Source organism: Saccopteryx leptura, chromosome 6 (genome assembly GCF_036850995.1).
Source record: "Saccopteryx leptura isolate mSacLep1 chromosome 6, mSacLep1_pri_phased_curated, whole genome shotgun sequence".
Taxonomy (NCBI): Eukaryota; Metazoa; Chordata; class Mammalia; order Chiroptera; family Emballonuridae; genus Saccopteryx; species Saccopteryx leptura.
This window is the reverse complement of record NC_089508.1, coordinates 32,333,072-32,475,671: the sequence shown is the minus strand read 5'-3', so window position 1 is coordinate 32,475,671 and position 142,600 is coordinate 32,333,072. Positions and strand designations below refer to the sequence as shown.

Below are 142,600 nucleotides of genomic sequence, written 5' to 3'. Positions count from 1 at the left end.
TCACCAGCTTGAGCCCAAGGTCTCTGCCCTGAGCATGCGGTGGTTATGTCTGCTGTAGCCCCCACACCCCCACCCCTGTCAAGGCACATATAAGAAAGCAATCACAGAACAATTAAGGAGAAAGCAATCTGAACAACGGAGGAGCCCCAACGAAGAATTGATGTTTTTCATTTCCCTTCCTGTCCTCTCTGACTCTGTCACCACAAAAAGGAAAAAACAAACCACAAAGAAAAACCCTGAAATTGGGGCTTCCACAAAAGGTCATACATAATAATTGGCAAAGCTGGGATTTGAACAGAGGTGTGAAGCCCAACTTGTACCATTTTCAGGCGCTCCACACTAACCAATCAGATCTTAGTAATAGAGGTTGCTCCCAGCTAGCTCCCAGCTAAGCGGTAGCTTTTTCCCTCCTGTCTTCTAGGAGAAACTGCCCCATGGGACAGAAGGCAGGGAAAAGGCCCTTCCTGCTCTCGGGGTTAAAAGGTTCAGTGATAAACCTTTGCTTCTCTTGTTATACTTTACAAAGGACTTCCTGTGCCACCTCATTTGCTTCACGTCAGCCCTGAGAGTCAGGGTGGGAGTCATGTACAACAACCCCAGTCAGTGGTCCATGCAGCCCTACACCTATATTAGCCCCACCTGGGGTCAAGCCCAATTGCTAAGGCTCCTGTAAAAATCCATTGACAGGAAATATTTGCAAAACCTAGATACCTGGCCCTGGCCGGTTGGCTCAGCGGTAGAGTGTCGGCCTGGTGTGCAGGGGACCCGGGTTCGATTCACAGCCAGGGCACATAGGAGAAGCGCCCATTTGCTTCTCCACCCCATCCCCTCCTTCCTCTCTGTCTCTCTTCCCCTCCCGCAGCCAAGGCTCCATTGGAGCAAAGATGGCCCGGGCGCTGGGGATGGCTCCTTGGCCTCTGCCCCAGGCGCTAGAGTGGCTCTGGTGCGGCAGAGCGATGCCCCGGAGGGGCAGAGCATCACCCCCTGGTGGGCAGAGCATCGCCCATGATGGGCGTGCCGGGTGGATCCCGGTCGGGCGCATGCGGGAGTCTGTCTGACTGTCTCCCCGTTTCCAGCTTCAAGAAAGAAAAACAAAAACAGATACGTGACGAGGGGCTGGTATCCAGAATTTAAAAAGAATTATTACTCAGTAACAAATAACTCCATTTAGAAACAAGCCAAAGAGTTGAACAGACAGTTCTTAGACGTATGAAAGGCCAATTAAGCCTGTACAAGATAATCGGCGTCAGTAGTCATAAGGAAGTGTAAAACTAACCCACACAAGCTACCCTTCTGCATCCACCAAATTGGCTGAAATTAAAAAGCCTGACAACCCAGTGGTAAGGAGGGTGTTAACTGTAACATGTATATATTGTCGGTAAGTGAATAAACGAGGCGATATAGTAAAAGGTCAGGAAAATTCCTTGGCAAGTGGAATGGGGAAACAGACAAATGTCTGATTCAAACTCCCCAATCAGCCCCTGACTCACCTGCATCCTCCCTTAATCATTAAGCCCTGAGGACAATGATGTTCTGATCAGCATCAAATAATCTCAGGAATAAAGCCTCGGGTCTGTTGACCACTGAGACAGAGTGAGTGCGCAAACTAGAAATAACATCAAGGCCTCAGTTGTGTTTCAGCTCCAGGCCCAGAAAGACGAAAAAAAAGCAAAATCTGATGAGGTGATGCCATGCCTGGCCTCAGGACCAAATGCGGTGACCAATGGCCTCATACCTTAGCACTGACTCCATATGCTCACTTATGTGAGTGCCAAAGAAAGAGGAACAGATAGGGGCAGGCAGGCAGGAAGGGAGAGAGATGAAAAGCATCAATTCTTTGTTGTGGTTCTTTAGTCATAGTTTCTTGATTGCTTATATGTGCCTTGTTGGGTGTAAAGCCAGTTGTCACGGCCACCATCAAAGCGGCCTGTCACCTGCAGGTTCGCATTGGATTCGGACAGTAGGTAACGAAACTGGAGCTAAAAAGTGGGCCATCATCTTTAATCCTAGCTTGCACCTGTAGGGCAAGTAAAAACACTGGGCTCCATGACCCACTCATTCAGTGTTCACAAAGGTACTGACTTATCCGAGTTCCCTAGAATCATAAGTTTCTAGCTCTCTGCACAAACTGGCTTCTCCATCACTCCACCATCTTAGCTACTTCTGGCCGCCTCCTCAGCCTTTTCCTGCTATGTTCTCTAATGCTAATCTCCGGAACCGAGAGAGCAATCTTCTGTTCTGCTCCCATTTTATAGTATAGAAATCAAAACCTTTAATCCAATATGCAAATAAGGAAGTCTGATACAAAGTCACTTATCTGAGGCATGATAGGATTCCTCATGAGAGTGCATTACCCTACATCAGAAAGGGGGGCAAAGCTTAGACTTAAAACCAAGCCTCAGGCTATAGGAATCCTGCCTGCTTACGGCCTGTCCCCGTACACACAATGCAAACTATAAGCAAGCAAACATGTCATTTTTTTTTCATATATGTCATTTTTAAAAACATTCTACCAAGAATGGGGGAGGTCACTCTGCCCCAGAGTGAGTGACCCCTTGCTCAAGCCAGCGACCCTGGGTTTCAAGCCAGATACCTTGGGCTTAATCCATCAAGTATGTATCATGTCTATGATCCCAGCTACAAGCCAGTGAGTTCCCACTCAAGCCGGATAAGCCCACACTCAAGCCTGCAACCTCAATGCTCTGAACCTGGACCTTCCACTTTCCAGTTGATGCTCTACCTAGTGCACCACTGCCCGGTCAGGCAGTACAGTCATTTTGATGAATCCTGAGACCTCACATAAAATCCCTGCCTTTAGAAAACAGATAAAACCCTTAACACAAAGATCTCAGTGAACTAGAGCTCACTGGTGCCCCCTCTCTTTAAGTATATCTTTGCTTCCTTTTTGATAAGCTCTAAGGGTCCCTATGAGACGCAACCAGGGGAGCAGCGTGCAGCAGCAACTTGTGCCAGGCTAACCCCCTGAACCTGCCTTCTTTTGCCTGGGTAACTTGTTTCCTGAGTCTACACAGCCCACCTGGCTTGCTTGCTTCTTCCACTGTGCCTTTCTAGAAGGCTAAGGCCGTTCTTTGAGCAGCCTGCTTGAGTTTTCTAGTGTACTTTGATTTTGCATGCTAAATAAGCTTCCTCTTGCACTAGAGCATTTTTGCTCTGAATTCTTTGCTGAATTCAAGAAAAGTGTGGGGGTTTTTTTTGTTTTTTGTTTTTTTATTTTTTTTCTCTTTTTTCTGAAGCTGGAAACGGGAAGAGACAGACAGACTCCCGCATGTGCCCGACTGGGATCCACCACCCGGCACGCCCACCAGGGGCGATGCTCTGCCCCTCCAGGGCATCGCTCTGCTGCGACCAGAGCCACTCCAGCGCCTGGGGCAGAGGCCAAGGAGCCATCCGCAGCATCTGGGCCATCTTTGCTCCAATGGAGCCCTGGCTGCGGGAGGGGAAGAGAGAAACAGAGGAAGATGGGGGGGGTGGAGGAGGAAATGGGTGCCTCTCCTGTGTACCTTGGCCGGGAATTGAACCCGGGTCCCCCGCACACCAGGCTGATGCTCTACCGCTGAGCCAACCGGCCAGGGCCTAAAAGTGGTTTTTTATAAAAGAAACCACTATGACTTTGCAGTTCCACCTTTTAGGTATTTACCCAAGATAAATTAAGACGTGTTCATAAAAAGACTTGCACAGGTATGCTCCTAGCAGCCTTATTCATCAAAACAAAAAATTAGAAACAGCCTAGCAAACACTACCTGGCACACCTAAACCATGAACTACTACTCAGCTATGAACAGAAACCAATTACTGATACACATGACATGTGAAGGGGAGCAGAGTTTTCCACCCCAACATATGCCTTTTGGAATATATTATCAAACTGGTTATTTCTAAGAAACACAAGACTCAAGAAAAATCTTTGACCTTCCTTCCCCCTCACTGCCTAGAAGAATTTAGATAGAGGACCTGCTCCAGGAAGGGAGATAGCATCACAGATAACTAGAGTGTAACATGAGCGAGTAGGACAGACAGGCAGGAACCCAGCGAGGCCGTGTGATCTCAGCCGTCTCTGTGTCCCATTGTTAAAGATGGCCCAGCAAACATTGACTTACTAAACATTTGCTTTCTATTGCCATGGGAGTTGCCTTCCTGATTTTTGAAGTCCCCACCCACAGTCACCCCACCCCACCCACCTTTGTCCTTAACTCGAGGTGGCACAGAAGCCTGGACGGCCTCTTCTGTTCTTGGGTCTCATATTCTTACAGGACCCCTGTGTGCACAACTGTAGAAAGTTATTTTCTCCGGTGAATCTGCCACATAGTTTGATTACTAGACCAGTCAGAAATGAGGCAGGATAGTGAGAAGTCAGAAAAATTCTTTGCCAAATGGAACGGGGAAACTGAGACAGATGGCTGATTCAAACTGGCCCCATCCAGCTCCCTGACTCATCTGCTTCCTGACTTGCATAGCTACTCCCTTAAGCGTTAAGCCCTCAGGACAATGATGTTCTGATCAGCATCAAATAATCTTAGGAATTAAGCCTTTGGTCTGTTGACCACAGTGACAGAGTTTAGTCAAAGTAGAGATGTCATCTAGGCCTTGGTTATGTTACAGCTGCAGGCCCAGAAAAGAAGAAAAACTAGATGGAGTGATAGTGGATGGCATCAGAACTAGATTCAGTGACCAATGAGCCCCTGCCCTGGCACCAACCTATCAGTAGAGACCCTGACCCTATGTTACATTGATGAATGGGCATATTAAAGGACACACCTGGAAACGTATATTCTATTGAGATCTCCCCTTAAATTCCTGCCTTTAAAAAATTGATAAAACCCCTAAAGACAAAGGACCCACTGCTCTCTCTTTCTCACTCGCAAGCATGCCTATACCTGCTCTCATCAGAAACATGGCTTTGCTTTCTTTCTACTAAGTTCTAAGGGCCCCGTGAGACTTGCAACCAGAGGAGCAGCAGGCTGGGGTAGCTCACCCCTCCTAACTCTGGCCTTCATTCCTAGGGCCCTCATTTTGCCTTTTTTTTTTTACACAGAGAGACGGATAGACAGGAATGGAGAGATGAGAAGCATCAATCATTAGTTTTTCGCTGCACATTGCAACACCTTAATTGTTCATTGATTGCTCTCACATTTGTGCCTTGACCGCGGGCCTTCAGCAGACCGAGTAACCCCTTGCTCGAGCCAACAACTTTGGGCTCAAACTGGTGAGCTTTTGCTCAAACCAGATGAGCCCGCGCTCAAGCTGGTGACCTCGGGGTCTCGAACGTGGGTATTCCTCATCCCAGTCCGACACTATCCACTGCGCCACTGCCCAGTCAGGCTGTAACTTGTTTCTTGAGTCCATGCAGCCCAGCTGCCTCACTTCTTCTGCCTGTTTGACTTTTAAAAAATTTTTTATGAATTGATTTTAGAGAGGGAGAGAAAGAGAGAAACACTGATTTGTTTTCTCCTGACAAGCAGTGGCTCAGTGGATAGAGCATCGGACTGGGGCACGGATTTGTTTTCTACTTATTTATACATTTATTAGTTGATTCTTTTTTTTTTAACTTATTTTAGAAAGAGAGAAGGGTGGGAGGAAGAGGCAGCATCAACTCTCATATGTGCCTTGACCAGGCAAGCCGAGGTTTCGAACTGGCGACCTCAGCGTTCCAGTTCGTGCTCTACCCACTGCACCACCACAGGCCAGGCTGTGGCTTTCTTTTTAAAAGGCAAAGGCAGTTCTCTGAGCAGCCCCCTCAATTTTTCTCTTACAGTGTACTTTCACCTTGCATGCTAAACAAACTTCCTCTTGCACTAGAGTTCCTGGCTCTAAATTCTTTCTTTACCAAACTCGAGAACCAAGAGCCATCATCACCACTAACAGAACTTAGAAAGATAGAAGGAAAATTATTTCTTCTCCCCCACACATGGATATATCAAAAGCATTGTGCTGAGTGAAAGAAGTGTTACACAAAATTCTGAAACCCAAACAAATCACTTGGATGACTTGGTTAGATGCTCATTCTGAGTCAGCAGGCCTGGGCCAGGGCCCAAGAGTCTGTATTTCTGACAAGCTCCATGTGATGCTGCTGGTCCTTGGACTATATTTTGAATAGCAAGGACTTTGAACGTTATCTTCCAATAAAGGTAATTCACATATCTGGACTGTTGGTTAAATAAGTTTGTAAATATGATATATATATTTGCTCATGGTTTGCAATGGGTGTAGGGGACAGGCTGTAAGCAGGCAGGGTCGTTATAGCCTGAGGCTTTTTTTTTTTTTCAGAGACAGAGTGAGAGAGAAGGATAGACAGGGACAGACAGACAGGAATGGAGAGATGAGAAGCATCAATCAGTTTTTTGTTGCGCGTTGCAACACCTTAGTTCAGCGGTTCTCAACCTGTGGGTCGCGACCCTGGCAGGGGTCGAACGACCAAAACACAGGGGTCGCCTAAAGCCTAAAGTCATCGACCCCTGTGTTTTGGTCGTTCGACCCCCACCGGGGTTGCGACCCACAGGTTGAGAACCACTGCCTTAGTTTTTCATTGATTGCTTTCTCATATGTGCCTTGACTGTGGGCCTTCAGCAGACCAGTAACCCCTTGCTCGAGCCAGTGACTTTGGGCTCAAGTTGGTGAGCTTTTACTCAAACCAGATGAGCCCGTGCTCAAGCTGGCGACCGCGGGTTTCGAACCTGGGTCTTCCGCATCCCAGTCCGACACTGAATCCACTGCGCCACCACCTGGTCAGGCGTGGCTTTGTTTTAAGACTAAGCTTTTCCCCACACCCTTGACTGTTGCATGATAAGGGTGGTGCACTCTCATGAGGAATCCCATTATTCCTCAGATAAGTGGCTTTGTATCAGAGACTTCCTTATTTGTATATTGGCTTAAAGGCTTTAATTTCTACACTAGAAAATGGGGCAGAGGAGCCCATGCAGGAGGAGAGCAGAGAAAGGCCACATGGAGGAGAGGAAAGACAGCCAAGATGGCAGAGTGCTGAAGGAGAAGCCAGTTTGTGCAGAGAGAAGGAGATGGGGAACAGAGGTAAATAAGGTTGGTGAGTTAGAAACCTTTGATTCTAGGAAACCTGGATGAGTCAGTGGTTTTGGGAGCCCTGAATGGAAAGGGAAGTGTTTTCCCATTGTGTGTATTTCTTGCCCACCGGGTGCAAGCTAGGATTAAAGGTAATGGCCCACCCGTTCTTGACTCCATTGTTACATTACTGTCTGTCTGAATCAAATGCAAACCTGCACGGGCCAGGCGGCTGTAATGGTGGCAGTGGCTACTGGCTTTACATCGACCCACAAAATATAGGCTGACCCAGGTGCGGTGTTTACATGCACACACACATCACACATCTAAATCTAAGTCACCTGACTTGTGGTGGCACAATGGGAAGTGTCTACCTGGAACACTGAGGTCACCTGTTTGAAACCCCGGGCTTGCCTGGTCAATGCACATACAGGAGTTGATGCTTCCTGTTCCCCCCCCCCATTTTCTCTCTCTCCTCTCTCTCTAAAAACAAACAAACAAAAAAAACCTACGTCAGTCCACACTTACAGGAAATGCCTCGGTGCCCAGGAAATCTACCACACACCAATCACAGTCCTCCAGCTCATTCTTAGCTACCTTGCCTGACCCTAGAAAATAGGACCTGCTCACCTCTCTCAGCAGATGACAACTATAATTACGATAATGAGAGCTAGGTGCCAGGGGCTATATTACAGCCTTATGAGCATCATCTTGTGTTTAATTCTTCTAACAGCCCTACGAGGACAACACTAATATTGTTTCCATTTTACAGACCAGGAAACTGAGGTATAGAGAGGTTACGTATTTTCCCAAGGTCACATTGGCTTGGCCATCTGGATGCTTCCTTTGGCACCATAACTGAGTTCCCGTGACAGCTGTGGTGTGCCCATGTGCACACACTTACGTCCTAGTGTGTTTTATCTTTCCACTAGATCACACTGCCCTTGAGGATAGGGATAGGATAATTCCCCATTACCAAAGCAGGGCCTCTTCTTCAAAACAGGACGCAGCACAGTCACAAGCACAGGACATTGCCCTGTGGCAGCCTCAGTGTGGCAACCTGTCATAGGACCATAATGTTCTGCTCACCCTCCCACCAGGCTCTGGGAGGGCGCTCAGAGCTGGGAGCTCCCACTGTCCCCCACTGACCCCTAGCAGCCGGCTCTCTCCGCCTGCTGGGTGGACCTCTCCAGATCATCCCCTCTGGTTCAGTTCATCTCTGCTCGCAGCTCTCTCCGCCTGCTGGGTGGACCTCTCCAGATCATCCCCTCTGGTTCAGTTCATCTCTGCTCGCCGCTCTCTCCGGCTAGTCCTCTCTCCCGTCCCGAGGTGGCCAGAGGCTGCAGCGGCCACCCTTGCTCAGGAGGAGACCCCGCCGAAGGCCACTCTTCTCTCGCCCCAAACACTCTCCTCTTCACACAGGCTGTGTCACAGCTGCAGCCATGATGGCATTTAGTCACCGTAGGTGGGTGGCGGAGGTGGTCGCCTGGCCTCATCCCCAGAGGTCTGAGCAGAGGTCATGTGACAGACCCTCCCCTCCGCCTATTCTTGCCCTCCCCAGTGTTGCTATCACTCTCTGGCCCAACCCAGAGGCCCACAGGCTGGGGCCTGGATGGCCTCAAACCCGAGGCATTCCCACTCTGGGCCTCACCCCTGCGGTGCAGTTTCCCAGCCCTCCCACAGCCTCCTCCTGCAGGCCTTCCTTCTGCGGTATCTCCCCACCCACGCAGGACCACTTAGGGAGGATACTTTACTTTCCCAGACAACCTCGGCGATGCAATTTCTCCTCCTAAGAGGTTAGGCTAATTGCTCTTCCCAGAAGAAAATCCTCCAAGGTTTTCCTTGTGGTGGGATAGGAGGTTTGAAAATTGCATGTTCAGGGCAACATGGGTTACTATATTAAGTCCTGGTCCATAGTCAGGTGGCCACTGGGGAGCACGGACGCCATCTGCTGGACTAAAGCAGGAGTCCTGCACTTCGTTCCAGAGATGCCAGCTCCATCTACTCCTCCAGGTGCAGTCCTAGGCCACTACTCTGGGCAAGAACACGGACCAAAGCTCAGCCCTCCCAATCAGCTGCAGTCTTTTCCATGTTAAGAGTCCCATAACAACAGTGATGTCTAATTTATTGGCCCCCACATACATAAATTTTGTGATTTCCAGGGATAAAGAGACTTAAAACATACCAAACCAAACACATCAAGTTGTATACATTATATACCCACAGCTTTTTGTAAATATGTTGTAGATATTGTATCTGTAGCTTTTTAAACCCAATAAAGCAGATTTTAAAAAAAGAAAAAGGACGAGACACGCACTTTATAAACATTAGGCAAAGAAAAAATTATCTATTTGCTTTTATTTTATTTATTTTATTTTATTTTATTTTTTCCTGAAGCTGGAAACGAGGAGAGACAGGCAGACAGACTCCCGCATGCGCCCGACCGGGATCCACCCGGCACGCCCACCAGGGGCTACGCTCTGCCCACCAGGGAGCGATGCTCTGCCTCTCTGGGGTGTCGCTCTGCCGCGACCAGAGCCACTCTAGCGCCTGGGGCAGAGGCCAAGGAGCCATCCCCAGCGCCCAGGCCATCTTTGCTCCAATGGAGCCTTGGCTGCGGGAGGGGAAGAGAGAGACAGAGAGGAAGGAGGGGAGGGGGTGGAGAAGCAAATGGGCGCCTCTCCTATGTGCCCTGGCCGGGAATCGAACCCGGGTCCCCCGCACGCCAGGCCGACGTTCTACCGCTGAGCCAACCAGCCAGGGCCAAAAATTATCTATTTGTATATGCACACATGAACATACTCAGACATCTAATTGACAGTGATCTCTACCACTTCTTACATCAAATTAGATTACACAGTTTTTATCTATTAGGTTGTTTTTAAACTCATCTTTAAACAAATGGGCTCTCTCAAATCTCTAACTCATGAGAACATAAATTAAGAGTAATTTTCAGCCTAACCAGGCGGTGGCGCAGTGGATAGAGCGCCGGACTGGGATGCAGAGGACCCAGGTTCAAGACCCTGAGGTCACCAGCTTGAGCGCGGGCTCATCTGGTTTGAGCAAAGCTCACCAGCTTGGACCCAAGGTCACTGGCTTGAGCAAGGGGTTACTCAGTCTGCTGAAGGCCCACGGTCAAGGCACATATGAGAAAGCAATCAATGAACAATTAAGGTGTCGCAACGAAAAACTAATGATTAATGCTTCTCATCTCTCTCCATTCCTGTCTGTCTGTCCCTATCTATCCCTCTCTCTGACTCTCTCTCTGTCTCTGTTAAAAAAAAAAAAAGTAATTTTCAGCCTCTCAAGTTATAAAAGCACAAACCCATCAATGCAGCAATGCCATTACTGGTAATGAACCCTACTGAGACATCCATGTTCATGACGGCAAAGATGTATTGCCTCCTGAGCATCACTAATAATACAAAACACTGGGGACTGCCAGTCAGATGCTGGTTAGATAAGTGACGGTCCATCTGTGTGAGGGAAACTGTAGAGGGGATCCATACCTGCTGAAACAGATCCATCTCCAAGTCGTACTGTTCAGCGAGGAAGCCAACATCTGGACTGTGGTGATGGTTACACCTTGCAAATTTGCTCTTAAAAAATCACTGAATTGTACTATTAAAATAAGTGAATTTTGTAGTGTGTAAATCATATCTCAATAAAGCTATTTTAAAAAACAACAACAACAACCATAAAGCGCCTGACCTGTGGTGGCACAATGGGATAACGCGTCAACCTGGAAATGCTGAGGTCGCCGGTTCGAAACCCTGGGCTTGCCTGGTCAAGGCACATATGGGAGTTGATGCTTCCTGCTCCTCCCCCTTCTCTCTCTCTCTCTCTCTCTCTCTCTCTCTCTCTCTCCCCCCCTGCCTCTCTTTGTCTCTCCTTTCTAAAAATGGAATAAAGTCTTTAAAAAACAAAAACAAAAAACAATCATAAAGCATAATATGTAACTTGTTCTCTTCTATAAAATTAAGTAAAAAGTACATATTTAACCATGTATGTTTGCATATGCATAAAATATTCTGGAAGAATATATAAAAAACTTAATAGTAGTTGCTTCTTGGGGTGGGAAAATTTATATTATAGATACTTTGTCTTATATATATTTTTTACTATGAATATGCATACTCTTCCAATAAATTGTTTATTAGTTGCATTCACCATCCCATAGTTTCCACAATAACATTTGACCCAAGAATTTAAATAGAATAAGAAATTATTTTTAGCCCTCACTCAATAGCCCAGTTGATTAGAGTGCTGCCCTGATATGCAAAGGTTGCAGGTTCAATCCCTGGTCAGGACACATACAGGAATAGGTTGATGTTTCTGTCTCTCTCTCTCCCTCTCTCTATTTTTCTCTCTCTCTAAAATCAATAAATAAAAACGTAAAGAAAGACATGATTTCAATATTTTAACAACTTGAAGAGAAGTATTGTTTTTCACCAAAGACTTAGGTTTTATGCACCAGGTACTTAATATTCCTCATGAATAGAATTTGAAGAAAACTCTTTCCTTCCATGGTAATAAAACCCAGATTAAGCATGTGACTACACACACATACACACATATTTTTCTGAACATTCTGAATTTTCAGACTAATACCTGATTATTGTGGAAATTTTTAAATAGAGAAAACAACAGAAAAAGAAAACATCACTTATAATCCAGCAACTGCTAACTCACTGGTTATTCTTTTTTTTTTTTTTGTATTTCTCTGAAGCTGGAAACGGGGAGAGACAGTCAGACAGACTCCCGCATGCGCCTGACTGGGATCCACCTGGCACGCCCACCAGGGGCAACACTCTGCCCACCAGGGAGCGATGCTCTGCCCCTCCGGGGCGTCGCTCTGTCGCGACCAGAGCCACTCTAGCGCCTGGGGCAGAGGCCAAGGAGCCATCCCCAGCGCCCGGGCCATCTTTGCTCCAATGGAGCCTTGGCTGCGGGAGGGGAAGAGAGAGACAGAGAGGAAGGAGGGGGGGTGGAGAAGCAAATGGGCGCTTCTCCTATGTGCCCTGGCTGGGAATTGAACCCGGGTCCCCCGCACGCCAGGCCGACGCTCTACCACTTAGACAACTGGCCAGGGCCTCACTGGTTATTCTTGTGTGTACATATTTCCTGTTTTACAATGTTATGAACAAACTACAGTTTTGTGTTCCATTTTTTTCTGCCAATTTTTTAATTAATTTTTTAAATTTATTTATTCATTTATTCATTTTAGAGAGGAGAGAGAGAGACAGAGGGAGAGAGAGAGGAAAGAGAGAGAGAGAAGGGGGGGAGGAGCTGGAAGCATCAACTCCCATATGTGCCTTGACCAGGCAAGCCCAGGGTTTCAAACCAGCGACCTCAGCATTTCCAGGTCGACGCTTTTACCCACTGCGCCACCACAGGTCAGGCCTCTGCCAATTTTTAATCATGAAATACTTTCCATGTCCTTGAGACGGTCTCCGTGTTAACTTTCTCCTGGCGCTGTATCCTCTGAACACTTCCTGATTTGTTTAGTCAGTCTGTCTTGTTGGGCGCTTGGACTGCTGCCAGAGTTCTGCTCTGTAAACAGCGGCAGTGACTCCCCCCCCCCCCCCCCAACCTATCTTCCCGCTCATCCTCCACCTTCCCCGGGATTGCATGGATCCAATCCTTGAGGTGGAACAACTGAAATATCCAAGGACACGCCCACCTCAGCACTCTGGCAACGGGTCACCAGTGCCCCCTCCACAAAGGTCACACCGGATAGAGGAGTGGGTGTGAGTGTCTGGGCCCTGCTGTGAGCTAAGTCACTGCTCCGGAGGGTGGCAGCGGCAGCAGCGTGATTGTGATTGGACGTCACGTTTGTGATTGTGATTTGGACGACAGATTGTGATTGTCTGCTAAGTACAGAGTACTTGGGGGGAGGGGGGACTTTATACAGATGACCTCACTGGATTCTCACAAGATGTTCTGACTGTCTCCTTTGACCCATAAGGAAATTGAGGCCAAGAGGCTGACACTTGTCCAGGCTCTGTCTCCCAGTTTGGCCAAAGCCAGAACTGAAAGTCAGGTCTGTCTGATTCCAAAACCCACACTCTTCATTTAGACACATTAATTAATTAATTAACTAATGAATAACAAAGCTACAGTACATTCTCCAAAGAAAACCACCTCTGTCAGTGTCTGCGTGCCCAGGGCCACAGTTAGGGTTCCAGAGTAAACTGAGTAGGTCTGTGAGTGGGTCAATGGGTTTTGAAATGCAGATGTATAACTTTCATCTGAGAGAAAGAAAGAACTATCAACTATTTAGTCAAGATATCTTAACAACAAAAAATTTTAAAAACAAATTTTTGATGTGAAACTGTCAGCCTTACCCCAAGACTAGCAAGAAGAAAATATCGTCGTGAGTCAGGTATTAAAAGGAAACATTCAACAGAACAGAGCTGGTGGGAAAGCCACATCATGACCTGTGTCTGGGTGGGCAACGGGCACAGAGACCCCCTCACACCTTGATCAGCCCCTGGGGCACTAATGGTCAGGGCTGCCACTCAACCATGGCCAGGGGGCCCTGTGGCCTATTTCACTGTGTCCTAAATAGAGCTGATGGGAGTGACCTGCCTCCCCTGGAGAATTATCCAGGACCTGAGGTCAGAAATGACAAACTGGTTTGGGCTTTGTCCCCCTCACTTTATCAAGAAGGAAGGAAACTAGGTCACTATAGTGGGAAGTGTAGGGGCTTTGGGGCCCAGCAAACCTGGGTTTGAATCCTGCTTCTGCAGCTTACTAGCTCCAGGATAGGTAGGTGATTCTCATCAGCTCTATTTGGATTCTTATTATTTAACTCCGAGTTCAGAATCTTCTAGAAAGCCCTGGTTCATGGCTCGCAGCTCACACGGTTCTGGAGTGGCTCAGGAGACGTGGTCCCTAGGCCTGTCTCCAGCCCCAGCCTCCCCAGCTCTAACCATGAGTTTCCTGTGTCCCCAGGCCCACTGGGCCTGTGCTGACCAACTGCCCCCTGCTCCTCTGCCCACCTCAGACCCCAGGGAAAGAAGCCATAGGAGCTCCCAAAGCTGGCAGTTTGGGGAAAGACACTAATTGAACGTTCTCTGGTCAGCAAAAGAGCCGATGACCAACCTGACTGGTAGTGGCACAGTGGATACAGCGTCAACCTGGGACACTGAGGTCTCAGGTTCAAAACCCTGAGGTTGCCAACTTGAGTGCAGGGTCACCTGCTTGAGTGTGAGATCATCGACATGATCCCATGGTCGCTGGCTTGAAGCCCATGGTCACTCACTGGCTTGCAGCCCAAGGTTGCTGGTTTAAAGCCCAAGGTCACTGACTTGAGCAAGGGATCACGGGCTCAGCTGGAGTCAACCCCCTGCCCCCATCAAGGCATGTATGAGAAGCAATCAATGAACAACTAAAGTGACTGAGTTGATGCTTCTCATCATCTCTCTCCCTTCTTGTCTCTGTCTCTCTCTCAAAAATAAAAATAAAAACAGCTGGTAACTTTTTATCAGCAGAGAGGTCCCCTGGCAAGGCCTGCCTAGATCCCCCTGCAGTGGCTAGCAGGCCACACCAGGCAGGTTGCTGTCCCCCAAGGAGGCTAAGGGACCCCTCTCCTTTCTCCTCCTCCATGCTGCAGCTGCCCACCTCCCCAAGAACCCAACATTCCACTCACATGCCTGCCCCTGCTCCTCGCTTAGGCTGTTCTCACTGAGCCCTGCTGTTCAGCTTTCTCCTGCCTTTCTTCCAGGCCTGATGGACTCAACGTTTATGCTTCGAGTCTCAAGTCCCAGCTGGAAGGCCCCCTGCAGGCAGCCTTCAGCTCTCCCAGGCCCGCGGGTCCCCTTCCCCTCGGCCCAGACGCCCTTCCCGGCCAGCACTTCTCCCTGTACCACCACCATGGCTTTGCTACACTCATGGCTCCGCAAATATTTGTGCATACAGCGGTGGACGCTCTAAGAGCCAGGGCGGCAGGACTCCACAGTGGGGACACAGAGCTGGAGGAGACAGTGGAGTGTGACCAGGTTCCGGCAGCTGCCCCGTGCGAGGGCTCACGCTACTCCTGAGACCCAGCAGTGGCACCTGCCTGCTCCGTGGCACCTGCCTGCTCCGTGGCACCTGCCTGCTCTGTGGCACCTGCCTGCTCCGTGGCACCTGCCTGCTCTGTGGCACCGGCCTGCTCCGTGGCACCTGCCTGCTCTGTGGCACCTGCTCTGTGGCCTGGGCTGTTCCCTGGGCAGATGGAAGTCGGCCCTGCCGGGAGCATTTACACCATGGAAATAAATCAGCAAACACTGCAAACCAGGGCTTCCCCCCCCCAGATGTCAAGTTGTTAAACAGGTACCAGCATGTCACCACAGGGGGAACACAACCGGGCCACGGCCCCGGGAGGGCCACTGGCTTGGTCTGGGTTCCCCCTAACCTTAGATGAGTTCCCTCTGAGACAAGGGTTTAAGACAAGTGTTTCATTCAGAAGGTGACTGCAAGGAGTGACAGAGTGAGGCAGGAAAGGAAGGAGCTTACTTAAGGGGTAATAGAGCCATTCTGCCACTGCAGGCAACTGGAGCTGAAACCCAGGGGCGGCAGACAGCGAGGAGCAGACCTCAGGCATCCACGGAGCCACCAGGAAGCAAGCGCGTGTACCGGCCAAACCCTGTCGGTCTTTGGCTGGGCATTGACTCCAGGCTTTTCTAGCGAGTTCTGTGCTAGGACCCAGACTTTTCCTGTCTCCAGGAAAGAAACCCTCCACCAGAGAGTGGGAGGAGTTCACCCGGCCAGCCTGCCTCACATAGAGGTGAGTGCCAAGGAGACCTGGCTGGGGCACGGCGGGTCCGGTAGGGAAGCCCACCCAGACCACCCGGGCCAGCCTCCCTTTGGCCGTCAATCCCGAGAGCAGGCTCTGCTACTCTGCCCACTGGGTCCTCGAGACCCTTTCAGGAAATCCATGAGATCAAAACGAGTTTTATAACAATACTAAGATGTTAGCATTTTTACCCTCTGGTTCTCTCGTGAGTGTACAATAGAATTTTCCAGACTGCGAGATGTGTAATATTGCAACAGATTGAATGCAGAAGCAAATATGAGAGTCCAGCTGTTGTCTTAAGCCAACATCAAAGAGATTTGTAAAAAGCTATATAAAATACTGATCCACTCACTAATATTTTTTGTTTTGTTTTGTTTTGGAAGATACAGTTATCTTTTCCCTTTTTTTAAGATTTTTATTTATTTATTCATTTTTAGAGAGAGAGAGAGAAGGGGGGAGAAACAGGAAGTATCAACTCCCATATGTGCCTTGACCAGGCTAGCCCAGGGTTTTGAACCTGGACCTCAGCATTCCAGGTCAATGCTTTATCCACTGCGCCACCACAGGTCAGGCCATAGTTATTTTTCTTAAAAAGTATTTTATTGTAACTATGACAATGTTTACATTCCTTGTTTTTTGGGTTTTTTTAAATTGTTTTTTTATTTTTATTTTTTTTAGTGAGAGAGACAGGGACATAAAGAGAGAGGGACAGATAGGGACAGACAAGCAGGAGAGAAATGAGGATCATCAATTGTTTGTCATGGCACCTCAATTGTTCATTGATTGCTTTCTCGTATATGCCGTGACCGGAGGGCTACAGCAGAGCAAGTGACCAATTGCTCAAGCCAGTGACCCTGGGCTTAAGCCAGCAGCCTTTGGGCTCAAGCCAGCGACCATGGGGTCATGTCTATGATCTCACGCTCAAGCGTGCGACCTTGAGCTCAAACTGGTGAGCCCGCCCTCAAGCCAGATGAGCCCTCACTCAAGTTGACCACCTTGGGGATTCGAACCTGGGTTCTCTGCATCCCAGTCCAATGTTCTATCCACTGCACCACTGCCTGGTCAGGCCATTCCTTGTCATTTTTAATGAATAAATAATATTGTGGGGGAGGGAAAAGAATTTTTCCTCTTACCCTCTTAAATTATTCTGGCTGGTTGGCCCAGTGGATAGAGTGTAGCCCAGCATGCACACGTCCCGGTTCAATCCCCAGTCACAGCACACATAAGAAGCAACTATCTACTTCTCTTCTCCTCCCTCTCCCCCTTCTCTCTCTCTCTCTCTCTCCCTCTCTCTCTCTCTCTCTCTCTTTCTCTCTCACAGCCAGTGGCTAGATTGGTTCAAGTGTCAGCCCTGGGTACTGAGGATAGCTCAGTTTGTCTAACCATTGGCCCCAGATGGGGGTTACCAGGTGGATCCTGGTCAGGGCGCATGTGAGAGTCTATTTATCTCCCCTCCTCTTGCTTAAAACATAATATATAATAATCAAATCGACATGAGACAGAGTAATAGGAGAAAAGGACCAAATTTATTCCATATGTACATATGGGGGTTCTGTAAGATCCTGAGACCTGAGGGCAGATCAGGCAGCTTGAGTTAAGGAGAAAAGCAGAGGTTCTGGTCTGAAACATCAAAGGAGAGGAAGGCAGTTCTCATGGAGCTAGAAAAGCAAATGTTTGGTAAATAAATGTTTGCTGGGGCCATCCTTAACAAGGGGACACAGGAAGGATTTGGGTCACCAGGGCCTTGCTAGGTTCCTGCCTGTCTGTCACACTAGTTCATGTTACACTCTAGTTACCTGTGATGCTATCTCCCTTCCTGGCACAGTGAGGGAGAAGGTCAAAGGTCTTCTTTCCCCCAAGCCTTCTGTTGCTTGAAACTAATCAGCTTAAAATAATCAATATCCCAATAGGCATATTTTGGGGTGGCAAACTCTGATCTCCCTCACTGTTTTGAATTTTTATTAATTTTCATTTGTACCATGGTAAACATTGATAGCTGAACCTAGAAAAGCAAAAGCCTTTAGGGGTTTGCAATACTTTCTTTTCTTTTTTTTTTTTTTTTGTATTTTTCTGAAGCTGGAAACGGGGAGAGACAGTCAGACAGACTCCCGCATGCGCCCGACCGGGATCCACCCGGCACGCCCACCAGGGGGCGATGCTCTGCCCCTCCGGGGCGATGCTCTGTTGCGACCAGAGCCACTCTAGCGCCTGGGGCAGAGGCCAAGGAGCCATCCCCAGCGCCCGGGCCATCTTTGCTCCAGTGGAGCCTTGGCTGCGGGAGGGGAAGAGAGAGACAGAGAGGAAGGAGGGGGGAGTGGAGAAGCAAATGGGCGCTTCTCCTGTGTGCACTGGCCGGGAATTGAACCCGGGTCCCCTGCACGCCAGGCCGACGCTCTACCGCTGAGCCAACCGGCCAGGGCCACAATACTTTCTAAGAGAGAAAAGCATCCGAAGACCAAAATGTTTGAGAATTGGGTGGTAGGGTTTAATGGGTAGAATGTCATTAGGGAAGATGAAAAGGCTCTGGAGGTGGATGATGCTGAAGGCTGACCACAATGCAGACTACTGAATGGTTACAATGGTAAACTGTGTCACCTGTCCTTAACCACCATTGAAAAGAGAGTGTGAGAATCACTACAGGTGACTGCAGGCTCAGCCCAGGGAGCAGAGTGTAGATGTGTTCTGGGAGCCATGCAGAGAGGTTCTTTGGAAAGAATTAGACCTAAAATTTTAAAAACAAAGAACATGCCAGACGAGTCCTTCACATACCATTATCTCCTCTTTCATAAACCCCATTTTATAGATGAAAAAACTGAGGCCAGGTGGAATGATTAACCCCTGAGATTTGAACCCCAGGTGCAGGGGCTGGCGTCTGACCCCACTGTGCCCTCTGACCCCAGGGTGGCAGTCAACTCAGCCAAGGAGCTCAGAGCTAACAGAGCAAAGCTTTGTCATGACAATATACAACTTAAGCCAAAAAGGCCATTAAAGAGAGATTTTCCATTCCTACTTAAAATCTGTTTTACAAGACAGTTTGTAAGCCATTGGCTCCCTCCTGGTCATCCTTGAGCCTCAACAAAGTCTCAAACCAAGTCTTAGCAGGGGACCCTGACTGCTTGTGAAACGAGGTGGAACCAACAAGTCAACTGAGATATGCAAATCACCTCGTGGTGGGGAGCGTTCTCACTGCAGCTGTTGGGGGCGGGGCAGGGTTAGGCAGATAGGCTACTGCAGGGGTCTCCAAACTTGTTACACAGGGGGCCAGTTCACTGTCCCTCAGACCGTTGGAGGGCCGGACTATAAAAAAAACTATGAACAAATCCCTATGCACACTGCATATATCTTATTTTAAAGTAACAAAACAAAACGGGAACAAATACAATATTTAAAATGAAGAACAAGTAAATTTAAATCAACAAACTGACCAGTATTTCAATGGGAACTATGGGCCTGCTTTTGGCTAATGAGATGGTCAATGTCCGGTTCCATATTTGTCACAGCTAGCTGTAACAAGTGATATGACGTGCTTCCGGAGCCGTGACGTGTGCATCTCGCGTCACCGGAAGTAGTACTGTACGTGAGCGACGCACTGCGAGGCCACCACATACAGGACTCCAGGAGCACAGGATGCACTGACCACTAATGAAAGAGGTGCCCCTTCCGAAAGTGCGGCGGGGCCGGATAAATGGCCTCAGGGGGCCGCATGCGGCCAGCCGGCTGTAGTTTGGGGACGCCTGGGCTACTGGGACCGTACACTGCTGATCCTCCTTTACAGTCACCTGAGGAGCGAACACTCGACGTGGCGCAGCCCCGCTGTCCGGCCCATGGTCCATGGTCCATCTCCAGTGGAGAAATATGACCCGGGGTCCGAGCTAAGGCCCTGAGAGGCACAGGGCTCTGTGGCCAGGGTCTCATGTTGGACTTAGTCCTTATCGTTATGCTTACAGATACCTGCGTAAGAATTGAAGGGAAAGTTCATCATACAAGTTAAATCTGGGGCCCATTATGAGACCACAGAGCCTATGGCCATTGAATTAACACATTAATTAACCCTATAGTGATTTGTGTATACACACAAAGGCAGATGTGTGTCTTTCTTCTACCTAAAACCTCACAGCCCTCACATCTGGCTGACCCAAGTGACTGCACCGCCGGCGGTCAGGGAAGAGACCGGTCCAGTTGTCCTGCAGCCCCAGCGCCCCCTGCAGTCCGAGCCCGGGATCTCAGTCCCCAGACGCAAGGACAGAGGCAACCGTTCCCACGGGCCACTCAGTGGGCAAGAGATGGCCAGAGGCCAGCCTCTCCGGTTTCCGTCCAGGACTATCCCTGTGGGGCTGCCCGGAGGGGTGCCACCTGGCGCTCCTTACACAGGGCAGTCCCCAACCCCAGGCACACAGAAACTACCGGGTCCTCCCAGCCCCACCTTAGGTCTGGCGGAGCACATTGCAAATGAATAGTAACAACAGCAGCAGACAGGAGGGCTGTCCCACAGAGATCATTTTAAGCTCACCCTCCCAGGAACCCCGCTGAGGTATTCTTATTCTTGCCTGAGGGAAGAAGTCAGAAAATGGACACTTAAAGCTGAAATCTGAACCCAGGCCTGACTGCAACAGCCTCGCCCTTACCTCGAAACCAAGCTGAGGCAGCTCCCAGGTGAGCAACTGTAGAAGTGACCCCTGTCTCCATGGCCCACAGTCCTTCCCATTTCTTCTTTTTCTGTGGGGAAAAAACACTTTTTATAATGATTTTTTTTAAGAGAGAGGAGGGGAGATAGAGAGATATATTCCCGCCTGCACCCCAGCAGGATCTACCCAGCAACTCTCATCTGGGGCCCAATGCTTGATGCTCGAATCAATGCCTGAGGCCAATGCTTGACCAACCAGCCATTGGCTATGGGAGGGGAGGAGGGAGAGAAGGGGAAGAGGGAGGGGAAGAGAATCAGATGATCACTTCTCTTGTGTGCCTTTACCAGGGATCAAACCTGAGACATCCATACACCAGGCTGATGCTTTATCTACTGAGCAAACCAGCCAGAGCCTGTAATGATTATTTTCAAGAGATGCTTTTTCTAATGGAGAAGTTAGAAAAGTATAAATATAAAGTTAAAGTCAGCATGATACTACCACTCAGTGTTTGAACATTTTGGGTGTATTTTTTTTTCTAACACAAAAGTATCAGTAAATATATTACATGTAAAATTTACTTTTTTTTTAAAATTTAGAAATTAAATTTAATGGGGCGACATTGATCTATAGCAGCGCATATGTTTCAGGTAAACATTTCTAAAGCATTTGAACTGTTGATTGTGTTATGTGCCCCTCACCCAAAGTCAAATCATTTTCTGTCACCATATATTTGTCACTCTTTACTCCCCTCCCCCCTCCTCTTCCACATACCACTCCCCCTGATAACCACTGTACTTTTATCTTGTTCATGAGTCTTTTTTTTTTAGGTCTTTATTCATTTTTTAGAGAGGAGAGAGAGAGAGAGAAAGGGGGAGGAGCAGGAAGCATCAACTCCCATATGTGCCTTGACCAGGCAAGCCCAGGGTTTTGAACCAGCGACCTCAGCATTCCAGGTCGACGCTTTATCCACTGTGCCACCACAGGCCAGACGAGTCTTATTTTTATATCCTATTTATGTGTGAAATCATACAGTTCTTAGCTTTTTCTGATTTACTTATTTCACATAGTATAATGTTTTCAAGGTCCATCCATGTTGTTGTAAATGCCACTATGTCATCATTTCTTATGGCTGAGATAGTATTCCATAGTATATATGTATATCACATCTTCTTTATCCAGTCCTCCACTGAGGGACACTTGGTTTTTTCCATGTCTTGGACATTGTGAATAGTACTGCAATGAACATGGGGCTGCATGTGTCTTTGTGAACCAACATTTTCAAGTTTTGGGGTAGATACCCAGTAAAGTAGGGGTCAGGAAACTATGGCTCGCAAGCCAGATGTGGCTCTTTTGATGGCTGCATCTGGCTCACAGACAAATCTTTAATAAAAATAATAATAACATTAAAAATATAAAACATTCTCATGTATTATAATCCATTCATTTCCTACTGCTCATGTTCATGGTTGCGGGTGGCTGGAGCCAATCACAGCTGTCCTCCGGGACAACACCAAATTTTTATTGGATAATGCATAACGTACATGGGCCGTTGTATGGCTCTCATGGAATTACATTTTAAAATATGTGGCTCTCTTAGCCAAAAAGTTTCCTGACCCCTACAGTAAAGGGATTGCTGGATCTCATGGTAGCTCTATTCTTATTTTTTGAGAAAACACCATACTTTCTTCCATAATGGCTGTACCAATTTACATTCCCACCAGCAGTGAATGAGGGTTCCTTTTTCTTCACAGCTTCTCCAACACTTGTTATTACCTGTCTTCTTTAGTTTGATAATAGCCAATCTAACAGATGTGAGCTGATACCTCATTGCAGTTTTGATTTGCATTTCACTAACGTGTAGCAAAGATAAGCATCTTTTCATATATCTATTTGTCTCTATGTCTTCATCAGAGAAGTGTCTGTTCAGGTCTTCTCCACATTTTTAAATTTTATTGTTTGCTTGTTTGTTGTTGAGCTTTGTGAGTTCTTTATATATTTTGGATATTAACCCCTTATCTGAGCTGTTGTTTGCAAACATCATCTCCCATTTAGTTGGCTATTTGTTTTGTTGTCAGTTTCTTTTGCTGTGCAGAAGCTTTTTAGTTTGATATAATTCCATTCATTTATTTTTGCCTTTATTTCCCTTGCCTTTGGGGTCAAATTCATAAAATGTTTTTTACAGCCAAGGTCCATAAGTTTAATACCTATGTTTTCTTCTATGTAGTTTATTGTTTCAGATTTTTTTTTTTTTACAGAGACAGAGAGGGAGAGGGATAGACAGACAGGAATGAAGAGATGAGATGAGAAGCATCAATCATTAGTTTTTTATTGCTCATTGAGACACCTTAGTTGTTCATTGATTGCTTTCTCATATGTGCCTTGACCACGGGCCTTCAGCAGACCGAGCAACCCCTTGCTTGAGCCTTGGGTGACCTTGGGTCCAAGCTGGTGAGCTTTTGCTTAAACCAGATGAGCCTGCGCTCAAGCTGGCGACCTTGGGGTCTCAAACCTGGGTCCTCGGCATCCCAGTCCGACGCTCTATCCACTGCGCCACCACCTGGTCAGACTGTTTCAGATCTTATATTTAGGTCTCTGATCCATTTTGAATTAATTTTTGTGCATGGGGACAAGATATAGTCAAGTTTCATTCTTTTGGCTTTTCAATTTCCCCAGCATCATTTATTGAAGAAGCTTTCTTTTCTCTACTGTGTGCTTTTGACTCATTTATCAAAAATTATTTGTCCAGGCCCTGGCTGGTTGACTCAGTGGTAGAGCGTTGGCCCAGTGTGCATAAATCCCAGGTTCAATTCCCAGTCAGGGCACACAGGAGAAGCAACCATCTGTTTCTGCACCCTTCCCTTTTCTTTCTCTCTCTGCCTCTCCCACAGCCATTGCTCGAATGATTTGAGCAAGTTAGCCAGGGGTGCTCAGGATGGCTCCATGGCCTCACTACAGGTACTAAAATAGCTCAGTTGTTGAGCAACAAAGCAGTGGCCTCAGATGGGCAGAGCTTTGCCTGGTAGGGGCTTACCAGGTGGGTCCTAATCGGGGCACATGCAGGGGTCTGTTTCACTATTCCCTACCTCTCACTTAATAATTTTTTTAAAAAAGATTATTTGTCCATATATATGTGGTTTTATTTCTGAGCCCTTGATTCTATTCCATTGATCTATATATCTGTTTTTCTACCAATACCATGCTGTTTTGATTATCGTGGCTCTATAGTAGAATTTGAAGTCAGGTAGTGTGATACTTCCAGCTTCATTCTTTTTTCTCAGGGTTGCTTTGGCTATTTGAGGTCTTTTATGGTTCCATACAAATCTGATGATTTTTTGTTCTATTTCTTTAAAAAATGACATTGGGATTTTAATGGGGATTGCATTAAATTTGTAGATTGCTTTGAGTAATATGACCATTTTAACTATGTTGATTCTTCCAATCCATGAACATAGAGTATTTTTCCATTAGGGTGTTTTTTCTATATACAGTTATTCATTGATATATATACACACAATATTGGGATAGAATGTATTTACTACTGAGGGCCAGGTGCTTTGCTTCCCCCTCCCTTCAAATCCTCCAAATAGACCTCAAATAGAACTTATTTTTAACTTGTTGAAAGATAAACTGGCCCTGGCCATTTGGCTCAATGGTAGAGCATTGGCCTAGAGTATGGAAGTCCCAGGTTTGGTTCCTGGTCAGGGCACATAGGAGAAGCGCCCATCTGCTTCTCCACCCTACTCCCCTTCTCTCTCTCTCTCCCTCTCTCTCTCTCCCTCCAGCAGCCATGACTTGAATGGTTCAAGCAGTTTGGCCCTGAGTACTGAGGATGGTTACATGGCCTCGCCTCAGATGCTGAAATAGCTCCGTTCAGAGCAATGGAGCAGTGGCCCCAGACGGGCAGAGCATTGCCCCCTAGTGGGCTTGCTGGTGGTTGGGGTGCATGTGGGAGTCTGTCTCTCTGCCTCCCTGCCTCCCGGCCTCTCACTTAATAAAATAAACAAATAAATAAAAAGATAAACTGAGGCATATTAAAAATTTTAAGTGCTTATTTGAGCAAATATCTATCCAAATCGGGTGTCATCAAGTCTAACAGATAGCAATTAACTCCAAGGAGCTGCACAAAATGAAATACTTGTATAGGCAGAAGGGAGCAGGGACAAGGGAGGTGTATGTACTAGGCAAAAAGCAGGTTGGTTATTGCAAGGTTACTTTTCTTTAGGGGATAGTAAGGGTCTATCAGACAGATTACCTAATCAGTCCTGATCAGATGCTTCCCGATTGACTGGTTTAAAGAATCCATTTCATTAAAATTACACTGTTTGGACCTGGCTGGATAGCTCAGTTGGTTAAGAGCATCCTCACAAAGCAGAGAAGTTGCCAGTTCGATCCCCAGTCAGGGCTCACACAGGAACAGATTGATGTTCCTGTCTCTGTCTCTGTTTGTCTCTCCCTTCCTCTCTCACTAAAAATCAATTAAAGATTAAAATTTTTATAAAAAAACAGAAAAAAGTAAAAAAAAACCCCACAAAACACTGTGCTCCCAGCTCCTTCCTTCCATAGCAGGGGGTGTCTGTGCCACGTCCCCCCTCCCTGCCACACACACCTCACCCAAACATGCAGCCACTCCAGGCTGGGGGGGCTGATCCCCTAGGTTGGAGTGGGGAGACCAGTCGCACATTCCCCTCTAGGCCTCAGGGCCCAGGGAGCCAACCCCTCCCGCACGTAACTGGGAGAGCTCAGTCCTAGTTCCACACAGCAGGTGGGAGGGCTCATGCTGTCTGTTTTCTGACCAAGTCACAGAAGGTCTGAGCAGAAGCCCCCAAGTCCCTCAAGACCTTGAGCCTGGGAAACCATCAGAACTGTGGCCACTGCCCCAGGCGGCTTTCCCATCCCCCTAGGGTGCCCTTACTCAGCTGTTAGGCCGGCCAGGACTCCAACTGGCGCAGCTGCAGCAGGTGTACGAAAGCTGGCTTTGCCCTCTCGGCCCGCCTGGAGTTCCCATGCTGCTCTGGTTCCCGCCGGCCCGGAGAACACTGGCTTCCCGGCACAGCCCCTCTTCCCTGTGGAGGGTGTGTCCTGATTTATTAGCACTCGGTGGGCTCCCCTGAAAAGCAGCCCCACAGTGACCAGGACTCGCCTCCCAAACTGCCTGCTACAGCGCTTCATGCCCCCCACAGGGCCTTGCCCAGGGAGCAGCTGCTCCGGATACCAGGAGTGATGCTCCCCTAGTGACACCTGCGGCAGCTGCTCCACGGGCCCAGCAAGTCCTTACTCAAGCCTCTGCACGGCTGATGGGGCCCTTACTATCCTGCATCACTCTGGGCCCCTTGCCAGACGATGAGGAGCCCCAACCTTAAGGGCCAGCACAAAGTACAGGCTCAGCAAATGTCGGCATTGCTCTTCTCCTGCTACATGAGCCTGGTTGCTTCTGCTGTCCCTCTGTGGCACAGATCCAGGCCTCTTTATCCCGGGAGTAACCCAGCTGGACCAGTTGGGAGCAGGGCAAATGGAAGCCGTGATTTTTCTCCCTCCACTCTGAGAAATGCTGCAGGGACACATTCGGCCGCTGGATGGCAGCATCCGCTAGCTTATTTGAAGACCAGCTTTCTCAAAAGCAGCGTTTTCTGGTAGTTGTGCGGGGAAGGTTCGCCAGATGCCAGGTGTGATAAGGGCTGATGAAGTGTCCTGTCATCCTCCAGGCCACTGCAGGAACGGGTCCTTCAGAGCGTTTGGTGGCAGTGCTACTATTCAGTTACCTCTTAGGAGAACAAAGGTTCTCTTAAGTTTGGTGTAGTCTGAGGGTCAGGGGGTATCTTGTGACCTTGGGGACCTTCTCCATGTGAGGTCATCGCCCCATTCAGGGTCAGGGATTAGCCTACAACCTCCAGCGCCTCTGCCCAGTACCACTAAGCAGCCCACTCACCTTCTGCCGAGCCATCACTCTGGTCCTTTGGGTGTTTCAGAGCTTTGCAGTATCCATCCCCCCTCTCTGTGGACTAGCGCGTTTGGGGTTAGGGGCTCTGGTCCAGCGGCTGAGGCAGCTCCCTGGGACCAACGTGGCAAGCGCAGACCTTTGAGGCTGCCAGTCTCCGGAGCCTGCAACATGGGCTCTGATGCAGGCGGGCAGCCAGGCTCGCCAGAGGCCCGGACAGCGGGGCACCCCGTCTCCTACCGCTGTTCTATCAAAAGACCCCAAATGCAGCTGCGTGAACAACACAAATCTATTGTTCTAGTTCTGGAGGTCAAGGATCTCAAGTGGGTCACCAGGACGGCTGGGGGAGAATCCATCTCCTCTTCTTTCCAGCTTCTAGAGGCCGCCACGTTCTTGTCTTGTGGCCTCGCATCATTCCTCTCTCCGAGGTCCTGGGAACCCGGGCTAGTGCCTGCCCTCTCTGGGCTCTGACCCGGTGTCCCAAGGATGGCTCTGAGCTGGCCCAGTGGTGGAGAACACAGCACATTTCCTGAAGACAGGCCTGGTGCTCGCAACGGTCATTGGGATTTTGCTAAGAGGCTGACAAGGCAAAATAGGAGCTATTTTTGTAGTTGGCCTTCACAAGGCTGTTGACAAAGTCCCTATACACATATGGACAGAGGCAGCTAGAAATACAAAAGACCCGCATGCTCCACACAGGCAGGAAAGAGATGCAATGAATTCACCCCACTGATGCAGGAACAGCTAACTGCCACCCACTTGAGGTAGAGCAGGGGTCGGGAACCTATGGCTCGTGAGCCAGATGTGGCTCTTTTGATGGCTGCATCTGGCTCACAGACAAATCTTTAATTAAAAAAATAACATTAAAAATATAAAACATTCTCATGTATTACAATCCATTCATTTCCTACCGCTCATGTTCATGGTTGCGGGTGGCTGGAGCCAATCACAGCTGTCCTCCGGGACAACACCAAATTTTTATTTTTTATTTTAAATTTTTATTTATTTTTTATTTATTTTTTAATTAATTAATTTATTTTTAAATTTTATTTATTCATTTTTAGAGAGGAGAGAGAGAGGGAGAGAGAGAAACAGAGAGAGAGAAGGGGGAAGAGCTGGAAGCATCAACTCCCATATGTGCCTTGACCAGGCAAGCCCAGGGTTTCGAACTGGCGACCTCAGCATTTCCAGGTCGACGCTTTATCCACTGCGCCACCACAGGTCAGGCCAAATTTTTATTGAATAATGCGTAATGTACACGGGTCATTATATGGCTCTCACGGAATTACATTTTAAAATATGTGGCGTTCATGGCTCTCTCAGCCAAAAAGTTTCCCGACCCCTGAGGTAGAGAATTCCATCTGCCCAGTCATTTAAAGCAAGTGAGAATACCTTACAATGAAAACTGAGCAAGGGTGAAATCCAAAAGATGCCTGGAGGGTGAGGGATGCAATGGGTTGCAAAGCAAATGCCAGATGAAAGGCATGGGCCCGGGTACCCTGCCTCTGGTGACATAGCAGACAGTGTCTATTAGAATCAGTGCTGTGTCTTCACCAGTGCCGTGGATGGCATCACCCTGCGAGTGAGTAGCTCATCTTGTGTCCTGGTTTGGAATCTCCAAGTGATAGAACAGCATTACGATGATCCCGAACCTCTGACCCCCAAACCAGCCACCAGTAGTAAATGGATTTAAAATCATCTCTTTAAAAATAAGTGAACAGCCTGACCTGTGGTGGCGCAGTGGATAAAGCGTCAACCTGAAATGCTGAGATCGCCAGTTTGAAACCCTGGGCTGCCCAGTCAAGGCACGTATGGGAGTTGATGCTTCCTGCTCTTCCCCTTTCTCTCTCTCTCCTATCTCGCTAAAAATGAATAATAATAATAAAAATCTTTAAAAAAAAGTGTGAGCAAATGAAATAATCCAAACTTTCTTTTTTTACATTCTTAGATAGCTGAATTTTTTTTTTTTAGATTTTTATTCATTTTAGATAGGAGAGAAAGAAGGGGGAGGAGCAGGAAGCATCAATTCCCATATGTGCCTTGACCAGGCAAGCCCGGGGTTTCAAGCCAGAGACTTCAGCGTTCCAGGTCGATGCTTTATCCACTGCGCCACCACAAGTCAGGCCCAAACTCTTAGTATGAAAACTTTGCTGTGCTCAGCAGTGTTGCGTAAATCATGACAACCTGTGGATTAATTTAGGGTGGTTGGACGTGTAAGGGAACCTGGTGTGTATCAGCTTTGTGGTTTTCATCTGAAATTTGTAATTGAAGCTAGACATGTGATTCTAATTTTGGAGGTGTCAGAGAATTGTTAGTAAACTTTAAAAAGCTTTGAACTGCTCCAGAGAACTCAGTTTCCTACATTGGTAATATTTTAATTGCCTCATGCCGAGCAAGAGTTGCTGCTTGAATCTGAATCTCGCGTGGGCTGGGGAGTCTGATGTCCTGGAAAGAATGATTAAAACTTAGAAATATGTCTAAAATATTTTAAGGAATTTTATGTTTGCATATGGGGTTAGTTGGGGAGATGTAATGTGTTAAATGTTTGAATGATTAGGACAAGCAAAAAGTGTTATTTTTACAGGGAAAAATAATTATTGGTACCATTATAACAAGATGTGCATGATGACGACCTTAAAAAGCTTGAGAAATAGATTAAGCTTTTAACCTCTTTCACAGATTGAAATTTTATTTAAATTAACTATAGTCATAAAACACCCTTGAACAGGAAGAAACTCAATTAAGGGCATTTCTCTGATAATTATAAAATAACCTGGTAAACCCCTTTCATTCACATGACTACTACACACTGTTTTTTGTGGTGTGTTTTTTTTTACAGAGACAGAGAGAAGGATAGACAGGGACAGAGAGAGATGAGAAGCATCAATTATCAGTTTTTTGTTGCGACACCTTAGTTGTTCATTGATTGCTTTCTCATATGTCAAGCCTTCAGCAGACCGAGTAACCCCTTGCTTGGGCCAGCGACCTTGGGTCGAAGCTGGTGAGCCTTGCTCAAACCAGATGAGCCCGCGCTCAAGCTGGCAACCCTGGGGTCTCTAACCTGGGTCTTCCGCATCCCAGTCCGACGCTCTATCCACTGCGTCACTGCCTGGTCAGACTACACTTTTTTTTTTTTATATTAAAAGAAAAATTTAGTTGATTTTTTAGAGAGTAAGGGAGAGACAGAAACATGGATCTGTTCCTGTATGTGCCCTGACTGGGGGTTGTACTTACAACCTTTGTGTATCAGGATGATGCTCTAACCAACCAAGGATTCATCCAGGGTTACACACATTCTTTTTAAGTGAGCACTGAAGGAGGCTGACTGATCGTAACTCTGGAAACTGAGGCCTGTGAAAGTGCTTGCCTGGGCTTAGGAAACTTTCTGGTTGGAACAACTTCCCCCTCTCAACTCCTTTAACACCGTGCCCATCGTTAGACTTGCAAGTAAATAGCTAAAACAAGATTGTGTTATCAACCTCTTCCTAAAGACTTTAGCCTGAGACCAGGCTCTGGCCTGTTCTGTGGTGTTCCCCAGGGTGCTACAGCCATAGCAGACCCACAATCAGCATTTACTGGACTTTTTACCTCCCACAGGTAAAACCTATAGGAGTACTTCCCAAAGCAAATGCCAACACTTCTCCCCATGTCCTTTCTCCTGAGCGGCTCCCTTGCCAGGACACTCCTTCCCAGGGCACTGGGAAGTCCAGAAACTTACTGAACTAATTCAGTAAAACAAGAGGGCCTCCCACCAAAGGCTGTCATCACTGACCCCAGTTCTTTAAGTTCTGATTTAGTCTTCATCCTAAGTGAGGGGACAGATCATGTTAAGGATTCTCTTTTTAAGAGAGTCAACAGAACCCCCTTGAAACTTACAGACTGACCGCAGTTAATATTTACAGGTACTAATATTTTAGGAGGTCTATGTGTTACAACATCGACTTTCCAATAGCACTGTTAGCCCCACTTAATAATACCCAAGAGAACAGTGGTGCAGTTTACCCATGTTAGAAAGGGCAGTCGTGGGTTTGGACCCTGGCAGTCACTCCACAGACTCAACTCCCTTTACCCACTACACTAACCTCTTAGACACAGCATAACTGATACATGGATCTATGGCTTCAGTTGCTAACCTACAATTCTGCAACCCCTGCACTGTCATTACTGATATCAGCTATAGCCTTGGGGAGGAGAGACAGACAGGGAGGAGAAACAGGAGAAGCTTGAGCCAGTGCACCCAGATCCTCTGGGATCCTCTGAAAAATGCAAATTCTGGCCTGACCAGGTGGTGGCACAATGGATAGAGCATTGACCTGGGACACTGAGGACCCAGGTTCAAAACCCCAGTCACCAGCTTGAGCCCAAAGGTTGCTGGCTCGAGTAAGGGGTCACTGGCTCAGCTGGATCCCCCGTCAAGGCACGCATGAGAAAGCAATCAATGAACAACTAAGGTGCCACAACGAGTTAATGCTTCTCATCTCTCTCACTGCCTCTCTTGCGCGCATGCACACACACAAAAATGCAAATTCTGATTCAGGAGGTCCGAGGCAGGGCCCAAGAGTCTGCCTTCCCAACATGCTCCCAGGTAACGCTGGACAGCGGCTGTCTGGGGGACATCTTGAGTAGCAAGGCGGGCATACAGATGTCATAGAGCTGTTCGATGTTGTGGAAAACAAATGAAGAAACTGCAGTTCAAGAAGATCAAAAGCGCCAGGGTGGAAACCATGGCAGGCGGTGACGGGTACCCTACACCACCCTGGAAGACACACACACACACACACACACACACACACACACACACACACACTTTTGCAACACAGCAGGCAAGGAGCAAGCCGAGAGCTGTCAATGGAGCTATTGCTTTAATAGGGTCCATGCCAAGCAATATCAAAGCTGTCCACACTCCAGGGTTGTCCTGACCATTTTTAATAGGCAATACTAAAATTAAAAAAAAAGAAAGAAAAAAAAAGTATGTGCTGATGAAGAGACCAGTCACACCTCCAGACTTAAAAACGAGACAAGCCACATAAATTCTCTTCCTTAAAAAAGAGCCATTTCAAAAGATTTCTTTAATATCATAAAATATTTTCATGGACAAGTGAGCCAGCAAACATACATGCACCTATGTGCCTTTGACAAGTCACCCCCGGCCCCCACCCCTCTTCCCACATCAGGTGGACATGAGATTGGAGAAATGAATACAGCAGATGGAACAGAAAGGGAAAAAAAGAAGAAATCAATAAAAAGGATGAACTATAACATTGTGCTTGGTTATTTTCCTATGTTACAACAAAACAAAACATTTTGGTGCAAATAGTTAATTTTTCCTCTTTTCCATTTAAGTCTGGTGGAGAAAAAAATACTTCTTCTATAATAAAATATGCGGTATTTTGGTTTTTTTTTGTATTTTCTTTTTTACTTTTTTTAATGTAATTTTTCCTCTTTTTTGCAGAAAATAATTTTGTAAACTGTCACTTGGCGGGCAGGGAGGCTGGACGCCCGGGTGGGTCCCAGCTCACCAGGGTGGGGGGCGGGGCAGCGGAGGAGGGGGCGGGGCTTGCAGGGCAGGGGGTGAGGGCGCTGGGCCAGCGGGGCAGGTTAGAGGTCACTCTCGCCATAGAGCGCCGTGGAGAAGGACATGTAGTCCAGAGCACCGGGCACGGCGTCGGGGCCGTGGTAGGGGGCCATCCGCGCCACGCAGTACTCGGCCTGGTCTGGCGGCAACTCCCGGCGCAGCTCGTCCACCGTGATGTAGTTCTGCAAAGACAGTGCGGTCAGCACGGCTGCGAAGGCAGGCAGCTGCGACCCTCACGGGACCCCCTGCGGTCCCCGGACCAGCCCCGCCTCAGACAGCCACACGGTGGGGCCCTGTGAGACCCTGTAAGAAGGGGCAGTAGAGGTGCGCACCACCCCAGCCTGGCGCAGACACCATAGCAAACACACCTTGTCACCGGCCAGGATCTTGAAGGAAGCCATGACTTGGTCTGCTGTATCCGTGTCGGCCGTCTCCCGGGACATAAAGTCGATGAAGGCCTGGAATGTCACTACCCCCAGGCGGTTGGGGTCCACGATGCTCATGATTCGGGCAAACTCTGCCTCTCCCTGGAGGAAACAGCCACCCCCAAGCTCGTCAGCCTCTGTGCCAGAGGCTGCTGGGTCTCTGTAGGCAGTGGAAGCCCCTGAGGGCTCAGAGTAGCCTGTGACTCTCCGAGGAGGGCAGCGGCCCCTGATTTAACCTGGGTTGTCTGGAGGGTATAAAAGGGACATAACCCCCAACAGTGAAGACCACCCCCACCTAAGGGCTTCTCAACCTCCCCAACAGTTGCCTGGAGCAAATTCTGATAATGCTGATAATACTGATAACAATAACAGTATCTAACAGCTACACAGCATATATTATATACCAGACACTATTCTAAGTGCTGTGTATATTTTAATTCATTTAACCCTCCCCACAACCAATAAGGTAGGTGTTTATTATTTCCAGCAGTTTCCAGAGGACACACCTAAAGCCGGGTGGTTTAGTGACCTGCCCAAAGGTACGCAGCCAGGAGGCAGTGGAGCTGGGGCTTGAACGTGGGTGGTGTGGCTCCACACCTGGGCTCTCCCCACTGTACCATATGTTCTATGTGGCAGACAAGTGCACAGCACTCATGTAAGCTCCTTCATTTAACTCTTACAACAGTCCTACAGGGTCCGCCTTGCCTTGTCTGGGCCCCCGGTAAGAAGGGGAGGACGAGCTGGGATTTACGCCTGGGTTCACTGCTCCTTAGAGTCGGTGCTGTCCCGTCTACACTGGGCAGCCCAGCTAGGGTCCCTGCTGTGCTTGGATGGCCTGAGGGGGGTGGAGGGTGGGAGGAGGCTCGGGCAAAGGCAGGAGGCAGCAGGCTTGGCTAGAGCCATCACCAGGGAAACAGAACTCTCCATGCCTCCTACGAGACTAAGCAAGCCGATCCAGGCCTGGAATATCCAAACCACCAGTCCTTCTTGCTAGCCTCAGAGTCGGCCCAGCCGTCCGTGGTGGGAGTGAGAAAGCCTATTTCCACAGCAAGTACCAAACTGGCACAGACAGGTGGGATGGCCCTGCAGCTGGGCCCTGCCACCAGGGCTCCATCTTTCCTAAGAATCAGAAACCTGAGCCCCCTCTGTGGAGGACAGCCCCTGGCCTGCGGGCATCCAGACTGCCACAGCGAGGACTGGGCCTCTGCGGCCAGCTGGCTGCCCCCAGCCAGGACAGAGGGCGGGGTTTACATTACCATGTTGTAACCCATGGAGATAAGGCAGGCTCGGAAATCATCCGTGTCCATCATGCCTGTCTTCTTCTGTGGGGGCAGTGGCACCGAGACACGAGGAGGAAGCAGAGCCGGCCCAGGGCCAGGAAGACAGGGCACAGGTGGCCGGAGGGGAGGATGAGGCGTATGGTTTTGGGATCAGGAAGGAGAGAGGAGCACAGGAGAAGTAGATATAAATACACGTCCAGGGAAAATGTCCAAGGAGGAGGAAGACGGAGCAGGGAGATGCAAAAATCCGTCCAGAGGATAGAGAGCGGCGAGCAGACCGGAAGGTGGGCACCGAGCAGGTTCCCACGAAAGACAGCCGCGGGCAGGGTCAGAGGTCAGAGTAGTGGGAGGAGGAGCCCGACACGGGCCAGGCAGGGACAGCAGGAGAGGACGAGAGCCCCACGGCCCACAGGACAGGGGACAGGGAGATCCAGACAGACAGAGAAGAGAAAAAGGAGAAATACACGTTATTTCTTGCCCCCGGAGGCCGTCCCTGAGCGTGCTCCATGCAGGAGGCAAGTACCTGGGGGTCGTTGCCAATATCATAACCCAAGCTGATGAGGCAGGCTTTGAACTCCTCGGGACCCAGCGTGCCGGAGTGATCCTGGGGCCGCCGTGCGTCAGGCAGCGAGCCATGCGGTGCCAGGGAGGTGGAGGCCGTGAGGGGAGGGGTGGGCCATGCCCCGGGGACGGTGGCGTGTGAGGGGAGACACAGGGACAAAGGCATGCGGATGGAGACGGGGGAGGGTGGATGGGGGGTCAGGGAGGAGGGGAAATAAAAGTGCACATGGTTAGACACATGGACGAGGTCCCGAGGGTGACCCCTCCCCGACACACGCAGCCCTGCTCTGGGAAGCAGGCCAGAAGGGAGCACAATGAGCCATGGGGGTGAGAAGCCCCCAGAAGTGCCCAGCCCACCTCCAGCCCGATGCCCCACCCCAGTTTCCAGGAGGGCTCCACCCGGCCAGGGGCTGAGAGGGCAGTGAAGCAGGCAGGTGGTGGGCAGCACCTAAGCCCATGCTCCCTCCCACCCCACGTGGTCACCCTGAAGCCCCAGGGCACTGGGAGTGGCACCCACAGAAAGACCCAGGCTGTCCCAGAGCTGGGTGGGAACCCAGGAGTGACAATTCTGACATCCCTGCCAAGTGTCCCAAAGGCTGTCCCAGGAGGTGGGTGGGGATAGAGGGGAGCCTGGGCTCCTGTCTCCTGAAACAGGGGCAAGGACAGTCCCCACAGCCAGGTGCAAAAGGCCTTCACTTGAGGCTAGGGCAGCCTTGCTCCCAAGGGCTGAAGCTGCACGGTAGGAGAGCAAAGGTCGGGGCCAAGGGTCCTTTACACCCACAGGAAGAGCTCTCTCTCCAGGGGCGCAGAGAGGCTCACGGGACAGCCAGACTGGCTTTCTAAGGCCGGCATCATGCGATACAGAGTCAGGGCAGGCTAATGGCAGCTCCTCCCCCTCCTTCCTCTTCCTCCTCCTCCTCACCTGCCCGGGAACCGGGTGTGGCATGGCTGCCCACGCCCTGGGCAGTGCCCTCCAGGGCCCTGGGGCTGGGGCTAGGGGCTGCTCTAAGCAAGTGCAGGGGCTGGGTCTCTCACCCGGTCAAAGTGGTTAAAGGAGGCCCGGAACTCGTTCATCTGCTCCTGGCTGATGCCCTTGGCATCCCGGGTCAGGATCTGGTTTTCCACCTCGTTGATGGTCCTGGCGATGGTGGTGAGGAGCTGCTCCCAGCCCACGCGTATGTGCTGGATCCAGTGGACAAGGGGTCTGTCAGCTGGTCCAGGCCTGGGCCCAGGCTGCCCCTGCCCACTCCTTCCCAGCCATCAAAAGGGTCCAGGCAGTCAAACCCAAACTTCTGAGCAGATTCAGTGTCAGCAGAGGCAGGGGAACCAGAACAAGATACCAAGATAGAGGCCCCAGAGGGAGAGGGAAGCGTGGGCAGGGTGGAGGCCTCTGCCCTGGACGGCAGAGACCAGAACCTCCAGTGTGGGTTGGGATACGAAGGAGGGGACACTTGGTAGTGGGAAAGACGAAAGGATAAACAACTAAGTCTTTGAATAACCAACTCCAGACCCACCCCCACACGCCTTCATGGTCAAAACAAGTGGTTGTTAGAACGCAGGTGCCTAAGACAGCGTTTGGAGACCACCCGCATCAAAATCGCTGGGGTACGTGTTAAAAATCTGGCTTCCTGAACCCTACCGCTGACTTAGTGAATTCTGAAGGCAAGGCCTGGAAGTCTGTCTGTCAACAAGTTCCCTGGAAAATCCAGAAGGCACGGAGGACGGAAGGCCCAGAGCTCCCAGGGTGTGGAGAAGTGAGTGCCTTCTCACGCCAAGGTGAGAATTGATGCTACTACGGCCAGTGTCCTTGGAGGAGAATAGCCTCCTCCTGCCCCGGCCCAGGCAGGGGGAACAGAAGGGGATCCGTGGCCTCCTCCCCGGAGAAGCGAGGCTCAGACACACACCTCCATGGTGTAGTTGGTGTGCTTGTTGTCAAAGATGAGCGCCTCCTGGATGAGCTGGTGGTCGCCCTCCAGCTGGTCGATCTTGGGCTTGTAGTTGACGATGCTCTTCTCATACTGTCGCAGGTGGCTGAGCTGGTCCTCCAGGGTCCCGTGCATCTCAATGGAGATCCTCCCAATCTCCTGCTCACCCAGGAAGGAGGCCCTGGTCAGACCACCCCACTCCACGCCCCTGAGGTGGAGACTGGGGCCCCATGCCATTGGTCAAACCCTCAGATGGTATTCAGTTCCCACCCCAGCACCTGGGAACCCAGCAGAGGTAATTAGTAAGTAAAACCAATTCCGCATGGGCGCTTCTTGGCATGGAGCTGGCACCACAGAGCTGTGTGACAAGCACTGCTGTCAGTGGATGAGACACCCCCTTATCTCTCGGTTAGCAGTCAAGCCCCAGGAACGGGATTCAAGGTCAGTTGCTTGCTCTTCAAACTCCCGTCCTAAGCCTTATTCCTGACCATCGCTCATCCCGGGACCCTTGCTGGGCCCACCGAATCCAGTCCTCATGGCCTTAGTGCACCTGACTCACCACCCGAGGGGCCATGCTCCTAGCATTCTGCTCCTAGGATGCCTGTCTCGGACCACTGGCTGTTCCCAGCCCCTCCCCCATTCTCCAAAAAACAGGCCTAATCCCTGTTTGTGTTGGTCCTTCAACCATGTAAACAAATCCTGTTTGTAAAACCACTTTCTCTGTACCCAAATCAATCCAGAAATATTTCCTGAGCACCTACTATGCACAATGTGCTAATAAGCAGGTGGGGGTGGGGTGCAGGGGAGACGTAAACGTGAACTCAACCCGGGCTCGGAGCTCAGAGGGACGAGAACTAGAAGTGTGCCTTCCCTGACGGCCAGCAGCCCGCTAGCTGGCCCCCATGCAGCAAAAAGTTCCTCGCTTGCCCGAGGTTCGGCTCCCTCTCTGGGAAGAGCCTCCGACCAAGTTCACCGCTCAGGAGCAGTGATAATGAAGAAAGAGACTCGGTCAGCCAGAGAAGCCACCAGGGTAAGCCACGTCTGCCACCCAGGCCCTGATCCTGCTGTGGGACTTTCTCAAATGACTTCCTAGTGGTGTCCCGAGCCCGACACTGGGATCAGCCCACAGGGTTCCCTGCAGGGGCTCCACATCCTCTGCAGGGCAGCACAGCAGTCACCGGCTCAGGACCCACAGTCCACCACAGGTCACCCGGGAGGAGACAAGGCAAGCCTGCACGGCTGGGCCGGGGAGGGCTGAGCGCCTCATTCCTGCCTCCCAGACGGGACCCACCTCCATCTTGGTCTGGATCCAGGGTCCGATGACATTGGCCTGGGCCCCAAACTGCTTGCGTAGCCTCTCATTGTGCTGCTGGCGGGCATGTTCCTCCGCCAGGGCCTGGTCCCTCCGAGGCACCAGCTGACGCACCTGGGGTGAGAACAATCACGGGACGTTGGGATGGGCCACCTACTTGGCCCACATTTCAGATGAGAAGAACCACACCTGAGGAAGGGGTCAGTCAGCTAACAGGAATAAACACGTTGACCTGCTCTAAAAATCCAGTCATTCATTAACTTGACAGAATTCTGACTGTGACAATTAAAAAAAAAATTGAAATCAATAAAGAAATCAATAACCAAAACAGGGACAAAAATCCCTGACTTTATGAAACTTACAATGAGTTAACCAATGCCCCGTCCAGCCCTGGACTCACGTGGTCCCATTTGCCATTGATCTCCTGAGGCGTGATGGTTGTGTAGGGGTTGGTGCCCACCATGTTGACGTGGTAGGTCTGGACAATCTTGGACACCTCGTTGTGGATGCCCAGGATGGCCAGGCGCTCCTTGTCGGCATCAGGGAGGGTGGCCTTGAACTGCTCGTGGGCTGTGGTCAGTCCCTGGACAGAAGCAGGTGGGCAGGAAAAGAACAGTGACTGGAGGGTCTGGTGCCTCCCGTGGACAAGATGAGGAAGAGACCTGCAGACCCCAGAGAACAGGTGGGTGAAAGGGCCCCCAGAGGCCCAGAGGTTTCTCGTGGCTCAGAACCAAGATGGCAGGGCTGGCGAAGTCAGCAGCAACCCCAAGGGTGCTCATCACCCCATAGGCCAGGGGTGCCAGGCCAGCTCCCAGGTGGCTCCCCCAACAGACTTCCTTAGCGCTTTGCAAAACCCTTGCAACTTACCACTCTATAGCTCAGGGGTCGGGAACCTTTTTGACTGAGAAAGCCATGAACGCCACATATTTTAAAATTTGGTGTTGTCCCGGAGGACAGCTGTGGTTGGCTCCAGCCACCACAACCATGAACATGAGCGGTAGGAAATGAATGGATTGTAATACATGAGAATGTTTTATATTTTTAACATTATTATTATTATTTTTTTTACTAAAGATTTGTCTGTGAGCCAGATGCAGCCATCAAAAGAGCCACACCTGGCTCGCAAGCCATAGGTTCCCAACCCCTGCTGTAGCTGTATAAAACAATGAGGAAGCTATTTATTGCTATGAAACAAGCTCAAAGGAAACTGTTAACTTAAGAATAAAGGCTCAAAGGCCTTGGCCGGTTGGCTCAGTGGTAGAGCGTTGGCCTGGTGTGCAGAAGTCCCGGGTTCGACTCCCGGCCAGGGCACACAGGAGAGGCGCCCATCTGCTTCTCCACCCCTCCCCCTCTCCTTCCTCTCTGTCTCTCTCTTCCCCTCCCGCAGCTGAGGCTCCATTGGAGCAAAGATAGCCCGGGCGCTAGGGATGGCTCCTTGGCCTCTGCCCCAGGCGCTAGAGTGGCTCTGGTCGCAACGGAGCGACGCCCCGGAGGGGCAGAGCATTGCCCCCTGGTGGGCGTGCCGGGTGGATCCCGGTCGGGCGCATGCAGGAGTTTGTCTGACTGTCTCTCCCCGTTTCCAGCTTCGGAAAAATACAAAAAATAAATAAATAAATAAAGGCTCAAAGTACAGTATATTATAAAAGCTACTTTTTGTGTAGAAAGGGTGTGAAGGAGACAGCGTTAATAAATAAGTACATTTGCTTGCATATGCAGGGACTGTCTCACCATACTGCTTTCCCCTGGGGAGTGGCTCTGGGGGCAGGGACACAGGGGAGGAGCAAGAGCTAACTGCACATCCTTTCTATCATTTAGATTTTACACAGATGCATGTTACCTAATCAAAATAAATAAAATGCAAAGGTTTCAAATGTAGGAAATCCCTGGGATGCTGTCCTCAGTCCCCTCTACGGGGCCAGTGCTGCAGGCGCGGGGCTGACAGAGCGTGGAGTGGCGGCCGGGCGGGGGGCGGGGCTAACGCGGACTGACAGAGCGTGGAGTGGTGGCCGGGCGGGGGGCGGGGCGAGCCCCAGGGGTGGTGGGGCTGCAGCGCACCTGGATCTCCTCGATGGTGTGCACGATGAAGGTGTCCTGCAGGTCCTCCATGGCCCCCTCCATCCAGTTGTTGAAGGGTGCAGCCCGCTTGGCATACTCCAAGTAGAGCTGGTCTATGGTTTCTAGCAGTTTTTCTGTCCGCTGAGAGTTACCAAATGGGGTAGGGGTGGGGACATGTTTAGCAGAGTCATATTCAGAATCCCCCCCCTAACCCCCACCAAGAGCCTCTAAGATCCTCCAAGATCCTCCTGGCCAGCCCCAAGTGGTCCAGTCTGGCAGCACCAGACTAGCTCAGGCAGAAAGAACAGGCTATCTCTGGGGCCCTGGTTCTTATGTGCAGTGTACAGGCTACCCCACCTTAAAGTCACCAGGCCTGGCCCCAGAATCTGGTTTGTAGACTAGGAAAGTTCTCAGACAGCTGAGGTTCTGTTAAGTGCACTAAACGAGGGGGTGAGATATGGCTAGGACAAGAAAGAAAGCACCAACACAGAGCAAAGCCCAGACAGAGTGCCAGTGTGAGCCTTCCACACTCAGGCCATGGCTGGGGGAGGTCTGGGGGACCCAGTGGAGCCTATTAGCCCAAAGCAAAGGGAGTCACAAAGCAGGAAGGGGGACACAAAGCTGCTGGAGGCAGGCTTCCATCTCCCCAGGGAGCCCTCACCTCCAGGGCTTCCCTCCGCTTCTGGGTTAGGGCCCCTAGATTGTCCCACTGGTCACAGATCTTTTGGCACCGTGCGTTGACACTGGGTGAGTCGTAATAGTCCAGCTCACTGGGAGGGAAGAGACAGGAAGTCAGGTGACCCAGGCTACCTCTGTGGCCTGCTCTCCTCTTCCCGAGGCCGGGGCGTTACTGGTGTTCGAAGGCCAGGTGTACTTGCTTCATTAAGACCTTCTAAGTGTCCCTCCCAAACTTCTAGGTCCTTGGCTTTTAGGAGACCACCAGGAGAAGACCAAAGGCCAGTCCTCCTCTGTAAGGTCCCCCACCCCAACCACAGCTGGCGGCAATGCCAGTCTCGACCTGATGCACAAGATCAAGGAGCCACCAAGGCAGTAAGAACTCAGAACCAAGACTTGGACATCCTCTGGTCCTGCACTAGTAACAGGTAAGGACCGAAGGCTTGTGACAGGAAGGGTGATGGGTGATGGGTGATGGGTGAAGGGGGGACCTTCTTAGTCTCAGTCTCTATATTAACACTTCCTGCCCAGGCACCAGGCTGTACCCACCCCCTCACCTATCAGGGCCACACCACCCCCCTCCCACAGCTGCCACAGCCCCTGGCCAGGCCACACTCACTTGAGCTCCTGTGCAATGGCAGCGATCTGCTCCACGCGGTCCTGGTGAGCGGCCAGGTCACTCTCAAAGGCTTCATGCTTCTTGAGGAGGGCCTTGATCTCCGAGAGGGTGGCCGTCTCATAATCCTTCTGCCGCAGCATGGCCTCTTTACCTGAGTTCAGAGAGGCGCACGAGGCTGAGCTGAAGCTTGGGCGCAGGGCGAGGGGCATCTTCTTAACCTGACCACCTACCCCTCAGAACCTCAGGAGCCCCAGTTCCAGGGGGACACCCCAAGGAGATGCCCACTGTTCCACAATCAATCATCTGCAGTGCAAGACACCAAAACACCCACTAGGGGGCCAGGCCAGGAAAGCCACTGTTCTCCACGGGGCATATATGGCGGAGGGGCATCAGAAGTGGTTACGTACAAAGGCCACGTATGGGGCATAACGTTAACCTGATAGACCGCAGGAGACAACGATCTATGCCCAGTGGTATAACCAGGAACAAACAAGCCAAGCAGTCAGGGGTACCCAACTGTAGCTTGTCCAGTTATTGCTGCCAGCCCCCAGCAGCCCTCCCTCAATCACTCCCAGTGTGGTCCGTGTATCCCGGGCACTCTGCATTCGTCAATGGCCAGAGCCTTCTCCAACCATCAAATGCACGGCCTTCTGTCTTCAGGGGCAGGCAGGGCTTGCGTGCATCCCCCACCATATTTTTGTTTACTATGGCAAAGGTAGGGACGCCACTGCCTCCACAACAACTAGTAAAATTTATCCCCAAAATAACTGTACAAAACAATTTTGTTTCAGAATTAAAGAAAGAAAGAAAAAAAACACGCCTTTACATGAGTTTTAAATCCTATTTTAAAACAGAAGAAACAAATCCATCACTGGCCACAGGGCCCCAGTCCGCCCCTCCCACAGGGAGCAGCGGTTAGACGTCTGGGCCCAGTGCCACGCACAGACTTGCTGGTGCTTAAACCGGCTTCCTTCTTTGCATCATAAGTGTCCAGCTGGGTGTCCAACACCTCTGCAGAGATCTGCTGCTTCCAACCCCAGCAGGTGCCCCTGCCTCTGCCCTGGCTGCCTCTGCGGGCACCTCTCCAGGGGCCACCACCGCCCCCTAAAACCTCCAGAAGCATGGCTTCTAGGCATCCTGCCTCTGCTTACACTCCGTGCCAGTCTGCGCCGTGTGTCAGTCTGTGCCGTGACAGGCTGAGTGTTCATGGGGCAGTCACCCAAAGCGACGCTGCTGTACCATTTCATAGCTTTTCAGGGCGCCTGCTTTCCATTGAAAGTGCACACTGGCTGTTCCCAGACCGCGGCCAGCGATCATAGTGCCTGGCTGTCTTCTTCAGAGTTCCAAATTCAGTAAAGAATTCCTGAATGTCAGCGTTGGGACACTCTAAAAACCAGACCGGACACCAGCTGTTTCGACCCATTTCCACGCTGGCACCATCCCCAAAGCCGCTGTCAAAAAAGTCATGTTGCTACTTGTCAAGAAGTTATTGTGCCTGATGTAGGGTGCTGGCCGGACCCTGCCACCGTGGCCTGCTGCGCCGTGGGTGAGGGCTGCTGTGGTTGAGGGTTGCCCGGTCCCAGATAGGCCCACCACCCTGGCTCGCTTGTGCTGCGGCCTCCCTGGGAGCTGGCCAGCCATGACCCTACCCCCACCATGGCCTCTCACTGGCTCTGGTCATCCAGAGACATGTCCACTTTGTTGGCCATGGTGGACACAGAATTGGCCTTGGCCGCTTGTATGTCTTTGATTTCTGTTTCCCAGAGGAAAATGGGATGAGATATGAACTCCCAGGACTCTTGTTAGATAAGGTCCCCAGCGGCTTTGTGAAGTGTCCATCACAGAACAAGGACCGACAAGGCCTTGCGCCCACCCCACATCTGCGCCCATCACGGACGCACACCCCTCAGTGAAGGAGGGCGGGCTGTGAGGCTGTGCCTCCGACAGCACTGCTTTCCTTCCTCTATTCTTTTAAGCAGAAAACAATACAAAAGAAATCACAGGTGAGCCTGCTCCTCTACTCCTTGCAGTCTTTCCTTACCTGGATGGCGTGTTACAAATGCGGGGTAGAGAGAAGTTGTTTCCTGCTGTTGAAATATTCAGCAGGACGCCATCAGTCCTGACCTCGGCCCACAGTTTTCACAGGGGCCACTCCCACAGCTGCATGATAGTCTGTCCAGTGGCTGAACCACCTGCAGTGGGTGATCAGGCCCCTCGGCCTGCACTATTGTAGAAGGTCTCACCGCAAACATCTCCACACATGAGATTTCTCCGTGTTTTAGGACTAATTCTTTAGACAGTCTTAAGAAATGGAATTCCTGGGTGAGTGGGCCATAATGACATTGTTTGGTATGACCCCATGTGGCCAGATTGCTTTCATCGGGCTGTGTAGGCATGCTCACACCCTTGCTGGTGGCTGGCTCGCTGACAGGGCAACCCGTGTAGCGGACCTTGCTCTGAGCTGTTCCTCGGCCCCAGAGAAGACAAAATAAAAGCATGTGGGTGAATCGGTACAACCCCTACCATCCTCTTTCCACGCTGCACCATCCACGCCGGGATAAATAACTCTGCACATGCAGTGTACAAAGCCCAGCATGTGTATTACCACAGGGAGCTACGCCCAACCTCCTTGTCGCACTCCTCTCTCTTACCAAGCCAAGCCACTCCCACGTGACGGTGGGGTGTGGCCATCCCTACTGTCTCTACCCTAAGGTGTGAGGGGCAGAACAGAGCTGAGCAGGGCAGTCTTAGAGCACTGATCTCCACTAGCCACTGGAGTCTGCCCCAGGGGCTCCAGCTGACAAGGTCGCAAGAACCTAAGATTTGGGCAGCCCCATTCTCGTCTCTACCCTCAGCCCAGGTTCTGTAGAGGAGACTATCGCAGCTATGATTTTCTCTCTTTGGAGTGAACCTTAGCTACCAATAAGCAGACACACGATGTTGCCGTCAGTGCCTCCATGTTGGAGTGCAGGAGACACACCGCGCTAAGGCAAGGGCTCTGTGTCTCTGTAACTGGAAGCCAGAAGCAGGAAGAGGGAAGGCAGTGGAGGAAAAATGCCCGGGGCTACCATTTCCTGATGTGTTCCACGCGCCGGGCACTCAACTAGACATAAAGTGTACTTATGATGCTTAACCCGAGTGGGTTGCACCGTGTCCTTCCAAAGCCCAGGTCCACCGAGACCTCAGAATCTGACCATAGTTGGAAAGAGGGTCTTTGCAGATGTAATTGGTTAAGATGGGGTCCCCTAAAGTATTAAGGTGGCCCTAAATCCAATGACTGGTGTTTTCCCTGGAAGAAGGAGAGGGAGGTTCAATCACCGAGACAGAGAGAGCAGCAGCCACGGGACGGCCGAGACCGGAAGGAACCGAGGTCGAGGAAGTGCGAAGCCTGCCCACCACCACCACCAGATGCTAGGAATCAGCATGGGAACCAGCCCTCTGTCACTCAATCTAGGACTCCTATGCTTCCGGAACTGTGACGGAATACATTTCTGTTGTGTCTGGTCACCTGCTTTGTGTTAATTTATCACAGCAGCCCAAGGCAACAAATACAGGTGGACGCATCATCACCTGCGTGATACAGATGAGGAAACAAGACCTGGGGGTTCGGTCACTAGACTAAATCTACACTGCTTCCAGGTGGCAGAGCCAGGATTTGAACCCCAATCTCCTTGACTCAGAGAAATCATTACAGTGACCAGAATAATCAGCAATGAACCTGGCACTGAACTGTGGTAGGGGCTTGTTTCAGTGTTCCAAATGTACTAATTCATTTAGTTCTCATAAACCCATCTGACTGTGCCTGACCTGTGGTGGCGCAGTGGATAAACCGTCGACCTGGAAATGCTAAGGTCGCCGGTTCGAAACCCTGGGTTTGCCTGGTCAAGGCACATATGGCAGTTGATGCTTCCAGCTCCTCTCCCCCTTCTCTCTCTCTGTCTCTCCTCTCTAAAATGAATAAATAAAATTAAAAAAAAAATAAATAAACCCATCTGACTGTTTCTATTATTATCCCCACTTTACAGATGAGAACACTGAGGCAACCCACAGGCTGTTGAACTTGGTTTACGTCAATGAACTAGTATGAGAAAACAAAACTAACAAAAAGCAAGAGAAGACAGTTGTGGCTGACGGCTGGGTTGGGGGACTGTGGAAGCCCAGACCGTCTGGGAGCCAGGAGGCTGGGCTGGCCGTACCGTCTGTCCAGGCCTCGTGGATGGAAGCCTTCTGCCGGAACTTCTCTGCCAGGTGGTCGAGCCGCTCCAGCCTCCGGATCTCATTCAGCAGCCACTCCTCATAGCCCTTCTCAGCCTGCTCCAGGCAGCCCCAGGCATTGTTGATATCCTTTGGGGACGGAAAGTACACGGTCAGCCCAACCTGGTCGCTGAGAATCCTCCCCCCCACACACACAGCTGCTCCAAGCCTTGCAGAAGGAGCCTCTTCCCCACCTCGGCCATATCCATCCACACCCACCCAACCCCACTAGCATTTCCCTGGGCTTCTGGGCAAGGAGTGGGGGCCCAAGTTCACATGGGCTACCCAGCTACGGGGTTTGGAGTGTGCAGCCCTGTAGGGAAAGAGCCCAAGGCCTTCTGTGGCCCCAAGACTGACTTCCAACACAATTCTGACCAATCACAGAGCTTGCAGGGCCAGCGAGGGAAACATAGTAATAAACTGAACCAGGCAAGCAAGGCATGGGAGCCTCTCATCCTCTGCATGTTTCTTGATTACTCACAGGCTCTGGGAAACAGCCTGGAGCCTGAGTGATCTGGCCAAAGAGTGAGGATAGTGACATGCTGAACACAAACCTATAGCTCTTTAGACAGGGAACCATCAATAGGGTCACCCACTACAGTTACACTAGTGAGTGACAGGCTGAACCTGGCTTGCGTGCCACTCGAGTCTCCAACTTGGTCCCCACCATGTGCCCAGGGGCCAGGCTGCATCTGTGCTAGGAGCGAGGAGCACTCTTTCTAACTTGCACAGAGCACCCTCCACTAGCGATGACTCTGGTCACCTAAACACTGCTGACTCAGCCTGGAACCCATAAAAGGACGGCAGTTTTGCAAACAGCACACTCACTGTCCAGAGCCTCTCTCCTCTCCTCCAGATTCCCCTGGGATCCTGCTTCCTATACTGAGGTTATCTCATTACTCTCCACTTTATCTATATTTATTTATTTCTTGTATTTTTCCGAAGTGAGAAGTGGGGGGGGGGGGGAGTGCAGACAGACTCCTGCATGCACCCAACCGGGATCCACTTGGCATGCCCACCAGAGGGTAATGCTCAGCCCCTCTGGGGCGTTGCTCCACTGCAATCAGAGCCATTCTAGCACCTGAGGTGGAAGCCATGGAGCCATCCTCAGCGCCCAGACCAACTTTGCTCCAGTGGAGCCTTGGCTGCAGGAGAGGAAGAGAAAGATAGAGAAAAAGGAGAGGGGGAGGGGTGGAGAAGCAGATGGGCACTTCTCCTGAGTGTCCTGGCCGGGAATCGAACCTGGGACCTACACACACTGGGCCAATGCTCTACCACTGAGCCAACCGAACAGGGCCTCCTTACTCTCCATTTTAAAGGGCAAAAGCTCTATCCTGGTGAGTTTTTACAGTTTCTTTTACATATGTCTCTGGCTTATAAACTTTCTCCCTCAGTCTTAAAAAAAGATGGTAAGGCCTGACCAGGCAGTGGCGCAGTGGATAGAGCGTCGGACTGGGATGCGGAAGGATCCAGGTTCGAGACCCCAAGGTCGCCAGCTTGAGCGCGGCTCATCTGGTTTGAGCAAAAGGCTCATTGGCTTGGACCCAAGGTCGCTGGCTCCAGCAAGGGGTTGCTCTGTCTGCTGAAGGCCCACGGTCAAGGCACATATGAGAAAGCAATCAATGAACAACTAAGAAGTCGCAACGCACAACAAGAAACTAATGATTGATGCTTCTCATCTCTCTCCGTTCCTGTCTGTCCCTGTCTATCTCTGCCTCTGTAAAAAATAAATAAATAAATAAAAAATTTAAAAAAAGGGAGAGATAATTAAAAAAAATATATAAGGAGGGAAAAATTAAATATAAAGTGACATCTACTTCATAATGAAATGGAAAGCTAGTCACAATGTTAGTTTTGGTTTTTTTTTTAAAGTAGTTTATTAAATAAAACATGCTTTAGGATTCCCTTAAAAATTGTATTTACAGCTTGACCAGGCAGTGGTACAATGGCTAGAGCATTGCCTTTCATGCTGAAGACCCAGGTTTGAAACCCCCAAGGTTGCCTGCTTGAGCATGGCTTACTGGCTTGAGCCCAAAGGTCGTTGGCTTGAAGCCCAAGATCACTGCCTTAAGCAAGAGATCACTGGCTTGGCTGGAGCCCTCTGGTCAAGACACATATGAGAAAGTAATCAATGAACAACTAAGGTGCCATAATGAAGAATTGATGCTTCTCATATCTCTCCCTTCCTGTCTGTATGTCCCTGCCTGTCCCCCAACCCCTCTCTCGAAATAAAAATAAATTGTATATACACAGAAAGACTAAAAGAATCTCCCCTTCAAAAAATGTTTAAATTAATCCAGGGTGGTAAGAGTATAAGTAATTTCTATTCTCTGTATTTTGCTTACTTGTATCTCTGAAATATCTGACCACAAAAATCTGTTACTTGTTTAAAGTAATAAATGTTTCCTTTTAAGTGCTTAAACAAGATTCCACAGAAGGAAAGCGTATCTTTATCACTACTGAATTGTGCCCCATTTGGTTCACTATGTCAAGAGGCACTCTGCTTGCAAAGGTGATTTCTCAGTGGTGGGGGAAAGTTGGTGGTCCTGGGGAGTCTGGAGAGGATGTTCAGGGCCCTGGACGGGCCCACCTGGCCCGGATGGTCAATAGCGAGGGGGCTCCCCACCTGGGGTGAGAAGCCGCCCCACACCACCACGTGTGGGCTGGGCTCTGAGGGGGCTCCCCCCCTGGGGTGAGAAGCCGCCCCACATCACCACGTGTGGGCTGGGCTCTGAGGGGGCTCCCTCCCTGGGGTGAGAAGCCGCCCCACACCACCACGTGTGGGCTGGGCTCTGAGGGGGCTCCCTCCCTGGGGTGAGAAGCCGCCCCACACCACCACGTGTGGGCTGGGCTCTGAGGGGGCTCCCCCCCTGGGGTGAGAAGCCGCCCCACACCACCACGTGTGGGCTGGGCTCTGAGGGGGCTCCCCCCCTGGGGTGAGAAGCCGCCCCACATCACCACGTGTGGGCTGGGCTCTGAGGGGGCTCCCCCCCTGGGGTGAGAAGCCGCCCCACATCACCACGTGTGGGCTGGGCTCTGAGGGGGCTCCCTCCCTGGGGTGAGAAGCCGCCCCACACCACCACGTGTGGGCTGGGCTCTGAGGGGGCTCCCTCCCTGGGGTGAGAAGCCGCCCCACACCACCACGTGTGGGCTGGGCTCTGAGGGGGCTCCCGAGGGGGCTCCCTCCCTGGGGTGAGAAGCCACCCCACACCACCACGTGTGGGCTGAGCTCTGAGGGGGCTCCCCCCCTGGGGTGAGAAGCCGCCCCACACCACCACGTGTGGGCTGGGCTCTGAGGGGGCTCCCCCCCTGGGGTGAGAAGCCGCCCCACACCACCACGTGTGGGCTGGGCTCTGAGGGGGCTTCCGAGGGGGCTCCCTCCCTGGGGTGAGAAGCCACCCCACACCACCACGTGTGGGCTGGGCTCTGAGGGGGCTCCCTCCCTGGGGTGAGAAGCCGCCCCACACCACCACGTGTGGGCTGGGCTCTGAGGGGGCTCCCCCCCTGGGGTGAGAAGCCGCCCCACACCACCACGTGTGGGCTGGGCTCTGAGGGGGCTCCCGAGGGGGCTCCCTCCCTGGGGTGAGAAGCCACCCCACACCACCACGTGTGGGCTGGGCTCTGAGGGGGCTCCCTCCCTGGGGTGAGAAGCCGCCCCACACCACCACGTGTGGGCTGGGCTCTGAGGGGGCTCCCTCCCTGGGGTGAGAAGCCGCCCCACACCACCACGTGTGGGCTGGGCTCTGAGGGGGCTCCCTCCCTGGGGTGAGAAGCCGCCCCACATCACCACGTGTGGGCTGGGCTCTGAGGGGGCTCCCCCCCTGGGGTGAGAAGCCGCCCCACACCACCACGTGTGGGCTGGGCTCTGAGGGGGCTCCCTCCCTGGGGTGAGAAGCCGCCCCACACCACCACGTGTGGGCTGGGCTCTGAGGGGGCTCCCTCCCTGGGGTGAGAAGCCGCCCCACACCACCACGTGTGGGCTGGGCTCTGAGGGGGCTCCCGAGGGGGCTCCCTCCCTGGGGTGAGAAGCCGCCCCACACCACCACGTGTGGGCTGGGCTCTGAGGGGGCTCCCTCCCTGGGGTGAGAAGCCGCCCCACACCACCACGTGTGGGCTGGGCTCTGAGGGGGCTCCCCCCCTGGGGTGAGAAGCCGCCCCACACCACCACGTGTGGGCTGGGCTCTGAGGGGGCTCCCCCCCTGGGGTGAGAAGCCGCCCCACACCACCACGTGTGGGCTGGGCTCTGAGGGGGCTCCCCCCCTGGGGTGAGAAGCCGACCTGCGGGGGCCCGGGACCGGCCCACGGGGCTCACCGAGACCATCCTGCCCTCGGAGGGCATGAAGGCGGGCCGGTTGCTAAGGCGCAGCTTGGTCTGCAGCGTGTTGAAGTTGATCTCCAGCTGGCACTTCTCCTGCACCTTGGGCGGCTTGTGTAGGCGCCGGTAGTCGCGGAAGTCCTCCAGCTTCTGCTGCATGGCGTGCATGGTGTTCTCGGGCGCCCGGTTCTCCAGCCACGGGATGGTGCGGCGGATCCACTCCAGCAGCTGCGGGGAGGGGTCAGGTCGTGAAGACACTGCGGTGGGGGGAGGAGGGCCGGCTTCCCTCCATGCTCTTTCTCAACTACCCCCTCCAGGGGTCCCCAAACTTTTTACACAGGGAGCCAGTTCACTGTCCCTCAGACCGTTGGAGGGCCAGACTATAAAAAAAACTATGAACAAATCCCTATGCACACTGCACATAATCTTATTTTAAAGTAAAAAAAAAACAAAACGGGAACAAATACAATATTTAAAATTAAGAACAAGTAAATTTAAATCAAGAAACTGACCAGTATTTCAATGGGAACTATGGGCCTGCTTTTGGCTAATGAGATGGTCAATGTGCTCCTTTCAATTGACCACCAATGAAAGAGGTGCCCCTTCCAGAAGTGCAGCGGGGGCCGGATAAATGGCCTCAGGGGGCCACATGTGGCCCGTGGGCCGTAGTTTGGGGACCCCTGCCCTAGGCCATTCCCAGACCACGAGGCCAGGCTCCAGTTTGTTCCCTCTGAGAACCTGGGCTTCAGGAATCCTGGCCACGAAAGTGTGTTAACTCATAGCCAGCATCACGGCCTCCCTGCTCTGCTGAGGGAAGAACCACAGACCCAGTGAGAAGACGGCTGGACTAGGAGCAGGAGACCTGAGTTCTAGTCCTGGGCCTACTACCTGGCTGGGTCTCCGTTTCCCTGTCTATACCACGGGGAGGGTTAACAGCTGTTCTCTGACCTTCTGCCACCTGACTGTCTAGGATTCTAGAATGTGATTCCTGATGTCAAGGGGAAGTGCTGGCTGCCGGGTTACCAATAGGAAATAGCCTGGATTGTGTTCCTTCATGAGGTGACAGAGGTCTGGAAGTGAGGATAGGAAGCATACTGGTCACCTGCACGGTGCCACTGTGTTTAGTCTCCCAAACTAAATCATCCGAACTATCACAGGACCCCTACCAGGGTGAGTGCTGTGAGCCTTCCCCCATCCTCACCCCACCCCTGGGTCATGAGGAGGTCACCGAGGCACTGGGTGACTTGCCAAGCTCACCTAGGTGGAATGGCAGAGCAGTGACCACACCCGGGCACTCGGTCCCCAGAACCTGGGGTCCTACTAAGCTGGACAGCCGATCCACCAAGAGGCGGGGCGGAGCTGCTCAGAAATCCACCCACTTCCTGAATTCTTTTAAGAATCAGGTGGAACCTTAAAACCCAAGTGTAGTCAAAGGCAGAGCAGCACACCTAGCCCTGTCCCATCCTGTCCCCTGGGTGAGCCCAGCCACGAAGCTAGCCTGAGCCAGCACTTATCTACCCCTAGTTCTTATCCTCTCAGAACCAGACGTACTCCTTTGTGGGTCTAAGTGAAAAATCACAGGACAGTACACTAGGTTGGAAAGGACTCTGGGGTCCCTTGGCTCAAGTCTGGCTTGATAAGTGACAAAAACAAGACCCAGAGAGGTGAAAGGACTTCCCAGGCTCACTGTTGGTGATAAGAAAGCTTGGAACGTTCTCTCTGAAGCCCAGAGATGGGCCCCTGACCCACCTCTCTGCTTTCTGGGAAGGCAGAGCAGAGCCACAGTCCCCTGAACCATGTGTGCCGAGGTCACGGGCCACCCAGCCTGGGCCTGTGCTCCAGGGAGGGTTAAGGTACAGGTTCCAGGGTTCCCTTTTCTCTTGGGGTGGGGCGGCAGGGCTTGCTGGGGCCAGGGGAAGCCGGGGGTACCCACATCACTGGCCAGCTTCTCGTAGTCTTCCATGAGCTGCTCATTCTCCTGGTTGACAGCCAGCACCTTGCAGATACGATTGGCTGCCGTCTCCGCCTGGCAACAAGACAAAGGGTCACGGTCAGCCGCTCGCAGCAGGAGCACCTGGTACACACATACACCGACAAAGCCCTGTCCCACCCCTACAGCTCCCAAAGCTTTGTAGTCACCACCTCACCTCTCCTCACCACCCCCCTTTGCCAACCCAGCCTCAGTCCCATGGATCAGGGATGCCGGAACAGAGGTCTTGGTGGCTGAACTAGGACCCTGGAGAAGGGCCCGAATTTGAGACCCAACATACATGTTGGAAAGAAACTAATCCAATGACTGACATAATCAAAACGCTCAGGTCAGGACGGAGGTGATTTCATGCCCATCCTGGAACTCCAAGTGGAGGCCTGGATCCCAGGGCTCAGGGTCTCTATCTCTGGCTCGACCCGCCAGGATCTTGGAGATACAGGAATTCAAATCATGGAGTCCTGGAGTAAGTGCTGACTGGGAAGCGAGAGGGCCTCTCAGGATCCCTGCAGAATCTCCCAAGGCTCCCAGCCAAAGTTCAGAGAGGGGGCACTTCAGGCAAGACTTAGGGATCAGCTCAGCATGAGCAGGATGCCTGGAAAGTAGGCCCGGGCACCTCTGGGAAAGCTAAGCACACACTGTGCACGAGAGCCGGCTGAGCAGACACTGGAGGTGGGACTCGGAGCCAGAGACCGGAAGGGAACTGAGGGTCAACCACGTACGAAGGCCCAGACGCCCCCCCAGGTGCTCCCCTCCCAGCCGCGGGAAGCACTGTGCACCCAGCAGCAGCAGGGCCAGGCCTGCCTCATCCCCTTCGTTCTAGTGACTTAAATTCAGCCGTGTTCTTGTGCCCATCCTAACCCAGCTCCAAGGGAGGGCAACTCCAAGCCTTTTGGGGGTCCCTGGACAGACAGGAAGACAGCCTGGGATGATCGCAGATAACGTCTGTAAGAAGACAGATAAGCAGGTATGGCCCCAGAGAAGGGTGACCCTGCTGATGACAAGGGGTGGCAAAGGCTTACGGGGCAGAAAGATGGGACCTCACAACAGATTGATGAACAACAAGACAAAATGGGTTTCAACTGCAGCGAGACAGACACTGGCTAGGCATAAGGGAGAACTTCCTGAGAATGAGGAAGGAATTTGAATTGGGAAGGAATGACTAAGCAAATATAAATTTTTTTCCTTGTGGAACTTCTGAAATAGGACAAACACCCACCAAATCATGCGATTTATGAGTGACTGTGCTGGGATGTGTGTGTGTGTGTGTGGGGGGGCAGAACGGCTCAGCCTCCATCAGAACTGTGGGCACAATCAGAGGGGGAGCCCAGGGCTCCCTGTGCTCATAAAACTTGCCTGACCAGGCGGTGGCACAATGGAAAGAGCGTCGGACTGGGACACAGAGGACCCAGGTTCGAAACCCCGAGGTCGCCGGCTTGAGCGTGGGCTCACTAGCTTCCTGCCCGTCTGTCCCTATCTGTCCCTCTCTCTGTCTCTGCCACAGAAATAAAAAAGAAGAAGAAACTGAGGAAGGAGTCATATCCTTAGAGCCTCATCCTCTGCCCCCCAAGTGAACTGTGCTAGAGATGGCACGGCCACTTCGCACACAGAACTCCCAGCTGACCGTCTTTCCTTTGGAGGAACAAGGAACCACGAGGAATCCCAAGAGGTGACAAGGAGGGAAATTCCTTCCTGGAGCCAGTCCTGGAAGATGTGGCCCTTGAGAGAGCAGGGTCACGGGCAACGAGGCTGACACGCCCCGTGAGGCTGGCTGGGGGTAGCAATCTGCTGGAAGTCGCGGGGGCCACTTCCCTCGAAGGCCAGGGCAGAAGACTCATGGAAGGACACCACTCTCCTCTGTGCTGACATTTATGTAAGAAGTCCCTGGCCAGTGTGCTGACCAAGCGGGTAAGGATCAGGGGGTAAGGTGGCCACTATCTCAGGCCAACAGCACCTGCCACTGTGATGTGCCATGGATAAGGCCTCCTCCTTGACCTGTAATCCTCCTGATTCACCTTGAAATCCTGGGTTCCAGGGTCGTAAACTTTGATTTGTGTATTAGTTTATCAAATTGGGCTCAGTGATGCCTGCGTTCGTGGGTTTCAGGAGACACATCCTAAGAGTCTTAGGAGCCTTGCCCATCCCTCAGAGCCTGTTGTTTCCAGGGTCAAAGGGGGCTCCTTTTAGACGAAGTCTGGGGGAGTTCCCATGTGGGCTTTGTGGGGACTTTTCACAAAGACCCAACCTCTTTCCAAGCCGGGCCCACAGCCTGCCCCCTCCCAGGCTGTCCTCGCCAGGAAAGACAGGCTGAGAAAACCCACCACCAGAACCAATCTGCCTCTGGAAATAAAGCGTGGCCATCATGGAACGTAAAAGGGCTTTCTTTAGAAAAGGCAATAGCCGGTCTGCAAACTCCATCAGGGCTGCCTCCTCCCTTGAGGACAGCCACCTCCCACTGCTACCCAAGAAGCAGGCTGGAGTCCAGATTTGACTTAAGGAAAAGTGACAGGCAGATTCTTCAGTACCCTGACCCTGCCTCGCTCTCACTGTGCAACCCCCCCCCCCCCCACGCCGGCAGGCGCCCTCTGCTGAAGCCTGCTAGGTGATGGGGCCCTTTACAGGGGAGGGTCTGGTCACCCACCAACCCCAGCCCAGGAGGGCAGAGACCAGCCCAGGAAGTGCAAACCTGCTCAAGCCTCCAGCACATAACCCTGACCTGAAAGGCAAGACCGCCTCCTGAGGACGGGATCCAGGCCCACCCCTGTGAACCCAATTTCCTGGTCTGTTAGCTTGTTTTTCTTCCGTGGCTACGGGAACCCCAGGCAGGTATTAGGAGAGAGGCGCCCAGCACTGAAGCGCCTTCAGAGTCTTGGCTTCAGGCTAGTAGAGCAAGAGGAAATGGTACCCAGAAGCAGAACCAGCCTTTTCTGATGGTGACAGAATTCTCACAAAATAAGGGATGCAAGCACCGACCACCAATGGACTGGGAAAATGTTTTCTAGGAATAGCCAAATTAAGGACTTTCAGGGCCAAAGAAAAAGACTGGTAGAAATCTGGGTTTACCTTTCCTTGATTTATACTTTCATGACTCACTTAAAGCAGTACCAACTTACAACCTAACGTAATAGTATGTTCGGTTTTATATTAGAGATGTTTGGTGTTTGTTTTTTTAAGCATAGACAATTATTCCAGGAGTCCTTAGAGATCCCAAATGACAGTTTTATCTATCCCAAGCCAAATTACTGCTCTAAGATCAGCTACTCTAATAATCTGCATTACATGAGCTGCTACAGGTAGATTCTGGAGAGGAACCATCCTCAGGTACGGGGACAATGGATAGCCAAATGACACACCACGGCTCTGCCACCCACAACCCAGATTCACACGCATGCCACAAAGAGCTCCTCTGCGACATTTTTGGTCAAAAATCCCCCAAATCTAACTAGAATGATCTATATGTCCTTCTTCCCAAGTCAGCACCCAGCCTTGGTGGCCCTGACCCCGCGGTGGCTCAGCCCTGTCCCCACTGACGACCCTGGATTCCCCCTGCTCCAGGCAATGGCTCGAGACCCAGACCAGCACTAACTTGCTCTCCCCATGCACGTAGCTCTCTGTCGCTCCTCGAAGCTTTTTCTGCACAAGCAGTGATCACCTTCCTCAACAGCACTGGCCGCCCTCCCCCACCCTCCCTGAGCCTTTCCCTTGTGGACCCCTACTCAACTCAAGACCCCCCCCCCCAAGCACACGTGTTTCCTGCTCAAGAACAGTCTCGTGTCCGGCAGCCTTGCACCCTTCTCCCCCACTCAGGTCTGCAGCAGAGCAGAGCACTAGTCAGACAGCAGCCACCCTCAACTCCTTTTATTTTTAATGTTTTTCAATGTATTACCTTAGAGAGTAAGGGAGAGAAAGAGAAACGTTGATCTACTGTCCCATCCATCCCTACATTCCCTGGCTGATCCTTGCACACACCCCAACCAGGATCAAACCCGCAACACTGGCACATCGGAACAACGCTCCAGCCAAGCTACTGAGCCGGGGCTCAACTTCTTTTGTTAAAGGTTTTCCCAAAGGACCATGAATTCCTAGAGGGCGGTTGGCGGTTTCTTCCCCTTAGAAGATTCACAACAGTAAATAAAGTGACTGACAGCCAAATGGAGGATGCAAACAGCACCACCCCCACATACAAGCACCCAGAAATACCGACAGCAGATCTGCCTCACGCCTCAAAGGGTAGTTTCTCAGAGATAGTTCCCACTGGACCACAACCATGAACTTTAAAAGCTTTACAAACTTAAAAGCTTTACCAATTGCATATACAATACAAAATCTGCTTGTTCTCTGCCCATTTTAAATCCCTACAGGGGAAGAGGAGAGGAGAGCTGAGAAAGCACTGGAAACAAAACCAATGGGCCAAACAAAAGTCGGTCCTGGTCCAACTAGGAAAATCGATTCCTCACACCTGCATGGCACCCACTTGTGTGGGCACACGTACTGCTCACACGTGCATGCCATTCACTTGTGTGGGCACACATACTGCTCACACAGGCGCGTGCACAGGTGCGTGCACGCAGCAGACCTGGCTGCCTCTCTAGTTCCACTATCTAAGGCCTGACAAGAGAAAGACAGTGGAGGGGACGGAGGGTCCTAGGCATGGCTTTCAGAAGACTTCCCCCCACAGCTCCAGATGTGGAGATGGTGAAGACAAGACGAGCATGTGAGTCTCAAACAACCCTCCTCCTTCCACAGAAGAGGGGGAAATTCCCCTCCCAATGGCCTGCTTAGCTCTGAGCAATTGCCTGAATCCTTACAAGTGGTTAGGGGCAACTCTGGGTAAGGCCTCTGTCTCAGGACATGCCCCTCCCCCACTGCCACTCCCCTTCCACCCAGCTGGTGACCTTGTCCTCAGATGTGGACAAAAGGAGTGTGAAATGGTTGCAACAGGGATGAGTGAGAGGGAAGGAGGCACGTGGATAGTTGGTATGAAATTTGGGAGAGAGAAAAGCAGGCTGCTCCATGCGCACGCACATACACACACGCACGCACACACATGCACGCACACACACACGCGCACACACACAGGAACACACACAGATGCACGCACACACAGGCACGCACACACGTGCACACACATGCACACACACGCATGCACACGCATGCACGCACACAGGCACACACACGCACGCACACACATGCACGCACACACAGGCACACACACACAAGCACGCACACACATGCACGCACACACAGGCACACACACACACAAGCACGCACACACACGCACACACACTCCCTTTCTATCATTTTCGTCAGCCAGGACACAGGGAAGGCTTCAGAGACAGGGAAGGCCAGTGTCAGCAGGCGTGAAGCCCAGGACAGAACTCCTGAAGGAGGTGAGAAAGAGGAAGGAAAAGCTGGAAGCAGCGAAACCACAGCAGAGAGCTCAGCCCCGCCATGGCCCCGGGCCACCGGATCGTCCGTGGTTATCAGGGCCGGGAGCACACTGGGGCAAGGAGATCGATGCTGCTCACATCCTGGGTAAAGGTTGGGGGGTGGGTAAGAGGGGCCGGAAGAAACGGATGAGCTAGAGAGAGCAGCAAAGGCGGGATACAGAGAGGAAGGGAGAGGCACACCAGGGCCGGGGCGGCAAGGGCTGGAAGGAGCCGGGCACCTGGCAGGGAGCCTCTGCCACCAGCCCCACGGTGCCCTCGTGTGATTTTCTAAAGGCACCTCTTCCTCGAGGTGCTAAAAACTGTCCCATTGGTTATGTGAGAAGACATTTTTCCTGCCATCTGCGGGATTTTAATAGTATCAGAATTGTCATTGTCTGTGAGGCACACAGGGCAGCCCTGTGTAGGGTGCGGCCTGCACCACTGTCCACGGCAGGCCTGGGCGGGAGGATCGGGCAGGGCTCTGAGCCCCCGGCCGGGGCACCAGGGAGAAGGTGGGAGGCCTTCTCCGCCCTGGCTGCTGGATTACTGGGGAGGACGGTCTTGCCTAAGTGGGAAGGGGGAAGAGAAGGAAGTGAAGGGGGTCTAGGTATTTATGGGAATAGTCAGGAAGTACAGCCAGGAGCTGTGCTGCTTGGGATAGGGTCCTCATCCAGGGGGGGAGCTGACACCACAGGCTTGCTTCCTGTCTGTGACATCCACTACGCCCAGTGTGTGGGGACAGGGATGCAGGAGGACATCCAGAGCGTAGGGTTCTCTGGCATCTTCAAGTATCCTGGCCAACAGTCAGGGAGCATCCTGTCCCCGGAAGGAGGCAGCTTCCCTCATCCTGCCTCTCACCCCGGAGGCTGCAGCCCCAAGAAGCTGCTGCTGGTGTCTCCGGGGACGATGAAGGCGGCAGGGGGCGTGGGCGAGGCGGAGGGAGAGCTCACCTTCTGCGCACCCGAGAAGGCGTGGCAGTGACATGAAACACTAGGTCACATGGCCTTCCCATCCCGCCTTAGCGTGCCCACACATCTGCACAGAGAAGGAGAAGAGGTTGAGAGGAGAAAGTGGGCAGCAGCAGCAGCAGCACAGAATAAACCGAAATAGCCAGGGCGGACAGAGAGGACACCAGACGGACAGCCAGAAATGAGGAAACGGGCAGAAAGGGGGACATGGGGCGGTGGGAGGAGAAAGGGGGCGGGGCGGGAGCAGGCACGGGCTGAGACAGGGAGGGAGGGGCAGAGCATGGGGGAGACTGGGCAGAGGAAGGCAGCGGCGGGGGCGGGGTGTGTGTGCCTCCATCATGCATGTCAAGGCGGGTCACTCAGACACTGCCAAGTGTGGGAATCTGCCTGAGCACACGACAGGTCCACAGCCCACAGCCATTAAGGCAAGCCTGTGGTCCTGTGCTTGTGCCTCTGGGGTCCTGCCTGGGAGAGGGGTTTCTGCCTGAGCTGCGCTCGGGAAGGAGGAGACAGGTCACCAAAGTCTGCAGTGTGAACAACGCCCTTCAGCTGCGGAACAGGGGCTGCCGCACCTTCGCCTCAGGCCTCCCCGAGCGAAACTGGGCCAGGACCCTTGCCCACCTCCTCCCTTCTTCCCTCCAAGCAGTTGTGCTTTATGTCCAGGAACAGAGTGCAGAGGGACCCCACAGGGGGGTCCCGGGCAGGATGAGGAGCAAGCACCAACGCCCACCAGGGCTGTGCACAGATCCGCTACATCACGTCCACGAGCAGGAGAGGGGCGGGGGCTTCACGACACCTTTACGAACTAGGTCAGTCAAGACCGGAGACACCTCCCCAGATCTGCCTCCTTAGGGGAAGCCCTGCTGCTCTGACGAAGCCTCCAGCTCCAACAGAGGCGGCCCGAGGGGATGCTGCCCACTGCGCCTTCCAGAGCCACGCCGGGCTGACTTCACCCGTGCCGTCCTTCTTAAGACAGGCATTTGGTCCCAGGAAATGGGCTCTTGCCCGACTATCTCGGACGAGACAGCAGAGGAAGATGAGAGAAAGAGCAGAGGTGAGGGGAGGGGGTAGCGGGACTGAGCGAGAAGACGCCATGTTGGCCTCAGGGGCCAACTGCACCAAAGAGCCTCTCTGGACCCTGTCGCCAAGGAGAGGTGGGGGCAGGCGGGAGGGCATGGTTTGGGCTCTGGCATGAGGTGTGCTGGGCAAGAAAGCAGCAGGGGCCCCCCGGTACCTTCTGGGCGCCAGAGAAGGCATGGTAGAAGCTGGACACGTAAGTCATGATGGCTTTCTCATCCGGTCGGGCAGTCCCGACGATGTCTGTCGAGAAAAATCGGGAGTTAAAGCCAGCTGGTGAACACATGACACAGCTCCCGACGGGACGCTCGAAGAACCGCCACGCCTTTTTGCGTAAACGCCGAACCTGGACCTAACCAGTTTCTGGCATCGACTTCCACTCAACAGGAACATGAAAGGCAGAGGAATGAGACCGTGGCCTGAGGAAGCAGACAGACAGACAGACCCAGAATAAGAAACATTCCGCGGGACAGCTGGCCCAGTCACTGCAACAAGTTCAACAGCAGAAATAAAAGGAGTGGGAGAGAGATGAAAAGTGCCACAGATTAGAAGAGACATAATGTAATCACTGAAATGCCACGTGCAGACCTCAGCTGGGTTCCGATTTAAATAAACCAACTCTGAAAAGAGACGAGTGGGGAAATTTAATTTTGAACTGCACGGTGGGTGTATCAAGGAACCGCTGTCAATTTACAAGGTGTGAACATTGCTCTATGGTTGCCTAAGAAAATATCCATATTTTAAAGGTATATGGTCTGAAGTTAGGCAGCAGTGGAAAGCTGCAACAGCTAGAATTTGCCTTTAAAACATTTCAACCAAAGAAAACAAAACAGGAAAAGAAAAAAAAAATAACACAAAAACCTCCAGAACTGGATGACAGGGATAGGGACGTTCATTATACTTCTCTCTCTGCTTTCGTGTATACTTGATAATGGCCACACACAGACAGGTGCCGCCACCAGCTCTCACATCTCCCATCTAGTCCCCAAGGGGGCCATTCATCTTTCCAAAAAGTCACCCGTTTTTCCGTAAGTGCCCGGTCTTCCCCCACCTTCCCTTATCAAGTTCGGAGTACATGCAGACCACCCCCTCACTGCAGGACCCCTTGTGTGTGTGTGCAATGCACGTGTGAATAAACTTCTGCTTGCTTCTTTCTTGTTCATCCGCTTGTGTCCACCTAACAAAACTTAGGAGGGAAGAGGGACAAAGGCTTCCCCCCCTCCGCTACAACAAAAGAACACTGTGCCCCACCCCAGTAGCCACTGCCCAACTCCAAGACAAAGAAAAGAACCATCCTCAGACGAAACAAAATGAAACAGCCCCCGGGCTCTTTGACCACCAGCTGTCGGCTCTCCCTCCAAACCTCAGGGAACTGCGGAATCCCTGACAGGCAGGCGACGCCAAGACCTCCCAAATGAAGTCCCGCAGACCAGGCCTTCTCCCTTCCATCCTGTGCTACCGGGACCCACCCCTCTTGGCTGCTTAGTAGCAGCAGGGGGGAGAAAAGCTGGTGGCCCAGGAAGAAGCACCCTTACCTTCAGCATCCAACATCTTGGGGATGTCCAGGTACTTCTCTGCCACATCGAAGGCTGTGTTCAGATTTGTGAGAGGATCGTCCTAGTAGAGAGAGAAGAGGAGGAAGGGGTTAGACAGTGAGAGGTATGACAAGGCTGCCCCCATCTAGGTGATCATCAATTCTTTGGGACAGAGGGACGACTACACTCCCTGCCACAGTAGGTCCTCAGGAGCCAGCTCTGGGTGTAGAAGGCTGGCCTCTCCACCAAGCCTTGCTGTCCAGTACCATCTTTCTTCCTCAGGCCTCAGTTTCTTTGTCAGAGAAATGGAGTGAAGAATAGTGGCCTGTAGCCCAGGAAAGGACTGCTAAGAAGTGTGAGGGGAAGGCCTCAGCCTGGGTGCCGTCAGTCCTGGCTTCTGGTTCCAGCTCTGCCACCAGGGAGCGGGACTAGTAAGTAATCTGACCTCAGGCTCCCATCTGTTACTGAAGAGTTGGACTAGGATCTCTCAAGCTGCTTTGGTGCTCACAGTCCATGAAATTTCGGGGCTCCCTCAAATAGCCACAGCTTCTGACTATGGTGACTTCTGCTACTTTCTCAAAAAAAATGTACTTGGGATTGGCGAGATGTGGAGGGACTGGGGCTGCTGTGCTGCTGGTGGGACTGCAGGTGGTGCGGCTGCCGTGGAGACAGCGTGGGGGCTCTTCAGAAAGCGAAACACAGAATCACCGTATGACTCAGTTTTGCAAGATGAAAAGAGTTCCAAACATGGATGCAGTGATGGCTGCACACCAATGTGAATGTACTAAATACCAATGAACTGCACATTTAAAAATAGTTACAGTGGCCCTGGCCGGTTGGCTCAGTGGTAGAGTGTCAGCCTGGCGTGCAGAAGTCCCGGGTTCGATTCCCGGCCAGGGCACACAGGAGAAGCACCCATTTGCTTCTCCACCCCTCCCCCTCTCCTTCCTCTCTGTCTCTCTCTTCCCCTCCCGCAGCGAGGCTCCATTGGAGCAAAGATGGCCCGGGTGCTGGGGATGGCTCCTTGGCCTCTGCCCCAGGCGCTAGAGTGGCTCTGGTCGCAACAGAGCGACGTCCCGGAGGGGCAGAGCATCGCCCCCTGGTGAGCGTGTCGGGTGGATCCTGGTCGGGCGCATGCGGGAGTCTGTCTGACTGTCTCTCCCCGTTTCCAGCTTCAGAAAAATACAAAAAAAAGGAAAAAAAAATAGTTACAGTGACCCTGGCTGGTTGGCTCAGCAGTAGAGCGTTGGCCCGGCGTGTGGAAGTCTGGGGTTTGATTCTCAGTCAGGGCACAGAGATGTGCCCATCTGCTTCTCCACCCCTCCCTCTCTCCTTCCTCTCTGTCTCTCTCTTCCCCTCCCGCAGCCAAGGCTCCATTTGAGCAAAGTTGGCACTGGCGCTGAGGACGGCTCCAGGCCCTCCGCCTCAGGCGCTAGAATGGCTCCAGCAGCAGTGGAGCAACACCCCAGATGGGCATGCTGGGTGGATCCCAGTCGGGTGCATGCAGGAGTCTGACTGCCTCCCCACTTCTAACTTCAAAAAAATAAAAAAAAAAGTTACAGTGGGCCTGACTGGTAGTGGCATAGTGGATAGAGCAGCAACCTGGGATGCTGAGGTCCCAGGTTCAAAGCCCCGAGTTTGCCAGCTTAAGTGAGTCTCATTGGCTTGAGCCTGGGATCTCAAACATGAGTCTATGGTTGCTGGTTTGAGCCCAAGGTCACTAGCTCGAGCAACGGGTCACTGGCTCAGCTGGAGCACCCCAGTCAAGGCACATTTGAGAAGCAATCAATGAACAACTAAGGTGCTGCAACTACCAGCTAATGCTTCTCATCCCTCTCCCTTCCTGTCTTTCTCTCTCTCTGCACCCACCCCCCCTTGCAAAAAAATAATAAGTAATAAATTTTCTGTTATGTATACTTTACAATATAAAAAGTTGTTTTAAATGTGGAAACCCCCACAACTTAGTGGGGGGAGTTCCTTGCAGGACCCCCACTCTCTTCTTGGTTCCCCGGAATAATCTAAAGCAAGCTGGTTTTGTCATCCCAGGACTTTTTTCCCATGTGCCAAGGTGAGGCTCACTGGATACCAAAATAAATAAATACATTCATTTAGGATGTTTTCAGAAAGAAACTGCTCAACATAGAGAAGGTGGAAAAAGTCTGCCACCGCTTCCAGAATGATAAAAAGTACCGTGCCCAACAGTGAAGGTCACTTCTGTCCAGGCCCTTGAGCGGTCCTCAGGCCAGGGGTGAACACGTGACTGACCCCCTCAGTTTCTGGGGACAGCAGGCCTCCCCGCCCACCAGAGGCTGGTGCCGGCAGGAAGAGCCGCCCAGGCAGCCCCTCAGCCGCTCTCCCCCGTGTCCAGGCCCCTGAGGCCCGGGCACGCCACCTGTCTGGAGAGTACTCATGGTTCAGTGGGGCCAGGTCTGTGCTATGATTTGGGCTGGGTTTTATTGATGCTACTAAATTAAAAAGAGGGGGAGGCAGACAGAGTGAAACAGGGAGAGATGAACAGACAGAGAGGGACAGAGGGTGGGCACAGAGCGGCCGTGGATCAGACCAAGGCCCCTGGACTCGGAGCTCCGCAACGGCAGAGGCGCCCGCCCCCTGCGGAGTGGGGGGAGGGGCTGCAGAGCCACAGTCAGCACGGCCCGCTTTATCTGGGGGCGGGGAACAGCTGTGCATTCACGGGCTGTTGCCACCCCAGCACACCCACACAGGGACAGACACATGCACACCTGTCACCAAAGCGCAGCAGGTGAACGGTGAGGAAGTTACACGATGCGTTTAAAAGAAAACAGAATTTCCACCTCTAGGATTTCGAGCCTCTGCCCCGTTTGTTTTGGCCACATAGCTTTCAGGTGGTTCGGGGAATTTTTACACTGACATTTTCTTCTTTGCAAAGCAGCTAAGTTGGAGGGCTGGGACCGTCCTGTCCCCCAAGAAACTAGCATGGAGTCACCACCAGCATGTTGGGCTCATATCCCCCCGATGGCGCCTGATCCCCGAGAGACTAGCTTGGGAAGCGCAGCCCGTCCGCCCACACCTGGACGCAGCCACCCTCAGGGCCGGGCAGCGGGCTACTTTCTCTCGGAGGCTGGGCCCTTCCAGGTGGGCAGGCAGAGAGCAGAGCACAGCTTCAGGCCCAGCTGAGGATGCCCGGGGGAGGTGGGGGGTGGAATTTGCTGCTTTCCTCCCTCACAAACCCTTTTTGGCAGCTCACTCCCCCACACCCTAGACGTAGAGAGGCCTGGTGCCACCACGAGCTGCCAGAGAGGCTCCCACACTGGGAACATCGAGGCTCGCTGGGCCACTGAGCCGCAGCAGAGGCCCCGCACGGGGGCACAGGCAAGGGGGGTCTTCACTGAACACTGTGAGCTCCACGTGCCAAGGTCAAGTGGCAAACACGAGAACAGTCATCCCTAGACACTTACTTGCCAAGAGAATCAAGCACAGACAGGCAAGGTTCCATGCCAAGCTCCAGATCACCAACTGGGGGCATGGGACGGACCGAGAGGGGCGATGGGGCGAGGACCATCTCCAAGGGCCAGGCCAGCATCCTTTAACTGGCCTGGACACCAAGAACCACCACGAGGCTATCCACACAGCTCCCACACCTCCTGGCTTCCTGCTCAACACACACACGCACACACTCCTGAAAATCCCCCAGCAGCTCCAGGCTGAACGGATAAATGTAATCAAGCAGCAGCAGCAAATCCTGCAGCCAAACTTCCGCAACGAGGGATCTTATCCATCATGCGAACCTGCGCAGGACTTGCACAGCGAGTCTCAGACGTGGCTGGGAGAAATGGCTCCAAGAATATGCAATATTTTAAACTCTGAAAGTAACAGATTCACCTTATAAAACCAGGAAAAGGGGCTGGAAAAAACAACACTCGGTTTCCCATCACCCGCACAGAATTGTGGCAGTGACTCTCATGTTTTTCTTGTGGGCTGAGTGTGGGCACGTACACACATGCTGTGCCCATATGGTACCGAGGTAGCCTTGTCAGTGAGGTGTTTTTCTTTTACTTCTCAACTGGCTGTCTTCTTGGCTAATCTAAGGAGCTTCATGCTGGAGTACAGGTTCTCAGAATAGGGGGCCCAGGCCTGCGCTGCCCTGGCCCACTGGGGACAGTGGCCGGGAGCTGGCAGTGGGCAGTCAGGCGCACACACGTACCTTCCGCAGCTTCCCGTAGTCAATCAGCTCAGGCCGGTGTCGGTGAATCAAGGCACAGAAGCCCAAGCCGTCCTTCCAGCTGCCCGGGGAGGAGAGAAGGTGAGACAAGCTGGTGAGAGGGATTGAGCACTATCCATGGGCAGAGCACCTTGAAGGGGTCTCCTTTTTCCCAGAGAAGGATACATAACCCTTCAAAGCAGAAGTCAGGAGAGGAAAGGATGGGCAGGAACTTTTCTATCTGCCCGCAGACAGGCAATGGGATCAAGACTCTATGGGGCTCGGCAAGGTGAGATACACCTGCCACACCCCACGCCACCCTCCACCAAGGCCATGGCCCTGTCTGCTCTGCTCCGGAGCCCGAGGCTGGAGCTTCCTGGACACTCTCCTTGGGGAGCACCTCATACGACCACAGGTGGATCAGGCAGTAGTTGTGTCCCAGAAGCGGCTGGGAAGAGAGGGGGCACCAAAGGGCGGTGACGCAGTGGATGGATTGTCAAGCTGGAATGCTAAGGTTGTCGGTTGGAGACCCTGGGCTTGCCCAGTCAAGTCACATGCAAGAAGCAACTGCAAGTTGATACTTCCTGCTCCTTCCCCCAACCCCTGCCTTTCTCTCTCTCTAAAATCAATAAATAGGCCCTGGCCAGTTGGCTCAGTGGTAGAGCGTCGGCCTGGTGTGCAGGAGTCCCGGGTTCGATTCCCGGCCAGGGCACACAGGAGAAGCGCCCATCTGCTTCTCCACCCCTCCCCCTCTCCTTTCTCTCTGTTTCTCTCTTCCCCTCCCACAGCCGAGGCTCCACTGGAGCAAAGTTGGCCCGGGCGTTGAGGATGGCTCTATGGCCTCTGCCTCAGGCGCTAGAATGGCTCTGGGTGCGACAGAGCGGTGCCCCACATGGGCAGAGCATCGCCCCCTGGTGGGCATGCTGGGTGGATCCCGGCCGGGCGCATGCGGGAGTCTGTCTGACTGCCTCCCCGTTTCCAACTTCAGAAAAATCCAAAACACAAACAAATAAATAAATATAAATAAAATCAATAAATAAAATCTTAAAAAAAAAGTAACTTCTTCCCCTAGGTCCTCTGCTCTGCTCCAGAGCTGAGACTGACCCAGCCAAGGGGACCTGCAGGGCCTCGGGGGACGCAGCCGTGGTTCTACAAGAGCCTCTCAGCTCCCCGTCACTCACCTTATGTGGAAGTTCTGGATGTTGACGTTTTTGTAAGGGGCTGTCTTTCTCTGACACCACAAGAGCAGCCCTTCCTTTGCCGAAGTCTCTGTGGGGAAGGGGAGGACAGGCAGAGAGGTCAGTGGGCTGGCTTGGTGGAGGGGGCACTGCTGACTCATGGGAGGCGCCACCTTGACCACAGGGCCCATGCTTGTTCACATAGGGGGCTCACACAAAGACCCCTAGATTCCAGCCCTGTCGCTACCAGGCCATGAAGTCTATTTCCTTGACAAAGATTGAGAAGTTATCTGACACAGAAGCAAGTTAGGAAGCTTTTCAGAGCTAGCACCTTCACAAACTGAAATGCTGAGATAATAGCCTTTCAGACAAGCTCCCACTCACTCCTTCTATTCAAGAAATGGTAACAATACAAAATAAGCTGGCAACCTATGTCAGGTGGCCACTTTGGGCAGGAAGGTTTGATTGACCTATGAAATCTAAAGTCCATGAATCTCTAGCCTGACCAGGCAGTAGTGCAGTGGATAGAGCATCAGACTGGGACGCAGAGGACCCAGGTTTGAAACTCCGAGGTCATCAGATGGAGTGCAGGCTCATCTGATTTGAGCAAGGCTCACCATCTTAAACTCAAGGTCACTGGCTTGAGCAAGGGGTCACTCAGTCTGCTGTATCCCTCCAGTCAAGGCACATATGAGAAAGCAATCAATGAACAACTAAGGTGTTGCAATGAAGAATTGATGCTTCTCATCTCTCTCCCTTCCAGTCTGTCCCTATCTGTCCCTCTCTCTGTCTCTGTCACAAAAAAAATAAAAAATAAAGTTCAGGAATCTCTATACAGGGGTGCATGTGCCCCGCCTGTGGTGTGCACACCACATGTGGGAAGAAAGCATTAGGACACCCATGCAGATTCAGTGTTCCTCTAAAAAATAAGGTTTCCTCATTTAATGCATGGATCAACAGCACTGGTGTGTGTGAAGCAGACATGTCTATCAGAATAGGCAGGTAAGTATTTGAGGAGACCCAGGGAGCTCCCAGAATGGGAGGGCTGCCAACTGCACTGCCCCCATGTGTTCACATCTGTGAATTGCAGGTTATAGTACCCTATGAAGTGGCTTCCTGATGATTTCACTTACTTTCTTTATTAATTTTTTTAATTTATTGATTTTGGAGAGAGAGGAAGGCAGAGGATGAAAGGGGAAGAGGGGAGAGATAGAGAAACATCAGCTTATTGTTCCACTTGTTTATGCATTCACTGCTTGATTCTTATATGTGCCCTGACTGGGAACTAAACCCCGCAATCTTGGTGTGTCAGGATGATGCCAACTAAGCTACCTGGTCAGGGCTCATTTACTTTTAATTCACAGAATGGACTTTAAAATTATGTTAAACAATGCCTAAAAAGGTAACAATTCAAGCACATTTTTTTGTGTGTGACAGAGACAGTGAGATAGAGAGAGGGACAGACTGAGAGGAAGGGAGAGAGATGAGAAGCATCAATTCTTTGTTGTGACACCTTAGCTGTTCACTGATTGCTTTCTCATATGTGCCTTGACCAGGGGGCTACAGCAGGGCGGAGTGACCCCTTGCTCAAGCCAGCGACCTTGGGCTCATGTCTATGATCCCATGCTTCAGCCTGTGACCCCACGCTCAAGCCAGCGACCTCGGTGTTTCGAACCTGGGTCCTCTGCATCCCAGTCCTATGCTCTATCCACTGCGCCACCACCTGGTTAGGCTGAGCACAAACAATTTTAAAAACCTGCAAAGCTAATGCTCCCACTTAGTTCAAGCTCTTTGCTACATTATAAGATAAAAATGGAAACTATTTAATCAGAGCTGACAAGAGGTTGCCCAAAAGAATCAAGCTCACCATGAAGATTATTTGAAAAACAGTTTTATATATACCATCATCACTAACAAGAACCATGCCCAAATTGACTACTGTGGGCATATTTCTAACCACTTCTACCCTAAACACCAAGCATTTACAAACCAAACTTAGATCTTCACATGCCTGTATCACCAAGCGTCAAGCCAATATTTCTGTAACAAAGCAATTTAGTCCACATTGTGCTCATTAAAAAATTGCTTTGAATAAAAATCTATTCAAGATTTTTTATTTTTATTTTTTAATTTTTTTTTTTTTTTTTTTAAAGAGAGGAGAGGGAGAGACAGAGAGAGAGAAGGGGGGAGGAGCTAGAAGCATCAACTCCCATATGTGCCTTGACCAGGCAGCCCAGGGTTTCGAACCGGCGACCTCAGCATTTCCAGGTCGATGCTTTATCCACTGCGCCACCACAGGTCAGGCTATTCAAGATTTTTTAAAGTTTTCATTAAAATAAATTAAAAAGTCCAAGATTCGCCTGACCAGGCGGTGGCGCAGTGGATAGAGCGTTGGACTGGGATGCAGAGGGCCCAGGTTCGAGACCCAGAGGTCGCCAGCTTGAGTGCAGGCTCATTTCCTTTGAGGAAAAGCCCACCAGCTTGAACCCAAGGTTGCTGGCTCCAGCAAGGGGTTACTCGGTCTGCTGAAGGCCCGCGGTCAAGGCACATGAGAAAGCAATCAACGAACAATTAAGGTGTTGCAATGTGCAACGAAAAACTAATGATTGATGCTTCTCATCTCTCCATTCCTGTCTGTCTGTCCCTGTCTATCCCTCTCTCTGACTTACTCTCTGTCTCTGTAAATAAATTAAAAAAAAAAAAAAAGTCCAAGATTCTATTAAAATAAATTAAAAATATTATTTCCATCTCATCTTTTGAAAATTTGTTTTCATGTGTTTTGTAATATGCATGGAAGTACGTAAATGTAAATTATGACAAAATAAACACATGTGTCAGCTCAAAAGTTGCTGGAGTGTGGAATCAAAAGTTTAGAGAGATCACTGACCTGGGGTGGCCCCTTGTAAACTTGCAAAGTGACCACCAGAGGGCGTTATGGGAGCAAAGTGGAAGACCTGGGGTCAGCTCTGGATCCCAGCATGCTCTCCTGGCTGCTGTTCCCCTACTTTTTCAAGATTTAACAATCCAAGAGCCAGGTGGGGGTTTCCAACACACTTCCCCATAGCAACCGTGGGCTTTCTCCAAGTGAGTCATTTCACTGTGGCCAACACACCTGCGGGAACCATCACCCCAACAGACTTCTCTACAGACTAGCAGAGAGGAAAGATGCCAGAAAAGGGTCAGAAGGTCCGGATGTGGCCCATGATCAAGCTCTGCCGCCTAGGTCAGACAGCTCTCCAGGCGGAGCCCAGGGGGGGACACGTGATGGAGAAGGCACGGAGAGGTGGCCTGGAGAAGCCACTGAGCAGAGCAGACGACCTACCTTCCACAGAAATGTCCTGGATGGCAAAGCGGAGGATGATGGTCCAGATCATGCCCAGGGTCATTTTCACATTCCCATCCACGATTTCTACAAAAACAGCAGCAGGACGGGTCTTACAGGGGCAGCGTTAACATTCCCCAAGCACCCACGTCACTTTGGGCACGTCACCATGGGAGGAATCAAAGACCAAACTGCTCCACTTCTAGAGGGAAGTCAGTATATTTCCGAAAGCTAGTGTGATGACATTCCACAGGTGACAAGCTCTGGGGGTGTCCTGGTGGTTGACTAGGGGTGTCCTGGGGGCACAGGTTGGACGCGGTCAATTCTACTGGGGACATCAGGAAAGGCAACACAGAAGGAGGTGTCCCGAACCCTGAGCCGTGTCTGCCAGCCTGACAAGGAGCAGGAGGAGTTCTAAGCCATCCCAGATGTTCTGGCAACACGGACCTCACAACCTCTGGGCAATCGCAGCTGTCAAAACAGCCATCCACACTCCATACGCCGGTGCAGGCAACAGAAAGCAGCCAACCTAACAAAAGTTAGCAAACTGCCATCTTGAAGGATCCACTAAATCTCATCAGCCTCGTGATGTCATTAATCGGATATTTAAAAAAGAAAAAGAAAATCAACCAAACAGCTTCAAGATCACAACTATGAGATGCCCCACTAAATTCAGTCTAAGCAGCACTTTTTTTTTTTTTTTTTTAGGTGAGAGGAGAGGAGATAGTGAGGAAGATTCCCGCATGTGCCAGACTGGGATCCATCTACCCTGCAACCCCATCTTGGGCTAATTCTTGAGTACCCAGCTATTTTTAGCGCCTGAGGCTGATGTGCTCCAACAGAACTATCCTCAGTGCCTGGGGCCACACTTGAACCAACTGAACCCACTGGCTGCAGGACGGAAAGAATAATCAGGAGATCTTCCAGACCAGGAGATGGTAACTTGGCCCTGTGGTAAGGTATTCTCAGTTAAAAGTGAGGTACTCAAAGAACATCTTCTTTTTGTCCTACCTGTAACACTAGTTCTTAGGAGTAACGCAACAGAACCATGAGAAGGGGCAACTTGTAGGGAGTCCCGGTTGCCTGAGCCCACGTCTACTCGAGTTTGCTTCCCACAAACCCCTAAAACAAGAGTGGATTCCATGAAGGAAATGATACTCTAAGATCTCAGCACATTTCTCAGGAGGGAGGGCAGGCTTGCACACTGATGCGTGACGCACGAGGTACGTGCACTGCTGCTGCTGCTGGCGGGGTGGTGAGTCAGATGCCTGCTGACTGCACTGGGGTACCCAGCCAAGGAGCGGTGTCCACTGGGCACGGGACAGGATGCAATTCCTCCCGCTCATGGGGGGGGGGATTTAAGTGCCTGCCAGAACCCAGACACCTGCAGGATCCAGACCAGAGTATAACTCTACCTCAAAACCTCCGTGGCTTCCCACCTCACTCAGCATCAAGGCCAGCAGCTGGCTAGGCCCTGCGGCCCTTCCTCCCCCCTCACCCAGTCACAGCCCTCCCCTCTCTGAATACCGTGTGGCTTGTCCCTCATCTCTCTCCCGTCTCCATGTCCCCACTCACCCTTCACGTCCTCACTGAGTCCTTCCCTGGCCACCCACTTGACTCTGCGCTTTATTCTTCCCCGTCTGATCTGGGTCTTGTGTCTTTTCTCTCTTCCCTTCTAGAATATAAGCTCCAGGAGGGCAGTGACTTTTTCTGTTTTGCATCACTGTTTAGGACCCAGCACCGTGCCTAGCACAGAGAAAGCACTCCCTCAACATCTGCTGAATTAATGAATCAACGAATGAACTGGAGACCACGAACCACACGTGGGTGAATGGGCAGAGGTAACGCAGGCCTGTCAGCCCCGAGAACATAACAGGAAGAAAGGACCCAGGGCTGGGACAGGGCCCAGCTGAGCCCAGCAAACTGATTAACACAGCCCTTAAAACTACATTCACGAGCTTTTAATGACTTAGGGTAAAAAAAAAAATCTTTGTACAGTAATATGGAAAGTAGAAAAAGCAGCCTCACAATTTTATGAACAGCATTTTGAATAGAAGGGGAAATTTGTCTGAAGTGTAGAAAAAACTCCAGTGGTAATGACGCCGTCTCTTGGCCTTTCCAGAAGTGGAGGCTGCGGTGCCGGCCCCTCCCCACCTTGCGGCTCCCACAAGCAGCCCACCTGTGCGGGCAAATACCTGGGCCTCCTGTGGCCTTGGGCTCAGCATCCTCTCAAGCCAGGGAAGCTCCAGTCCTGGCCTTGCCTATTCCTCCTCTCCTCTTTCCTCAGAAACCCGCCCCCTGCCAGGGGTTTTTACTTAGTGAATTCTCCCTCACACCAAATCAGCAGTTTTACTCCAGAGAACAGAGGAGCCAAGTACGGGCAAAAAGAGGGGTGGTTCAGTGAACACGCGGTGTGCCACCCCAGCCCCAGCGCCCGCCTGACTCCGGCCCCCTTCAGCATGCACCCTCCCTGAGCCCCTCTGTGTTCGGAGCAGGGGTGCCCATCTCTCAGGAAGCTCCATGTTAGGAGGCTGCCAGGGATGCTGGGCCCACAAGGCCGGTCCCAAAGCCACAATAGGGCCCCGCGGGGAAAACCACGGTGACAGATTGACGACAACTGCCATGAGTGGGGGGAGAAGTGAGGCATGTTTCGGCCATTCCCGGTCTGCGGCAGCTACGGGGCTGCTCACAGCCTGGGTTTGCCAGAAACCTGCCTCTCCCTCCCCCCCTCGGTCCCCCAGGAGACAGTCATCAGTACAGTATTCAGAAAACAATGAATGCTACAGAGGAAGTCCCACAGGACAGAAACTAGACCCCTGGGGTCACCGCCCAGAGACCCCTGCTGGACCTCCTGCCTAAGGACAGGTGCTAAATCACCATCACCCCCCCCCCCCCAAGCTCTTGACATCCACAGCCATCTTGCTTTTCCGGCCCAAAGGGCTAAAAAAAAATTAAATCCTGCCTGGGTCTTCTCACCTGGTTAAATCCCAACCACTCACCCAAGTCAAGCCCCAATTTCATGATCCTAGACATTTTAGAATCAAGGGTCATACAAGAAATCTGAAGTATCTATACCAGCCCCTCCCCGAGGTTGCCTCCAGCCTCCACCTGACCGTCTTCGGGGACAGGGAAGTACGCCCTCCCCAGAGCCATTCCTGAAGGTTCTACAGGATATACAGTCAGTCTGCCTAGAGGTCTCCCTTCCGGGTCTTGTTCTGCATTTCAGGGTTGATCAGAGAGTCTAATCCTTGCACCAAGTGACAACCCTTCAAAGGTCTAGGCCAGGGGTTGGGAACCTATGGCTCACGAGCCAGATGTGGCTCTTTTGATGGCTGCATCTGGCTCACAGACAAATCTTTAATAAAAAAATATAATAACGTTAAAAATATAAAACATTCTCATGTATTACAATTCATTCATTTCCTACCACTCGTGTTCATGGTTGTGGGTGGCTGGAGCCAATCACAGTTGTCCTCCAGGACAACACCAAATTTTTATTGGATAATGTGTAATGTACATGGGTCGTTGCATGGCTCTCACAGAATTACATTTTAAAATATGTGGCATTCATGGCTCTTTCAGCCAAAAAGGTTCCCGACCCCTGGTCTAGGCTCTAGGGTCCTTTGCTCCCTCCCACCAGGCCTAGTCCCCCAGCACAGGATGCTCGGCAGTGAGGACAACCAGCAACGTCCCCCCCACCCCCAGGAGAGCTCAGCACCAGTGAGCTGCTCCATCGCCCTTTATTCTATAGTCTGCAGCAGTAAACTCCATTCTGTTCAAATACACAAAGCCCACTGGAGCTCATCTAGGTCCCCGGCTCAGCAGGGCGGCCATCCCAGCACAATCTGGATGCTCAGCTTGAAAAGAGAGAGGATTTCAGAGCAGGAAGCCTCAGCTTAAAGCACTGGCTTCACCGGGGCAGCGAGAAGGTAAGGACTGTCTCACTATAAAGGAGCCTTTAGAAATCTTTGGAGAAACAAGGCCCATGTGAAGGCCATAGCCAGCAAGGTTAAGTGACTTCCCAGAGATCAGAGGTGGCAGCTAGAGTTTATGTCTTTGGTCCTCACTCCTCTGTTGAGCCCAGCACAGCCAACCTGACCCACCGTATCACAACTGAGGAAAACTGCACATAGAAGTTCTGTCCTATGCCTGACCAGGCGGTGGTACAGCAGATAGAGCACCAACCTGGGACGCTGAGATTCAGGGTTCGAAACCCCAACGCTGCCGGCTTGAACATGAGCTCATCCGCTTGAGCGCGGGATCATTGACAATCCCAAGGTCACTGGCTTCAGCAAGGGGTCACTGGCTTAGCTACTGCCCCCAGTCAAGGCACATCTGAGAAGCAATCAACGAGCAACCGAAGTGACACAACTACGAGTTGATGCTTCTCATCTCTCCCTTCCTCTCTCAAAAAAAAAGCAAGCTCTGTCCTGCACCCTGTTGGGGACACAGCAATGCCTTGGGGTGACGGGAATAGGTTTGGACCTCAGCTCTGGAACTGGAACCCCTGGGTTCAGTCCTGACTCTGCCACATGAAAGCAGTCTGGCCTAGAGCTTATGTTCAACTGCACTACCTGCTGTCACGCCAGCAACGTTTCTGAGCCTCAGTTTCCTTGACTGTGAAGTGTGGCTGGTGGCACTCACTCCACAGGTCTGCTCACAGCACAGGGGACAAGCATGTGCGCAGAGCATCCCACCTAGCCAGGCACAGACCTGGAACTCCGCAAACGCTCTTCTCTCCCTCCTCCCCTTCGGCGCTCAAGGTCTTTTAAAAAATTACTTTTCTTAGTTAAATTTTCCTTTCTAAAAGTCTGGGTGTCTGGATTCTTTTGGAGAAATGGAAGATCTAGCAGTGCTATTCCCCCACAGCAACAGCTGGTTACATCTGAGTGGCAGCTGTCCCACTTAGGACATGCTCTCTCCAGTTCTCCACAGTCTCCACCTGTCCTTACTGTCCATCCCCTGCCCACCACACACATCCTTTATTTCCCTGCCCCACGGGGCATCTGAACTTGCAACATACCACATGAGTAGCAATTTCTTTGGCTTCCCACCCCTGCCTGTTTGAAATGTTTTCTGCCAAAGTCTTTATTCCTCCCTAATAGCATAAACTATTCATTTCTTCTTATTAAAAAGCAGAGAACATTTTCCAACTCACAAATTACCCTGCTATGTGCCAGTCCTCCAAAAAAATCATATTTACTGAGCACCTACTACACGCATCACACTGCTAGGAGCTGGGGCCACGGGGGTGTAGAAGCCGTGGTGCCTCCCCCCCCCCCAGGGGGCGCCAGGACCTGGCACTGCCTCGGGCTAGCCCAAGCCACTCCTCCGCCCCCGTAAGGCAGGAGCCAGCAAACATTTTCAAACATTTTCTGCAAAGGCCTGATAGGAAATATTTTTGACTTTGCAGGCCGGACAGTCTCTGTCACAGCTACTCAGCTCTGCCCTCACTGCAGGAAAGGAGCGAGGACAGTATGTAAACAAATGGTGTGGCCCAGCTCCAATATTTACAAAAACCCGCGCCGGCCAGATCTGACCCCGTGGACCGCGGTGTGCAGACCCCTAGGCTGAATGAAGGCTCTCAGCCTGATGTAGCAACATAAAATCCCTCCATTTCTAGCAACAAGAGGAGGGGTACTTTAAAGCCAGAGAAGAGACTAGCTGAAGCAAGGCCCCACCCCCTCAAGGAAAGGTCCCTCCCCGGGGGCATTTCTCTGACATCACACAGAGGAGATTTGCGTGCAAGCTTTGCAGTCTTATGATGGGGCTTTGGGCAAGTGACTTAAATCTATTTGGGCATCTGTTTTCTTTTTGTGAAATGGAAATAGTGATTAGCGCCGCCACCTCCTCGGGCTGTTGCGAGGATTCAGTGAGATCACTGGTGCACAGTCCCCGCCACAGGGACACACTCCGTCACCACGGCCACGGTGCTGCCATGAGAGAGTGAGTGAGTGAGAGAACAAGACTGTATCTCACTCATCTTCTGATCTCTGGCACACGCAGCAGGTGCCCAACACGTGCTTGCTGAGTCCACGGGTCACAGGCCTGATGGGGCATTCTAGTCTAGTGGCCCGCCCCCCCCCCCCCCATCCTTCAGAGACACCACAGCGCACACAAAGGCAGTGCTATTGCCTTTCAATCATCAGGAATGTGCTAATAATGGTTTAAATTAAGCATTAAAAAAATTTTTTTAAGTAGAGAGAAAAGAGCCATGAAGCTATTCTGTAGGAAAACGCTATTAATAATGCTTCTAGGGGGTTGTAGACATCGGCCTTCCTGTGGCTCTGTGGAGCCTCGATGCGGCCTCCACCCTCCACTCATCAGTGCGAGCACCCTCCCCAGATCACAGAATTCTCCGCTCTGGGCAGCACCGTGTGGACAGGTCTGCGGGCAGGGGAGGCTGCCCCGCACACACGCAGGGCTCCACGGCACTGGGACTGACCGGCTGAGGGGTGGGGACCTGGGGACCTGGGGACCGGGGAGTGGGCCTGGGTTTTCCAGGAGCAGGGCTGGTGGGTGGCGGAGGCTGAGATTGGATAGAAAGTACTGTTGTCACATGAAGCACCCATAGGGTCAACCAGATGGATGTGCTGAGCGCCCTCCTTCCCAATGCCTCCAGGGATGTGTGGGCCCAGGAGTCAGGGTAAAAATGCCCGGGGGACTAGGAGAGCAGAAACTCAGGCTCCGAGGGCAGCCAGAGGGCAGGCCTTACTCACCTTCCGCTCCAATGGACACCAGCTTCACCCCCTTGCTGGCTATGAAGTCCAGGGCCTTGTTGACGTTGGAGATCTTGTGCACCCTCATTTTGCCCCTCTCCGGCTTGGCCAGGCGTTCACCTGCATGCAGACCGTGGAGGCAAAGGAAGGTGAGATGCTATGACCCACGGGCCAGGGCTGCTCTCACAACACCTTCATCCAGGGCACGCCGCAGACGGACACACATGTGTGCTCCCCTGGGTGCAGGTTAAGTGTCACCATGGCAGGGAATGAGGGGGCACGCCTACCATAGCTCTTCTCTCCTCCACACCTCAGACCTCACTGCCTGCATCCACCCAACAATTCCGTGGGAAGCCCCTAATGTGTGCCAGGGACTCGGCTTGGTGCCGAATACGGGGGTGAGCAAAACTATCTCCTGCATTCATGTCCCCGTGGTTCAGGAGGAGAGACAGACTCCAGCAAGGAAACACACAAATAAATATATACAAATATCAAGACAGAGACATGCTTAAGAAAATCACCTAAAAAGAGGCTGCAGAAGAGGAGAGCAGGCGGTAGGATGAGGAGTTGCTGAGAGGCAGGGGAGGACCTCTGAGAGGAAAGAAAACCAGGCCCAGACTGCAGGGAACAGTGATCAAGGCGGAAGGAACAGCACCTATGACAGCCCTGAACTCCATCCTGTTTGGGCCTGGGAGAGGGTGGGGGTCACTCCAGAGTATTTTGAAAAAGGTCCCTGGGGGTGTAAATGGAGCTGCCCACAGCATCCCTCTCTCGTTTGAGAACTACGGCTCCTGTCCTGTTACTGCCTCCCGTGGGCACCCTCGGCTCAGCTCCAAGTCAGCGCCCACCCTCCCTCAGCCGCTGCTCCCCCATCTCCACCTCCACCCTCCCTCAGCCGCTGCTCCCCCATCTCCATCTCCACCCTCCACGTGGGAGCTTCTGCTACTCGGGTTTCAATGCCAGAAGCTGCGTGGAAACAGGGGGGGGAAAGGAGCTGGTTCTCCAAACACCCCATTAAGAGTACTTTTATCCCAGAACAGAGGCGGCCAGAAACCTCCTTGAAACTGTTAAAAAAAATTCTTATGTGCAACACATGTGCCCATACCTGGAGAAAGAACACAGCTTTCAGAGTGTCTGAGAGGTCAGAAACCCCAAAAGGCTGAGAACCACCATCCTAGGGCCTGAAATGCAGGGCCCTTGCACCTGCCATGGATCCCAGCCCAGCCCCGCCCAGCCCCCTCCCCCAGGCATGTCAGGAGTCGGGCTGGGAGCTGTCCTGCCGGGCCAGGCCCACCCGGTCAGAGTAGACATCTCCAGGGGGCCTCCCAGCTTCTAGAGGGAAAGAGCCTTCCAGCTGCAGATGTCGTCTGGTCTGGCAGCTCCCAGGGAGGCACAGCTGGGTTATTATTAAGTCAAGACTCTCCACGTGTGACTCTCCCAAGGCTGTAGCCACTACCTTCTCCAGCAAGGCACCCCTCCATCCTCCTGAGCAGATGAGGAACCACAGAGGCGCCCTCCCCCAGGCTGGAGAGAGCCCACGCCATGTGCCCCCCAGCCCGCCCACCCACTGTGCACACTGGCTGGTTAGGGGACCTCTCCACAAGGGACAGGAGAGGCGGCAAGGCCAGCAGTTTTCAAACTTCAGTCAGCACAAAACCACCTGGAGAACCAGCTAACTACAGCTGTCCAACCCCATTCCCCTGCCTCCTATGGTTCTGACGGAGGGGGTCTGAGGTGGGGCCTCTGATCTTGCTGTGGGTGGTCCAGGGACCACACTGGAAGAGCACGCCCTTCCTTCTCCTGTCATCCCACCTCCTGTCTTCTCCAGAGATACTCAAAGAGGAAAAGGCAAGGCCCCGGGACTCAGCCTCCCCCAGCCTCTGAAGAGACAAGCGCACTTTCCAGCCGTGCATGGGTCCCCCTTGGGCACACTGTGGTTACACCAGAAACCCTGGCTCGGGGCATTAGGCCACTCTGACACCGAGTGTCACTGACATGCCAAGAACAATGCTAAGCACTCAGGACACGGAGATGAGGCTGTCCCTGCCACAAGAAGCTCAACGTGGAGTGGGAATAAACAAGTGACCCAAAAATGATTAAACCACACGGCAAAGGACACGACAGGGGCATTAATGGGATGTTATTGGAGCCCAGAGGAGGGCAGTCACTCAAACTGGGGTTGGGGAGGTGGTCAGGGAAGAATTCCTGGAGAAAATCTGAGCTGAGTTTTAAAAAATGAAAAAGAGCCTGACCAGGTAGTGGCATAGTGGACCAAGTGTCGGACTGGGACGTGGAGGACTCAAGTTCGAAACCCTGAGGTCACCAGCATGAGCGGAGGGCTCATCTGGTTTGAGCAAGACTCACCAGCTTGAGCCCAAGGTCGCTGGTTCAAGCAAGGGGTCACTCGGTCTGTTGTAGTCCCCCGGTCAGGGCACATATGAGAAAGCAGTCAATGTACAACTAAAGTGCCACAACGAAGAATTGATGCTTCTCATCTCTCTCCCTTCCTGTCTGTCTGTCTCTGTCTATCCCTCTCTCTGACTCTCACTGTCTCTCAAAAAATAAAAAATGAAAAAGAACAATGCCAGGTTTATTTGTTTAAACTAAGAAAATATTTAAACTTATAAATGTTGGGGGAGTGGGCAGAAAGGAAGGATATACTCTAAAAGGTTGTTGGAGAAACCAGTACGGCAGTTTCTAAAAATCTTAAACATGGAATCATCACATCACCCAGCAAGTCCACTTCTGGGCGTGCACCCTAAAGAACTGAAAGCAGGAACGAGGGCAGGTATTTAGAGAGCCACGTTCAGAGCAGCATTATTCACAATAGCCCAAAGGTGGGAGCACCCCACATCCTAATCGGTGATATAGGATTAAATAAAATGTGGCACGTAAAGGAATGTTCCTCAGCCTAAAGAAAGGGAAGGGAATTCTGACACATGCTAAAACATGGATAAACTGGAGGACATTATGTTAAAGGAAATAAGCCAGTCACAAAAAAATAAAGACTATTTGATTCCACTAATATGCGGTGCCCAGAGTACAGGGGGTCCTCGGGTTACGACCCAGTGCTGTTCCTATGACACTGTCATAACCCGAATTTTGGTGTAAGTTGAAACATACCCTAGCCTAACACAAACGAAACACTTGCGCTTTTCACAGTCCAAAATGGCGTCAGTAAGCGTCCTGGGGGACGCCAAATCTCTCCCTCGTGGGCCCGCTCCTGCGTATTCCTCCGCAGCGCAACCAAACTGGTTCACCCCCGTAGTTCGTAAGTACAACGCCAACAGCGGAAGCCGAAACACTCACGTTTCAATTTTTTAAAGTTTCTATGAGAGTGAACATTGTAAACTCGAAATGTCATGTCAACTGTCGTAGCCCAAGGACCCCCCCCCCCAGTCACATTCAGAGACAGAGGAGAACGGGGGCTGGCAGGGGCTGCAGGGAGCCAGGAATGGGGTTAGCATTTAATGAATGTGGAGTTCCAGTTCTGCAGACGGATGACGGTGATGGCTGCACAACAGCATGAATGTACTGAACGCCACTGAACTGTACACTTAAAAATGGTCAGAGTGGTGGATTTTATGTTTGTAGATTTTACTACACCCCCACCACACACACATTTCACCTGCAAGGGAAATAGACTAGTTTGGGGTAAAAAGAAAAGGACGGCAGCATTTAGAGCTTTACAGAAGCAGAGAGTGCAGGGAGCAGGTCATCTGGGAGGGCAGGACATCTCCAATGTGGCAGGGGGCCTGAGGGCCCAGGCCTTTTTGGGAAAAGCCAGTTGAAAACAAAGCAGGTGCCAGCTCACAAAGGATCCTGCAAGCTCTGCGAAGGAATGTGGGCTGCAGGCTTGCAGCCCTGGGGAGGCGCCGAAGGGTTGCCGAGCAGGGAGCAGCCTGACCATATTTGGGCTGCCACACGGCCCCTCGGCTGAGGTGTGGAGGAGGGGCTGCAGAGGGGAGGGAGGAGCTGGGAGGTGGCTGAAGGCCTCTGTGGCATCAGCTAGGTGAGGGTTGACACAGGCCCACACTGATACCACGGCAGCCAAGGTAAAAGAAGAACAGAAGACGGAGATAGAATGTACAGAACTCGAATGCCAAGTTGGAAAGAAGAGCAGAGACAGAGCTGCCTAGGATTCCCAGATCAGGTTTAGGGGAACAAGCTGAAGGCCCCAGGAGGAACAAGGTTTGCTGGGGCCAGGAGAGGTCAGCACAGTTTTGGACACACTGAGTGGACCTGGGGGACACCTGAGTGGAAAAGCCCAGAGCAGTTCAGCATTTAACCCTTTGAGTAGTGAGTTTTTTTCATGCTCGTTGACTCCCGGGAGTGAACTTCTTTTCAAAAAATGAAATTAGTTTCAGTTACAGTTTTTTTGTTTTTTACAGGGACAGAGAGAGAGTCAGAGAGAGGGATAGATAGGGACAGACAGACAGGAACAGAGAGAGATGAGAAGCATCAATCATCAGTTTTTCGTTGCAACACCTTGGTTGTTCATTGATTGCTTTTTCATATGTGCCTTGACCACGGGCCTTCAGCAGACCAAGTAACCTTTTGCTCGAGCCAGCGACCTTGGGTCCAAGCTGGTGAGCTTTCTGCTCAAGCCAGATGAGTCCGTGTTCAAGCTGGCGACCTCAGGGTCTCAAACCTGGGTCCTCTGCATCCCAGTCCGACGCTCTATCCCGATACTCTATCCACTGTGCCACCGCCTGGTCAGGCCAGTTACAGTTTTAATAACTAAAATCCTGTTTGTTTGATAACTAATTTATGAAAACAAGAAGAACATACATTTGCCTTTTTTAAATGTTGCCTTACACATGTTTAAAATAAAACTTTTTGTTATGATCATACTCTGGATGGTCAGGAGGCACGAGGACATATATGAATGTTCATACTACTCAAAGGGTTAAGAAGGGGCTCAAGGGAGAAGGCTAAGCTGGGACTAGGTCTAGGACTCACTGGCATCACGTGGAAGGTAAAGCAAAGACAGCAGTTGAGATTGCCCAGGGTAAGCCAAGGCCAGAAAACTGAGGACCACCAACCTTTAACAGGTGGTGGAGGAAAAGTATTCATAAGAAAGCCAAGGTCGCCTGACCAGGCGGTGGCGCAGTGGATAGAGCGTCGGACTGGGATGCAGAGGACCCAGGTTCAAGACCCCGAGGTCGCCAGCTTGAGCGCGGGCTCATCTGGTTAGAGCAAAAGCTCACCAGCTTGAACCCAAGGTCACTGGCTCCGGCAAGGGGCTACTCGGTCTGCTGAAGGCCCATGGTCAAGGCACATATGAGAAAGCAATCAATGAACAACTAAGGTGTTGCAACACGCAATGAAAAACTAATGATTGACGCTTCTCATCTCTCTCCGTTCCTGTCTGTCTGTCCCTGTCTATCCCTCTCTCTGACTCACTCTCTGTCTCTGTAAATAAATAAATAAATAAAATTTAAAAAAAAAAAAAAAAAATAGGCCCTGGCCGGTTGGCTCAGCGGTAGAGCGTCAGCCTAGCGTGCGGAGGACCCGGGTTCGATTCCCGGCCAGGGCACACAGGAGAAGCACCCATTTGCTTCTCCACCCCTCTGCCGCGCCTTCCTCTCTGTCTCTCTCTTCCCCTCCCGCAGCCAAGGCTCCATTGGAGCAAAGATGGCCCGGGCGCTGGGGATGGCTCTGTGGCCTCTGCCTCAGGCGCTAGAGTGGCTCTGGTCACAACATGGCGACGCCCAGGATGGGCAGAGCATCGCCCCATGGTGGGCGTGCCGGGTGGATCCCGGTCGGGCGCATGTGGGAGTCTGTCTGTCTCTCCCTGTTTCCAGCTTCAGAAAAGTGCAAAAAAAAAACCAAAAAAAACCATCGTTCAGACTTAAATATAAATAAAACAGAAATAATATAAGTTATTTATTAAAAAAAAAGAAAAAAGAAAGCAAGCCAAGGTCCGTGTTCAAGGGGAGCTCTCTCTCCAGGTATCTGGACATCCAAATTTCAAGCTGGGGTCGGTCCAGATAAAGGACTGCGATTATACAGCTACAGACACAGAGGTCACAGTGGAGCCAAGGGTTAGGGAGAGTCAGCCATGGTTTCACTCTTGACCACAGAATCCTAGTATTCTGGAGAAGGGACCTCAGAAACCATCTCTTGAGGCCCTGGCCGGTTGGCTCAGCGGTAGAGCGTCGGCCTGGCGTGCGGGGGACCCAGGTTCGATTCCCGGCCAGGGCACATAGGAGAGGCGCCCATTTGCTTCTCCGCCCCTCGCCCCCCTCCTTCCTCTCTGTCTCTCTCTTCCCCTCCCGCAGCCAAGGCTCCATTGGAGCAAAGATAGCCCGGGCGCTGGGGATGGCTCCTTGGCCTCTGACCCAGGCGCTAGAGTGGCTCTGGTCGCGGCAGAGCGACGCCCCGGAGGGGCAGAGCATCGCCCCCTGGTGGGCAGAGCGTCGCCCCTGGTGGGCGTGCCGGGTGGATCCCGGTCGGGCGTATGCGGGAGTCTATCTGACTGTCTCTCCCCATTTCCAGCTTCAGAAAAATACAAAAAAAAAAAAAAAAAAAAGAAACCATCTCTTGAACCCTGTGTTTTTGTAAATGAGAATGCTGAGGCAGAAAGGCAGTGAGTGACCTGTCCGAGGACACACAAATGATCAACCGCAGAGCCAGGACCAAAGCCAATCTCCTTGCTTGAATTCACACATCACCCCCAACTTCTTTCAAGAGACCCAAGCTAGCCATGACCAAAGGCAGAGAAGCAGCAGATTGCCAGGGACGCACCCCCAAAGTGGCAGAGCCAGCAGGCAGCCCCTGATCCTGGGCCAGGGTGGGCCTCCCCACCTGGCACTCTGGGGCCAGCGGTCCACCTCACCTGAGATGACCTCCAGCAGCAGCATGAGCTTCAGGCCGTCCCGGAAGTCCTCCTCAATGTTCTCGATCTGCGTCCCGGCCTTGCGCAGGTGGGAGTTGCACCACGCTGTGAACGTCTAGACAAAGGAAAGAAGAGCAAGCCGTCAGGCTTCCTAGAAGTCACGTGGTCTCAGGCCCTCACCGGGTTCTCAGTGGGCCCCAGGGCCCACCTGCCTCACACCATCTCTTCGGTTGCTTTATTTAAGGCATGGATGGGCACCAGTGGGATGGACGAAGCAGCATACTCCTTCATGCCTCTCCTCTGGACCTTCTCCTAAAACACATTTAGAAGCACCAGCAATTTACTTCTTAGGTTATAAGGCTTAGTTTCAATCTTCATAGTTTTGAGGAAAAGTATCCCAGAGCTGTATTAACACCATAAAGTAAATTACTTTATTATATCCTCGTCCACTCAGCAGCTACCTTAGGGAAAGGATTAATCATTTCTGTTAGGGATACAGTTCAGAGTTACGATGTCAGGATAAGGAGAAAGGTAAGCACCCCAATGTGTATGTCTGTTATCTTTGCACTGGGGCATGGCAACACCTTAAGCTGCAAATGTATGAGCGAGAATTCCAGAAAGTTGTTCATTTGTTTTTTAAATTGAGAGGCAGAGGCAGGGAGGCAGAGATAGATTTCTGCATGTGCCTCGACCAGGATCCACCCAGCAAGCCCCCTACAGGGTGATGCTCTGCCCACTGGGTCCGCTGTTCTGTTGCTCGGCAACTGAGCTATTTCAGTGCCTGAGGTGAGGCCTTGGAGCCATCCTCTGCAACTGGGGCCAAATTGCTTGAACCACTGAAGCAATGGCTGCAAGAGGGGAGAGGAGAGGGAGGGGGCGGAGACAGAGAGAGAGAGAGAGAGAGAGAGAGAGAAAGAGGAAGAAGAGGAGGAGGAGGAGGAGGAGGAGGAGGAGGAGGAGGAGGAGGAAGGGTGGAGAAGCAGATCCTGTGTGCCCTGACCAAGAATTGAACCCGGGACTTCTACACACCAGGCCAACACTCTACTGCTGAGCCAACTGGCCAGGACTCAGAAAGTTAATATAAGGAGACTAAATAATAAAAGTCCATCGATGTTGGAATATCCTAGTCTGTGGGGAGAAAGCAGCAACACTGAAGCTTCTATATTAAGCAGATAATCAGGCAGGTCACTAACCAAGCTGTCCTGTGCCAACAGCACCCCCTGATGGCTCGACCAAGCAACAAGGCAACTCAACAAACCAAAAGCACATTTTGATTTTGCATGACCCATCTACAAACCGGGCAAGTGTCTCTCCCTATCTCTCACATTCCATAAGAAACAGAGATAAGCATTCTCCTGCTTCAGATCCAACCCATTCCTTGGCAACCCCAGACTACTCTGCACCAAATGGCACTCACAACGACATGGGGGTTCAAGAGTCAATGCCCAGTCCCCTACACCAGGACCAGTCAGCTCTCTCCCACCTGCCCGTGAAGCTGCAATGGTGAGCAGTGAGTTATTCATTGTAGCAGCAGCAGCCACACTAGAAATACCCTTCCTCGTGGGAAAGGTCACCAGACTCATGATCCCCACGATCACTTCCTCTTACCCTGGGGAACGCCAAAGTGAAGTGGCAATGAATGGGCAGGAGAAGGGAGGAACACCACACCAGGGATTACTGGGGGGGGGGGGGGGAATGGCTATGTCGTTTATAAGCAAGGGCTGAAGAATCTGTGAGCAAAAAGGGGAGAGGTCAGTCCATGTAAGTAGGGAGGAGGGGGCAGTCTTTGAGAAGACTGGCACACAGACTGGATGTGGGCAGGGGGCATATACTAATTCATCAGCCTGGACATCCTCTATGTCAGGACATCCTCTTTGTCATGCTTGGCTAACTCACACTCATCTTTCAAACTTAGGCTAAGATGCCAACTCCTCCAGGAAGCCTTCCTGATGGCCACCCACTACCTCTGGGTTGGGGGCACAGAGCCCACAGCATCCTGTACCCACTCCATCATTGCCCATGTCCGACTGCATGGTCCTTGCCTGGCCACTTGTCAGTTCCACATCTCCAGACTGGGATGGACTCAATACCTTCCCTAGAGCCCAAGGGCACAGAGTCAAGGACACGCCAGAGTACAAAACAGCCAAAACCCCTGCCCTGTGTAGTGAACATTGTAGTAGATGTAAAAATCAGGCAACTGGATGAAGGAGTGTATGACCAGTAGTCACGGCTGTCATGGCCATTCACATGCAGGTTCTCACTGAATTCGGGCAGATGGTAAAGAAACAGTGGAACCAAAAAATGGGGAGCCATTTCTTTATCAAAGTCTCGCACCGGCCGACGAGCAAACACACAGGGCTCCCAAAGCCACTGACACATTCTCCGGTTCCACAACCAGGAGCATCTTCTCCGGTTTCTCCTAGAATCAAAGGCTCCACCAGTCTTAGTGGAGCTCGCAAAAGCCCCTCACCTCTGGTTCCCCATCTGCACACCTCCTCTTTCTCTGCACAAACTGGCTCCTTCCTCAGCACCCTGCATTCTCTCCTCTCTCACTCTGCAAACATGGCTTGATTTTCTCTCTGCCTTCACAAACTTTCTGGTGTGAAAAACCTCTCCTCCAGCAAACATGAGCAAGACAACGGCCCTTCCCAAGCAGGAAGGTAATTTGCAATTTCACAGATCACATACCTGGTCCTACCCAGCGCCACTTTTTAACACTAAAAGTGAGCAAACTCAAAAAATTCAAATTTTACAACCTCATTTGCCCAACAAGGAGCAAGTAAGGAACCCATGCAAAAAAGGAGGAGGGTCCTGGGAGATGGACCTGCACCTGTGGGTCACGCTGAATGGCATCAGCAGGGGGTGATGGGCCAGGCAGTGCTCTCAGGGTCTCACAGGCAGGAGACAGGCCAGAGGGGCGGGGGTGCAGCAGAGCAAGGAGGAGCATCTACGGGTATCATTGATTCCTCCCCGGCCGGCATGGCAAAGCTGGTAGGAGATGAAGTACAGTGGCTTTTATTTTCATTTTGTTATAACTTTTGTTGTTGTGGTTAAAAAAATGAAAGTTTCTAAATCTTTAAAATAAATATAATGTTTTGTTTTTTTGTGTGTGTGTGGTTTTTTTTCCAAAAAAAATTCTTTATCTCTAGAGTAATTTAATTGGCTACAAACTGCAGAGATTTGACTCCGGAAGTTCTATATCTTCAGATTCTTTAAGCCAGCAGCTTTATTTTAATCAATTGTCTGGGGGGAGGCCTGAACTTTCCCTCTGTTACAGACTGAATGTTGAGGTCTTTGTAGCAGAAGTTTGCTTCTGAGACTTATTGTCCTTCTCCGTTGCTAAAAGTTCCTGAAATGCTAGAGAACATTGGCTCCAAAGAATGCTGTCTCTTTGCAGGAGAATTCCAAGTCATTTGTGTAGATACCTCACCCGTAGGAGGTGGACTAGAACTCCCCATCCCCGGAGTGTGGCTGCAGCGGTGACTTCCTTTTCAAGAAAAAAATATGGAACGCTTCACGAATTTGCGTGTCATCCTTGCGCAGGGGCCATGCTAATCTTCTCTGTATCGTTCCAATTTTAGTATATGTGCTGCCGAAGTGAGCACTAAATATAATGTTTTGTAGGTCCAGATTGTCTTCCAGCTGTCCTCTGTCCGTATATGCACTTCTGCCTGGTGTTACCACACTGTCCTTTTCTTTTGGGAGGAGCGCTTCTTCATTTACTACCTCCCCCCTGTACTGCCACAGTGCCACGCTCTCATCCTCCTCCCGGGACCATCCTCAGCCTCTGCCTGGGGACTCAAGGGGACCGGGATCACCCAGCGAACTCAAAGGGCTGGTCTCGGGTCCAGTGCGGCCATGGTCCAGCTGGGAATTGCTTGCAGCTCCCCCCCTCCACAGGTGGGGACTGGGACCTCACTGTTTATCACCCAGTCATGGAGGGGTAGGGTACGGTGTTAGGAAGGAGGAAGAGGCCACTTTTGTAAAAAGACACTACTTTGCAAGAGAAAAGTCCTGTTGAAAGCAGCCCGCCTCATTTCCTGGGGAAGCTGGACTGGGCGCCCCGGGGAGACAGGCCGCACCTGTGTTTGCTCAGGTCTCCCATGCAAAGCCTGGTTCTGAGGCCTTGGTGACTACTCTCTGCTGAAACCTGCAGGGCCCCATCGCCGGCTCCCACAGGTGACAGCCTTGAAGGGGCCTCTGCACACCCCCCCCCCAGTAAGAAAGTTCCCCCAGGAAGCAGCACCTGTCTTGAAGCTCAGGCCTGAGGAGGAAATGGTGGAGGCAGCTCAGTGATTAAGAACATGCAATGCTGGGAGCACCAGCTCTGGGTTCAATGCTCAGACCCACTACTTCCCAGCTGCGTGACCTTCAGATTAACCTCCCTAAACCTCAGTTCCCTAAACAGCAAATGGGGATAGTGATAGCACTGTGTAAAAGCCAGGATTAACTAGAAATACTTATGAAGTGCCTGCCACTTAGTGCTCAGCAAATGGTAAGGAGGACAGACTTTCCCGTGGACGGGCCTCGGGGGACCGGCCCCCCTCCGTCCTCCAACCCACACCCTCCTCCCTGCCTTCAGCCACTGAACTCCGTCCTGGGTCCCACCCCTGCCATCACTGCACTGGGTTTTCCAGATGATGCCTGGCGTGTGTGAGAAAATCTTTTTTGAACTGGTGCTGATATATTATGGGAAAGGGCTAAGATTGTGGGGTTGCAGAAAGCCTAGGATTTTGACAGTGATCAGCCGGGTCCCCAGCACGAGGAGGCTGATGGGGAACAAAGAGGGAGAGGGCAGTGCCCGCAATGCGGCTGCCGTGCACACCACACCACCACCCCTTGGGCACAGGGCAGGGCGTGGTCTCGGAACTCAAGCTCCCACATCATGACAGAGATGGGCACCTGCCCCTTAACAGTGCCCCAAGGGTCCAGTAAGGAGGAAAAGCCAACAGTCTCAGGTGATGCCTGTGGGCAGTGGCTGGAGCCCCAGAGCACCACGGCCTCTAGTCTGGATGTCTCAGCGTGGGGGGCAGCGCCACCCCAGGCGGGCTATGGTACAGCCTCATTCAAAGAAAGGGCAAGGGGATATTTTCTTGCCTCAGTCCCAACCAGGACCTGCCTTATACAACCTTCCCTTTGCTCTAATAGCCCCATCACTGGGCCCTTGGCTCACAGCCTAAGGAGACAGGGCTTCAGTGGACGCCCTATTATAGAAATGGGCTCAAGGATGCCGAGGGGCCTTGGGATGAGCGCTTGGGCACCACGCTGTCAGTTCCCAAGGGCTGCGGTGAGAGCTAGTTCCTTCCTCATTTCACCACCACCAGCCCCGCCGCACAGCCTCTGCGGGCCCTGGGCAGAGAAGGGGGCTGGCAGAGAACCCGGATGGGCCCCTGCTCTTCTTGAAGCACCTGCCCATGTCTCCTCTGGCGTAAAGGTGATTTTAGCAGGCAAAGAATATATCCATCCAAAACTGTGGTTCAAGGCTGCAACAGGCACGGGCGTGGTGGGAATGGGGCGGACGGTGGAGCCAGGCCGAGGTTCACAGGGCTGATGAACAGGGAGAAGCACCACCGTCTGCCTCCTCTGTGGTCTCACAGTCTTGCTATCACACAGCATTCTCTCAAAGCCTTCCACTATAACAAGTATCACGTCCCTGTATAATATTTTCTTTAAAGTGGGTTGAGAAGGCCAATGGCTTTTGAGAACATGCTCTCCCTACTCCCCAGAGCTCGGATGCACTAAGACTGTAACTTTAGTCACAAAGGCCTTTTCTGAGCCTCAGTTTTCACATCTATAAAATGGAGACAAGGGCATCTACCAGGCAGGACTGTGATGAAGATTAAGTAAGATAATAGTGTACTTTACCAACAAAAAAAAAACTGGAAGAAAGGATAACATTAACATGTTAATATTTTAACTTATATCAATAATAACAATATCAATATGTGTTTAAAATACAGAAATTGTGCAAGAAAGGCACTACCACCATCATTACCATCTAGATTTTAGGGTCTAAAAGGAAATCTGAATAATCACTCACTCAGCTGGGATCACTCATCAGCCTGAGTCAGGGGCGGGGCTTTTGAAGTCCATGGTGGGAGGAGGGAGAGGTGACAGAGTTATTGAAACACAGGAGGGTCACTCCACAGAGCGAGCATCCAAGAGATTAGAAGGATTAAATCATGCAAGGTGACAGTGCCAATTCCTCGTTCATCCACCTCTAGCCAGGTGGGATCTTTGTAAGTGACTCAACACAGCTCTGCCTCAAAGCACACATCTGTGAAATGGGGGTCATAACATCATGAGGTTGGTTAGAGGAGTCAAGGATACATTCCACTTAAAACACCGAAAAGACAGCCTGGAACAGAATGCCAGCCAGCTCAATTATTACCTATTATTACAGTCACCACAATAATTGACTATAATTATTACAAGTTCACGCTGTTTAACACATGGCATCAAGGAGTGTTAGAAGCTGGAAGAGATGCTGAGCATCACCCAGGTCAAACCCTCACTTGACAAGTGAGGACATATGGACCAGAGAGGGTGAGTGGCTTTCCCAAGACCACACAGCAGGGCATGTTCACAACACGGCCTCCTGACTCCCAGTCTCACATGCTTTCTGCTCCACCAGGATGATGTGGATTTCAGGTGCAGGTGTGGGTGGGCTGCTGGAAGGGAGTAACAGAGCCAAGGCCAAGATTGTAAATGGCCAGACAGATGGGCTGAATCTAGTGCAACGTCACTGAAAATGGGTCACTGGACAGTGAAAACATTAACCTGATGGAATCTGAGTGACTCTGGTCAGCACTGGCACCAAGAGTCTGAAGTGATGGAACATCAGTAGAGTGGGCGTGGGCCAGGTAGCTTCACTGGCAGAGAGGGGCGAGGGGAGCAGAGCCCAGAAAGTGGTTGTCCAGAGGTGGGAGATCATTCTGGATAGTGAGCAGATCAGAAACATGTCTGGAGAAACTCTGGGAACTGGGCTCTTTAACGCAGGAAAGAAAGGACTCAGGGTCTCACCTCAAATATTTGAAAAACCCTCCCATGGACAAGCAAATAAATTTGTTGGGCACATCTCCAGGCAGAACAAGGCAGGCAACACACACCATGGTGAGGAGTGTAGATTCCAGAGCAAAGCTGACCTGAGTGACTGCGCAAGTGACATCACTTCTCCCGCCCTCGGTCTCCACATCTGTAAAAGGGGTATAGTACTAGAACCTACTTCAGAGGATGGTGAAGATCAATGCAACAACATGTGGCAAGTGCTAAGCACAACTGCTCACACACAAGGCTCAATAAATGGTTGCTACGATTATTAGGAAGAAGGACAGGAAGCCACAAGGAAGTCTAAAGTTCAAGAACAGACCAAAAGCTGGATGTACAGTGTGTTACTGGCAAAAGGCATGTGCTTGGTGAGGATGCGGGGAAAGGACTCAAGTCCCCTGGGGACTGGGATAAGTAAGATCCCTTAATATTCAGATCATTCAAGAATGATCTAAACTAACCACTGAAAAGCTGGTTTAGAGATGTGTTTGAAAAGTTCATTCAGACCAAAATCACACAGTTAAATATCTGAACAGGGTTTCAAGGTCAGTACTATCATATTAATATTTTGGGTTGGTTACCTGTTTGTTAGGAATGGAGGAGCTGTTCAGCAGAATCCTGGGACGTTACCCACTATATGCTGCAGCAACCCCCATCTCAAGTTTTGACCATCAAAAATCAGTCTCAGTTTTGAACCTAATCTAGGAGACAAATACATATGCCATAAATAAGAATAATAATATAATAACAGCAGCTAACATCTAATTGGGCACTTATTGTGTGTTATCGGCTTTGACTCACTTATTCTTCACAAAACTATTATTCTCCCCATTTTACAGATGAGGAAACTAAGGCACAAAGAGGTTTAATAAGTAAGCAAAAGGGTCAAACATAATCAAGTAGGACTGGTTAATCATCACCTCCATGTATGCCCATGCACTGTTCTTGAAACAGTGGCCCTCTCGAGCTGTGCTTTGTTTTTCCCTCAGGAGAAACTGGTTCTAAGTGTCCCAGCTGATAAAGGGCACCAAGAACATAGCATCAGTACCAGGGCAGGGTGGTGAGGGGGCAGGAGTAGCTTCTCCTTGACTCCACGTGGGACTAAGGGCCCTCGGTTGCCAGACCGCCAGGGAAGAGGAGCTAGCAATAGGGACTTCTGTGTGAATCCCCTAGTTTTTAAATGCTGGTGCAATTTTAAACTAAGATACTTCACAAGCCTCCAAACGATGTCAGCAAGCTAACTCTGAATTAAGACTCATAGGGTCTCTGGTTTTACAGTGGGAAATGTGAAAGCTTTCTAAGTCTCCTAACCAAAAAAAAAAAAAAAAAGTTACGCAGACAGGGACGTATGGTGTGTGAAAATAAGCGCTGGGCAGACAGCTGTGCCGGCACAGCTAACACTCCTAACAGACACGGCTGACGTCAGCCATCTGGGAATGTGGCAGCAAAAGCTGTGGGCACTTCCTGTGAGGGGTGGCGGGGCTCCCCTCATTTGGGCTTGATTGAGGACCGACGCGCGCGCACACATGCAAGCACACCACCGTGCTTTGTGAATGAAAACAAGTTTCCATGTATTATTACATTTGCAAAAATGAGTCTCTGCTAATTCCCACTGTACAGTGAGTGCCGCGACAAAGCCCGCAACATGTGACCATGGACAGCCTGATGTGGTACGAACTCCTCAAGGGAACTAACATGGGCAAAAACCCTCAGCCAAAGGCTGGGACGCTGTCCTGGGTAAACACTCTAAATAAAGAAAAGGGCCGTGAACACCGCAAGTTCTTGCCTGCATCGCTTGAGAGGCAAAAATCAGAAACAGCCTCATATTAGATTAATAAGGTATTAGTTAGGCAAATATGGCTCATCTACTTAATGGAACAGGACGTGGCCAAAATGATGGGTTCCGAAAAATATATACTATTATGGAAAGAGGCTTATATGTAATTATAACAAAAAAGCAGGACATCAAATTGTATGGACTGCGGGTTTAAAGCTATGCGAGCGATCGCATAACCACAGGGAAAGGACTCAAACGAAGCGCGCCCAGATGCAGACAGTGCCTGCGTCCCAGGCGTGCAGCCATCGGGGGCAGCTTTCTGCTCTCCGTGCCCAGGCGGCGGCCCGTGTGGTTGGCTCACGATCCACTCCTGACCCTTGCCCCCACGAGCGCTCTCCTTTTTGATGCCGACTTGCCTGCTTGCACAATCCGGGCTGCGCTCACGGCTGACTTCTCCAGAGCAGCCTCCACTGACAAAGGTGCTTTCTCTACTGTACGGTGTCTACAGCAGAGTAAACAAGATAACCCACCTGCAGCCAAATGAGACTGGGGCGGGGGTAGGACGGCAGTGCCACCTCACCCGGCCAGCAGGTCCCAGGCTCATGAGCCCTGACCACACCCCTCCTGGGCACACCCGTCTGCTCTCCTGGGATCTCCGCACTGGATACTGGCCACGGTTCACTCCAGGGGAGTTATTGTGCACAGAACAGGGGTCAGGAAACTGGGGCCCTGCCCTGGCTCGGCCAGGCATGTGAGTGACCTCGGGCAAATCACCTCAACCCCTTCCAGCTATGTAACCACAAACGAGAGTGCCTGGCAGGCTGGAATCCAGCAACTTTCCGGGTTGGTGGGATCTTCTTGTCAAAAGAGGCCAATACATTCCACAGTGGCAGTTTCATCTCAATAAACTCAAAGCAAGATCAGTGTTCAGTCCCAAGACTGCCAGCTCCTGCCCTACACCACCAGATACCTGTTATTCGTTTACTGAGTGGTCTCTAAAAGCTTTATGCCACAATAACCCTGGAAGGACATACGAGGACCTGGAACCGTGGCTGCCTCCAGGGAGAGCAGTTAGGAGGATCCTGACAGATGGAGAGAGGCACACAGGCTTTCCACAGAACACCCTTTTGTTTCTTCTGAATTTCATAACACTACTCTTTTTTTTTTTTTAACACTATACAAATGTACAAAAATCTGTCCGGAAGTGTGTACATTTTTCTGGTAAGTCAGACCTCTGGGATGGAATACAGGGACTTCCCATTTCTCTAGTAATTTTTTTTTTGGGGGGAGGGGTCAGTGCTCATGTATTATCAGGAAGGAAAAAAGAAGAAGATGATAAAAGGGGAAAAATTATCCCATCTATTTAAAAGAATTAGTAAGAGAGCCTGACCAGGCGGTGGTGCGTTGGACTGGGATGAGGAGACCCCGAGGTCACCAGCTTGAGCGTGGGCTCATCTAATTTGAGCAAAGCTCACCAGCTTGGACCCAAAGTCGCTGGCTCGAGCAAGGGGTTACTCGGTCTGCTGAAAGCCCACGGTCAAGGCACATATGAGAAAGCAATCAATGAACAGCTAAGGTGTTGCAACGAAAAACTGATGACTGATGCTTCTCATCTCTCTCCGTTCCTGTCTGTCCCTATCTGTCCTTCTCTCTGACTCTCTCTGTCTCTGTAAAAAAAAAATTAGTAAGAGAATCATAGGAAAGGGTTCTGAAACACTTTGATGTGTCTCATCAGTGTGTAATATTAGAAAGAAAGTCAGAATCAGGGACTGGGACATGAGGATAAGCCAGCAACTGTGCACACCCCACCCCCCTCAACAGTCAGACAGCAAACTATTCACTGTAGAGGAAGATGGAGATGGGGGCAGCCCCTCTGGGCCAAGTGGCCCCAGAAAAGAACAAAAACAAGCTTCTAAGCCTCTTGAAGGTGGTACAAGGCCTCCCATAAAAAGGTGGCTTCGCCTGACCAGGCAGTGGTGCAGTGGATAGAGCGTTGGACTAGGATGCAGAGGACCCAGGTTCGAGACCACAAGGTCGCCAGCTTGAGCGCGAGCTCATCTGGTTTGGGCAAAAGCTCACCAGCTTGGACCCAAGGTTGCTGGTTCGAGCAAGGGGTTACTCGGTCTGCTGAAGGCCCACGGTTAAGGCACATATGAGAAAGCAATCAATGAACAACTAAGGTGTCACAATGTGCCACGAAAAACTAACGATTGATGCTTCTCATCTCTCTGTTCCTGTCTGTCCCTATCTATCCCTCTCTCTGACTCTCTGTCTCTGTAAAAAAAAACAAAAAACAAAACAAAACAAAACAAAAAACCCCAAAAGGTGACTTCTTACAGCATGGTCTTCCCTTTCCTGAAGTAGAGCAACAGGACCCTGGTCTAGGCTCATCAAGTCAAAACCAGCTCCTCCCCGACCCCTCTGGGTGGGCACCCTGCCCTGGCTGCCATCAGAGCCTGCCCCTCCTCTGCCTTTGTTGGCCAGGTGTGTGAGCTTTGGCCAAGGTCCCTTGAGAGGGCATGGCCAGCACATGTGCCAGGGGTTGAGTCCTCCGAAGCATCTGCTGGTGGGAAGGTCGCTGCAGAGCAGCTGGGGAGTGTTCTTTCTCCCTCGGGCCACCCCGCAGTCCCTGTGACCCCCACAGTGCAAGCAGGGTGTGGGCACTGGGTGGTTTGTCTAAGCAAAGACCTGCCAGGAGTGATCTCAGATGCCCAGTGTTCTTCTGGTAACGTAAACAGGAGTATCTGGTTAACTTATCGAGGGCTGACTGCCAGCCTTTCAAAGCGAGCTGTCAGCTGGTTCACTCACAGATGAAAAGCAGAGTCCTCAAGACATCTCCACCCAGATCTATTTACTTTCCACCCACCTGGGAGTGGCTGCTGAAAAAGTTGAGAGCCGCCAGGCAGTTTCCTCTACTCAAAAAAAAATAAACAAAGCATCTAACAGCTTGCCCCCCAAGCCATGTGAATGCTGGGGTCCCAGCAACTCAAGAGTGCAGGTGGCTGGGGGTGCCGAAGGAGCTGGACTTTGCAACCAGAGAGAGCTTCAGTCCCAGGCTCCACCTCTCAGTAGCTTTCTTTTCCTTTTTTTGTGGCAGAGACAGAGAGAGTCAGAGAAAGGGACAGACAGACAGGAAGGGAGAGCGATGAGAAGCATCAATTCTTCCTTGTGGCTCCTTAGTTGTTCACTGATGATTTCTCATATGTGCCTTGGCCGGGGGACTACAGCAGACTGAGTGACCCCTTGCTCGAGCCAGCAACCTTGGGCTCAAGCTAGTGAGCCTTGCTCAAACCAGATGAGTCCGTGCTCAAGCTGGTGACCTCGGGGTCTCATACCTGGGTCCTCCATGTCCCAGTCCGATGCTCCATTCACTGCGCCACCGCCTGATCAGGCAGTAGCTGTCTCTTTAGACAGAATTCTTCATCTCAGCTTCAGGATGCCAATCTGTGAAATGGGGATAACACCACCTAAAACAGGACAGCATTAAAGAGGACCGAATTAAACCTTATGTCCTTAGACAGTTTGGTGCTCAGTCCACAACAGATGCTTAAAAAACATTCAGCTACCAGCCTTTGTCACTCACTGCTGTGTGACCTTAATTAACCTGTCCTAGGCCTCAGGTGCACCACCTGACAAGTGGGGATACCCAATACCACTGCTTTGCAGGGTGGCTAACAAAATGAGGGCACAATGGATGCAAACCAGGCAGCAAATGCCCAGGACACAGCAGGAACCCAATAAATGCCCACCGTCATCCTGACCTCACTTCTTATTCCTTTTCTATTGATTCAAAGTTAATCATTCACAGAGCTCTATAGGTTGCAAAGAAAGAGGTCATTATTGTTTTCCTACTGATAGGAAACTCTGAGGCCAGCCTGCCAGCCAGGGTGCTGGGAGAGGCCAGGGGCCCGTGCAGGTCCTGGTTTATGTCCACCTCAGCCCATTTCAGGAGACACCACACCAGACGCCTGGAGGGTGGCCAAGGCCAACGAGGGGGGGGGGGCGTGGCTCAACCTGGGAGGCAGTTGGACCTAGTGAACATACCGGGTTGGAGAGGGCTCCCAGCCTTCCATGAGGCCCAGGCACCCTCTTTCTGCCAAGGCCCTCAGACAGCAGGCGCTACCCGGGCAGCTCAGCACCTTCCTGCTAATGTAGGCAAAACTGGCCATCTCCTGAGAGAACGCAAAGCTGTTTTAAGTCAGGTGGCGGCCCTGTCCTGGCAGATCAGTTGGTTAGAGCGTCATCCCAACACGCTAAGGTTGCAGGTTCAATATAAGAATCAACCAATGAATTCATAAATATGTGGAACAAATTGATGTTTCTCTCTCTTTCTCCCTTTCCCTTTCTCTAAAAATATATATTAATTAATTAATTTTAAAAAGTCAGATGGCATGTGATCCAGTGAAGAAACGAAGGCTGTCCACTTAGCTCCTGGCCAGTGAGGGTCAGCTGCCCCCACCAGTCTGCCAACACCCCCAGCCTGACCGTTCCCAGGAACCAGAGTGCCCTCAGCAACGGTCCAGACATCACAGGCCCTGCTGTCTGCGGCCCCTGTGGCCCCAGACTCCCTGAGCCTAGGTTTCCACGCCAGTAAGGCAAAGACAAGAAGACGAGCACCTGTGCCGTGCGGCGGCCGTGAGGGAGGGCGCTGTGAGCTCACTCGAAGGGCTCAGACCAGTCCAGGCACAGAGATTAAGCACTCACTCAATGTTAAAAAAAAAAAAAAAATCAGAAGTTTATCCACAGAGACAGAAATCGAATTGTGGTTGCTTAGGGCTGGGGGTGGGGGAATTAAGGGCGTGAGAGCTGGGGTATAGGGTTCTGTTTGAGGTGATGATGATGACCTGACTGCAGTGATAGTTGCACACAGGCTGCGAATACGCTGAAAGCCATTAAATTGTACACTTCCCATGGGGGACTGTACGGTATGTGAGTTATATCTCAATAAAGTTATTAAAAAAAAAAAAAAACTAAAATGTTCCAGGTCTCCACTAAGCCTGTTATCCAGGATTTTTTTTTTTTTTTTTTTACCCACTGGCAAGAAACCAGCCTCAAAGGCAGGCCCTGGACCCTCACCCGCCCTGATTACAGAGGTAACTGAGCCACTCAGTGACTGGCCAGCGAGCAGTCAGCAAGCCGAGATGAGGGCTGCAAGCTGGACGGGCCTGGCCTCATCTTTGACCAGCGTCAGCACTTGAACCAGGACTGAACCGTGGGCTTCCGGTGCCACCACACTTGCGGCTCAGCGGTTCCTCTGAACAGCAGGTCAAGCCCCGGCGCGTTTGTTTAGCCAGCAAAGTCCAGTCGGACCGTCCCTGGCGCACTTCACACCGCCCCGCAGCGGGGTGGCGCCCTACTCCGGAGGCCAGTATGAGGACAGCCTGCTCCCTGCTGCTGCCCCCAAGCCCGGTCCTGCCTCGAACACCTCCCCCTCGTCTGCAGTCTGACTCCAACTCCTGCGCGTCTGACAGTACGCAGCTCTCAAGGGCCACAGCTCACAGGAATAGCCCACGCATTCCTTCCCCAAAGAAGGAAAAGCCACCCAAAAGTGAGGTCATTTGGTTTTTCTGGCACAGACGCTGAGAGATATGTATGGGCCACTCAACTCTACAGAGAACTTCCCCGGATGACGAGGATGTGACCCAGCCTGGTATTCGTAAAATGTGGTCTGTAGTTCGACTCCAGCACCTAACGTGACTGCCCCGTGTAGCTGAGGCGTGGCTCTGAACTTTACAGCTGGTAGCCTCGATGTTCTCGTCTGTAAAATGAGAATCACCAAATCCACTCCTCCTGGGGCTGTGGTAAGAATTGGAGCACAGCACTTGCCTTACGGCAGGGGCTCAAGGAATAAAATACCTGTGAAGACAGGGGGCCATGGACCGAGAGGCCTAACTGAGTCAAGTTTCTTCATCTCAGGTCCAGGAAGATCAAGTTTCTTCTCCAAAAATATAAGCACAGATCAGCACATTATAAAGCAGTACAGAAATCCCAAAACCCCTTCATTAAAGAGCCACAGGGGACCCATGGGCTGTGGAAAACCCCAGCCGGGCCCACGGCACCTGCCACCTCCGCCACCACCAACCTCCCCGCCCGTCCCCCAGACCCGTCAGCAGTCTGGGGCACCAGAAGCCCAGGACAGAGGCCTGCAGGCCAGGGTGGCAGGGGGCTCCACAGCAGGAAGCAGGAGGCTGAGTGAGTAACAGGAAGGTGTCGAGAAACGTCTACATCTCTGAAACGGCGGGAGAAATGCACTTAGAGGCAGATCTGGCCAAGACCCTCCAACTCCACGGGGATGGGGCAAAACATGGGGCTTGTCTGGAGGTGAGTGTGTTCACAGCCCTCCTTGAAGCTCGGAGAGCCACACCTGCTCTGCCCCCAGCACCGGGCTCACCCTCAGAAACTGCAGCCTCCCTCAAACCTGGTTCCAGTGCAGTGGTATGCCTGCACTGGGGACAACAAAGGCAAAGTGGACCCCTGGGAGCCTGAGCAGAGGGAAGGAGAGCAAGAATAAGACACTGGAGTTGCTCAAAGTCATGGGCCATCTCAGCAAATCCACTCAACTACCCATGTGAGAGGAGGAAACCGAAGGTGAGAGGCATTAAGCAACCTTCCAGACACGCAGTTCCAAGAGGCAGAACTGAGATTCAAGCTGAGGTCCCTAAGACACCAACGCCTGCGCCCTTCCTACTATCCTGGAGGCTGAGGCTCTTCCAGGTGAGCCTTCCACCTTCACTCAGGCCAGGGAGAGAGAAATCAGCCTGACCAGGCAGTGGTGCAGTGGATAGAGCAGCAGACTGGGACACGGAGGACCCAAGTTCGGGCTCACCAGTTTGAGCGCGGGGTCACTGGCTTGAGCAGGGGGTGACTCGCTCTGCTGTAGCCTCCTGGTCAAGGCACATATGAGAAAGCAATCAATGAACAACTAAGGTGCCGCAGTGAAGAACTGATGCTTCTTACCTCTCTCCCTTCCTGTCTGTCTGTCCCTATCTGTCTGTCTCTCTCTCTCTGTCAGAAAAGAAAGAGAAATCAGCCGACACCACCCACCCCCACCATCCAGCTCTGCCCACCATCTTCCAGAGCCACACGGAAACCTGTGCAGAGTCCCGAGGCAGTCCCTGGGCCTGCCACCTGGGGAGGTAGCGAAAGGGCAGCCCTGGACGCTGGGCCGAGAACCCCTCCAGGGCTCTCATCCAGCCCTGAGAGAAGGTCCTGACCCTGTGGCTCCCTAGGGATGCAGAATGGCCAGGCAGCTTTATCTCCTAGGTTCTTATTCTCCTTAGATGGAAGGACAGTTTGAATCCTTTTGGCTTTCTAAACACAAAGGCCATTGAGAAAGACCATGAATAATCAAAGGGGCAGCCAAGCTGGGAGTATGGATGCCAGAGTGTGGGCAACAGGCCTGTTTGGGCTTGGACTGGTCTGATGTCAGCAGCATCCCTCACAGCTGCCACTGCAGATGTTCCTGACTTGCCTGGGCTCTCGGCGACCCCTGCCAGTGAGCTGGAGCCATAGTCATTCATTCGTTCATTCATTCATTCATTCGCTTACTCATTAAATACTTACTGAACGCTGACTGTGTCAGAAACTGGGGTCACATGTTGGGCAAATAAAGATACAGTCCCTAAACCAAGGAGTCTTAAGTCTGACAGGGATGACAAACATTAATCAAACTCATATAAGTGAGTGTATATTTGCAAACTAAGCTGAAATGCATACAGGAAATGTTCCTGAAGTCATGAGACTAAAACAGGGGAACCAGGTCCAGGGGTGTGGGGTGTGTGGTGCATATTGCAGAGGGGAGGGGAGGGGGCTCCGGCCACAACCCTGAGGAAGTCAGGGAATTTTTTTTTTTTTTTTGGTATTTTTCTGAAGCTGAAAACGGGGAGAGACAGTCAGACAGACTCCCACATGCACCCGACCGGGATCCACCCGGCACGCCCACCAGGGGCGACGCTCTGCCCACCAGGGGGCGATGCTCTGCCCACCAGGGGCAATGCTCTGCCCACCAGGGGGCGATGATCTGCCCCTCCAGGGCGTCGCTCGGCCGCGACCAGAGCCACTCTAGCGCCTGGGGCAGAGGCCAAGGAGCCATCCCCAGCGCCCGGGCCATCTTTGCTCCAATGGAGCCTTGGCTACGGGAGGGGAAGAGAGAGACAGAGAGGAAGGAGCGGGGGGGGGGGGGGGGGGTGGAGAAGCAAATGGGCGCTTCTCCTATGTGCCCTGGCCGGGAATCGAACCCGGGTCCCCCGCACACCAGGCCGACGCTCTACCGCTGAGCCAACCGGCCAGGGCCTCAGGGAATTTTTAAAGCGGAGGAATTTTAATTAGATGTAACAACTGTAAATGTGAAGGTGAACCATGTAATTTATCATCTAAACCAAGACACATGAAAATAACAGGAGGTGCTGTTAATAATTACGTCAGGACAACAGGTGCAGAGACTTGCAGTCACCTATGCATATATGTGGAGTCAGGGATGGTCAGGAAACAAAAGACCCAAGACCCCAAGGCAAAGGGAATAATGTGGGCTCAACCCACTGGAAAGCGGGCACTGGGGCTGGTACAGGAGGAGAGGAGGGGTGCTAGGGCTAGGAGGTCAGCAGGCTGCAGGGCCACAGAGCTCCTGCAAGGGGGTAGGATGGTTCTTCCTGAGACTACTGGAAACCACCCAAGAGATTTTGTTCAATTTCAGCTAAGGGTTGCTAGGTGCAGAAATCAAATGTTAGTTCAGCATGGACTATGGTGGCAGAGTGGCTAAATCATTGACCTGGAACACTGAGCTTGCCAGTTAGAAACCCTGGGCTTGCCAGGTCAGGGCACATATGACAAGCAACTAAAGTGACGCAGCTATGAGCTGATACTTCTCACTCCCCTGCCCCTCTCTCTTCTTTCTCTCTGTAAAATCAATAAATACTTAAATAAATATGTTTTTTAAAATGGTAGTTTAACATAACTACACCTGCACCTTGAAAGAAGACTCCTAATTGCAGTGCAAAAACCAGATGAGAGTTGGACGACCAGTTAGGAGACCATGCAAAGGTCCAGGTGAGAGACCGAGGTGGTTTATACCAGGGCAGTAATGGTGGTGGTGGGGATAAAGAAGTGGGTAGATGCAAGAGATACTCAGGGAGTGAGGGAGGGATCAGAGATCACACCCAGATTTCAGACCATAGCCAACACATGGATGAATGGGAGAAGGGACCAGACACGGACACATGGCTTTCCACCCTTCCTGTCTAGACACCCAGAGCAGTGCACCATGGCTATCAAAGGTCTACAGTCCTCAGCCTGACAATCTAATCTGAAGGTTGAGTGGCAGAACTTCAGAGACCAATTAATTCTCCCAACCACCCTACAAGGTAGGTACCATCACTAATTCCATTCTATAGATGAGAAAACTGAGACACAGAGAAGCTCACAAAGTGGCTCCAGGTCACATCAAACAGTAGATGGAGGAGGCAGACTTCAGGCTGCAGAATCCCATGCTTCTAACCAAGGCACGGTCAGCCTGGGCCTCCTTCCTCCCTCCTCCTCTGCTGAGCCTCCCGAGGGCCCAGTCAGATCACCTTCCAGGGGCGAGGCCCAGCAAATGACGCTCCTGATGCTCCCCAGATAAACATAATCCTACCGTGTAGCAGGGCGGAGGGCCTTGGACTTGAAACACTCTAATGGAACAAGTCCATTGCTTCCCCTTGGCCACCACTGCAGCCTTGGTTCCCACCTTCCTGTCACCCCATCTCTCTGCATCCACCACCTTTCTCATACTCCAGTAGGATGTTTGTAGGCACGATGGACACACAGCCCTGGGAGACCCGAGTTCCAATTCTGCTTCGACCACAAGGGAGCTGAGGGCCTCAGGTCTGTTCCTTAAAGCACCACAGTCTGACCTCTGAAGGCTGCCACTGGCCTCACACCTGCCTCACTGGGCTCTTATGAAGATCAGATGATACAGCCCCAGGGAGATCAATCTGAGGGAAACATTTCCCAAACTAGCCTATTTAAAAACATGCTGAAAATACAGATTGCGGGCCCTGGCCACTTGGCTCAGTGGTATAGTGTCGGCCTGGCGTACGGAAGTCCCAGGTTCGATTCCTGACCAGGGCACACAGGAGAGGCGCCCATCTGCTTCTCCACACCTCCCCCTCTCCTTCCTCTCTGTCTCTCTCTTCCCCTCCCGCAGCCCAGGCTCCATTGGAGCAAAAGATGGCCCAGGCGCTGGGGATGGCTCCTTGGCCTCTGCCCCAGGCGCTAGAGTGGCTCTGGTCGCGACAGAGCGACGCCCCGGAGGGGCAGAGCGTCGCCCCCTGGTGGGCATGCCAGGTGGATCCCGGTCGGGCGCATGCGAGAGTCTGTCTGACTGCCTCCCCATTTCCAGCTTCAGAAAAATACAAAAAAAGAAAAAGAAAATACAGATTGCACCCCAATCATTTTAGGGGGGATGTGAAGAATAGGTATCTTAACAAGTAACAAGTACTCTAGGTGAATCCTATAATCAGGCAACTTTAGGAAACTCTGATCTCCGGAAATGCACAGGAGATCTGGTCCAGGTCATTGCCAGGGCCACTATGTACAGGTGAGAGGTGGAGCTTTATTTCTCAGTCTCTTCTTCCTTGGACAGTCATGATGACTTCCTCTTTCTTGGCCAGGAGCCGCTCTTCCCAGCGCTTAGAGCAGGGGTCCCCAAACTTTTTACACAGGGGGCCAGTTCACTGTCCCTCAGACTGTTGGAGGGCCGGACTATAAAAAAAAAACTATGAACAAATCCCTATGCACACTGCACATATCTTATTTTAAAGTAAAAAAACAAAATGGGAACAAATACAATATTGAAAATAAAGAATAAGTAAATTTAAATCAACAATCTGACCAGTATTTCAACGGGAACTATGCTCCTCTCACTGACCACCAATGAAAGAGGTGCCTCTTCTGGAAGTGCGGCGGGGGTCGGATAAATGGCCTCAGGGGGCCACATGCGGGCCGTAGTTTGGGGACCCTTGGCTTAGAGCGTCCTCGGTCTCAGACCTGTGGGCCTTCGCCCGGTCGGCCTGGTCTGCCATCAGCTTGTGGATGTGTCCCATGAGAACCTGCTGGGCTTTGAACACATTACCCCCCACCTTCAGGTACAGACAGCACTCCATGACGCAGTCAATCTTCTTAGATTCACGGTATCTTCTGAGCAGCCAGCGAAGAAGTCTCATCCTTCCCATCCAGGGCGCCTTCTCAGGCATCCGAGCACTGGCGGCACCTTCACTGAGCTCGCCCACACACCTGCCCTTCCTGCTCGCCAAGGCGTTGTCCAGCATTGAGCCCGGGACTGGACCGTCACAGGCTTCAGGATGGTCAGCCCATCTTTGCTCAGCTTCAGAACCTGCTGACGGGAGTTGGTACTGGCGCTTTCATTCGGCTTAGTGGGGTCTGACCAGACCTTCCTTTTGCCACAGCAGAGGACATAGGGGCCTCTTCTGAAGCCTGAGCAGACTCAGGGCTGCGGCCACAGTCTTCATCACCTCGCCTGCTGCACAGGGTTTGCTAAGAGCGCTCCTTGGTTTCATGCGCACACACACAAAATGACAACACCTGCCCCCACTCAGGGAAACCATAAGGTGCAGAACGCCAACCTCAGTGGTTTATATTCATCATCTTGTTTAGCCCTGGCAACAATCCTTCAATACAGGCCATCTTCTCTTTATAAATGAAGAAACTGAGGCTCAGAGGAGGGACTTGTTCCAAGACTCAGCCAGTAAAATGGCAGCTTCCCCAACCTCAGGACTGCTAATGCCAAAGCCAGGCTCTTCCGACACCTTGAGGCCCCTGCAAGATGGGGTCTCCGCAGGCAGAGGCAGAGAGGAGCAGGACTAGCCCCCTGTACCCTCCCCCAAGCCTGGACATGTCCCGTGCACAGGTAGTCCCAATCATCCTACCCCACAAGAGAAATGGACGCTCTACTGCAGGGAGACGGAGGACACCGTTTTCTGTCCCCAAATATGAGGGAGACAGGGATCCTGGGGCCTGCAATCTAGCAAGACAGCTAGGACCCACCTAAGAAAGAGTTATATATAGCAACCCAGGGCAGGAGAAAGTTTTGAGCCAAAATGCCTGGTGCTGGAATGAGGGGCAGCTCCAAGAGGGCCTGCTGAGATCTCACAAAACGTTCATCGAGAATAAATTCCCAGGAACCTCAGCCCCTTTCTCCCCCCAACACATAATATCCCTGCTTAGCGAGCCGGAGCTGGCCCCAAGACAGAGTTCAGCAACTCTCATTTCCCAGAGAGGAAGCAATTTCCTCCTACGGAGGAAGCTGCCGCCACCCAGCCAGACAGCGTCACCCAGCCCCTTCCTCCTGTCACTCAGCACCTCCAGGGAGAGCTCAGCCAGAACCAGACAACTGAGAAAGCAGAGGGAAAACACCATGGCAACCCCAAACCTCGCCTTCCTGCACGGTCCTCGCCCAGCCCTGGCAACTGATGGCTCCTCTTCCCCTTAGAGGAAATAATGACAAAGCTAACATTTAGTGACACATTTACGAGGCACATTACTCCTATTATCATGTTTACTCTTCACAACAAGCTTAAGAAGTAGATTTTAATCTCCCATTTGAGAGGCAGAAGTAACCCATCTGGACAAGAGCAGACCCTAAACAGAAAACCAGGAGTTAGTTCCCTCACACCAAGTCTCGATTTCTTCTTTTTTTTTTTTAATTGAGGCATAACTGACATATAACATTAGTTTCAGGTGTAACATAATAATTTGACACTTATGTACATTCAAATCTCAATTTTTTTCCACTGCTTTCTCTCTCTTTCTCTTACTATCTACTAAGTACAGGGTATAAGACCAACCGCTAACCGAACAAGACATGCCCCACTCTCAAGGAATCATGATAAGAGCTGACAGGTGATGCCACACCTCACCAGTGAGCCACAGACTGAGTACCCAAGAAGGAACAGTTCGCAGATCCCTACAGGGGGCCAGGGACACAGTCATGGTCCCACACTGGTGAGCAGGCACAAATCAGTTTGTTCTGCACAGGGCTCTGGAGTGAAGCCATAATTGGGGACCCGACTTGAGACAGCAATCAACTCTGGGTACAGCAGACTTGGTGAGAAATAGAACTTTTCAGCCCTGGCTGGGTAGTATAGTTAGAGCATCATCCTGACATGTGGAGGCTGCGGGTTTGATCCCTGGGTCAGGGCAAATACAAGAATCAACCAATGAATGCATAAATAAGTGGAATAACAAGTTGATGTTTCTCTCTGTCTCTCCCTTCCTCTCTCTCTGAAAATCAATAAATTAAAATTTTAGACAAAATAATAGCACTTTTCTCCGAAGGAAGCATTAGTTTCTGTAACTCACTGGCCAAAAATCCATCACCGCACACTAATCCTCTGGAGAACCTCTGGGAGGGAAACAGCCTGGGGCAGAAATAATGGGGGGGGGGAGGCCAATGGAGAGAGTGGGACCAGCTGTGGGATGCCCGCTCCTCCCAGCGTGCCCAGGAGGCTGCTGCCCCCTTCCCGGGGTCTTCAGCACAAGGAGGGTGCAGTCCTGGCCCCAAAAGACCCTTTTCCACCAAAAGATGCCGGAGCTTCTCGTCAGCTCAGCTGCTCCAGACTTCCCCGGAGCTGTGTAGCAGGGCAGTACTGAACACGGTATGCCTGCAGCACCCAGCTGACCTGCCCATCCACCTCTGCAGGCAGCTACCGCGACAGACCCAGCCAGCCAGGAACCTGGCCCTGGGGTAGGAGGAAGAAGGGGTGGTGTCCAGGGCCTCTGCTGACCTATCACCCCTGCCTTGGGGCAAAGTGCCTAAGAAGCACAGTTAGTAAGAACATAAAATACAGCAATTCTGCTTCTGGGAAAAGAAATGAAAGCAAGAACTTGAGCAGATATTTGTACACCCATGCTCACAGCAGCATTATGCAGAATAGCCAAAAAGTGGAAACAATCCAAATGTCCATCAACGAATGGATGGATAAACAAAATGTGGTCTATGCATAACAATATTTTTCAGCCTTATAAAGGAAGGAAATTCTGACACATGTTACAACATGGATGAATCTTGAACAGAACGCTAAGTGAAATAGGCCAGTCACGAAAGGACAAACATTGTATGATTCCACTTTCATGAGGCACCTAAAGCAATCAAATTCACAGAGAAGAAAAGGAAACAGAAAGAGAGTAGCCAGGGGCTGGGGCGGAGGGGATGCGGAGTTGTTTAATGGGCACAGAGTTCCAGTTCTGCAAGATGAAAAGACTGGAGACGGCAGCATGGCTGCACAACAATGTAAAAGTGCCCATAATAATGGGGAAAATGGTAAAATCTATGTTACGTATATTTTACCATAAAAATATTTAGATAGATTAAACATAAAATCTTGTGTGTGGCACAGAAAAAATAACTGTGCTGGTTTCTTTTTTTTTTCTTTTTTTCTTTTTTTTAAATTTTTTTTTTATTTATTTATTTTAGAGAGGAGAGAGAGGGAGAGAGAGAGACAGAGAGAGGGGGGGGTGGAGGAGCTGGAAGCATCAACTCCCATATGTGCCTTGACCAGGCAAGCCCAGGGTTTCGAACCGGCAACCTCAGCATTTCCAGGTTGACGTTTTATCCACTGCGCCACCACAGGTCAGGCTGGTTTCTTTTTTTTTAATCATGAGCATGTCATGTCATACTTTCATAATAACAAAGACACTGAAGACGTATAAACCAAAAATGTTTTGAACTGTGACTCATGAGTGCGTTTAAGAATTTCCCGTGTATGGACGCTGTCCCGGGAAGTTCTGCGCATGCGTGGTGCCACCTCCTCTGAACACCTCGGGAGGTCATGGCTGATCGCTACTTCTACCGAGTCCTGAAGAGACTAATAAGGAAGGGCAGGCTGCTGCTGTCAGGCTGCGACCAAGAAGGAATTTCAGGGTGAACGGACTGCTCCAGCCCCGAGTGCACGGCGGCTGCAGGCTGAAGGCGTGCAGTGCCTGCTGTGCCCACTCAGAGTTCCCCACTGAAGCCGGGAGTGCTCAGCCTGCCACTGAAGACCGGTCTGCAGCCCACTGCTCAGGCCACTGATGGGTAGGAACTACCACTGAGTGCTCTTGAGCTGTTCTTCCACAGACTCTTCACAGAATGAAAATAAGGCTGATGGAAAATAAAGTTTTCCCCCAAAACCCCCAAAGCCTCCCTGTATAGAACGGGGCAACACTATCATCTGACTTCTCTCCCTGGCCCCAGCACCAGCCTGCCCTCCAGAAAAGGACAAGAAACGCCTACTCCCAAAAGCAATAAATGCAGAAGTGGGTGTGGGGGCCCTCTGTCCTTAGTGGAAATAGCAGGAGAGAAGCAACCCCCCCAGAGCCAGAGGCAATGGGTGGCTGGAGGGGCCTCTCTCCAGTCTGACTCCACGGTGACTCGGCTTTGGTTTCCCCTAAGGAAGTGAGAGGGCCGGCTCTATTTCCCTTCCTGGGAAAGCACGAGGGAATGACCTGGCCCAATCCGTACATGCCCACCTATCCCCCAGATAGCTCTGGTGAAAGCCCCCACCCCGCCTGCAGAGGCAGAGGAAGCCAGAACGGAGGAGGCAGAGGCGACAGCTCGGCCTGCTGATGAAGACACAGATGAGGGAGAAGCACAAGGGACACGGTGCGCCTGTCCTCTTTCTGCCCTCAGTTCCCATCATGAGCACACCAGGAGGGATGCAGACCCGGGCTCTTGACCTCATGTTCCCTCTGACCGGCTGTGGGGCCTTGCTTCAGTTTCCTCATCTGTTACCTGAAGGGGATGGGACATTAGCTACCAAAGGCTCCTTTCAGCTCTGAAACTCGAGATTCCTGTAAGTCAGGTCAAGGGTCAGAGCTGAGGAACGGCTGGAAAAGACAAGACACGGCCTGGGATCAAGAGGAACTTCGGTATGGAGACTCAGATGGAACTGTGAGGCTGCTAACTGGAACACCAGCACCCCCACCCCAGGCCGAGCCACCCAGTTCTTCATTCATTCAACACTTTCTAAGCTCTCCCTCTCTGCCAGGGACCACGCCAATGCTGGCATACAGCGGTGAGTCAGCCCGACACTGAAGCACTCCCGGCCTCATCAATACCGCCCCAAAGATGCAAGACCTGCCACCCCACCCCTGTCCTCAATGCCAGCCCTCTGAGGGAGCAGAGTCTGGAAGAATAAAACAGACACAAAGGGAAGCCATACGGGGCCCCCAAAAGGACCAAACCAACTGAGTCAGGAAACTGTGGCATGAATTCCAAGTCTGCTTTGGATCTGTGCCCTTGGACGAGCTCCCTCAGCCCTCTGGGACTCAGGTTCCTGTTAGGTCAAGAAAAGACCGGGTCTGGTGTCTGTAAGACCTCCCAGCTCTGACAGCCTGGGCATCTACGGGACCCAAGTCCTCAATCCCAGGATCACGGCACGGAGGCCTGCCACCCAAGACCCCATGGGTGCCAGACAAGCCAAGCTGCCAGCCAGCCGAGGCGAGGAGTCCTGCGGCACAGAGATGGAGCTCGGCCCGGCATGGCCCAGCATGGCCCGGCTGCCAGAGGCCGTCTGAAGGCAAACATCTGCTTTAGCTTCAGGGATAAAATGGATGGTCCCAGTTTTCCCAGAGTAGGAACTCTTCAGTTTGGGATGGGTTGGGAGGAGCAGAAGGAAGCTTCGGGCATTCCCCATGCATCACTGACTAGTAGGGGAAAGGTGCACCCCTCCTGCCCCGTCTCTGGTGAATTTGAACCATAAACAGAGTCCTTTTCTGAAGGGAAGGGCTTAACACAAACCAGATGCTGTAGGGACTTTTCCCCACCCCCTCCTGCCCCTAAAATTAAACGTTCAGTGTCTCCTCTGCCAGAATTGACTCGAAGGCCGAGCCTTAAAGAGCCAGCACCTCTGGTTCTCGCCCTCACACGTTCTCAATCACATCCCAGCTTAAACAAAATGTCACAGTCGCCAAGTGGCATGTGTGGATGGGGCAGCCCCCCAGGAGCGCCTGGCACCCAGGCTGGCCAGGGACAGATTTACAAGGAGCGGTCACCAGAGAAGGAACACCACCTTCCCAAGAATCTCCACCACCAGCCCAAAAGGGACCAAAGGGCAGCCTTCTAGGGATGGTTCCCCTCCTGGGGATTTGCCCCCAGGAGGGCGCAGGTGGGGCTGACACACAGAGCAGCCCACCCACACGGTGTGGGGCTCTGCACTAGCCCCTCTTCCCGAGGGACCCCGGAGATTCCTGGAAGAGTTCACTTCCTGGACTTGAGTTTCCAGTCTCCAGAAAATGGGGTAAATAACAGGCATCTCATTTAACTCTGATCTCATTCAAAGCTGTGATGATCCAGACAGAACCTGTCTTAAGGGAAATGGACTCTTGCTGGGCTTTGCAGGCTTCGCAGCTGCCAGCCTGGTTGCTCTCCTGTCCTAAAAACTCTCCTGGACGGACCTATGGGTGCTTCCAACCCGCTCAAGGTCCAGACCGTCCACCCACCTGTGCCAGGGTCACACCTCAGCACCCAGCACGAGTCAAGCTTCCCCGGAGGAGGCACGTCTTATCCCTTCGCCCTTGAGCTCAGGGACCACGCCTCACACCCTGCACGCCTCACAGTACACAGCACACGCTGCCGTGCTCAGAACAGACAGTGAAAGCTCACAGAGCTGCTGTTACTCAGTAAAGGAACAGAGGACAGCAGAAAAATATGTGAAGAGGGATGATGCTTCAGACAGAAATTCCCTGGCTTGCTATAAAAAATATTTTTTTAAGATTTTATTTTCTGGCCCTGGCTGGTTGGCTCAGCGGTAGAGCGTCGGCCTGGCGTGCGGGGGACCCGGGGTCGATTCCCGGCCAGGGCACATAGGAGAAGCGCCCATTTGCTTCTCCACCCCCCCCCCTCCTTCCTCTCTGTCTCTCTCTTCCCCTCCCGCAGCCAAGGCTCCATTGGAGCAAAGATGGCCCAGGCGCTGGGGATGGCTCCTTGGCCTCTGCCCCAGGCGCTAGAGTGGCTCTGGTCGCAGCAGAGCGACGCCCCAGAGGGGCAGAGCATCGCCCCCTGGTGGGCAGAGCGTCGCCCCTGGTGGGCGTGCTGGGTGGATCCCGGTCGGGCGCATGCGGGAGTCTGTCTGACTGTCTCTCCCCATTTCCAGCTTCAGAAAAATACAAAAAAAAAAATAAATTTATTTTCTGATTTTAGAGGAGGAGGAGGAGAGAGAGAGAGCAAGAGGGGAGAAGAGTGAAGGAGTAGGAAGCATCAATTTGTAGTAGCTGCTTCTCATATGTGCATTGACTGGGCAAGCCCTGGGTTTCGAACCGGCAACCTCAGCGTTCCAGGTCAATGCTATATCCACTGCACCACCACAGGTCAGGCAACTTGCTATAAAATTTAAATACATACTATTTTCCTTAAAATGCATTTAATCCTATAACCTGAACACAGCCAATTCATTTTTGTATATCACCTTCCTGATCACAGTGGTTTTACCATTGCAACCGACGGTAACACATGCACCAAATCATGTTCTCCTCCTACTTTCCTTCAGTCTATTGAATGAAAATAGAGAACATTCTTAAACATGTCTTGGTCAGTCGGAGAGTCTCCTCGGGACACGATCCTGGGGCAGAATTACGAACGAGCCACAACCCTCACCCACAGGCTGCTCAACACTTCAGAAACCAGCAAGGTTCTCTGCTCAACTAGAAACTTACCCTGGTAGGAGGTCTTTATTCCTTTTTTAAATTGTTTCTTAGTAAAGCTGTACTGACTGGAAGATTTCATCTCCTCTGAGCCTCCGGGTTAAGTGCCCTGGGGATCCGTTCTCTTCAGTCTCAGCCCCAAGTCCCACCTCCTCCATACTAATCCTGCGAGCTTGGTCCACTCTGATGCCAGTGGACATGTGGCCCCCCTGATACCTTCTCTACGAAACTCAGCCCCCAACCCCATTTCTGAGACTCCTGAACCCCTTTGTCACTGTGACCCCCACCATGCTACATCTCCCCTGAGAAACTACCACTAGGCAGAGAAACAGCCAGAGGGTTTCTTGACCGAGAACCCGCAAAATGAACCCCTAGGGGTGTGGAGTCACTAGGGAGTTGCCTGTTAAACTGAGTCCTACCGGTCTTCTCAGCTTCCCATTGCCTGGGCCCTGTCCCCAGGGGGCAGTCTGAGTCCAAGCCAGCAAAACACGCTGCTGCTGGCAAACCGCCCCCCCCCCACACACACACACAATGAACCGATCCAGAATCACGACAAGGAGGAGGTGCTCACACAGTCTAGAGCCAACCCAAACCCCTGGTGTCAGGCTGCCTGGATGGGAGCTAGAACCCAGACAACAGCCCTGTTAGAAATTTGGCTCAACTGAGACGAGAGGATCAGAGGTCACTGAGGTGGGACAGGGAGGGGAGCGGGGCGAGGCAGGATACAGAATGTTGGAAAGCCCACTCCACAGGAAACCAAACAACAGAGCCGGCAGGTCACTGAAGGACACAGATGTTTGTGCTTAGTGGCAGGGAGCGCCCACTGAGCAGACCGAGGGATCGGTGGGCAGGGTGAGCCGCCTGTCTGATATGGATGGCTGCCCGGAATGCCCAGGATAAGTAACATGGCCTCCACGCCCGTCACTACAGTAGTACTTTAAAGCAGCTGTGCAGGCAGCCCACTGGTCCACCTGCCCCAAAGCCAAACAAGACTTCCAGTCGAAGAATCAAGGATAGATTTTCTTTCCTTTCTTCACTTTCCCTCTAAGTAATGGGGGTTTGGGATCCAGAACAGATACTTGCTTCATGTTTTGGGGGGTGGCTGGTGAATTTATGGTCTAACTCTACAAAAAGATAAAATGTGACCACAATGTCCCAGAGGAAGAATGAATAAAAGTGAAGGAGTTGAGTTTGTTTAGGTGAATTCCTACCATTCAAACTGAAGCCAACAATAACAATATTCCCTAGGTGATCCTTCATGGAGGAGGTCTCTAGCATTTATCTAAAAATTAAGCAGGAAGCTTGCTAGAAGTGCAGATTCCTGGGCTCTGAACTCAGAGCATTTGGTTCAGCAGGTCTGGGCAAGGCTCAGGAGGCTACACTTTGTACATGAACCCTAAGTGGGCCATTGACCAACTTTTAAGGAAATATGGCCTTGGAGTAAACTCCACTTGGGTGGGAGAGGGCAAACCTCCCCTTTGGAACCAGAATATCTATAGGAAAGTTGTGGTCATCTAGAGCAGGTGATCATTTAATCAGGTGTAGACAGAAACCCCTTAATTTGCTACCTGCACCCACTCCTCAGAGCAAAGGAACCTCTCCTTCAGAGCAAAGCACAAGTCATTGTCCCCTCGGGGGTCTCTTTCTCCCTCCCAATTACCACGAATCTTAATTGGACCAGCCTTTATAGTTCATTGTGGTTTTCTGGATGGGGAGAGGCAAAGACGTTAGAATGCCTCACAAACCAGACAGAACAAATCAATCCCAGCCTGACCACATGGCCACAAGCTGGAGCCAACAGGGAGCTATTTACCAAAAAAACCCAGAATAGCAGCTGAGACATTCTAGTGGCTTCCACCTTCACAACCCCCAAGGAAATGTCCCAATACCAAGATTCCCTTTGGTGAACTAGCTGGCTTCAAAGTTCTGATCATCCACAGCCCCCGAATACTGGAAAACTGTTCCCCAACCAAGTCAGATGGGCTGGCCCTACCACGCTCAGCACTGGGGGCAGCCAACATCCTCTAGGTGCACCTCCAAGAGAGCCTAAGACTTCCACATGCTGTTAGGGGCTTGGGGAACCCTAAGACACCGCCACGTATCACTTCTTCCTCCCTCAAGAAACAGCTGTGGACCTCCGGCTATGGCCCAGGCCAAATCCTGCCCAAGTCCACGGGAGGGCGAGAGCTCAGGAGAAAGGCAGCTGTGTGCATCACCATCTGCATCCTGACAATGACATCGACGTCCAGGTGTGCACAGCACCCAACACTCCCACTGCAATCACCCATTTTGGCATTTGAAGCCACCTAGGAAATGTTGTCTCTTCAAGTTCCTAGGCACTGCCGCCTCAGTCCCTATTTGAGGCCGTGTCATTCCATGAACAGCCCAACTTCTTCCCAGCCCAGCATCTGTGAAATTCAATCAGGAACTTAACAACTCAGGTGACACTGAAGCTGCCCAGTGACAGAAGTAACACTGTGGGCTGCGGGTGCCCACAACCCTCAGCGTAGAACCAGCACCCCAGTCAAAAGTTCAACAGGGGCCCAGCCGGCACAGGACGTGGTCTCTCTCACCCCAAGGCTTTCCCCTAACGATGGGGGTCGAGCATCACCTGGATCAGGGACTGCTTGGTTCAGAGAAGTGACGCGGGGAAGTGAGAGCTGGGTGCAGAGATGGCAGGTTTAGGTTCCCATCCATGACTTCTCCCACTTCCCTTCCACGGTACCACACACCCTGGCCCTTCTGACAAGCCTCTCACACAGACAGGAAGTTGGGGAAGGTAGGCGGGAGCCAGGTCTGGGCAACATCTTCTCAGACACTGGCCCCACATCTTGACCCTTCTCCTACGATGTGCATCAGCCGCAATCCCTGCCTCCTAGGTCTCGCCTGGCCTGGGTAGCTACTGAGGAATCCGCTAAGCCTCTGGTCGGTGACATTATGCACATTTTCTTGCCAATACTTTAATCCTGACAGTGTCGGAACCAACTTCTATGTATCCAGCACTAGATTATAATGTGAACGAGGCCTTCAGAACCTTAGAAATGTAAACCACAGGTCAGGGGTTGAGAAGATATTTTGAATCAGGGGAAAACCAGCTGCCCCTCTGCCAGGTGGGGGGCACCTAGGGACAGCCACTAACAAGGGACTCCTAGCTCAAAGCCCCGCTCATCTTTTCCTTTTTAAAGATTTTATTTATTGATTCGAGAGAGAGAGAAAAAAAAGGGGGGGAGCAGAAAGCATCAACTCAATAGTAGTTGCTTCACACATTTGCCCTGACAGGGCAAGCCTGGGGTTTCGCACCGGAGACCTCAGGATTCCAAGTCAACGCTTTATCCACTGCGCCACCGCAGGTCAGGCTCCCCTGCCCATCTTTATCTTCTTTATACTTGGCTATATATTCCGTATTTTCCACAATAAATACTACTTTTCATTTTAATTAGTAAGGAAAAAATACATTGTGTATGGCTGGTGGCACAGTAAGCCAGTCTGTCTTATAAAAAGAACTGCTTCAGCCTGACCAGGCAGTGGTGCAGTGGATAGAGCGTCAGACTGGGATGCGGAGGACCCAGGTTCGAGACCCCGAGGTCGCCAGCTTGAGCGAGGGCTCATCTGGTTTGAGCAAAGCTCACCAGCTTGGACCCAAGGTCACTGGCTCGAGCAAGGGGTCACTCGGTCTGCTGTAGCCCCACGGTCAAGGCACATATGAGAAAGCAATCGATAAACAACTAAGGTGTCAAAATGAAAAACTTATGATTGATGCTTCTCATCTCTCTCCATTCCTGTCTGTCCCTATCTATCCTTCTCTCTGACTCTATCTCTGTCCCTGTATTAAAAAAAAACAACAGCCTGACCTGCGGTGGCGCAGTGCATAAAAGCCTGGAACACTGAGGTTGCCGGTTCGAAACCCTGGACTTTCTTGGTCAAGGCACATATGGGAGTTGATGCTTTCTGCTACCTCCCTTCTCTCTCTCTCTCTCTCTCTCTCTCTCTGTCTCCTCTCTCTAAAATTAATAAATAAAATCTAAAAAAAAATAAAAAAATAATAAAATCCTTAAAAAAAAAACTACTTGATATGTGAAAGGACCCTTAAAATGATCATTCTCCTTTGACCAATTAACTCAGTTCCTAGATATTATCCTAAAATGCAGAAAAATGTCCACACCAAAGGAATATGTACAGAGGATTGATCTGTGATTGCCCCAAACTGGAAGCCATGAAAACTCCCAACAACGAGAGAATTATGGGGAGAGTGCCTACCCCTGCTGAGGAGTGGGCAGCGGTCAAGGTGCCATCCCTGCGCCAAATGCTGACTGGCCCAGGGTTTCCCTCCCAAATGGCCTCATCCCTGTGACAGAGGCCTGAGGTCGGGATACCCTAGTGACACACAGACCAGACCTAGAAGTGCTTCTAGACGGCCGCACTGGCTTCCCCAGCCTTCTTTCTGAAAAGGTGCAGTGAGGCAGACTCTCCATTTCCTGACAAAATAGCAGCTTTATCCCTGCCCTCATATGCCCAGCACCTAATGCAAACAGCTCTCTTCCCTGTAAAGGCCCCTGAGAACCTCTGAACACCGGCCCAGGAGTCCACACGGGCCGCTCTCCAGCTCCCATCTGGTGGAAATGCTGCCACGCATCTCCACGGGCTGAGCCTCGCTCAGGCTGAGCCTCTGGAAACAGCAGAACAAGATCTCATTATTCAGCTCCCCCAGAAATGCCTCCACACAAGTGTGATTTAACACCATGCCTTCGGCTCTACTGGGGGTTGATTTAAGAACCATTATACAAGAAAAGTCTCCATGGATTCAACTAAAACTGACAGCATCATCTACCACGCTGCTCCCTGAAAATGGAAGAGCCCTCGGCACTCAATACTTACAAAAAGTGTCTCTTTCCCGTGAACGGATCTAGTTCCTTTTATTAGGAAATAAACCTGTGATATTCCAATTTTCCCTTTTGTCTTGGCTGTCAGGAAGCTCGGGATTACGGGGGGGGGGGGCAACCTTGGATTATGGGGACGACACTCTAACCAACTGAGCTAACCAGCCAGGGCAGGCTACAGATGTTCTAACTCTAATTTAAAACTGTGCTAACACGTGGGCCTTTTAATGTGTTCTCCTCAAATGCTTTTTGGAAAGAGGCAGGAAAGTACAAATAAATATGTATTCATGAAACAATCTCTATACTTGAACCTCACTTTCTCCAGGGAAGGAACATAAAGGCTGTGTGGTTAGCCTGACCAGGCGGTGGCGCAGTGGATAGAGTGTCAGACTGGGATGTGGAAGACCCAGGTTCAAGACCCCGAGGTCGCCAGATTGAGTGCGGGCTCATCTGGCTTGAGCAAAAAGCTCGCCAGCTTGGATCCAAGGTCGCTGGCTCGAGCAAGGGGTTACTCGGTCTGCTGAAGGCCCGTGGTCAAGGCACATATGAGAAAGCAATCAATGAACAACTAAGGTGTCGCAATGCGCAACGAAAAACTAATGATTGATGCTTCTCATCTCTCCGTTCCTGTCTGTCTGTCCCTGTCTATCCCTCACTCTCTGTCTCTGTAAAAAAATTAAAAAAAAAAAAGGCTGTGTGGTTATATAAGAAAAAATGCCTCCGATAAAATGCCACATGGGGCCATTAGAAAGCAGAACTCTGTTGTGCACACACTTTGATCACCGCTCTGGAAGTGACGCAGCATGAGGATGAAAGAAAAATGGGAGTCCGAAAATATGAGGACAATACTTGCATTTAGGTAAAAGGGGTAAATGTCACCACCGCCCCCACCCCCCGCAGTTGTTCATCTTCTCAACCGGAAGCAGAGGCCCGCGTGTGTGAAGCCAGCAGGCAAGCGGAAGCTGGAAAAGCAGAGCCCCTGACCTTTCCGACTGCACCCCCAGGCAGCCGCACCGGGAGAGAAGGGACGGGCTACTGGACCCCATGGCCCCATCGGCAACTTCAGGGACTGGAACCCAATAGGTGACAGTCTGCATCTTTTACGGTCTGGGGGAAGACCTACATTTCTTTGGGTCTTAAAGTGCCCTGAAATCGCGGCTATTTGATATTCCTGTCAACCCTTTCATGTGTTCTGAGCACTCCCTCTCCAGAGCAAAACTGTACGTGTGGCTGGGGGGTGGGGGGAGGGGGAGGACAAGAGCCAGGAGCCATGACCCCTGACCTCCAGAGGCCTTGGACTTAATTAGTAAACTAGTGGCCTCTCAACCTTCCCTGTCAGATCCAAAGTCATTCCCTCCAGGAAGCATTCCTCATCACCCCCAGAAACTACCCCACACCTGTCCACCCCCAGAAACTACCCCCACACCTGACCGACAGGCATTCACAAACCGTGAATCTCCTGCAGTCAGGATCCCCGTGGCTAGCTGTTGCCTGTACTGCCTCCATCGCCCCTCCAATGACAACAGCCCACATGGGACCGAGAAGTTCCAGAGGTTGGGGGAGGGGCAGAGGCAGGGTCTGCTGCTCAACTTCCTGCCTGGATAGCAAGCAGGGCTTCAGAGGTAGGCCTGACTCATCACCTGGAAGGTAGAGTGAGCTCACTCCCTTCCAGGACATCCTCCAAACAAAACCCACAGCAGAGATGGTTCCCATGGCAACGGGCCAGCACCTCCTCCTCAGCCACCTTCCTTGGAGCACCCTTGGCCTGTGTCTACAAGTCACCTCTCCCAGCCTCCCCCAGCCTCAACCCTCAGAACTCAAAGTGAGAAGGGCAGGGCAAGACAGCCCCCTCCGCCCCTTGCTTCTATGCGTTGAGTCTACCTGAACTCATTCTTTGTAAGTTATAATCCCTATGTTAAACATCTGAAACTAATATAACATTGTATGTCAACAGTAACTAAAAATTTTAAATATTTTTAAAAGGTTATGAGACAAAGGACGTTATCTATTTATAAAAGATCCAATGGGGGGGGGCAGGAAACTCATGACCTAAGAGTCCATCCCTTCCCTGGAAAGTGTGACTACGAGAAATTCTGAGCTAGACTCCGCCTCCACCCAACTCCCTCAGGTCCCACTTCTCCCTGTGCGCCCACAACAGCAAGTCCGCCCCCCCCCCCCGCCCCCCAGCCAGGACAGCCTGAGCCTTCTCCAAACAGCCAGGTTCCTTCCACATTCCTGACTCTGCTCTCACCTTCCCCACCCTCTACACGGGACTATACTGGTCTCCAATCCTCTCAGCTCAGGCTGTCCAGCTCAGACGGCCAAGCACTAAGCAGACCTCAAGACAAGTCCACTACTGCCTGAAAATGGCCCGAGCTTGTCCCTCCACTGACTCACCCTGAGCTCACGGTCAGCCACCCCCAGGCCTCCTGCTTCCAGCTGCTCCCTGACCACTCCTTCACATTCATCTGCTCCTCCCTTCCCAAAACCTGACACTGTTTCATGCCTTTGGTCACACTGTGGCCCCCCCTTCACCACCTCCCCCACCCTTCACCACCAACCCCCTTGCCTGACTCACTCTTACATATTCCAGATTCAAGTCTTAACTCACATTATCACCTCCTCCAGGAAGTCTAACCTGTCTTCCCCAAGGTGGACTGGGCCATCCTTCGGCTGCCTTCACTATACAGGATGTGACATCTTTGAACATGACAGGGAAAAACACCAGTTCATGGTTCTCTCGCCCACTGGCCTCCTCAGGGCAGGGACTGTGCATCCGGCCCTAATCTAGAAAGAACACATGTTCAATACCTGTTAAATCTGAGGGGCGAGCACATGGGTATTTATTTATTTATTTTACTGCCCCCTGCACTTTTTCTTTTTAATTACACATTACATTCAGTATTAATTTGAAGTAGCTCCAGGTACAGCACAGCAGTCACTCTCATACACTTCACCAAGTGCTCCCCCGATATTTCCAGTGTCCACCTGACACTGTACGTAGTTATTACAACATTACTGGCTGCAGTCCCTGCGTTGTACTTTACATCCATGACTGTTTTCTTTTCTTTTTTCTTTTTTTAAATAATTTTATTTTTTTTAATGGGGCGACATCAATAAATCAGGATACATATATTCAAAGATAATAAGTCCAGGTTATCTTGTCGTTCAATTATGTTGCATACCCATCACCCAAAGTCAGATTGTCCTCTGTCACCTTCTATCTTGTTTTCTTTGTGCCCCTCCCCCTCCCCCTATCCCTCTCCCTTTCCCCCCTCCCCCCGTAACCACCACACTCTTATCAATGTCTCTTAGTTTCACTTTTATGTCCCACCTACGTATGGAATAATGCAGTTCCTGGTTTTTTCTGATTTACTTATTTCACCTCGTATAATGTTATCAAGATCCCACCATTTTGCTGTAAATGATCCGATGTCATCATTTCTTATGGCTGAGTAGTATTCCATAGTGTATATGCGCCACATCTTCTTTATCCAGTCATCTATTGATGGGCTTTTTGGTTGTTTCCATGCCATGACTGTTTTCTAACTACCAATTTGTACTTAATCCCTTCCCTGTTTTCACCCAGTTCTCCAACCGCCCCCTACCCTATACTTATTCTTATATTTGAAATGTCATTTTTAAAAAAGGATCCCCAGTGCCTGACCAGGCGGTGGCGCAGTGGATAGAGGGTCGGACTGGGATGTGGAAGGACCCAGGTTCGAGACCCCGAGGTCACCAGCTTGAGCGCAGGCTCATCTACTTTGAGCAAAGCTCACCAGCTTGAGCCCAAGGTCACTGGCTCAAGCAAGGGGTTACTCAGTCTGCTGAAGGCCTGTGGTCAAGGCACATATGAGAAAGCAATCAATGAACTAAGGTGTCACAATGAAAAACTGATGGTTGATGCTTCTCATCTCTCTCCATTCCCCTCTGTTCCTATCTATCCCTCTCTCTGACTCTGTCTCTGTAAAGAAAAAAAAAAAAGGATCCCCAGTAAAAGTGATGTGAGTAAATGAACTGTGGCTGGCTGCAGCGCCTCTGGCCCAGGGTACAATTCTGAGCATCTCCCGTGTCTGCTGACCTCAACCTTCAGAAGCTTTCCTTCCAGCCTGGGGCAGGCGCACAATGCCACCGGGCCAGGTCCTGAGTGCGGTCAGTTCAAATCTTCAGGTGAGACACGTGCAACCTGCCTGGCACAGCAGTGACACGAGGGTGAGTTTGTATCAGTACTACAGGATCATTTTACCTCCACTTGTTCATAGTAACACGCTAATCTCACTGGAAAATAACCCAGATGGCTAATGTGATAGGCAGCTTCCACGGCTAATTGTTGAAGCTGGGTAATGGGAACACAGGGATTCGTTACACTAGCCTCTACTCCTGTGCTTGAATTTTTCCATAAGTGTTCTTTTTTAATTCATTCACTCATGCCACTAATGTTCCTTAAGTGCCTACCACATACCAGGCATCATGGATAACGAGAGAAATCAGAAACAAACCCTGCAATGAATTGATAGCCTTATTAAATTCTAAATTATTTGCTCTTATCCCTCCCTGGAAATTAAATACCTAATGGCACTTGTGCCGGGCTGACCTCCCCAAAGGGATGAACAGCTAATGAGGGTCTTCGGGCACTGTGTCTCCTGGGCTTGTGTTTCCAGCCCTGACTACTTCCCCGGCTCCTTAAGCCTTTCCACGCTCAGCGGCATCCCCCCATCCAGTGAGTGGCTGCAGGAAGCAAAGGGTGGGTCTCAGGGCTGCTGCAGACCTCCCACACCCACAGGAAGCCACTGCAGATCCCTGCAACTTACACAACTTTCCTTCAAAGGGCAGGATCCAAATGCCCTTCATTCCATCATTACAATGTTTCCCAGAGCCAGCCGGCAGTCAGGTGCTGGGCCAGCTTTGGGGAAAGAAAGGCCACATGGAGGCCCCTGACGTCAAGGGAATCATGGTCTTATTGACTGGAAATCCTTGGATTTAAATCCTAGCTCTGCCACTTACTAGCTTGGTCCAATTACTAAACCTCTCTGGGCTTCAGCTTTTCCATCTGTAAAATAAGGATACCAGCGCCCGCCTCACGGGATTGTTGTGAGGATTCTATGGTTAGTACGTGGACATTCTTGTCCTGGTGCTTAGATGTAAAAAGCTAAACACAGTGCCAGGCACAGCATTAGAAGAGGTAAGTGTGCATAGCTCTTAGACTACTATTATTTTTATTATTCATAGGTCCAGATGACAATGGGCACTGGAACTCTTTGAAAAGAGGCAATCAGAGAGGCAAGGCCAGATTCAGGGACAGGCCCAAGCTGGCTTTCAGCTGTCCCTGCATTAGTGTGTTCCCTTGCCTAGGTTTCCTGAGCAATGCCCGAGCCCTGGCACGATGAGTGAGAGGTGCCCACAAGCCTGTCAATGCGTCCCATCTGGCCTCTGCTCCACTAGGGAAATGCCCTGCCCACCCATACCACCCATACTGGGACGCTGCAGCCAGGCTGATCGGTGTTTCATTCTTGTTTGTTGGGTTTCTGAGCCAGCTCCACTTTCTGCTCACTCTGCGTGTCAGGGGGTGCAGGCGCCTCGGCCCCACAGGCCTGGGTGTGAACCTCGGCCTGCCATTTAGTAACCTCAGCACGTTTTTCGACTTCTCAGGGTTCTGACACCCTCCCCTGTAAACGGGGCGAGCCCATCCCACCTGGTTTGGGGGATGAAGTAAGAGTGTGCATGTGAAACAGCCAGTGCAGGGCCGACACCAAAGGGGGAGAAACACTACCGCGGCTGTGTCACAGGCCGGAGGCTGGAGCACGTCCAAGGACACAGGAGCAGCCCAGCCTTGACAGGGCCCTGAGGTGCCCCGGACGAGGCAAGGCCAGCACCCCTGCCCCCAGGAAAGCGAGGTAAGCTGCCTCCCTCCCCCCAGAGGTAAAGCCCAGCGGAACCTCATCCCAAGAGCACCCTTGGGGGTGGCCAGTGCCCTGGATCGAAAAGCCCCCATGTGGCCCTGAGCCATGCCGAGTCCACTGCTCAGCACCACCGAGCTGGGGCCTGCAGGGTCAGGGACCAGAGAGACAGCCACTTCCTGGCTCCTCAGGAATGTGCAGGAATGTGTGTCAGCAAAGGTATTCGGGAGGGTGGAGATCTGGCTCTGTCTCTGGTGAGGGGCTTCCTTCCCTCCCCCAGTCAGGGCTGACTGGCCACTCAGCAGGACTGTCCTGGCGAGAGGCGGCAGTGGGGGCCGTGACTGGGGGTGGGGTGGGGGTTCTAGCCAGGCAGCCCTGGGATCACATACCACAACCCCCTCAAAAGCTGTGTGGGCTGGGACAAGTTTTTTAATCTCAGTAACCCTCAACGTGTTCCATCAAGTGGAAATGAAAATGTGATATACCTTATACTTCATAGGGCGGTTATGATGATTCATTGATAATGCACTCCACACAGGGCTAGGAGTGTGGCAGTGCTGGCTGCAGGACCACCAGCACCACCAGCACCATGGCCACTTGTTCCTCTGGCCCTTTTTTTTTTTTTTTTTTTTTTTTTTTTACTTTTTTTTCTGAAGTTGGAAACAGGGAGGCAGTCAGACAGACTCCCGCATGTGCCTGACCAGGATCCACCCGGCATGCCCACCAGGGGTGATGCTCTGCCCATCTGGGGCGTTGCTCTGTTGCAACCAGTCTGGCTCATTTCTTACTCCCCTCCTCAACAGCAAAATCAGGAGCCAGTCCCAGGAACATCTACGAGCAAGGACAGCCATGCAAAGGGCCCACCTGTCCATTATCTCCTGGGACCTGGAAGAGCATGCTGCCAGCATGTGTGAAATTCACCTGAACTTGACCACCCACACACTGGGCCAGAAACCTAGCAGCTCCACCTGCCTTCAGAGCACATAGGCTCAATCTTTCTGTCAAGAGGTGTTCTGAAGCCCACTCACAAGTATGACTTTGGACGATGGTTTACACGAGCCTGTAATAGAGTATCAAAACCATCCCATAAGGAATGAATTCATGGCAGAATGTCCTTTGGACAAGTCAGAACACCACTATGGACCTTAGTCTTCATCTAAGGGGCAAGGGTCAGGTGACAGTATAGGTCGCTTGTGGCGTGGGCATTTGGTAATTTGATTTCTTCAGACTGCTACACGAGAAAGAATAGTGCTGGGTTCTGGGAAAAAAACAAAAAAACAAGGTTGCCTATTGGCACCAGTCCCTTGGGCAGATTCCAGGCTGAAACCCTTGCTCCCTGGCTCCGGCTGGGGTTTCTCCTACCCACTGAGCCCACAGGCAGGTCCCCTCCCTCACACCAGGCCTGTGGGGCAGCCAAGCCTACACAAAGGACCAATTATGAACGGTCCACCTTGCAATGGGCAGAGGTGCTCTCCCCACTCCTACTGAGCCACCCCCATGTACCCCACCCCACACCCTGGAGCTAGAAAACAGAGCTAAGGGGCCTTGACCGACCACAAACAAGGCCTTCGCCACTCTCCCCTCCCCAGACCCCTGGTGTCCCACTTGGCCACACCCCAGCGGGCATTTCCAGGGTGAGAGAGTATGGGGCGCCAGACCCAGAGCACTGCTGGAACCACAAGGAAAGCTCATTCACCTGGCCCACCCACGCCACCCCTAAAGGGTAAGGACAAACTAACTCCTGAAATTGAGGACACAGAAGACCCATAAACGTAAGACTGTGTTAGCAGAATAGTTCGTTTCAGGGCCAGCCTGGGAAGCCCTGAGATCAACCTCAAGGTCACCTCAAGGAGTGCTTGACTCTGCTGAGTGACTCCCCTGCCCAGAGGACAGACACGCAGAATGCTGGCAGGGACCCAGACCCCAGAGGTCATCTCTGCGCAATTACCCAAGGGAGGCATTTGCAACAGAGCATCTCATTTTATAGGTAAGAATCAGATGTGAGCTGTCAACATCACCCAGCAGCCAGGGGCAGCTCTCAGACCAGACCCCAAGTCTCCAAGGGCTCGATACATAATGTACTTTTATTCATCCTGTCCCAAGGGGACAGGACAGGGTACTCCCAAGCAGGTCTCTGGCCCAATAGTGCTAATGAACAGTCTTCCATACCTATTCCTCTCCTAAATGCCACCGTGCAGGGTCCCAACAGAAAAAAAGAAGGCAGGTGGGCTGTGGTCCTGCATGCTGGCAAGCTGGAGGGTCCAGAGGTTCCGTCTGGTTCGACACCCCCCCAGATGCTGAGGCTAAAGACAGAAGGCTCCCGACATCCCACATTCCAGGGAACCTTCAGTGCTGGGGCTGGAAGGAGAAGGAAAAGTGAGGCTAGGTTTTGCTTCCTCTGAGGCCTGTGAACCCACACAAGAGGACAAGAAACTCCCTAAGATTTTCTGAAGTAAGGGTCCCAGCCAAATGCAGTAGGCAGGGAGCGGAGGGACATATTAGCATGGCCAGTATGTCGGGGGGAGAGGAATCTGAAGTGGGCCACGGGCCCAAAGAGAAAAAACCACAGCTGGACTTCCCAACAGGGAGCAGAGGCAGTGCTAGCTCCCGCCTCCCTGCGACGTGACACCCGGGGAGGGGTGCCCAACGATGGCAGGCTCAGATCCCATTCCAAGTGCAAGGCTGGCTTCCCTGTCCTCCGGCCCCCTGCTGACCCCAGGCATACCTCTGAGACAGGGAGCAGAGGCGGTGCTAGCTCCCGCCTCCCTGCGACGTGACACCCGGCGAGGGGTGCCCAGCGATGGCAGGCTCAGATCCCATTCCAAGTGCAAGGCCGGCTTCCCTGTCCTCCGGCCCCCTGCTGACCCCAGGCATACCTCTGAGACAGGGAGCCAGTCTGGGCTCTGCTCTGGGTACTGGACTCAGCCCCCTCACTGGAGCAGCCCTTGGTCACTCAGAAGGTCATTACCCTGCACCTTACCATCTCCCAGACGTCTCCTGAAGGGCTGAGGTTGTCACACACCCCCCAAAGGGACACAGTCTCACTGTTTGTCACATCCAGTATTCGGTGAGCACCTATGTGCCAGCGGGAGGCTCCAGAGCAGTTACTGCTGCTCAGGGTGGAGAAGGACATCCCCTCCCCAAGCCTGGGCCTCCCAAATAGAGCAAAAAACACAGCTTTTACTTATTTGGGGGAAGGGAGAAGAGGTGGGAAGTAGGAAATATCAGCAGTTGCAATCTAGCTCAAGGTCTTTCTCACAGACTAGAGTATGACACCAGCCCCAGGCCCAATTCTGCTGTAGCCCCCTCCTCTGCAAGTAACGCTGAAGCACCCACTCACTTGTTCAAAATGCACATTCTCAGGTCCCACACAATCTGTGGGTTTTTAATTTTCTTTTTTTAAAGATTTTATTTATTGATTTTTATGGGGGGCAGAACGAGCAGTGTATATGTGCACACACACACACACACATAGTTGCTTCACTTTATTTGTTCATTGCTTTCTTGTTCTTTGTCTTATGTGCCTTGACCAGGCAGGCCCAGGGTTTTGAACCAGTGACTTCAGCATTCCAGGTGGATGCTCTATCCATTGCACCACCACAGGTCAGGCGCAATCTGTGTTTCTTTTTTTTAAAAAACTTTATTTATTCATTTTAGAGAGGAGATAGAGGCACAGAGATAAAAATAGGTAGGTAGGTGTGTATGTGTGTGTGTATATATAGAGAGAGAGGGGGGGGAGGGAGATGGAGGGAGGACAAGGGGGGGAGCAGGAAGCATCGACTCCCATATGTGCCTTGACCAGGCAAGTCCAGGGTTTCAAACCAGTAACCTCAGTGTGCCAGCTCAATGCTTTATCCACTGTGCCACCACAGGCCAGGCAAACAAGTTCTCCAAGTGAATTATTTTTTCCATTGATTTGAGAGACAGAAAGAGGGGAAGGGAGTGGGGAGAGAGGAGGAAGGGAAAGAGAGAGAGAGAAATTAATCAACTTGTTTCACTTAGCTGTTCCATTTTAGTTGTGTACACATTGATTGCTTCTCATACATGCCCTGACCAGGGGTCAAACCTGTGACCTCTGGCGCGCTGAGTTGACACTTTATTCGCTGGGTGGGGGTGAGAGGCCACCCATGCAGGGCCCTCTAGGTGATTCGGATGCACATTCGAGGTTGAGAGCACAGCCACCCCATCCTGCTCTGCTCCAGGGTTCTAGGATGAGGGGGCATGAGTGTGTCTGAACCTTAGAGGCTCAGCCTCCAGGAGCCCTGATAACAGATCCCTTCCTAGGGCGCACCAGTAGACCCCCACAAATCAACTTCAATCATCCAAAGAGCGCCGAGTCAGTCACAGATCAGTGACATCCCCTGAGAACCCTCCAAACGTCCTCAGAGCCAAGAGTTTCACAAGAGTGGCCAAACAAGTGCGATGAGGCTGCCAGGAGGCTGCCAACATGTCCGTCCTTTCCAGCTCTCTCCGGCCCATCCTCTACCCAGGCGCTAAATGAGCAAGGCAAGGGCCGAGTGGCCCAGAGCCAGGGGAGAGGGAAGAAAATGCCCGAGCCAGGAAACCTGGCAGGGACAGGGAAACATAGCTGGAATCCCACTGGCTGCCCCTGGGGCCCAGCCAAGAGGGGCTCAGCCCAGGACCCCTCCTCTGGCCTCTTCCAAAACTCGACACGCAGAAAATGACTAACTTCCAAAGGCTACAAGATGCCACTGTGGGACGCAAAATAGGAATTTATTTAGAAGCATTCCCCAAAACATTCCCAGTAGCTTTCTGTTCTTGCACATTTGCCTTATCCAGGAGCACAACTGTTACCCTGGGAAGAGAAAAGATGGCCAAGTGGTGTGAGTCCCTAAAAAACCCAATCCCAGAGCCCCAGGAAAAGAGGGCAGGGCCTGACCTGTGGTGGCGCAGTGGATAAAGCGTCGACCTGGAACGCTGAGGTCGCCGGTTCAAAACCCTGGGCTTGCCTGGTCAAGGCACATATGAGAGTTGATGCTTCCTGCTCCTCCCTCCCCCTTCTCTCTCTCTCTCTCTCTCTCTCATTCTCTCTCCTTTCTAAAAATTAATAAAAGAAAAATTAAAAAAAAATTAAAGAAAAGAGGGCAGGGAGAGGGCACAGGTGCCCCCAGGGGACAGGAGCCAGGTGCCAGAAACGCACGTGGGAGGAAAGAAAAGAAACTGAGGCTGACTTCTCCTGCCCTCCCTCATCAAATACCAGCCAGTCTTGGAACTCAGGGCGCAGAGAGGCCACGTAACACAGAGCACCACCCGCAGAGGCTGGAAGCCTGGCTTCCAGTCCCACCTGCCACCGGTAAGCAGCTGTGGGACCTGGGCAAGCTTCCATGTCCTCCGGCCCCTCCAGGCCTCTGTCATCTCACCCAGGAACTGGGGTACTGAGTCTGTGTCAACAGCTCCAGGATGGAGGAGAGGTGTGAGCAGATCAGGCAGGGTGCATGGTGAGACGGGGGATACAATACCATTTGTATAAAGTGGTAAACAGGCACCAAAGACAACCGCACAAGCAGGAAGTGTATCAACATGTGCTGAGAATGAAAACACCGACCTGGACAGTGGTTCATTCCGGGGAGGGGGGAGGGGGGAAAGGGAAAGGGAGGGGTGGGGAGGGGAAGGGAGGGGAGAGAAACGCCAGGGCATCAACTGGATCTATAATGTTCCTGGTCTTTGTGAACTGGCCCAAGAGCAAAAAACCGAGAAATAACGGCTGTGCGCCCTTGCAGGCCTTTCTAAATATCCTTATTTGCACACACAGCCCTCCCCCAGCTAAACCACCCTGTGAGAGTGTTTTGAGTATTAAATGAATTAGTACATGAAATACTCAGAAATGTGCCTGGTCCATAGCACAGTACCAGGCTAGTCCTTGTAGGGGAGGGCAGACAGAGGCTCAGCTCCGTGTTCCCAGATGTATCCCCTGGTTTTCCCCAGATATATCCCGAGCCACAAGGTGGGCCTAAAAGGTCTTGACCTGAAGCAGCAGCTTCCTTGGAAAGGGACTGGGGGCAGGTCCACCAACCCGGCCCCCCTGGGCCCCACTGCCCATGCCCAGAGGCCCCTCTAAAGGGGTTCCAGCCAGGCCCACTGAACTGAGACCCCAGTGTGGCATTCCTTAATTGTTTAAAAGCTGATTATATACAATAAACCTCTAAATTTACTAGTGCTTAAGGAAAAAAAAAAGTGCTTTCATTGGGCTAAAGTTTGGGAAATTATCCGAATTTCTAAAGAGAAGCCTCAGGGCTTCATGCAAGTCTCGATGGCTCTACATAGTCACAGCCCTGGGACGCAGGGCAGGAAACCAGGGGTCTGGCCCTTCTTCCCCTGCTCCGGGAAGGCAGGATTCATGAGCCGCCACCTCCAGCTCCCAGGGCCAAGTCTGCAAAAGCACTTTGCGTTCCTGGAAAGAAAGGTCTTTCCGAAATATCGGGAACTCCACTGGCGAGGGCCATTATAAAGGATGTCTGCAGTGTCTGAAGGGGAGTCACGACTCTGCCAGCCAAAGTCAAGGCCAAAAACAACAGAGGGGCTTCTTAGAGCAACACACACACCCACACTTACTCACAGGACCAGACAGCCCCAGAGGTCAGAATCGGAGGTCAAGACAGTGGGGCCCTGGCAGAAGCTGCTGCCCTCCCCCCACGCCCCACGCCCCAGGCCCCCACCCAGGGGACGGTAGGGATCCTGTTTCCTGGTGTTAGGACTTAGAATTAAAAGCCCCACTTCTCTCTTCATCCCCAAACCACAAGCTGTTCCATGTGGACATTTCCACGTGGGGACAGGAGGAGAAAAGGCAGAGTCTGACTGTAGCAAGCCCCCTACCACCCACAGGCAAGGCTTGCTGCCTCTTTTCCCAGATGGGAAGCCAAGATCCATTAGGAGACCTGCCTGCAGGAGGCCACCCACCTCGCCATTCCCTCCCCTGGTGTCATCTCACCTACAGATGATTTGAAAATAGAGCTGAGCACCACTCCATTCTACGCCCATCAGTTATCATCAGCTTTACAGAAGGCTTTTAAAAAATAAATCTTCGGGCTCATAAAAATGCTCCCCTGCAAGCCTTGGCCCCATCTCCACGCACAGGCCTGTGCCCACCCGCTGAACAGCCCCCATGACACCCACCACCCCAAAACTGGAACAGCAAGGTCGAGAGGAGGCAGCTTGTGTGCAAGACTCCCTTCCCCCAAGGATCGCGCTCTGCTATGCCCTCAGCTGACCCCCCGGGGCCTTGGATTTACACCCTGGGCGGCAAAGGTTCAGAACTAGAGTGGGTCAGGAAGGGCATGGTCTTCTCTCTGGCCTTTCCGCAAAGTTTAAAGCCCAAAAACTGCTTAACCCCACCTAAGCCCCCATGCTCCCCCGCACTAACTTTCTTAACAGTCTCGAGGCTTAAACAAGAACCTTTAACTTTGGGTTTCATGTGCACAGGCTTTTAGAATCAAAATAAACACTGAGCCTCCGCTACCAGGTTCAAAGCCTGTTCAGTTCCTCTGCTGATTAAACAAAGGGACCAACAGCAACAGGTAACACAGAAGAAATCAAAGTAGCAGAGGACAGGGACATGATTGACTGAATCTTAAAGCAGAGAAGCCAGTCACAAAAGCAGGGTCAGAGCTACAGAGGCCACTGGGGACATGTGGGGCCCTCCGGGTTTAGGAGACCTGAGTCTATTCCTGACAGTCACTCTTCCTACTGAAAGTGTGAAGAAATACAACTACATAGAATTCCCCACTACCTTTGCAACCAGAAAAAGGAACTTCAGAAAGGCCCACGCCTGCCCGACTGGTGGTGGCACAGTGGATAGAGCATCCACCTGGGACCCTGAGGTCCCAGGTTCGAAATCCCAGAGTCACTAGCTTAAGCACAGGCTCATCCAGCTCGAGTGTGTATTCATCAAAATGATCCCATGGTGACTGGCTTGAGCAAGGGGTTACTGGCTCAGCTTGAGCCCCTCAGTCAAAACACATATGGAAAGCAGTCAATGAACAACTAAAGCGATACAGCTCCGAGTTCATGCTTCTCATCTCTCTCCCTAAAAAAATAGAAAGACCCATGCTCAGCTCTTTAACCTCACAGACACTCCAGTCAAAGACCTGGATACCAAACCAACTCGATCCCATTCAGGCTGTGAAGGAGCCCTGGTACAGTCACTGAATCTTCGGAGCCTCACTTGGCCGGTCTATGAAATGGGGATAGGACCTCACAAGCTGGCTCATCACGATTAACAGAAAAAACATGTGCCAGCATAAATGTCAAAAATCATGAGTACTTGATTATACAGCATCTTGAGTCGTTACTTTTTATTTCATTTATATAAGCCTTATCTCTCAATCAAAACAAAAACTTCAGAATAGCAAAGGCTGTGTCTGTACTTCTAGTTGAGAGACGAGTTCCGAGGCCAGTCTGTCTGGGTTCATTCGGCACCTGGCTTACTAGCTGGTCCACCCTGGAGAGTCACTTAACCTCTCTGGGCCTCAATTTCTTTGTCTACAACAAGGAAAATAACAGTACCTGCCTCAAAGGGTTGCTGACCAGATTGAAGAAATCCAAACCATGCAGCCTTCAATCAGTGTGAACTATTAGTCTTTTTACTTATTTTGGGAAGCAAGATGTTTTCAATAAATACTGGTTGGCAGGCTGGCTGTTATAAAACAGATAACTCTCCTTTCCAAGCCTTCCTTCTCTCATCTCCTCTTCCCTTCCCAGAACATGGACAGTATTGACAATATCTCCCAGATCTTGGACTTAGGAAATGCTTTAAATCAAAACAAAAGGCTTCCTTTAAGGACCAAAGGCACCAGCACCTTCATCCCCAGCCCATTCTCGCTGTGCAGCCGTGAGCCTGTCATTTTATATCTCTGAGCTCAGGAGCTTCGTCTTTCAAGTGTGATCATCCCACATGCCTTACAAGACTGCTGAGAATGTTAAATGTGGCTGCTGACAGAACACGGTTAACACACAGCCATGTGCAGCAAGAAGGGTTTCTCTGTCCTCCACCCGCCGACACCGTGAGTTACAGCCCTGGAGAGGACCCTACCACCTCTCAGTGAAAAGCAGATCCCAGCCCACTGGCATACTGTAGCCAAGGACCAAGTAGGCGGTTTCCAGGGTAACAGCATCCACTATATCTACTCCCCATTTCCATCCCTGACTGTTTTTTATTCTCCCCCCACCTCTGTAGTGGGCTAAGTCACCTTTTCCCACGATTGCTAAGCAACACAAGAGTGGTACAGCAGCCTCCTGGGGGAGGACCTTGGCCCCCCTCCCTCTCCCTCCCCATGTCTCGGGCCCTGAGGAAAGCTGCCCCACTCGGATCCCACCCTGTTAACCCTGGGGATGGTAGAAGTTGAGAAGCAATCCCAGGCCAACAGGGATTACAGACACAGATCCTGTGGAGAATGAGCAAGGCTAGCCCCTCCTCCCCGACCCCAGCCTTCTGCTGGCCTGTGTTTATCTGTCATCCATTCTTCAGCAGTTTCCAAGAAGAGGGTCACATCGCGCTTTTTATGAAACCTGCCCTCTTGATTATTCTCCAATTCTAGTGTCTCCCACTCCCTCACCATGAACCCAGAACCCTGACCTTACACAGGGAGGGGGGAGGGGAGACACACAAATGAGAGAAGTACACAGAGGGCAGAGAGAGCAGAAACTCCTGTGCGGTGCTCACCTCCCAGAGGCGGGAAGACAGGCCACTGTCATTTTCTTCTTTATATTACATAGCGTTTTCTGAGGGCTTTTTGAGACATTATTATATCATAAAAGTCACCCATTTAAAGCATACAAATTCAGTGGTTTTTAGATAAGTCACATAGTTGCCAACCATCACCACTAATTCCAGAATGTTTTCGTCACTTGGTTTTGTTCTGCGTGTTTACCTTTGGTTAAATGCTCCTAAATACAAGAGTATCTCTTTTGCAAACAGCCGAGCAAAGTGGTGAGGGGCCACTTTGAGTGGAGAGCCACACGGCCTGGACACAGATCCCGCCTGCACCTCTTGCTGGCTATGAGATCTCAGAAAAGTAATAATGGCTGCTCTGAGCCAGTTGTGTCATCCGTGAAATGGGGTAACAGTAGTAACCACCTCACAGGATTCCATGTGTTAATGCACATAGAGTCCTCAGGACATACCTAATGCTTAGCACACACTCAAAAGTGTGAGAAGCTATGATTATTATGAGAAAAAAGATTTTTAATTTAAAAAAAATTTCAGTCCTGCTCCTAGCCCTGGTCTGGGAAGACAACCCTGCCCAGGCTACAGGGGACCGCCATAGTTTCGGCTCACTTGTCTAGAAGGGGCTGGAGTTGGACTGGGGCCTTGTCATACCCCCTCATCCCTCTGCAACCAGTGCTGCCACTTGGGGTGGCTGAATGGGGCGCACAGAGGGATAGGTCAGGGTCGTGGCTTTGCCTATGCATTACTACACCAGACTCATGGTCCCACACACTGAAACCCTGCCAGGTAATCCATAGCCAGGACGTAACGGGGGAGAGCAGGTGAGACAGGACAGAGAGCACCTGACCAGCCCTCCTACCTGGGACTTGATGCTCAGCCTGAGAACCAGTGAGACAATCTGGCCATGTGCTAAGAGGAAGGTGGGCTTCCAGTGTGGCTCTGAGCCCTGGCTGCTGGGTCTCCAGCTCTGGCCACTCCCAAGCTCCCTGCCACCGTCAGGGCCAGGTGTAGACCATTCATATTTAGCAGGATGCTGGTGCCTAGGATGAAACATGAATCCGACTGGGGTGACCTAGTCTGACCAGGACTAAGGAATCAGGATAAAGGAGTTTCCTCTGGTTGGCACTAGGACTGCTCTAGTGTCCTTGATGAGTAGCCCAGCTCACGAACCTTTCCATGGACAAGACCACACTCAAGAGGGAATAACAGCAGGGCAGTGGAGAAAGCACCTTCATATCAAAGTCCCTCAGCCCAACACCAGGTCCCAGGAAAGCCTTGGGTGATTGGTTACATGTTGGGGAAGCTCGTGTGGCATTAACTGGCTGGGGTGATGCCAACAACACCTGCACAGGTGCAGGGCTCCATCCAGGGCCCCACCTGTGAGCTGTGCAAACAGCCTGGCCTCTCAGAAAGGTGAGAGGTCAGCTCTGGGAGAAACAAGAATGGGAAAGAAGGACAACGAGTGAGAACAATAGGAGGGCCATACCCCAGCCTGCAGGCCCTGCAAGGAAGACACCCAGGTGCCCCTGTCCTGCCCTCCCAGTCTTCTCTCCTCTCCCCATCTTTACACACACACACACACACACACACACACACACACACACACACACAGACTGGCTGCCCGGGAAAGAGCAACGAGAAAGCTTCCCAGCAGAAACTCAATCTTGCCTATCCTTGGAGGTGAAGCTCCAGCGTCACCAGCCCTTCACCGTCTCCACCGCCACAGGCCGCCTGGCCCCCACGTTGCAGTGACCGTGGCACTTGTCTTGGCCACGATTCTGGCCATTACTAAGGCTGGAGTAATTTTATGTCGTTCCGCTTACCTCTCTACCTAAACCATGATTTCTATGACCTCCCATGGGTAGAACATCTGATAACTAAGAGGGGTTCAATCAACATTCACTGATCAACTCTACTGTCAACATTCTTTTTGTTGTTGTTTAATTGATTTTAGTGAGAGAGGAAAGGAGAGAGAGAGCAAAACATCAATTTGTGGTTCCACTTGCTTATGCATTCTTCAGTTGCTTCTTTTGCGTACCCTGACGGGGGAATCAAACCCTGGCATATCTGGACGATGCTCTAAACAGCTGAGCTACCCGGCCATGGCCAACTAACATTCTTACACTATTAAGGAACTAAAGGGTGGAAAAACAAACACACTACCAGCTCTTCCCTAGAGACACACAGTAGCTGGTCTGTGACGAGGTCATGCCTGAGGCCCGTGCTGCCCCACCCTGGCTCCAGACACACAGGAGGCACCAGGTCATGTGTGACAGTACTCAAGCCAAGTTTACAGTTTGTGGCCTCAAGGCAGGTGCCCAGCCCCAGACCTTCCTAGAGAAGAAGGAAAGAGGGGGCCCGAAACCCAACCACAAACCCCAAACTACAGGATGTTCATTGGTTTGACCTCCTCACACTCACAGCTCAAGGCTCCCTCCCACCCCCTCCCCACTGGGAACAGCCTCCAGCTTCTGAAGAATCAGAAGCAAGACCTCAGGAAATGAGTTTCCTCTTTTTCTATTTGAAAAGGCTGGGCCTAACCTGTGGTGGTACAGTGGATAAAGCATTTACCTCAAATGCTGAGGTCGCTGGTTCAAAACCCTGGGCTTGCCCAGTCAAGGCACATGCAAGAAGCAACTATGAGCTGATGTTTTCCACTCCTCTCCCTTGCCTTTCTCTCTCTCTCTCTCTCCTCTCTCTCCTCTCTCTAAAATCAATAAATAAAATCTTGAAAAGAAAAGGCCAGTGAGCCCGAGCCAGGTAGGTCAATTGGTTAGAGCACCATCCAAATACACACAAGGTTGCAGGATCTATCCCCAGTCAGAGCACATACAAAAAAATCAACCAATAAATGCATAAACAAGTGAAACAAATCAATATTCTCCTCTCTCCCTCTCTCTCTCTCTCAAATCAATAAATAAAAATTTAAAAAGCAAAGGCTGGTGACTGTGGCCCCTGCAGGAGCCTGCTAGCTTCTTACTCCTACAAGCTCATCTCCAGCGACCCAACAGCCCTGAAAGGTCCCATCATTCCTCAAAACTGGAAAGTCTGGCTCTCCGCGCACTCCAGGCCTCCTCACACCTGTCTCAGGGCGGCCCAGAGGGCAGCCCGCAGCAGCGCCTGGTCTGGGCCAGCTGGCTCCACTCCCCGTTCTCCAGGCCCCCGGCCTTCTCTCCTCCAGGCTCTGTCAATCACTTCACAACCAGTGGGACACCTGTTCTCAGCTCACCACATGGGACAAGCTTTGGAGAGGAAGCAGCTGCAATGGGGGCGGGGGTGCCCAGCTATTTAACAGTAGGGCCTGAAGACACCCCCAGGTCGGAGGAAATTCCTATTGAGGTCATTTTGCCTGTCCTATAACAAGTTGACAAGCACTTTAACATGTATGTCTTCCTCCTATGTATCTAGGAAGTAGGGAAAGGCTGAAAGGATTTTTACACCATTCTATAGGTGAAGGAATCGAGAAACCAGAGAGGTCAAGCAAGTGACACGGGATGAGCCAGAGCTGAGTTCAGGGCCAGAGGTCAAGGACAACACAACTCCCACACATTCCTAGGCAACCCTGGCTCTTTCTATGATAGCTTTATATACTACACCGACCTCAAAGCATATTGGGTAAAGGCCACAGAAACTCTGGTTCCTCAACACTGTTGAGCACTTACTGAGCATTGGCTATCTGCTAGGTGCTATGCTAATTCCTTATGGACATTACTGTGTTTACTCCACTCAACTATGTCAGACAGGACTGATAATTATCTCCACTTCCCCACTGACATCATTAGGCACACAGCAGATCCGTGACTCACCCAAGATCACACAGCTAGTCAGTGGGAAGGCTGAGATTTGAACCCGATGTGCCCAGAGAACGTCTATCTGCAGACCCTGGAGCCAGATACAGCCCCAGGATGGGGTGGCTTATCTGGAATGTAAAGCATTTCATCCCCTTCTCCACCCCCCAGCCCGGAGGTAAGAGCCATGCAGGACACCACTTATCCAATTATTCAGCGTTATTTCTTTATCACCTGTAACACGCGTGGGCTAGGCACTAGGGATTCAGCAGAGAACAGGACAGGCTGGGTCCCTGCCCTCACAGACTCTGGTAAGGGGTGAAGCACGCAAGAGTCAGGATAGAATAGAGAGGGGTACAAGGGTGGGCACTACAGCCAACACTCTCTCTGTCAGGTTTTATTTCTGCCAGGCATCACTCTGGCTTCAGGCGTCCTAATCTTCAAGGCAGGCATAGCTTCTCCCCAGCTCTGCAGTCCTCCACATTGAACGGTGGCCTTGGTTAGTTTCTGTGACCATCGTGTAGTCCAGGAGCAAGTGTAAACAAGGCGGCCTCTCTTCTTGAGACCTGGCTTGACACCCTGGCTCCACGTGGGCGCAGATTCAGGATCCGAGCCTATTCACAACCATGTTCTTAGAACTGCCAGGGCACAATATCCATTCGCTCAACAAATACTAAGCTCCTACATGTTTTAAAAAAAACAAAACCAGGGCTGGCACCTGTGGAAATACAGTTAAACCAGAGCCTCCAGGAGTAAAGAAGGAAGAGAGAATAAAATTAAACAGCAGAAGCTACCGTCTTACATATCTTCTCCCATCAACCTGAGGCAAAGGGGTCTGAGCTCCCTTTTCATCAAGAAGGAATTGGGAGGCTGACAAAGGGTAAGTGACTCACCCAAAATCAAAAGCCTGAAAGTGTAAAGTCAGGATGCTACTCAAGAGACTGTGCTCTCTCCCGCCTGCCTGCCACATACACATACACGTAAGGGCCTGGGCAAGATCCAGGGGGACTATGGTCAACTCAAAAAGATGGGCATTCAGACTACCCGCCCCTAGGAACGATGGCTTCGGAGCTGAGCCTCGGAGGTCAGGAAAACTGTGAGAGCCAGTAAACTCTAATCCACTCTGCATCTTGTGTCGGAAGCTAGGGAGTCCAGCCTGGTGAACTCTGCACTGAAGCAGCCTCTAAAGAAGGGACAAGCCACGGCCCACCTGCCACAGGTTCTTGAGTCACACCGTCTGGCTGCGCAGACCTCTATCTGCACCTGCATCGGGCCTCACCTTTCCTAGAGGAATGCATTCCTTCCACGTCATTTTATCCAGTCCCCGTAAGAGACGTACTGGGCTAGCAGGGCAGGAATGCAGCCTCTTTACAGCAGAGAAAACAGAATGGAAGTGCCAGACACCTCATCTGTCTTGTTCAGCCCTCTATCCACAACACCTTGAACCATCCAGGGTACAGAGCTGGTGTTCCAAAAGGATTTGTTGAATGAGTTAATAAAAGTTCAGAGAAGTGAAATGACTCGCCCAAAGTCTTACAAATAGTTGTGGTTAAAAATAGGGCCTTTTGCCTCCTACCCAGGGGTCACTGTATTCCACTGCACTGTGCCCTCCCCTCCCCCACTCACTCTCCTCCTTCCATTTGAAAGGGTCAGCCTCTGTCCACTTGTCAGCTTTGGTACCACTCAATGCTTGCTTCCCAGGGTCAGCATGGAGGGTACCAAAAGCAACAATTACTTTGTCTGATTCTCCACATGCAGTACCACTTCTTTATACCCCGCTAAGAACTAGGTGAAATTGCCTGACCAGGCGGTGGCGCAGTGGATAGAGCGTTGGACTGGGATGTGGAAGACCAGGTTCGAGACCTCGAGGTCATCAGCTTGAGCATGGGCTCATCTGGTTTGAGCAAAGCTCACCAGCTTGAGCCCCAGGTTGCTGGTTCGAGCAAGGGGTCACTCAGTCTGCTATAGCCCCCCTCCCTGGGTCAAGGCACATATGAGAAAACAATCAATGAACAACTAAGGTGCCACAACGAAGAACTGATGCTTCTCATCTCTCTCCCTTCCTGTCTGTCTGTCCCTCTGTCTGATTCTGTCACCAAAAAAAAAGAACTTGGTGAAATCAACAGACAAAGAAACCAAGGTGCATGCAAGGAAACATAGAGAACTCATAGCAGAAAAAAACTCTGGAACCAGATTTTCCAAGTTGGGCCTAGAGTTTGTGGTATCCCACCACTCCCTCCCATCAATCCATGAAAGCAGGTTATTGGTTCCCCTTGGTCCAGAGAACCTGGCAGAATCTGATGCCAGGCCCAGCTTTCCTGCCTTCCTCACCAACAAGAGACAAGTAAGGGGAAGCTGCTTGCCCTAAACATGGCTGCATCCCAGCCCCACCATGCACCAGCCCGGGATTCTGGGCTGGTTAATGTTGCCCTCTGCCTCCGATTTCCTCATCCCCATGTGTGCCTCACAGTGCTGTTGGGATTAACAACTAGAACAATAGCCTGGCCAGGCAGTGGCGCAGTGGATAGAGGATCGGACTGGGACACAGAAGACCCAGGTTCAAAACCCTGAGGTCACTGGCTTGAGCGCAGGCTCATCCAGCTTGAGCCTGGGGTCACTGGCTTGAGCGTGGGATCACAGACATGACTCCATGGTTGCTGGCTTGAGCCTAAGGTTGCTGGGTTGAGCAAGTGGTCACTAGCTCTGCTGGAGCCCCAGTCAAGGCACATATGAGAAAGCAATCAATTAACAACTAAGGAGCCAAAACAAATAATTGATGCTTCTCATCTCTCTCCCTTCCTGTCTGTTCCTCTGTCTGTCTCTGTCACACACACACACAAAAATCTAGAACAATATACGTAAGATTAGAACAATGCCAGGCACACATCAGCTAATGCCAGCTCCTGAAACTATTGAGTTTGCCTAGTAGATTATCAAATTTCCCAGATGACCCTGTTCCCACCTGGCTGCCCAGAAACCTGATACACACCCAGGCCAGTTTTATGAATATATGTGTGTATGTATACATACACACTTATATAGATATATGTTACATATATACGTGTGTGTATATACATAAACAAGACTATGATTTTTCTTCCCAACTATATTTAATACATTCCTTCATTCATTCATTTAATAATATTGCATATTATTGTGCAGGCCCCCTGCTCAGACAAGAGCTTGTGTTTCCCAGGAACTTAGTCCTCCCAAAGTCCTTAAAAGGACCTAATTCCTAATTCCTGGGCAGTCCTGTAACTCCTCAACCCTCCCAGGCACACAGTAGGTACTCAGTAAACAAGGATTTCCTTCTCTTCCACTCCCCATGGAAGACCCCAAAGCATCTACCAGCCTAATTACATTGATCTCATCCAATTTAAAATCTATCCTCAAGAAGGCTTCATGCTGCAATTTAAACGGAGCCCCTCTGCCTGGCTCCCACAGGAACTTCTCCTTTACCCACTCAATTCTCTGCTCCACTCACCGCCCAGTTGTCCCAGGAAATAAGCGGGTAAGTGAGGGGCTGTCACAGCTCTCCCCCAGCTCTCCCAAAGGGGGAAGACAGGAAGAGAAGGGATGTTAAGTAATGCCGCATTTCAAAGAAGTTAGCTCAAAGCGGGGAGGAGGGGACCTTCTGATGTCGCATAGGGCTGAGCGCAGCAGAAGCCAGCCTGGGTCTCAGGTCGCCTGACTTTGAGGAAGCCCTTTGTGCGTGTGTTTTAAATTACCTCTGCTTGTCTGATGAAGTGAGTAAAAGGGCTTAGGATTCCTGAGTGAGCTAATACAGGATGCCTTTGGCTAAAAAAAAAAAAAAAAACTTCAGTCGGCTCCCTAAACTCCCCCCCCTTTTAAGTTTAAAAAAGGGAATGAATGTTACCATTTTTGGACATGAGCGTTCTCCCTCAAGCCCAGCCCTAACCACACTATCCAGAGGGACGCGCCATCCTGTCCCCCCCCCCCCCCATTCCCAGATCAGTGGAGGGGCGGGGGAGGGGTTAGGGGTGGGGCGAGCAGGGATGAAACAAGGAGGGACCGGATGGGAGCCGGCAGCGGGGGAGGAGAGAGGGGTGTTCAGGGTACGTGGCCGCCTAGGGCAAGAGCTCACCGCGCAGGCAGGAAGCAAAGGCAGTGTTGGGGCGCCCTGCCCCACCCAAAGAGTGGTTTCTGACCTCTTCCTGCCACTGGCCACTAACTGTGCCGGAGTCCCACCGCCAGCGGCAAGCGAAGCCCCAGTGGCGGAGTGCGCACCTGGTACATAAGAGCCTGGGACGGGGATCCGTAGCTAAGCATGGATCCCCAGTAACTGACCTTAAAATATCCACGGAAACAATCCCCTGCCCTGAAGCCCCTCAACTCAAATCAATTTGCCCAAATTTGCCTTCTCCCCGGAATGAGCAGGGGTCGGAGAATCAGGACGCAGACTCAAGCCCACCTCCGCTTACAACTACCAACCTACTGAGTTTAGCCATAAAACGGTTTGCCGTCCGGCTCCGCCCCCACAGGGCCCGCCGCGGGGCTGGCATATACCCCCAGCTTTTCTCGGCCCCATCACCACTATAGCAGGTCCACCTCCAGCCCGCCCCCGAGGCGGCTTCCGATCCCTCCCGTGCCCTCTTTCCCTTCGGTCTGCGGGCGGGGACCGGGAGGCGAATAGTCCTGTGCAGCTTGCCCCCTCCAGGTGCCCAGCCCAGGGCAGCCCAGGAAGCGCGCTGCCACCGCACGCCATATGGAGAGGCGGCCAGGGGGCGGGGAGAAGGGAAAATCGATCCGGAGCAGCAGTCACCGAGCTCGGGGATCAGCCCCAGCCTCCCGAGCACCGCCCCCACACCCTGCCCACGCGAGGAAGGTGCCTCGGCAGGTGGGTGACCTGGATCACCAGCCCCAAGGCGACCTGCCTACCGGCAGCCCAACTTCCCCGTGTTTAAGCTGGGCATTCGCGGGCTCTGGAGCAGGAGGGCTCCCCTTCCGCCCCGTGCTTGTAACCCTACACCCCACCTAGCAGCGGCCGCGCATCCCCCGCCCCCGCTCGTGCGCGCCAGGAACCGGTTCCCAGCCCTGAGCCGCTAGCCCCGCGGGCGGAACGGGACCGGGGGCGGGGGGTTGCGGCGGGCTGGGGCGCCTGCTGACCTTTCTCTGCTGCTTCTCCCAGGCCGGGTCCAGTAGCAGGTCTCGATCCCAGTCCTCTTCGGGCTGCATGTAGTCGTTGGTTTGTTGGGAATCATAATGGTCCATGATGGTGCGCGCGTGCGAGGGGCTGGATTTCTTCCTCCACCTTCTCTCCGAGCGGCGGCGGTGGTTGCTGCTTCTGCTGCTGCTGCCCCGGCGTGGAGAAGGAGTCGGGCCGGGCTGGACTGAGCGAGGCTGAGCTGGCGGGGCCGGTCTAGCTCCCCTGCGCCCGGTTCCGCCGCGGCGCTGATAGCGAAGGTTGCTGCTGGCGGCGGCGGCGGCGGCAGCGGCTGGAGCTCGCAGACTGCCTGCCTCAGGGTCAGCGCTCGGACTTAATCTCCACGCACACTGAGCGGGGCGGACACACTCGCGCTGCGGGAGCTAGGCAGGCGGGGGCGGGGGAACGGGGCAGAGCCCTCCCTAGGTTCTCCATTGGCCAGGCCGAGTTGCCCAAACTTCCCCCCATCGCCTCTCATTGGGAATTCCTGGCATCCGTCAGCCGGGCCACAGCGCATATAGGTGGACTGGGCGGCCTCTTCCCGGCGTGCACGCCCCCGCCCACTCCCCGGGTCCCCACTCCCCCGCGGCTCATGTGACACCAGCTTAAGCTGAACGGGACCGAAGCCGGAGGGAACCTCACTGAGCTCAGGGACCGAGCGGCTGAGTGCTCCCGAGCCCCAGGAGCCTCCGGGGATTGGACACACTCCTGCCCGCAGCAAGGCCCCGAACTCGGACGCGCCCGCGTTATTGCGTTCCCACGCGCGCTACCAACGCAAGTGGCCAGGGTTTGGAGAAGGGCTGCGAGGAAACCCGAGACACATTTCATTTTCTCTTTTCCGAGCGTTTGGAGAGGTCAGCAGCGAAGGAAAGGGGCGGGGAATGCGGGAATGGAAAGGAATTTCCTGGGAATTTCCTGACTCCGCCGCCCCCACCCCAGCCTCGACCGGCTCTACTGGCCGACCCCTGCCCTTCGGGAGCCAGGTTTTATGCCAGACAAGTGCGCTCAGAGGCCACAGAGCTTTCCTGCCCGCCTTTGGCTCGAGTGACCGCTAAGCCACGTGGTTTCCCAGGTGGCAAAGTACATCGCCCAGCTTCCCGGGATCCTCTGCCGGTACCCACGGGCTGGAGGAGCCGGAGCTACCCTCATACAAACCTGGGCAGCATCCTGAAAACTGGGAGGAAAGGCCCTGAGTGATCTACCTACTCCACACCTCCCCGCTCCACCGAACACACACACCTGACAAATGGGGAGACAGACTCAAAAAGTTGAGCTCGAAAGGGATTTAGCAGGTTCTCCAGATTCCACATGCCAACCTTGTAACCTTCTGCTGAAAAACAAAGGCTTATTGTTATTGAAGGAGGAAGGCAAAACTGACTAAATACCTCACACTTCTTTTATTATTATTATTTATTGATTTGAAAGAGAGGAAGAGGGAGAAACATTTGTTGTTTCACTTATCCATACATTCACTGGTGGATTCTTTTTTTTAACGTTTTTTATTATTGATTGGTTTTAGAGAGACACAGAGGGAGAAGAAGGGAGAGAGAGGGAAGCATCCATTTGTTGTTCCACGTAGATGTGCACTCATTGGTCACTATGTGCCCTGACAACTTGCCACAGTAGCACCTCTGAAGTTGGATCCAACAGACTGAGCTAACCTGCCACAGCCATTGGTTGATTCTTGTATATGCCCTGACCGGGGATTGAACCCACCACCTTGATGTATGGGGAGAACACTCTAACCAACTTAACTACCTGGCCAGGACAAACACCTCTAATTTCTTAATGTCTGCCTGGACTTCCTTCCTCCCACCTAGTAAGAGGAGAGTCTAAACACCTGCTCCAACAGTGACAGACACCTACAAGAGGCAGGCCTCACATCCTGCTGGGCTCCTGAGGGATCCCAGGACTGAAGAATAGCAGCAAGGAGACCTCCAATAGCTTATACACATAATAGAGCTTAATTTGTATTTGTGGCCCTGAGGGATGGCTGAGTCAACTGCAGAAATGCAAGTGTGATGGGCCAGAGGTGACTAAGGGCAACAGAGGAAAAAGTTCACAGACTGAAAGGGTCAGGAATTAGCATACTTGAGAGGCCACAGGTGGAAAAGGTGAAGAAAGTGCCTCTGACTCAGAAGAGCCAGCCGATGGTATTGTAAGCAGATACCCACAATGGTGTGGCTCCTTGCATCATTAGTCGATCTCAAACGCCTCTGCAAGTGTTAACCAGTCAGCACTGTGCTTGCTACAGGTCTCTGGCTGAGGAAGCACTGCTTCTGAGACACAGAGACAGCAGATTTATGGACTATTTTATAACTATTTCTAAACTATAGCTCTAAACCTAACACAGAGAATAGTGATGGTGCCATATCCATTCATTCACTCAATAAATATTTGCTGAGCATTGTCTGGGTGTCGTGAGGTGCTAGATGTTATATAGAGATGAAAAAGACACCATTCCTGCCCCCATGCAGCCCAGCAGAGACAGACACCGAGATAAAAACACACTGCAGTGAGACAGATGCAAGGAGAGAGACCTGACCAGGGGAGTGTGGGCGCAGAGAAACACTGAGCCCAGCATGGGAAAGGAGGCTCCAGGTGTAACTTTTTGGCAGAGGTGAAATACAAGTGAGCCTTTGAGAACAAAGGTCAGCCAGATGAAGAGGAGAATGGGAAGTTATTCCAGGTAGAAGAAACTGTGTGGGCAAATAGTACATGGGTCGGGAAACCACAGTGTAGGAGGAATGCCCACCGTTTCAGTGTGACTAGACTGAAAATTCAAGGCTGGGGGGGGCAAGAGGTGGGCCTAGGGAGGTGGGCAGCAGCCAGGCTCTGAGGCCTGGTGTGCCATGTAAAAGGTGGGTCTGGCCCTGGCCAGATACGGTAGAGCATCCTCCTGAAGTGCAAAGGCTGGCTGTGACAATCAGTTGCAAAGCTGTTGCAATAATCCAGATAGAAAATACTTAGTCCGTTTGGGCTGCAGTAACAATACCATAGACAGGTGGGCTTAACAAACATTTATTTCTCTCAGTTTTGAGGTCGGAAAGTCCAAGAACAGTTTCAGTGTCTGGTGGAAGCCTGCTT

General features: G+C 51.7%; 1 protein-coding gene, 1 non-coding gene and 2 pseudogenes across 4 annotated transcripts; all 4 read right to left on the bottom strand.

Annotated features, from left to right (window-relative positions):
• Positions 1 to 31,353: 31,353 nt before the first annotated feature.
• On the bottom strand, positions 31,354 to 139,905 carry ACTN1 (actinin alpha 1). Of its 3 annotated transcripts, XM_066388066.1 has the most exons (22): positions 139,477 to 139,905; positions 82,607 to 82,721; positions 75,766 to 75,885; positions 69,047 to 69,133; positions 65,728 to 65,815; positions 64,550 to 64,628; positions 60,367 to 60,448; positions 58,989 to 59,074; positions 51,304 to 51,396; positions 49,368 to 49,598; positions 44,998 to 45,145; positions 40,802 to 40,952; positions 40,169 to 40,277; positions 39,508 to 39,648; positions 37,853 to 38,035; positions 37,432 to 37,566; positions 36,120 to 36,299; positions 35,251 to 35,397; positions 34,178 to 34,258; positions 33,631 to 33,696; positions 32,318 to 32,476; positions 31,354 to 32,131 (listed from the first exon to the last, which is right to left on the bottom strand). In XM_066388066.1, exons 1-22 carry the CDS (start codon positions 139,579 to 139,581, stop codon positions 31,973 to 31,975), a joined length of 2,745 nt encoding a protein of 914 aa, XP_066244163.1. In that variant the 5' UTR covers positions 139,582 to 139,905; the 3' UTR covers positions 31,354 to 31,972. The 3 variants fall into 3 exon arrangements, with proteins under 3 accessions (XP_066244163.1, XP_066244162.1, XP_066244160.1); XM_066388065.1 differs by lacking the exon at positions 34,178 to 34,258 and having other exon boundaries at positions 139,477 to 139,904; XM_066388063.1 differs by lacking the exon at positions 33,631 to 33,696 and having other exon boundaries at positions 31,356 to 32,131; positions 139,477 to 139,904.
• LOC136375827 (THO complex subunit 4 pseudogene) lies at positions 41,670 to 42,442 on the bottom strand (annotated as a pseudogene).
• LOC136377752 (U6 spliceosomal RNA) lies at positions 86,105 to 86,211 on the bottom strand. The gene has a single exon (XR_010746385.1). It is a non-coding gene; the product is annotated as a U6 spliceosomal RNA (small nuclear RNA).
• On the bottom strand, positions 102,019 to 102,934 carry LOC136375825 (large ribosomal subunit protein eL19-like; annotated as a pseudogene).
• Positions 139,906 to 142,600: the final 2,695 nt, after the last annotated feature.

What these genes read in the sequence shown, in the direction of transcription:
- ACTN1 (XM_066388066.1), bottom strand. Translation starts at nt 139,581, where the DNA reads ATGGACCATTATGATTCCCAACAAACCAACGACTACATGCAGCCCGAA. An exon ending in GCTGCTGGAGGTCATCTCAG is followed by an intron (nt 75,886 to 82,606) that starts GTGAGGTGGACC and finishes GTCTGCATGCAG; the next exon opens with GTGAACGCCTGGCCAAGCCG. An exon ending in CCACGAGGCCTGGACAGACG is followed by an intron (nt 40,953 to 44,997) that starts GTACGGCCAGCC and finishes CTCTGAACTCAG; the next exon opens with GTAAAGAGGCCATGCTGCGG.